General features: G+C 45.5%; 2 protein-coding genes and 12 non-coding genes across 14 annotated transcripts in view; all 14 read left to right on the top strand.

Moving 5' to 3' along the window:
• The window catches only part of LOC142584172 (uncharacterized), a 19,659-nt gene extending 5,096 nt beyond the window's left edge, over nucleotides 1–14,563 (top strand). Inside the window, exons 2-4 of the mRNA XM_075694340.1 lie at nucleotides 36–103; nucleotides 1,880–1,963; nucleotides 14,283–14,563. Coding sequence (XP_075550455.1) covers nucleotides 36–103; nucleotides 1,880–1,963; nucleotides 14,283–14,413 — 283 coding nt within the window. The 3' untranslated portion in view covers nucleotides 14,414–14,563. The remainder of the gene's footprint in view (nucleotides 1–35; nucleotides 104–1,879; nucleotides 1,964–14,282) is intronic.
• Nucleotides 14,564–45,129: 30,566 nt separating this feature from the next.
• Nucleotides 45,130–45,203, top strand: TRNAT-AGU (transfer RNA threonine (anticodon AGU)). The gene has a single exon. It is a non-coding gene; the product is annotated as a tRNA-Thr (tRNA).
• Nucleotides 45,204–56,097: 10,894 nt separating this feature from the next.
• TRNAT-AGU (transfer RNA threonine (anticodon AGU)) lies at nucleotides 56,098–56,171 on the top strand. The gene has a single exon. It is a non-coding gene; the product is annotated as a tRNA-Thr (tRNA).
• Nucleotides 56,172–56,255: 84 nt separating this feature from the next.
• TRNAT-AGU (transfer RNA threonine (anticodon AGU)) lies at nucleotides 56,256–56,329 on the top strand. The gene has a single exon. It is a non-coding gene; the product is annotated as a tRNA-Thr (tRNA).
• Nucleotides 56,330–56,413: 84 nt separating this feature from the next.
• TRNAT-AGU (transfer RNA threonine (anticodon AGU)) lies at nucleotides 56,414–56,487 on the top strand. Its single transcript has one exon. It is a non-coding gene; the product is annotated as a tRNA-Thr (tRNA).
• Nucleotides 56,488–56,571: 84 nt separating this feature from the next.
• TRNAT-AGU (transfer RNA threonine (anticodon AGU)) lies at nucleotides 56,572–56,645 on the top strand. Its single transcript has one exon. It is a non-coding gene; the product is annotated as a tRNA-Thr (tRNA).
• An 8,286-nt stretch (nucleotides 56,646–64,931) lies between these two features.
• Nucleotides 64,932–65,005, top strand: TRNAT-AGU (transfer RNA threonine (anticodon AGU)). Its single transcript has one exon. It is a non-coding gene; the product is annotated as a tRNA-Thr (tRNA).
• An 83-nt stretch (nucleotides 65,006–65,088) lies between these two features.
• On the top strand, nucleotides 65,089–65,162 carry TRNAT-AGU (transfer RNA threonine (anticodon AGU)). Its single transcript has one exon. It is a non-coding gene; the product is annotated as a tRNA-Thr (tRNA).
• Nucleotides 65,163–65,246: 84 nt separating this feature from the next.
• TRNAT-AGU (transfer RNA threonine (anticodon AGU)) lies at nucleotides 65,247–65,320 on the top strand. Its single transcript has one exon. It is a non-coding gene; the product is annotated as a tRNA-Thr (tRNA).
• An 84-nt stretch (nucleotides 65,321–65,404) lies between these two features.
• On the top strand, nucleotides 65,405–65,478 carry TRNAT-AGU (transfer RNA threonine (anticodon AGU)). Its single transcript has one exon. It is a non-coding gene; the product is annotated as a tRNA-Thr (tRNA).
• An 84-nt stretch (nucleotides 65,479–65,562) lies between these two features.
• On the top strand, nucleotides 65,563–65,636 carry TRNAT-AGU (transfer RNA threonine (anticodon AGU)). The gene has a single exon. It is a non-coding gene; the product is annotated as a tRNA-Thr (tRNA).
• Nucleotides 65,637–65,720: 84 nt separating this feature from the next.
• On the top strand, nucleotides 65,721–65,794 carry TRNAT-AGU (transfer RNA threonine (anticodon AGU)). Its single transcript has one exon. It is a non-coding gene; the product is annotated as a tRNA-Thr (tRNA).
• An 11,017-nt stretch (nucleotides 65,795–76,811) lies between these two features.
• Nucleotides 76,812–76,885, top strand: TRNAT-AGU (transfer RNA threonine (anticodon AGU)). Its single transcript has one exon. It is a non-coding gene; the product is annotated as a tRNA-Thr (tRNA).
• Nucleotides 76,886–97,747: 20,862 nt separating this feature from the next.
• Nucleotides 97,748–143,315, top strand: LOC142584171 (uncharacterized). Its single transcript, XM_075694339.1, has 5 exons — nucleotides 97,748–97,967; nucleotides 121,667–121,818; nucleotides 124,839–124,906; nucleotides 138,217–138,300; nucleotides 143,021–143,315. Exons 1-5 carry the CDS (start codon nucleotides 97,851–97,853, stop codon nucleotides 143,149–143,151), a joined length of 552 nt encoding a protein of 183 aa, XP_075550454.1. The 5' UTR covers nucleotides 97,748–97,850; the 3' UTR covers nucleotides 143,152–143,315.
• The last annotated feature ends 864 nt before the right edge of the window (nucleotides 143,316–144,179 follow it).

The raw sequence follows: 144,179 nt of genomic DNA, 5'->3' as shown, positions 1-144,179 counted from the left end.
TGCTGGACAATAACGATATTTCTTTACCTTTACAGAAAGAAAGTGCCTTTTTACCACATGCCAGGTGATTCACCGGATGTCACTCTATACACCGTCGGATCAAGTAAGCGCAGTCGCAATAATTGCATTTGGTTTTAATTACGTAGTGTAAGCACAACTTGAACGAACGAGTAAAACAGTAGAGCAGATGGCGCGTGAAAGGTCTCTCAACAAAGTGTCAACAGCACAACGTGGCGACCTCAGGCAAACGATAGATTGCCATTGCAGCGGTGTCCCTCAAATCTTTAGGTCAAAAATGTGGCGAGGATTACACGTGACGCAAAGAACACTGCCGATCTTCAGCAGTGGAGGCAAGCAATGCGTAATAACCAGTGTGGCGCAGCAGCAGAGCCAGCTTTTGCAGGCAGTATAATTTAGTAAAAAAATATATCTGCTTAAGTATACGCGATGCTCTTCACTTTTGACACAGGCGCGATGTGTCTGCCAATGAAGGACATTCCCTATCTTGCTAATTCCTGAAGTTATAGTCAGTTGCCTAAACAAACAACCGTAATAAACTAGTATCTTTCGCATGGACTATCACCGACTCGAATGAACTTCATCACGAAGTCTTCAGCCAGTACACGCGGTAATACCTTGTGAGCCAGTTCTGTGCAAGTTACAGAAACAAATAGCGGATTACAAATACAATTTTTTCCCTTAGTATGCAATTTATTACCGTGGATTACTGCCCCATAAATGTAAGCGGCGAACTATTAAAAAGTAATGGATTATTTTTCATTACTTTCCTGCCTACATATACTAACGTTGCACAATTATGGCAAATATAGTCGAGCACCTCAATAAGAACATTAGCTTTTTAACGAAAGATTAATTCTTTTCCAATTGTATTGTGAACTGTGCCTTGCTCGACCTTTACAACAAAGTGAACTGTATACCAGAATATTTCGGAGGCCCCAAGAACTTTATTATGAAGGTTCCGTTCGGCTGTACAGCCAGCTGATCTGGCTCTACCAGTCCGTCCTCTCGAATACTTCACGCGTTCAGTTGCTGGAAAATTCACTATGACTCCAAAAGGCTAAGTTGTCATCAAGGTGATTGAAAGATGACTAAATTATACGACTTTATCCCTGTGTTATCAACACTGTCACCATTGTTCATCGGTAGTAGCATAATTCAGATCGTACTAAAAAAGCCCGAGGACACCTAAGCACTGCTTATGATCGTAAGATGCGAATGCGAAACTTTAGTGTTCGTTTGATCGCCGCTGAACAGTCGTTCGAGTTATGAACTCCTCGCGGACAATCGGGCGCGTTGAGACGCTTGGCGAGTAAGACACTCGGCTTCTGAGCGTGGCGTCGTAGGTTCTAAATTCACTTCAGCCAAAGTTGCTCCTTTCGAATTTATTTTCTTGTATATACATTAATTTATCTACAACGATCACCGAGACGCAGTTAGAACGCAGGCGAGGGCTTGCGTGGACAAGGAACGCGCGGATAGTACAGGCTTGCGAGAGGGAAGGTGACGTGGCGTCGCTGCCATGCTCCTTCCCCTCACGCAACACATGGCGCGCTACTTGGGCAGTCCGCTCTGCTGCGTCGAGGCAACCACGTGACGTCGCGTCACAGCCAATGGGAATTGAGGTGCCATTTTTCGCTAGTTCAGAAGACAGATGCCGGCCCTCACACTCAGTGGGCCGTTTGATGCTTTCACGTCATTACATTCGTATAATTGGTGCCCCCCCCCAACACAAGCATCCGCATAATTAACGAGTGTGGCTATTCTGACACGTATCGCTGAAATAATCCATAAGACTCTTCCTATAGCGGTGCAGAAATCAGAGAAGATTTTACGTGGCTACATTCTTTGTGATTTGCAGAAAGCAGTCCCGTTGAATCTGGTCGCATCCTCTACACGGACTACAAGAATTGCGGTATTGCAGAATTTGCTCACTTCGGAGAAGGTAAGTACAATGCATTTTCTACGTGTGCTTATCTAAAAAAATTTTTTTTCATAAAAATAATAGTTCGTACGAACACCTGCCGCCACTAGACATCACATCCCTATTTATTGTAATTCCGTCATTTATTCTTCTTTTTAAGCCAATAATCTGTAATTTTTACTTCTCGAATTCCATTTTACCGGCTCCTGTTAGGAGGTGAAGCCGAAATTCGTACGGTGCCGGCGCTGGACAGAGAAGGGGCGTAGTTCGATGGTGCATTCTCCCCAGCTGTCCGATGGTGTCATACGCACACACAAGCAAACGTGTAGGCGGCCGTGTATAGTGCATGGAAGTCAAAAAGTGTCTCTATGACCAGGATGTCAGTGACGATTCATCACGAAGAACACCCATCAAACATTCATCTTGCGTTGTCGAAGATAATCGACATACTTAAAAGGGAATAATTCTATAAATCGGCCTATGTCTCAAGCCCTTATACAATAACGGTGTAATTCAATCTATAACCCATACGCTTACAGTTTTAAAGGATGTAAGGGCGGGAATCAAAGACAGATAACACCTTTATTTTGTGACGATGTGAGTTATAGACTGAGTTACACCAGTGTTGATTTTTAAGGATGTAGATTATATTACAGGGTGCTTCCCTTGAAGGATGTAAAAAATTGACTTATTACAGCTACGCTGTCATTGATTTGTCAATTGCTCGGACTAGCAGGACTCTGCGAAAGATTCTTGCTTTTATTTTTGTAGACTGCGCCAGACAACGGGCGATTCATACTTTTTACCCCTCGCATGAAAGTTGTTCACTCTCTACGAAAGTTCACTGCTACAAACACCGTACAAAACAGTCTATGGCGTAATGTGCATTATATTTCTTCAGCTATCCCGTCTGAGTACGAGGTAGCGCGTCTGAATCCCGACCACGGCGGCCGCATTTCGACGGAGGCTAAATGCGAAAACACACGTGTCATCATCATCATCATCGTCATCATCATCATCAGCCTAGTTACGCCCACTGCAGGGCAAAGGCCTCTCCCATACTTCTCCAACTACCCCGGTCATGTACTAATTGTGGCCATGTTGTCCCTGCAAACGTCTTACTGTCATCCGCCCACCTAACTTTCTGCCGCCCCCTGCTACGCATCCCTTCCCTTGGAATCCAGTCCGTAACCCTTAGTGACCATCGGTTATCTTCCCTCCTCATTACATGTCCGGCCCATGCCCATTTCTTTTTCTTGATTTCAACTAAGATGTCGTTTACCCGCGTTTGTTGCCTCACCCAATCTGCTCGTTTCTTATCCCTTAACGTCACACCCATCATTCTTCTTTCCATAGCTCGTTGCATGGTGCTCGATTTCAGCAGAACCCTTTTCGTAAGCCTCCAGGTTTCTGCCCCATATGTGAGTACTGGTAACACACAGCTGTTATACACTTTCCTTTTGAGGGATAGTGGCAACCTGCTGTTCATGATTTGAGAATGCCTGCCAAACGCACCCCAGCCCATTCTTATTCTTCTGGTTATTTCAGTCTCATGATCCGGATCCGTGGTCACTACCTGCCCTAAGTAGATGTATTCCCTTACCACTTCCAGTGCTTCGCTACCTATCGTAAACTGCTGTTCTCTTCCGAGACTGTTAAACAATACTTTAGTTTTCTGCAGATTAATTTTCAGACCCACCCTTCTGCTTTGCCTCCCCAGGTCAGTGAGCATGCATTGCAATTGGTCTCCTGAGTTACTAAGCAAGGCAATATCATCAGCGAATCGCAAGTTGCTAAGGTATTCTCCATCAACTTTTATCCCCAATTCTTCCCACTCCAGGCCTCTGAATACCTCCTGTAAACATGCTGTGAATAGCATTGGAGATATCGTATCTCCCTGTCTGACGCCTTTCTTTATAGGGATTTTGTTGCTTTCTTTGTGGAGGACTACGGTGGCTGTGGAGCCGCTATAGATATCTTCCAGTATCTTTACATATGGCTCATCTACACCCTGATTCCGTAATGCCTCCATGACTGCTGAGGTTTCGACTGAATCAAACGCTTTCTCGTAATCAATGAAAGCTATATATAAGGGTTGGTTACATTCTGCACATTTCTCTGTCACTTGATTGATAGTGTGAATATGGTCTATTGTTGAGTAGCCTTTACGGAATCCTGCCTGGTCCTTTGGTTGACATAGGTCTAAGGTGTTCCTGATTCTATTTGCGATTACCTTAGTAAATACTTTGTAGGCAACGGACAGTAAGCTGATCGGTCTATAATTTTTCAAGTCTTTGGCGTCCCCTTTCTTATGGATTAGGATTATGTTAGCGTTCTTCCAAGATTCCGGTACCCTCGAGGTTATGAGGCATTGCGTATACAGGGTGGCCAGTTTCTCTAGAACAATCTGACCACCATCCTTCAACAAATCTGCTCTTACCTGATCCTCCCCAGCTGCCTTCCCCCTTTGCATAGCTCCTAAGGCTTTCTTTACTTCTTCTGGCGTTACCTGTGGGATTTCGAATTCCTCTAGGCTATTCTCTCTTCCACTATCGTCGTGGGTGCCACTGGTACTGTATAAATCTCTATAGAACTCCTCAGCCACTTGAACTATCTCATCCATATTAGTAACGATATTGCCGGCTTTGTCTCTTAACGCACACATCTGATTCTTGCCTATTCCTAGTTTCTTCTTCACTGTTTTTAGGCTTCCTCCGTTCCTGAGAGCCTGTTCAATTCTATCCATATTATAGTTCCTGATGTCCGCTGTCTTACGCTTGTTGATTAACTTAGAAAGTTCTGCCAGTTCTATTCTAGCTGTTGGGTTAGAGGCTTTCATACATTGGCGTTTCTTGATCAGATCTTTCGTCTCCTGCGATAGCTTACTGGTTTCCTGTCTAACGGCGTTACCACCGACTTCTATTCCGCACTCCTTAATGATGCCCATGAGATAGTCGTTCATTGCTTCAACACTAAGGTCCTCTTCCTGAGTTAAAGCCGAATACCTGTTCTGTAGCTTGATCCGGAATTCCTCTAGTTTCCCTCTTACCACTAACTCATTGATTGGCTTCTTGTGTACCAGTTTCTTCCGTTCCCTCCTCAAGTCTAGGCTAATTCGAGTTCTTACCATCCTATGGTCACTGCAGCGTACCTTGCCGAGCACGTCTACATCTTGTATGATGCCAGGGTTCGCGCAGAGTATGAAGTCGATTTCATTTCTAGTCTCACCATTCGGGCTCCTCCACGACCACTTTCGACTAACCCGCTTGCGGAAAAAGGTGTTCATTATCCGCATATTATTCTGTTGTGCAAACTCTACTAATAATTCTCCTCTGCTATTCCTAGAGCCTATGCCATATTCCCCCACTGACTTGTCTCCAGCCTGCTTCTTGCCTACTCTGGCATTGAAGTCGCCCATCAGTATAGTGTATTTTGTTTTGACTTTACCCATCGCCGATTCCACGTCTTCATAAAAGCTTTCGACTTCCTGGTCATCATGACTGCATGTAGGGGCATAGACTTGTACCACCTTCAATTTGTACCTCTTATTAAGTTTCACAACAAGACCTGCCACCCTCTCGTTAATGCCATAGAATTCCTTTATGTTACCAGCTATTTCCTTATTAATCAGGAATCCGACTCCTAGTTCTCGTCTCTCCGCTAAGCCCCGGTAACACAGTACATGCCCGCTTTTTAGCACTGTATATGCTTCTTTTGTCCTCCTAACCTCACTGAGCCCTATTATATCCCATTTACTACCCTCTAATTCCTCCAATAAAACTGCTAGACTCGCCTCACTAGATAGCGTTCTAACGTTAAACGTTGCCAGGTTCCGATTCCAATGGCGGCCTGTCCGGAGCCAGGTATTCTTAGCACCCTCTGCAGCGTCACTGATCTGACCGCCGCCTTGGTCAGTTGCTTCGCGGCTGCTGGGGACTGAGGGCCGGGGTTTGATTGTTGTATTCATATAGGAGGTTGTGGCCAAGTACTGCACCAGGGTGGCCAATCCTGCTCTGGTGAGAGAGTGCGTTACCGGTTCTGGTCACGGGGATCAGGCCGCATTCCAGGCCTGTTTGTGCAATTTTCTCAACACACGGTTGTTGTTTTTTTGTATTTTCCAGTGGAGAATTGCGTGGCACCGGGATTTGAATCACGGTCCTCTTGCACTGGAGACGGATACTCTACCGTCCCCGCAGGAGTTAAATTAAAAATTGAATTATGGGGTTTTGCGTGACAAAACCACTTTCTGATTATGCACGCCGTAGTGGAGGACTCCGAAAATTTCGACCACCTGGGGTTCTTTAACGTGCACCTAATTCTAAGTACACGGGTGTTTTCGCATTTCGCCCCCATCGAAATGCGGCCGCCGTGGCCGGGGTCCGATCCCGCGACCTCGTGCTCAGCAGTCTAACACCATAACCACTGAGCAACCACGGCGCGTCCCGCAGGAGTTGTACGCCTCATTTAACCTACAGTGGTGCCCTATTTGATCAGTCAAGGTGGACCAATCTAAGCTCGGTTATACCGCATGGATGGCACTCGGCTAGAGAACCTGGTATTTATGACCTGCACATGTGTGGCCACACATAATTGAGGATATATAAATTTTTTTAGGAGGGTTTCCGTACAGCGATAAAATGAAGGAAAATACATTAAAAGAAAAAAAAAGGGGGGGAAGGAACATAACATGTGATTTGAACTCGTGATCCTTCAATGTTGCCAGGAAAGGTAGCTCAGTTGGTTGGTTCGTCAAGCCAACGGTTACTTTCAAGCGCCATAGCTCCTGCTCCGAGCCTCATACTTATGTGGAAAGGGACTGATGTTGTCCGCGGCAGTCGATTTTTGCTTTTTGCGATTTTTGGTTGGAAGGCATAATTTCTTGGAAAAAAGGCCGCCAGAGGAGCAGCGTGAACTCGAGCGGCTTTAGAGACTAGGAAAACTGCCTTAAAATATTTAGACTTGAGGGGAAGCTTCGTTAACAAACTATAACACGGCAATCAGCACTCGAATACGACGAGAGAAATTATTGAGACGTGGAAAATTCCCTTGACATAAATCTGGTTTGCGAGACAAATGCTTTTATGTATTGAATCTCTTAAAAGATGAGGGGGGAAATATGCGCTCACCGAGAGGGCATCGTCAGCACGAGACCACCACCAGGCACCTTACTGAGATGTGGAGAGCTTCGCGGCCGGAACGAAGTCTCCCCTCTCCGCCGGCCAAGAATGGAAAACGCGCTTTCCGATCGCTCAAGGTTGCGCGGATATTGTACAGCTCTAGCGTCTAGGAAAAAGCTTAAACAGGTGCGAGGGCGGCACGCATAGCGTGGGAAGCTAGCCGCCGGAATAGCTATCTCAAGTACTGCTGCTGGAGAGGGCGAAATACCTTCGTGTAATTATAATAACCCTAATAGGACTTCTTTCAAAGAAAAAAAAGAAAAGGAAAAAAAAAGGAAACGGCTGAGAAGGCTATACTACGAGAGCTATGACTGATACTTTTCTATATATATGTATTCATCTCATCTATGGGATCGCATGCGCGCGCTGTTGCTTTGTCTGTGCGTGTAGTAATTAAGAGAGCCTGTTTAAGGGCGGAGAAGAAGGAAGGAGAGGAAAGCAATATTGCAGCGCCGTGGTTTTAAAGCGCAACCGTGGTAGGGAAACGGAAGGCGATATAAGCATGCGTGTCCATGATACGCACAGGACAAACTGCCTTACAATATTTAGACTTGAGGGGAAGCTTCGTTAACAAACTATAACACGGCAATCAGCACTCGAATATAATTATAACCCTAATAATAATTGTAAATATTCATCTCATCTATAGGATCTAAAGCGCACGCTGTTGCTTTGTCTGTGCGTGTAGTAGTTAAGAGAGCCAGTTTAAGGGCGGAGAAGAGGGAAGGAAAGGAAGGTCTCTGAAGCAAACTTGCAGCGCCGTGGTTTTAAAGCGCAACCGTGGTAGAGAAACGGAAAGGCGATATAAGCATGCGTGGCCATGATACGCACACGACAAACTGCCTTACAATATTTAGACTTGAGGGGAAGTTTCGTTAACAAACTATAACACGGCAATCAGCACTCGAATACGACGAGAGAAATTATTGAGACGTGGAAAATTCCCGTGAAATTAATCTGGTTTGCGAGACAAATGCTTGTATGTATGGAATCTCTTAAAAGATGAGGGGGGAAATATGCGCTCACCGAGAGGGCATCGTCAGCACGAGACCACCACCAGGCACCTTACTGAGATGTAGAGAGCTTCGCGGCCGGAACGAAGTCTCCCCTCTCCGCCGGCCAAGAATGGAAAACGCGCTTTCCGATCGCTCAAGGTTGCGCGGACATTGTATAGCTCTAGCGTCTAGGAAAAAGCTTAAACAGGTGCGAGGGCGGCACGCATAGCGTGGGAAGCTAGCCGCCGGAATAGCTATCTCAAGTACTGCTGCTGGAGAGGGCGAAATACCTTCGTGTAATTATAATAACCCTAATAGGACTTCTTTCAAAGAAAAAAAAGAAAAGGAAAAAAAAAGGAAACGGCTGAGAAGGCTATACTACGAGAGCTATGACTGATACTTTTCTATATATATGTATTCATCTCATCTATGGGATCGCATGCGCGCGCTGTTGCTTTGTCTGTGCGTGTAGTAATTAAGAGAGCCTGTTTAAGGGCGGAGAAGAAGGAAGGAGAGGAAAGCAATATTGCAGCGCCGTGGTTTTAAAGCGCAACCGTGGTAGGGAAACGGAAGGCGATATAAGCATGCGTGTCCATGATACGCACAGGACAAACTGCCTTACAATATTTAGACTTGAGGGGAAGCTTCGTTAACAAACTATAACACGGCAATCAGCACTCGAATATAATTATAACCCTAATAATAATTGTAAATATTCATCTCATCTATAGGATCTAAAGCGCACGCTGTTGCTTTGTCTGTGCGTGTAGTAGTTAAGAGAGCCAGTTTAAGGGCGGAGAAGAGGGAAGGAAAGGAAGGTCTCTGAAGCAAACTTGCAGCGCCGTGGTTTTAAAGCGCAACCGTGGTAGAGAAACGGAAAGGCGATATAAGCATGCGTGGCCATGATACGCACACGACAAACTGCCTTACAATATTTAGACTTGAGGGGAAGTTTCGTTAACAAACTATAACACGGCAATCAGCACTCGAATACGACGAGAGAAATTATTGAGACGTGGAAAATTCCCGTGAAATTAATCTGGTTTGCGAGACAAATGCTTGTATGTATGGAATCTCTTAAAAGATGAGGGGGGAAATATGCGCTCACCGAGAGGGCATCGTCAGCACGAGACCACCACCAGGCACCTTACTGAGATGTAGAGAGCTTCGCGGCCGGAACGAAGTCTCCCCTCTCCGCCGGCCAAGAATGGAAAACGCGCTTTCCGATCGCTCAAGGTTGCGCGGACATTGTATAGCTCTAGCGTCTAGGAAAAAGCTTAAACAGGTGCGAGGGCGGCACGCATAGCGTGGGAAGCTAGCCGCCGGAATAGCTATCTCAAGTACTGCTGCTGGAGAGGGCGAAATACCTTCGTGTAATTATAATAACCCTAATAGGACTTCTTTCAAAGAAAAAAAAAGAAAAGGAAAAAAAAGGAAACGGCTCAGAAGGCTATACTACGAGAGCTATGACTGATACTTTTCTATATATATGTATTCATCTCATCTATGGGATCGCATGAGCGCGCTGTTGCTTTGTCTGTGCGTGTAGTAGTTAAGAGAGCCTGTTTAAGGGCGGAGAAGAAGGAAGGAGAGGAAAGCAATATTGCAGCGCCGTGGTTTTAAAGCGCAACCGTGGTAGGGAAACGGAAGGCGATATAAGCATGCGTGTCCATGATACGCACACGACAAACTGCCTTACAATATTTAGACTGTGGGGAAGCTTTGTTAACAAACTATAACACGGCAATCAGCACTCGAATATAATTATAACCCTAATAATAATTGTAAATATTCATCTCATCTATAGGATCTAAAGTATAACGCATGCTTGATGCCTCTGAGTTCTCTCAGGAATAATAAAGGGAAAATGTGGAGTAACTGAAGAATAATTATGTTGTCTGAGAAATGAGGAATAATTGTGAGGAATAAATAAAAAAGAAATGAGGAATAATTATGTTCTCTCAAGAACAACGGCAAGTGCATCATCGCAAGAGTGAATAGCACCGACGAGCTCTGAAAGGTTCAGGTTCCTTACTGCGGGACTCTGAACATTTTCGTTCTAAGGTGGGCCAGTCTTACCGGGGCCCTTCGGTCTGTCAGGAAGTCTTGAACGCAGTTCTAAATTTTCTAGCCGCAATCTGCCTTCTCCAGGCTGTAAAGCACAGCACAGTGGAAGAGGTTGTCGAATACTCCCTTGACGTCCAAGGCCAGGATCGCGCTCTTTTGTTTCGTGGTCCCGCTATCGCGCGTTCCTTTAGTTGTAGGATGACATCCTGCGTCGACAGATGCGGTCCAAAGCCGTACATGAGGCTTGCCAGGAATACCTTTTCCTCCTGGTACAGGGCAAGTCGGTTGTGAAACACGTGTTTGACTGACTCGCCTCCGCCCGCCGTGAGAAAAATCAGGCGCACGATTTGTAGATTGATGGCCTTGTTAGTTTTCCATATCGGGGTACCCTCCGCATGTTTCCAAGCCGCAGGGATATTGCCGTTTTCCCTGCATTCGTTTATGTACTTTAGGAGGTATTTTGTGGCCTCGACGACAATGTTGCAGAGCGCCTTATGATATATTCTGTCTCTCACTGGTGTCGTGTTCCTCTTCAATTTCCCCGGCGGAGGAAAATGCGGTCCACCTCCCGCTTTGATTGGTCCGTGTACCCTGCTAGGGTGATGCCGCGGGCTATTGGTGCTGAGTGCCCAGGTGCTTTTCGGTGATTGCTTTCAGGACGTCTTCCTCCATCCCCTGGAAGCTGTGAATCAATCACTAGATGTGTCCCTCCGCGACGGTCTTCCATTCCGTCTTAGCTAGCCCCGTCTTTATGATTGCCAACGTCCGGCAGTTGCTCAAGCTGCCCGGGAGCGGGTCGTACACCTCGTTCCAGCGGGCCAAGGCGTACTCCTCCACATGACTCGTGACAGTGGCGATGCAAAGCTTGAGTTTGCTGTTTCTTTTTGGCCTTTTCCATCGCGCGAGCAGGCCCTGCCTCCCTTCCCACAGGTGGAGCAAGTGGGGGACCACCACAAAGTTGTCGATGCTAAGTAGGAAGGTCTTGGTGAACTTGTCCCCATTTATAGGATTCGATTCGTCCAGTCTTTGATGTATTGCACGTCCGGAACCCCTTGTTTCCTAAACGCGGCCCTGTCCATGTTCTTGGCCTGGCCCGTCCTCAGGGGTCTTCTGGTGTTGTATCATTGTGTGAAGGATGCGGTGATCGCTCCCTAAGGTTTCGTCCAACCTCTTCCACTGGACCTGCTGTTTGCCGATGGAAAGGATGAAGTCTGGGCTGGTGTTCCTAGAGATGCTGTTTTCAACTCTGATGGGGAGTTACGGGTTGTTCCACAATAGCAAGCAGTTTTGTTGAGCCACGTCATGAATCATGTCACCTTCTTGTAGGTGACATGATTACCCCAGGTGACGTGGGGAGCGTTGCAGTCTTCCCATACGATTAATTTCTTTTCTTTGGTGATCTTCTTGACGGCCTTGTGGAGTCTATCCAAGAGATTTAGTGTTGAGACGGCAGAATGTGCGCGTATAGTATGAAGAGAGACTGGAGTGTGTTCATTCTCGGTAATGCTTCTACGAGGGTGTGTTCCTTTCTGTGATTCATATAATGATGTCGCGATGTGTGCTGTATCCTCGTGAGAATGGCCGTCCATATCCCCTCGACTTTGTGGGTCCCATAGCCACGGAGTATGAGTTCGTCGGTTTCTGATTCCTGTGGGGTGGTGACCTTCAGTTGATGAGTGTAGGTGAATTGTAGAGTATTTCACTTTTTATGATGCATCGATTGACAATAATATTGCCACATTTTGAGCATTTAGTCCTTTCTCTTCTTACTCTCGATTTTGAGGCATGGAAGTCGTTCGTACGTTGGTCTGATTCGGTTTGTGCTTCATTCTTAGTTATTCTCGTTCTTGTTGAAGGGTGAGGAGCCGCCCATCATTTCCATCACCTTTGATGGTTAAGCCATTGATCGCATTGGTGAGGGAGTCGATATTCTCGCCCTCCTTGAGGATCATCGCGCTTAACTTTCCGAAATTCTCCGTCATCGATTTCGTCATTTGGGTAACACTTTGCTCCAAAAACTGTAACAGCTGCTGAAGCCTTTATGCAGTCTTCTGATCGACCTTCCGCCTAAGTTTCTGCTCGATTATTCGGATTATGCGTTCCACGAGGTCTGAAGGTACCGAGCTCAGCGTGGATTGCTGCAGCCGCTTCTAGCAGCCTGCCAGATGTTGTCCTCGCGTTGCTGGCTTGCTGCCGGTTTCATTTGCGCGTTTTCCTGGTCACTCTTATTGCTGCTGCCTGGCTTCTCGCTTTCCTTTATCTGGCTCCCATTCTTGCTTTCTTCTGGGGTTTGTTCTTGGTTGCTTGCTTCTACGGGTATTCTGGGGTCAGCGTCTTCTCGCTGCATTCGTCGCAGGACATGCTCGGTTCGTTCTGCGCTCTTTTCACGCTCATCCTGCTCGTTGTCCGACTCAATACCATATCGCCTCGCTGAGTGTTCTCTTCTCTCTCTACTTTCGCGCGGGAATTTTTGTTTTAAGACTAAGTTGGGTCTAACCCCCATCGGACCAGTGAAGTCAAGATGACGCCAGTCCGTGCTCGTCGTTACGCATAGCTCTCCGCACAACGAGTCCAACATTAAATAGCGAAAGAGTTGTTGAAAAATTAACCTACCGTTGAGATGTTTGCATGCTCGTCTTCCACTTCCCAAGTTCAGCGACACCATTCTGGGGAATATTGTAAGTAATAACTATCCGGTACTAACTCTCGAAATACTCTGGAGGCCACATGAGGCACTTCCGTGTCCTTTGGTCACCTGGTGGCGAGCCTGAGCAAAGAGATAAAAAATGTATATAAAGAGAAAATATTTTCAACATTTATAGTATAATAGCGAGTATTAATGTAATTTTTTCTGACATATCGAAACCCCCAAGGGGAACATCGTGAGTGCATACCAGCCTAAGGGCAGTAAGAATGCGCACACAAAAGCGCCCATTTCTAGATGCTCAAGCCGGCGACCAATCACGACCGAGCGAGCTTTTCGAAATTTGCGGTGTGTACCTTTGTTCATGAAACAATGTGGAATCGTTTCTGAAGCGAACGCTTAGCTTCGCGTGCTTTATCCCACGCCTCCGGTAGTAGGACGATATCTCATTTAAGAACAATGACATGCAGGATACGCATAGTGACAGTTGTGCGCCGATTACGGAAGAGAGAGAAAGACTTTATTGGATTAATCAGCAAAAAAAATTAAATTGTGGTGTTTTACATGCAAAATAAAGATATGATTGTGGCGCACGCTGCAGTGCGGGACTCCGGAATAATTTTGACCACCTGGGGCTCTTTAATGTGCATCCACTGCCCGCTTCATGGCCGCTTTTGCATTTCCTCCTCTTCGAAATGCGGCCACCGCGACCGTGATTTAGGTGTGTGGGTGGGCGTGGGCGCGGGGGGGGGGGGGGGGGGGGGGGAATGTTTACTCTGTTTTTATCTAGATAGGGGGGTTTTATGCGGATCGGGACATCGCCACAATTAGTACGTGACCGGGGTAGTTGGAGAAGTATGGACGAGGCCTTTGCCCTGCAGTGGGCGCAACAAGGATGATGATGATGATGATGATGATGATGATGATGATGATGATGATGTAGATCAGACATTCACCGATCGGGTGTCCGTGCAAGCGCAGGCTCTCGCGCATCCGATTTGCGCGACGCTTTCGCCCCCAAACGACAACTTTTGCAGCTCTCGGACACGCACGTTCGGAGTACTAGAGGTTTGGAGCCTTTGCAGGTTTGAACGCTATGACGGAGCGCTCGGGAAGGACAATCGTCCTCTCCTGCCAAGGCTCTCTCCCTCTATAAAGGCTGTGGGAGAGGAGGATGGCTATCGCTTTCCATGGCGGCCCATTCCATCTCTGTAGACTAGGCACCTATGACAAATCGGCTTATACATACACACTTCTCTTAGCGCTACACAAGCGCTCGTTAATGGCTCTCTTTAATTCATTACGCAGTGAAACAACAAGGTGTATATGAATATTCTCACTGGAACAAATATATGCCTTCAAGCGCATAATTACTAAAGCATATAACCTAGTTCAGCTACTCGCCTAGATTGACGATAACAGTCGGCGGTTTCTATACATTTTTCTTTCGCTTGCAGAATGCACACTTTGGGTCCAATATGAGGTGCGAGACTCCATTCCCACAGCCTGTCTGGAACAATATGCTGACATATGTGGGGAAGCTGTCTCAGTTAATGACATCGATGCATGCGAGGATGCCTACGACTAGGCGCTGGTGCACCGTGGCCGAAGCGACGACGGACAAACGCGACATAGCGACTCTTCATCGACCGAATGCTACGGTTACTCGCGTGAGACACGTACAACGTTCTGCACTCCCAAACGCCCAGTCGCACCAACGTTTGGCGATGTCAATAAACAAAATGTTCATGGAGATCGCGTACTTGGTTGACTTATTTCGATTTACATAGTCATTGATTCACACAAATTCCTGGGAAAAAGAAAACTCTGAGGCTGTTCAAAGTTTGTCATGAACGTGACATAATAGAAAGACGTGCTGCATTTGCAGTGGTGGACCATCAATAGTGATGTATCTTTTATAGCGTCCCATAGGATACTTTGTGTGTCAAGTTTCCCTGGACAACATTCACAGACCTTCAGCGCCATCAGGAAAAGATCCGGAAACTGCTAGGCAACTCTCAGAACCATCACTCGCAATCTGAAGCAGTTTTGTTTCGGCACGTGAATTCCCATAATTTTTTATAGGACCGTTCCGTTTGCCTGCGGCAACAGACACGAGATGTCCGCACCGACATCAGACCTTCAGATCAGAGGCGAGAGCAGAGCAAGTGAAGCAGGCCCGGTTGAGATATCGCTGCGTCAATTGGTCCTTACTGAGTGCGGTCTGAATGTTTGACTATTCCCCTCACTGGACCTACATGACTCTGAAGGGGAATGGAAACATGGCATATTTCCGTCTGACTGTGACTCTAGTCCCTCTTATCATATCGACACATTCATGCAGGAATCGCTGCGGTACAGAAATTTTTACACTGAGGATGTCTATGGGCAGGAATCCGGGATATCTTCTTGGCGTAACGTTGACAGAGAACTGCCATCATCAATCGCTTGTGCACCCAAACGTAATGGCTTTACCCCGGTAAGGCAGAGGCTACAAGCACTCAGAGAATTGAAACGAATAGTAGATAAATTCCTTGGAATTACGCATGAAACACAGAGAACAGCACCCGCTTCAATAAAGAACAAGCTCAAAACAAGCATATCAACCACATATTTGATGATAATGTGCTCCTGTGGTTACATGCAATGCGAAGCACGTAGCGCTCCCCGCATACATTGCTCGGTAAAGATTACCGTTGCGGAAGCTGCCGCGTTGACGGCAGCTTGCAATGTGAGGTGTGACGTGCCTAGCTTTTCGTATATGAAATAGCCAGCCTATGAACTAATTTCAGTGTTGTTGTAGTACCGCTATGGGCGGCTTCGTGGTTTCAATGTTGCCATTACGCCGATTACTACAATTACTTTAAAATAACATTAGTGATATTACTCTAAAGCCATAAAGCATTGCGTACCCCCCTGAGAAGTTATCCTGGTGGTTTTCTTCTGCTTCCCTTGACATCCACTTTCACAGGACCAGGATGACGAGTCAACATTTTTTTAACTATACTATTCTCATCGCGTAACACGCTTATTTTTACAGGGTGTGATCTGATCCTTTCTCCTAGGTACGTATTACGCGTTGACGTTGTAGGAAGACTGATAATCTTTCTTTTAATATGTTAGTGTTTCTGGCACTCAAGGAAGAAAGTTCGGAAGCTTGTTACGCTCTCTGTAAAGTATGAAGGCGAAAGCATGCCTGATGATGCATTAAGTTATTCAATCGGGTACCAGACTTTTTGCAAGACATAACGAGCCGCAGTGTGAAGCACACGTGAGGCGCTTTTAGGTCGACCTCAATGACACATGCGAGCACTTAATGCACTACTTAAAGGTACAGCATGCCTGTTGCCAGTAAGTGTTACAAATGTGTAACAAGCAGAACACAATTTCATTGCATCCTTTCAGCAGGGGAAAACGGCACTCGCGGTCGAACGCCTTGCTCCCATGATTTCATTTCGCTCCCGCCGCTCCGCGCCCCGCACCTCGTTTCTCGCTAGGTAAGCCTCCTCGGCCGTTGCGTACTTCCGAAGCATACCGCGCAATCGGTTATGCCACTGACCCGGCGTCTTCCATCGCCGGCTGTCTCGCTTCGCAGTCGAGTGTTGCCACAACCACCGCCGCCGCGTGACGTCAGCGTCGCAACACCTTTCGCGCGCATCACCCTTTCCCGCTCAACATGCGCCTCGCAAGCTGAAGGCACGTCTTACACCGTGGCTGAAGGTCAGGTGGGTATTAGTGCCACTTTTTGCACCTGGCGTGCTTCGGTCATCGTCATCGTCCAACGAACCGCGTAAGGCTTCCGCCTTAAAATGTTTTAGAAGCGTCATTCCACCCGACCTCGGCCAAATTAATCATCCATTACATTCTCTGCGAGCAGGAATGAAAGTTTGATTAAAGTCACAGAAGGATCGACAGAGCGCGTCTCTAGTCTGCTCCTCGATTGATCACTGTTATAGGGACGTTTCCACTGCCGTTGACGAATTTCTATTTGTTTCAAGAGTGTTTCCGTGCTAAGTAATTCCTTCACTAGGTTATTTACAATTCTCCTTAATACTATCCCCGAGCCATCCGATTCGTGGCCAATCCCTATCCCAAAAATGCGGTTACCTTGGTAACCCGATGCCTTAGCTAAACAACCATGACCCATACAGGCAAATTAAATAACAACTCTCAAATATAAATGCGCTTCCCCCAAATCTAAGAGGCCAACGCACCATGCCCCCTCCGACATCCTCCAAGGGGTGCGATGTTGTAGGAATTCTATTACTTTTTTTGTAAATTTTGCCGCCATCAGCCCGGTGCCATTGGTCCAAAAAGACGAGGCTGCGCGCATTCTGTCTGTCAGTCAGGCGACGTCAAGAAGCCGCAAAAACCCGAAACGTCAAAATGGCGTTTACGCACTCATTACGCTAAACATGAGGCATAAATTTTTGGCACGACTACAGGCAGGGTCGTTAGGCATAAAAAATTGTTGCCCCTCTCATGGCTAAGGCGGTGGCTCATCGCATCGCCGACGGGGACGCGCACAGCCAGACGACGCGTTTGCCAGGCAGGATGACCATTTTCCAGGGCATTTTCGACTATCGAAGGAAACGGTGCAGTTGTTGTGCCAGGAACTGCCGTGGGAACTAAAAGCGGAGCGAGCGACGGGACTGTCGGTGCGGCTGTAGGTGGTGTGTGTGCTGCGCTTCTTCGCCACCGGGAGCTTCCAAGCGTACGTACGGAGCGCGGAGACGATCTGTGCGTCGCAGTCGACCGCGAGCGAATGCATGCGACACGTGGCAGAGGTTGTCGTAAACACAGGGGCTGGCAACAAGTGGTTCCGTTTTGCGATGGCCGCCGAGGAAAAGGCAGGCCTTAAAGGAGGGTTTCCTTCGGTGCGCTGCTCTTCCCGGCGTCATCGAATGCGTGGACGACAGCTTCACTGCCATTATCGCAACGAAGGGTGAACGCAAGGCCCCAATAATGTGCCGCAAGGGATACTACGCCCTCAGTTGCACGTTCGTAGGTATAGGTCACGCTTTCTAGGGCCGTTACTCTTTATTTTTGTCGCTTATGTTGCACTTGTCAACGCAGACTTTCTCCGTTCACATTTTCCTCATATTTGCGACGCGGATATGAGGATCCTGGCCGTGGATTCTATGCGACCGGGGTCGGACCACGACTCGTTTGTCTAGAGGCCGACGTGGCTGCGCCGTCGGTTCCAAGCGGAGCACATCGCCAATCCCAAGGAATACCTGCTCGGTGAGGCAAAACATTTTTCGTCGCAGTCATGCTTCAGCAGCGAATAGAAAGCAATGTCCGCCCGAATACAATATTTTCGCTGAGTAGCAAACACATGAGTAATTTCCTGCCTGGAGTAGGCAAAATCAAACTAATTAGTGTTCCCAAATACAATACTATAAGTGTTGGCTAAGTTACAAGCATGCTACCAATTGCTTGCCAGGAGCAGAATAAATCAACACTTATATTATTGCTACTAATGTACCCAGTACCTGCAAGAAGCAGAAGAAATGAGCACACATTCGTGCTGCTACAGAGCCATTGGTAGGGCCATTTTGTGTTTATTTCTTCTGCTTCTGGCTGGCACTGAGTAGTGCGCTTCTAATTTGGTTAGCAGTATGTGTCGGGGCGGATATGCCCAACTCATGATTTTACATGGACTCACGACAGTAATCTCTAGATTCTTCCACCTCAGAACTCTACAATTGTTGAATGATGCTGTAGCTTTGCTCAGTCGTCGACTTGCCTCTCGTTAGAGGAGTACTCAATACACTTTCATCTTCCATCTTCATGCAGGTGACAGTGGCTACCCCTCGGAGCCGTAGCTCCTGACACTGGGACTTTGCCACCTTCCAATGCAAAACACCGAGGGAAGTACAACACAGCACCTGTCGCTAGGCGTTCCGTGGTGGAGTGGCGTATTGGGCTCTTAAAGAGCCATTTCCGCTGTCTGCAGCGGAACCGCGCCCCTCATCTTTGAGCCGGAACATGCGGCCAGCATTGCCGCATCTTGTTCCGTGTTGCACAATCTTTGTCTCACTGAACACGGCGCAGAATTGAGGATGAAAGGGATGACTACAGCAGGATCGGCAGTATTAGCCGACATGACATTAATTGTGACCCCATACCACATGTTCTGCGCCGAAACAAGAGGTCACGAATGAATTAATTGAAAGGGCGGGCTGTTCGATCGAGACACGGTTTTTGGCATGTTCCATATAGCCGGTATCAAAACATGCGTTGCTCAAGCAGTGTGTGGCCGCAGTTGCGACGTAAATAGCAGCGTGAGCATTGCTATAGATGTGTACAAGCTGTTGTAGTGTCAGCAAGATGTGGTGGTCTAAAAGATACCGAAAATTTAGTGCTGGTAAATTGCTGACAAAATAGTTTTCGTACTCAATTGCAGTTGATGTCTGCATAATGCAAATTCTTTATGATTTGTCGAGGAATATGAAAGTTGCGTAGTGAAGGGTTATGTAGAGATTATATTTATAGCAAGTAAAACAGAATATTTAGTAGAAATATGTAAGATGGAAAGCGAAAGAAAATTCTGCAGTTTTTAAAAGCGCCTTTGCCACGATTTGCTTGCTGCTGCTGTATTCGTCGTGACGGCCTGTGTGTCATGAATGTAGCCTGCAGTTTTGTTTTGCAGCTTTTTTTTTTCTTAATGGTGTTGCTGACAGTTCTCTAGTCCCTTTGTGGAATGAAGGACATGAGAGTTTGTCCCCTCCCTTTCTACTGAGGCAGAAAATCTCACAGAAGCCAAAATTCCCCGCGCACGTCACACCTTCTGCTCCATCGAACGTGCTTTTATATGTGCACCTCCTTGGTTGTCCAGCATTTGGCTTCACAACAGCCGCACCGTTTCTTCCTAGTCATAAAAATGCTATCAACCGGCCATCCAACATGTCAAACACTGTGGCTCCCGTAAAGTGTATGGACGCATTAGCAGTTCATAGGTTTCAACGAAGTGACCTCACTTGAATATAGCAGAAATAAGTAACCGAAATATTGGGCAATTAAGTTTTTACAGTGCAAGCCAGCACTGCAAATGTAGTAGTGATGTGTATATGCAAGCATAAACAAAACTGCGGCTTTCTTTATCATTTCAACCTTCAATATACAGGCATTTTTTAATGTAAAACGTGTTTATGTCATATTATCATGTGCAACAGCCTCTTCGTTAGAGAAATGTGAGAATCATCAGAAGTGCTGCATTAGTAGAGACAAGTGCTACGTATCACAGAGACATGTCACAATAAATACTCCATAACCTTCTGCATGCATCTAAAAAAAATCACAGATAAATGCACCATAAGATATCTCAGGTATCGGCACGGGCTGTTTAAAAAAACTTGTAAACCCCGCAGTTACACGGAAATGGCATCCGGTTTAAATCATACCACAAGATGTGCAAATGCATGAATCATCACGCTGCAGCAGAACAATATTTATTATAGCCTAATGTACATATACATCACTACATATGAAATCCAGGTAAAAGACGGGGAATGCGGGAAATGGAAATTCAAGACGATGAACAAAACGTGAACAAGGTGAATGCAGGAGCCAACGTTTCGATAACTAGACTTTCACCTTATTTCACCTGCTTTCTCCTTGTTCACGTTTCACTACATGTGAAAGGAACATGCCGCTGTGGAGTTACATACTTACAGAAAAAAAAAGCCATAATATCATACTTTGACGCTAACAAAGCGAATCCGCTTCATAAATATTGCCAACGAACTGCGCTGCAGGGACTACACATGAACCAGAAACTGCAGCCAAACAAGAGCGAATGAAAACAAATAATATGACAATGCAAGAGTTGCACAAGGAAGCACAGTAGACGTTCAAGCTATGTAATGCCGGGATAAGAAATTGTATAAAAATGCCCAGAACATATATATATATATATATATATATATATATAAATACAATACAAATTAAATATAGGAGGATAAGCAAGAAATGCTCGTAACGTTTTTTCTGAGTTTGTTCATAGGTCGCTTGCGACATTATATTAAGGTCAGAATTCCTCCGCCGCTCAACGTGTGATTGCCGCCATTTGTTTGTTTATTTGCCTTTATTTCCATAAACACACAATTTATGGGGGATTTAAGGAAAAAGTTGGTTGCAGCAACTTGACGGGCCTTAAACCCGGTCTGAGGGCTGCAGGAGCAGGCACAGGCACTAATTCAGGACCGACAAAAATAATAAAATAATACATAAGCAAAAAAATGACAAGTTGACTTAGACATTATGCCAGGAAACAGAAATGCAATGTAAAAAAAACATTACAAGAAAGAACTACGCAGTTCACAGTGTACACTAGAGCAACAAAAGCAGTGATAGAACCATTAACCAAGTAAACACTGTAAGGAAAGAATAAGGCATGATTCAGCCGTTGACAAAGGCTAATATCAAACGGAGATGTGTAACGACAGTCTACCTCAGAAACAGTCACAAACAACGAATTAAGTGATGTTCAAAAATCACTGAAATACTCATATAAACGTGATATAGGACAAGAAGTGACATCTATGATATTATGTTTAAGCGTGTTTAACAGGCGCGGTAAGCGATAGTGTAACATTTGAAGAGCATAGTTTGTGCGAGGATGCGGCACATACCAGTGTTCAGGCGACCATGTACTGTATTCTGTACTGTTCCCAATTAATTGCGCTACCCAAGTAATCCATGACTGGCTTTGTTTTACTTCTTTACGATAGGCTAGTAAAAGGCTGAACTCTTAACAGAGAATGCAGTGTGAGTACTTTCAACTGTTTCAATAGAGGTGCTGGAGCACCTCTATTCGTCTACTGGAGCGTCTACTGGAGCATTACAGAAGCTACGTATTACCTTTTATTGCGAAAGCAATACTGCTTGCAGTTTTGACACAACGGTGGTCGTAGTGCCTCCTTACACAGCTGCGCGTCACGTGACCGTATGACGTCATGCCAGTCCGAGAGACGGGGCCCCAGCTCGCGGCATCGATGGTGGAGGCGAAGCCTTGCGCGCCGCTACCGAGAGAGGGCGCTCGCTGGTGTGACGTCACGCCAGACCGAGAGACGGGGCCCCATCTCGCGGCATCGATGGTGGAGGCGAAGCCTTGCGCGCCGCTACCGAGAGAGGGCGCTCGCTGGTGTGACGTCACGCCAGGAGGATAAATGGGGCTACAGCTCGGCTCCTCGCAGTGGTCGGCGCGCTGCCTTGCGCTATGTCAGATGATGTATAGCCATAAGTTTAACAAAGGGCAACCATGCCCACACCATCAGCCGAACCAATTGAGGCGCAGCCAAGGGTATTGCATTCACAATCTTCCAGGCTTAAGCAAGCTATGCCTTCAGCCAATCTTTTTTTTTTTTTTGAAGCAAGAATAACCGGTTTATGTTTGTAGGAGACGTCATAATCCTCACGAGACAGCAGTAGAGTGTGTGAATCAGGAAGAGAGCGTTGTACAACATAAGTTTGACCTTGCGTGGCAGCGGTCTTAAACTGAAGAGCGCCCCAGCGACTTGCGCAAGTTTTCCTCCAAGGAAGTCGATCTGATCAGTCCACAAGATATGGCTGTCGAAAAACACACCTAGCGTCTTGGCAGACCGAACAAGCTCAATTCTTGAAGAACCTATTGTATTGCCGGTCTCTAAGTTCACACCTTTATTTTTGGTTGAAATAAAATAGCTTTTGTTTTCTCGGTGTTAATGTTTTGTTGAGGCAAGACGTATTTGAAGAACAATTACAGTGCCGCCTCATGTTCATAATGACATGCCAACAAGCAGGTGCCTAGCAATTTCAGCGTCACAGTCGGAATGCCCGAACCACGATGATTTCTGGTACTAGTGCAGGTGAGCCTGATGGTGAGGACAATCCCATTGCTGCAGTATCACTTCAAGCACACACTCATGCTGCATGTTCTGTGCTATGTGCGGTTGCATTAAAGCGTGATATAAACAATAATTTGTAGTAAGTCAGCAATAATCGGGCTTCGTATCATCATTACTACATCAGCTAATTTGTTAAAGTAAACAAGAAGAAAAACATGACGTCAAATTCCTTGCTTACACTTCTTTACTTCTCACGAGAGAACTGAGAAGGGCGAGGGGCCTGGCTGGTGCCACAAACAAGTGCAGCCAGCAGCTGCTGAAGCAGGCATCGGGGGCTCCCGCGTGGCCGGCGCTCCAGTTCGAGGCTCTGCGGCCAGACTTCCCGCAAAGCCCACACATCTTGGACCAGCTTGCTACGACCAGCAATTGCTACGAACGGGTGGATGTCTTATTTTCCATTTATTCATTACTTCTCTCCACCTCGCGGGTTTCTGCAGAACTACTACGTCAAACACTTGCCTTTGCTTCGTGTTGGCGACAAATTCGACTTCGCCCTGCCATCCGCTAGCCGCCTGATTAGCTCATATGGTAGAACGGCTGCCCCGTAAAGGCGGTGGTCCCGGGTTCGAGTCCCAGACCAGGACGAATTTTTCTTCAACTATGAGGCGTTTCTTTCGAGGAACCCGTATGGGTTTCCATTGTAGCAATTGCTACGAACGGATGGATGTCTCATTTTCCCTTTATTCCTTCCTATTGAAAGGTGCTCAGCGCCTTGTCAGTTCTCGAGCCACTACGTTCCAAATTTTGTCTTCGGGCCCTCGGGCGTTATGAATAATTCTTGTTAGCTCTTCCTAACAAAAAAGGACCACACATCATGAAACACAGGCAGCGAAATGCACACAATGCAAGCATTACACGAGCAATACTTACTCACATCACTCTTGCATTTCACGGCTCCCGGAAGGAGCGTCTGAATTTCTTCGCCGAAGAAAGTACACTGCTGTGGATCGCAGTTTCATGCGCTGCATTACAAACTAGCGTACATGCTCGAGGATTAGCTGTACGGTTTCAAAAGAGGTCGCCATTTTTCCCGCGCTCAACGACATGGGTTGGATGCAGATTCGACAAATATGTTGCTATGGCTTGAAACATTTGAGCAATTGCGTTTGCTTTCTTTTTTTTTTTAAGGTGCGGCGGCTTTTGCGTTAGGAGGTTGTAACACAATCTTTTTTACGTAGAATGGAACTCCCCTTATAATAATTGTCCTTTTACAAAATAAATTTCCTTTACAGCCCCAGAAAAAGAGAAAGGAACACGAAAGAAACATCTGGCCAAAGTAGGGAGCTTTTAATTGGACTATCCAAAAAACGTCGTGCGTACGCACCCACCATTTCCAAAAGCATTGATGTCCTGCGAAAAGGCATTGGCGTGAAAAAAGTCACTTCTACAAAATGGAACCCCAGACTACTAAACGGAACGGAACGCAGAACACGTGTACTCGTCACAATAAACTACAAGCTCTATTTCTCCTAGTGTCTCCTTCAACTTGAGTCAAACTTCAGAAATATGCAAATGCGCCGCAGCTGAACAAAACCAAAGTAATGTTCTTTGATGCCGCTTGGAGATACTCAGATAACTTCTTTCATTCGCCTAATTACGCAATTATTCCTAACTATTTTAGCAACATCTCGAATATTATAATTACTTCAAAAGTGTCCAATAGAACATTGAAGAGCAGCATGAAAAACTCCCCGTACCACTCTCCGTTCCTCAATATGTGTTACATAAATATAACTTTTCTAAACTTGAAAGCATCCCGCGGATACACGAAAATTTCGCGAGAGACTGGCTGTTCGAGACACAATGTTACCTCACTCACCCCCCCACCCTTTTGTCGACGAGTACGGTTTAGCGCGAGTGTCGCTAAGCTTTGTCGTGTGCCAGTCTGAAAATGCCACAAACGGCAAAGCGCACTCGCTTAGTGTGACTAAATTTGCCTGTCTGACAATGGTATGTTGTATAGGCTTCCTCAACAATGACAGTTGTTATGCAACAGGGAAACGCAGCAATTGCCAGACAAGATTTCTACTGAAAGCAACGTAGTAAACATAAGTCAAAATAGAACACTGAAGGTTCCGATAGCAAACTTTAGGGTGAGAAGCTGTTAACGAAGATTGTCAGTAGTCTTGTCTTGCGCCTTCCTGCGTGGGACACCGCTTTTCCAACGTGACGGGGTTTTTTGTTTTTTAGCTTTACTTTCATGACCGTTTTTGCCGCACAGAAACGCTGCCAGAAACGTACTGCTGCGCAGTTCTAAAACTACATTGTTGCGAATGCGAGGTACACGAGAGGCGCTCAGGGCAAAAAGCAACGACGCTCGAGCGCTAGTAGTGCTGCTGTCGCAATCGCGACACGTCGTTTTCTTTCAGGCGGACCCTCGGTAGCTGCTTTCATGAGGCCGACGTCAAATAACGAACGTTATTTGACGTCGACATGAGACGCTCGAAGTTGGGGGCCATGACATGGCCGCTGGATCCCACTACAGCACGTCTGAAGGCTGTTTCACAACGCTCGACTGGGGCGAAAAAGATCGTTCTGCCGTGCACGTCGCAGAGCTATTTTCGCTGACAGCTTTCACATGCGTTTGCGGCAGCGCGATTTCCATCGCAGCGATGCGCAAGGTTGTCTCCTGCTCAGGAAGTATCCATGCCAGCATCGTTCAATAAAAACAACATGGAAACTAGTCAAATATTCCAATTTTCCTATTTTTATTCGATAATAGATTAGGTACACCATTTTTTAACGTTTAAAAGCATTGAGACTTTGCGACAGCTTGCAAGTACGGTGAGTGAGGTGCTGCTCAACACCGCAAGTATGAGCGTGCGGCTTCTGCGGCGTCGGTGGGGTGGTTCCGTTTAGTACCCTCTAGTTTGGTTGTTACTATGGAAGCCACAACTTTTTTTCCTGGATGAGTATTTGCTTTTGCAGAACAAGAAGCTACCATTGCATGTGCATGTATGAGCAGCTGGCGCCATTTGTAGCGATGACGAGGTGGAAGATGGTGGCGATCAAGTGGGTACGTGCCTTATGTTGAAGCGGCGTCCTTCTCCCGACCTGGATAGCGTCCAGCTTCTCCTTTTAAACGAATTGTGTAGGCGGAAGGAAAAAAAATCTCTATGAAGCTCCTAAGCCGCAAACGCTGGTGGGTACGCCCTAAACATAGCTAACACTAGCGCGCGACATTGCCCCAGAGAGCTACCAAGGCGCGGTAAAACAGGAAACCGCCTATTTTGACAGCGCTTTGTTTCGTCACACACATTGCCCCTCCCACATCGCACCGTTCGCTGCGACTGAGTGACAGAATTCGTTGCGTCGCCGACGGAAAATCGCGCCATGTGAAACAGCGTTGACGAGGCAGGCCGCACTTTCTTCTTTATATACATATATATGTATATATATATATATATATATATATATATATATATATATATATATATATATATATATATATATATATATATATAGAAATATATATATATATATATATATATATATATATATGTGCGCATGTGTGTGTGTGTGTGTGTGTGTGTGTGTGTGTGTGTGTGTGTGTGTGTGTGTGTGTGTGTGTGTGTGTGTGTGTGTGTGTGTGTGTGTGTGGTGGCCGTGCCAGTGTATGCCATCATCATGGGGACATTGAGAGTGGGAACACGATATTGCTGGGAACATGGTGCTAACTGCCGGTCTCTATACTTTGTCGTACAAGCTCTGCTACTGTCAACGGCCGGATCGTTCCTTTCAAGCTCCACCAGTGCATTTCACGCAACAAGAGTTTCAACTGAAGCTATCAGCATATACAGGGTGTCCCATGTCACTTGAGCCAAACATTAAGAATACGCAAATGCCGCCTAGCTGCACAAAATCATGCTAATGTTGTTTGCCGTCCCTTGGAGATACTCAGATTTTTTCAGTATTTCTAATTAGATAACTTGTCTTAGTTAATTAACCAACTTCTCAAATATCATATTACACGAAAACTGTCAATGAGAAAATTGTAGAGCAACATGAGAAAGCTCCCGTGACAGCTTTCTATTGCTCGATACGTTCTACATAAAATTGCATTTCGAAGCATGAAAGAAGCCCGCGACGCACACAAATTGCCGTTTGACTGGCCACTCGACGCACTTTGCGTGTATTCGCGGGCTTCTTTCACGCTCTGAAAAACACATTTATCTCACGCTCAATGTAATCAATGCTTCTCGCTCTGAATGTAAAATGAAGTGACCTCGGAGAGCGTTTGATTAGACTATTTAAATAACGCGGCCGGTTACCGGCCGATGCTTGCTTCGACGAGTGCGTAAGTTCGACGTCAGGAGACTGGAATGAAAACTGACTGGAATAATTTTATGTTATAGGTCCCCACATTGCACTCATAGTTGAACGCTCCGTGACCCACAGAAAAAGGCTCATGGCCGATTTGTATGTCGTGACCCACAGTTATAGAGACACTGCACCATTCAATCGTTCGTAATTGTCTCGCATTTCGACGGAACACAAAGTGTTAGTGTACATTGTTAATGAACCCTGTTCACATGAATCTGCAGCAAGCATGCCAATGGTGAATAGTTCTCGTAGAACTAGGGTAATTCTTTAGCTTTGCAATACACCGCTCACTCTGTGGCGTCATATTGCTCCTTGTGTCACATTGGGCCTTACTTCTTCGCTGGTCAGAAACCGGACCTTATTACCCTCTTTGCCTCAGAACCTAACCACCAGAGGAGCAGCCGCATTACACTCGCTGTTACTACCACGTTTTCTAATACACCTTGGCGCTGCTGAAAGGTAAGTTCCTCTATTCCGACTACGTCACAGAATTATGCACACCATTTCGACAATAAATCGTCATATCTGAAGATTTTGCTACACTGAAGGCAAGAACATCAACCAGCCTCCTCTGTACGCATCCCTAATGTGAGCGAGAACTCCCACAGTAGAAAAGGTATCGGACATCATATTTCATCGAACTGTCTACTTTTGAGTATTAGAAATCCATCAGAAAAGCCATAACAGAGAAAAGGTTGATAGTAACGAAGAAATGTAATTGATAAGAACTTATCTCCCTTTAAACGGCATGAAAACCTACGCGTAGCATAAATTAAATATTGGCTAGCCATGAATATCGGGCCGCAAAGCGCTAGCTCATTCAAAAATAAGTGACAGAAAGCATTTTTAGCATCGGAACAGAAATAAGGGATTCTAATGAAATTGCCCTAGAGGAACTAGAGCAAGGACATTAGAAGACGCCAAGAACGCAGGATCGCGTAAATAATTTTATTGGCATAAAGAACCGCTGAAAAAAAAGAACATTGCGACGTAAGGTTCAGTTGGCTGCAACTTGTCGCTGTCGTCAGTGTGTGTCGTGTACTTTGCGTGATGTCGCTTTTTTTTGCACCACGAAAGAAATATAGAGCTGTCGCTCACTCCGACTGGATGGTCTCTTCTCTGCTGTCACTCGCGGTAAAATCTCTAAAAGCCGACGCCAAGGCGCCCCGATGAGCGATAACGTAAGAAAAGGCGACCCACTTCCCTTCATATTTTCACCTCCACTTGTGCTCTACCACTTAACACCAGCGTCGTTCTCTCGTGCTTTCTGCGTATTCCTGTTTAAAATATACTGGCCATTTTCACGCTTATAGGGAAATCAGTTATCAGAGGAGCTTTCTTCGATATTGTGCTTCAATTCGCCTCTCTTCGCTTCTATGTAGCTCAACTCTCCTCGCTCAATAAAAATTATCAATGCCCGCTCTGGTTCCATTGTGGCCGTTGTTTCTGTTGCCTTTCACAATAAAACCGATTTTGTTCACTTATTTCTGCACACGCGGTTGCTACATTGCTAAGTAATTCCTTTCTGAGCAGCTAATATTTTTGATTTCCGCTCAGTGAATTCTTAGTTTCCCTGTCATCCTCCGCTCCTCGCAAAATGTGCGCCACGGTGTTTTTCTATTCCTTTCACTTGCTTGTGCAAACTCGGCTGCTTTTGTTCTGAACTTAGTCACTTATCCCCAGCCGACTTCTATGTCTGATGGCGACTTGTTCACCTCTTGCTCGGCTTGTGTATTCCAGCACTTACACAGGGTTCACGTTCCCATTCCGGGAGGTTGACCAAGATTTTTCACCACGTGCACAGTCACACACACTCACTTGAACATAGAAAGCGGTCGAAGTTGCATAATCGGCAAGGCAGCCGCAGCTAGGACCTGCAGAGTTAAAGGAAATGTGGGCAAGAAAACTTTCTGGTACGAACACCTGCTAAGAAGGTTGCTCTCTGAGTGACAATACGAAGTTTCGGAGACAGTACATATGCGGAAATGTGATGCATAAAAAAGCCAGCACCGAACACCACCAACAACAAAAAAAAAGATCTGACAGGCAATACATTTTCTGACTGAAGGAGCCCTTATGCAATCGTCTGTATAGCCTTCATTTAGATTTCAAGACCTGTTTTGATCTGTATAAGCATGCGCTAATTTGTCCAACGATTCTTGCTTTCTAAAGCTGCCATAAAATCACCACACATATCTTGTTACACCAGATTAAATTCATGACGTCTGCATATTTAATTTCTTGCGCCACCATTGCCTTCAGCTTTTAATTTAAATCCCAGATATTGGCGATACCATTATCATCCAGAATCTGTCCAATATTGTTACGTAGGAAGACGCCGACGAAAAGCTATTTACAAGTATATTTACAAGGCAATACGCCGCAGTTGACCAAGAGGCAACAGCCCGCGCTAGCTTCCAATCGTCGTCTTCGTCTTCTTCCTACTCGGCTCTTCGTCATTGGGAATACTACCCCGTAGCACTACCCCCGGCGGCAAAAGCGCCGTCTCGGAGCGACTAAAGGCCGGACTCTGAAGCAGTGTAGTAGCTCTTGAGCCTACTGACGTGCACGACATCACTAGACACCAGATTAGATGACGAGGTTGAGCTCACAGGAGCAATTTCATAAGTCACAGGCGTCACCTGGCGCAGCACGCGGTAGGGCCCTGTGTATCGCGAAAGGAGCTTTTCGGAAAGTCCGACGTGACGACAGGGCGACCACAGGAGCACGAGTGCACCAGGCGAAAACTGTACGTCACGGTGGCGGGCGTTGTACTGACGCTGCTGCGTGGTTTGCGAGTCCGTCAGTCGAGCACGGGCAAGCTGGCGTGCATGATCGGCGAGGGCGATGGCGTCGCGCGCATACTCGGTTGTTGAGGTCGCAGCAGGAGGAAGTACCGTGTCAAGGGGCAAGGTCGGTTCGCGACCGTAGAGTAGATAAAATGGAGAAAATCCGGCGGTGTCGTGCCGGGAAGAATTGTATTTGGTGGAGGTGGACGTTCCCTGTACCTCGTCACGGAGCTTCGCATTGGACGGTACGTCGAGCCTACCTTCATGGCTCCCGGCGACGACAACCCGACTCCGCCGGCTCCGACACCTGCTGCCACTTCGACGACCTACATCACCCTCTCCGCTCCCCGTGATCCTGGCGTATTCTCGGCAAAAGATGGGGAAGACGTCGAGGACTGGATCAGCCTGTACGAACACGTCAGCCGCAATAACCGGTGGAACCCTACTATCATGCTCGCCAACGTCGTCTTTTACCTCGGTGGCACACCTCGAGTTTGGTATCGGACGCACGAAGATGAGCTGACCAGTTGAGATTCGCTTAAGCAAAAGCTTCGAGACTTGTTCGACAACCCCTACGGTCACCAACTTGCCGCGCAGAAGGCGCTTTCCGGTCGTGTGCAGACGTCAACGGAGCCCTACGTCACGTACATTCAGGACGTCTTGGCTCTATGCCGCAAAGTTGACGCACACATGACTGAGTCCGACAAGGTCTCCCACATCCTCAAAGGCATTGCCGATGACGCCTTCAACTTGCTCGTATTTAACAACGTCGCGACGGTGGATGCCGTTATAAAAGAGAGCCGCCGCCTGGAATTCGCTAAAAGCCGACGTATCGACCAACGGTTTGACCGTCTGCCCAACACCCCAGCGACATCTTCCTGTGCCGACGCTCCTCGTCCCAACAACACTGGCGATGTTACCAGGATTGTCCGGCGTGAGATCGAGGCCGCCTATCCGGCTGCGTTCGCCTCCAGCCCCTCCCATGCACCTGCAGTCACTGTTTCCCTGATCCAGGCAGTTGTCCGCCAGGAGTTCGCCAACATGGGTATTCACACCATCTGCTCGGCCCATCGCCCTGATCACCACCCGGCTTCTTCGATTCTACCCCGCACCTCCACCAAATATGTTACGTAGGAAGACGCCGACGAAAAGCTATTTACAAGTATATTTACAAGGCAATACGCCGCAGTTGACCAAGCGGCAACATCCCGCGCTAGCTTCCAATCGTCGTCTTCGTCTTCTTCCTACTCGGCTCTTCGTCATTGGGAATACTACGCCGTAGCAATATTATCAACTCATCAGTTAATTACCTTTGGAAACTAATGCAGAGGCGCATCGTTAGATTTTGCCGCTTTTACATGTCCTTCACCTCGGCTTACAAACACCCCTTATGGAGAATAAATGTATTGAAGTAACTGAAGCAGCAGACATTTCTAATAAATGTCTGCTTTCGGACCGCTTTTCCGAGTTTGGTGCCTTGTTCACGAGCGAAACATAGGCAGGTAATATGAATTTTGCACTAACTAGTCGAAGCACATCGCACATTGTCTATAATGAGGACGACCATCGTTTATCTATGCACAAGCAAATACCTGTGGGGTAGCGCACTTTCGCAAAGGCGGCTAAAAGGGCATGTTGGTGGTGTTGCATCTTTGGCTATCAGCGCGACGATCTACATGAAAAGTGAAGAAAGTAGCTGGAAAGAGCGCTGTGAGGTCTTTCCTACTTTTTACTTCACATTTAATCGTCGCGCTCCTAACGAAAGTACAACACCTTGTTACCGGAGTTAGGGTAATCTACATTTGAACGAATGCGGCAAAATGTCGATTTCGCTGAACTTGTGCGTCCTTCAAGTCCCTGATTTTATCTCGTTGATCGAGCAAATTAAGCAAAATATTAGCGATAATGTAACGGTAAATTTTTATTTAACAAAAAGCCATCAACTGGCGTGCCACAATGCTCTCCCTGTGACGCCGCCTTTTGTATAAGCATTCCTATAGCCTGCCGGCAGCTACGGCTTTTTATCTACAGCCACTTCTTTAAACCTTGAAGCCGCCCGCGAGATCCGGTATTGCAACCTGCAAGGAGTCGCCGTCATCGTGAGCGGAAAGCCAATGATACAAATAAATTGGGTCAATCGGCTATCTACGAGCCTACGTAGACGCGCAGTCACACTGGCACCGCTGGCGCCGTGGCTTAGCTTTTTTTTTTTTGGTCAAAGCGCCTCTCTAGTAAACAGGATATCGTAAGTTCGAATCTCGCCGGTGCCTTGATTCATTTCTTATGCCGTTTTTCTATGGTTCACAGGACAATACCGGCGATTGCGTTGAACGCGCAAAACAGCGCACTTCGATGGCGCCGTGGCTGTATTCTGCATCCGGCAGCCGAGCTTTTCGGATCGTAGGGTAATGGCCTCTTCCGGGGCAGCGACAGCGGCCACTTTTGGTCGCGGAAACGGGATCACTGACGACGATAAGAATTATCCGTTGATTTTGCCTCAACTGCCGAAAGGACGAGTTGCGATTAACACCGTGTTATTGCACGGTGATGTGCGTGCGAGACCATAGAAGGTCGAAGATTTCAGGGACGCCCTACTGCCGACAAGCCTGCTTCCTGACGTGGTATGCATAGGGGCGTACCAGATAAACCACGTCTGGGCGGTGACCCTTAATGATGCGACGGTGACGAAAAGACTGCTTTCGCTTAAGGAGCTGCAAGTGAAGGGACGAAGGTGCGTCATCGTGGACCCGCAGGACCAGCAGGTGAAGCTTAGGCTTCACTTCCTGCTATACGGTGTGGCCGACGAGGACGTCCGGACGGCATTCGCGGCTTTCGGCAAGGTGGAGGAGGTGAGCCGGGAGCGATGGCGAGTCGAAGGCATGGGAAACAAGACGTCAACCACCAGGACGGTGCTCCTCAAGCTAAATACCGGCGTCAAAGTTGAGGACCTTCCTCATCAGGTCCGCGCCGGCGGAGAGTTGGCCTTGGTGATCGTGCCCGGTGGACCCATGCAGTGCCTGCGCTGCCAAGGCATGGGGCACGTCCGCCGAGAGTGTAAAGTCCCGCGCTGTTCCAGGTGCAGACGTTTCGGCTAGGTTTTCGCTGACCGCGGCAAATCCTACGCCGCCGTGACAAGATCAGCAGCGAGTGACGTTGCTGCTGAGCACGTCATGGACGTGCTCGAGACGGAGGACGCCGCCACAGGAATAGTCGACTTGGTTTCGACAGCGACACTCCGAGGGTCATCTACCGCCGGCGCTGAAGGCACGGTGGCTGAGGCTACCGAGAAGACACGCAAACCGGTACAAGTCCTGCCTGCAGTGAACCTTGCTACGGGGGGCGTTAACGAAGACGCACCCGACAACGACACGAGGGCAATGCTGCAGGACAAGGAAGTTAACGACGGTGAGCGGACTGTGACTCTCGGTGCCCCAGTCAAGCGCCCCCACGACGAGACCAAAGACAAGGACGGTGGTGCCACCAACACCAGCGAGGGGCCACCGACGAAGGCGCCTCAAGGAAGGCGGATGGGCTACAAGCCAAAGCCTAATGTACCACCTGAAAAGAAGCCTGTGGATAAAGCGGCCTCTCCTAACGACACAAACTAGCCAAGAGGTCCCGGAGGCGGCTAGCCGAGGGCTAGTCGTGAACGGTAAGCACCATGCTCGGGGCCTGCGTTTCTCGCTAGTTAAAGGTGGCTGAAATACCGTCCCTTATTATTGCCACATTGAACGTGCGAGGGTTGGCGGCTAGTCGTAGGCAAAGTCAGGTCCTACGGTTGGTCACTGACAAGAACCTAGACGTACTAGCCATCTAAGAGACTAAGGTTGATGGAGAGGAGCAGACCCGGAGCATGGTGCGACGATTCACGCACAAATATTTTGCGGTGGTGAGCCATGCGGTAGGCACGTCCTGGAGGTGCGTTCTGTTCATCAAGAAGCTGCCTGGACTGCAGATTCAAAGTGTATTTTCCTGCGTATCTGGAAGGATTGTTTTTTGCGATGCTTTGATATGTAATGTTGAATTCCGCGTTATATGCGTCTACGCTCCGAATTCAGTGGAGAAGCGTGTCTTGTTTTTTACTAACCTTTCTAAGCACGTCCTTTGTGATAAGCACGTTATTTTGTTAGGGGACTTTAATTGTGTGTTGAATGCCAGAGACCGAGTGAATAATGCCGGTGTGCGGGACGAAGGCTGTAGCGTATCATCAAAACTAGTAGGTGAAAATGAACTTGGCGATGTTTTCGAGTGCCAAAAGGGGGGCGTGAAGTGACTTTTACTCGTTTTCAAGGGCAGTAATCACGCACAACACCGCCAGAACACCAGGGGGCACAACAGGGGGCACAACACCGCCAGAACAACGATGTTCACAATGCTCTTAACCTTCCAGGTACTGACGTACCTGATACCTGGACCCGTATGCCCTTCCCTGACCGCCAAAAGCCCGCCTGGAACCGCCTACCTGCACGAAACAAGTTCTCCGCCAACCCCCCTGCTTCCTATCAAGCCTAATGGCATCAGCCGCCTGTTTCCAGCACGAGCCCGGCACACCGCCTGGCAACCTTGGAACTCTCTGACGTCAGCAACCACGAGACCACATTGCGCGCAATATAAACAGCAAGGAATCGCCGACTACACGGGGCACAACACCGCCAGAACAACGATGTTCACAACGCTCCTAACCTTCCAGGTACTGACGTACCTGATACCTGGACCCGTATGCCCTTCCCTGACTGCCGAAAGCCCGCCTGGAACCGCCTACCTGCACGAAAGAAGTTCTCCGCCAACCCCCCTGCTTCCTATGAAGCCTAATGGCATCAGTCGCCTGTTTCCAGCACGAGCCCGGCACACCGCCTGGCAACCTTGGAACTCTCTGACGTCAGCAACCACGAGACCATATTGCGCGCAATATAAACAGCAAGGCATCGCCGACTACACGGGGCACAACACCGCCAGAACAGCGATGTTCACAACGCTCCTAACCTTCCAGATTTGTTATCTAACCCATTCTAAGGAATTTAGTAGTGATGATAGATGTACAGTGGTGGTGTCGTGCCCCTACGACTTGAAGTGCCGCGGTGTGGTGTTGTTTTGTCGCGATGCGTTTGCCTTCGATTTTCTGTGTGAAATTATGTTTTATTATCCGGTGACGTTGAGGTTAACCCCGGTCCATCCCCTACTGCTGAACTGCTGCCTATCCTCGACGCTATCGAACGATTAGAAAGTGTTCAAGCCGCAATTCGTGTAGAACTTGAGCAAATCAAATCAACCCAAACTACCCAAGACAAACTTATAGCTGAAATTATGAGCCGCTCAAACATCTTAGATTCAGACCAACAAGATCCGACCACCTCAACCACTGTTAACATTATCGGCCGACTACAGCACGGCATCACTACCCTGAAAGCCGCGAACATTGACGCCAACAACCGTATGCGGCGAGCCAACCTGCTCTTCTTTGGCATTGACGATTCCGATAAAGAACCTTGGAGTGATTGAGAGAACAAAATTCTAGACCTATGCAAAAATAATCTTGGTTTAACATTGAACGCCAGCGATATTGAGCGTGCACACCGACTTGGAAGATTCTCCGAAACAAAAAAACGCCCTATAGTAGTAAAACTGGCCCACTTCAAGACGAAAGAAAACATATTGGCATGTGGGCGTGAGCTAAAAGGTACATGTTTTGCCGTCAGAGAAGATTTTGCCCCAAGTACGCGCCTTGCACGCTCAAAATTGTTAAAAGTTATCAAGCCCCAAAAATGCGCGTTTAAGCTCAGCCTAGACAAGCTGCATGTAGGCAGCAGATGCTATTTTTATGATACTACATCCGATAGAGTCATTGAACATACCACAACAACTAACAGCAATCAAATGCCAGCTCCAACTGATACCTTATCTGACCAGCCGCAGTGACAAACAAGAAATTCCGTGCCTGCTTCATCCAAAAACCGCCCTGATTCATTTTTTAACATTAGCGGGGTTTTCACTAACATCCGCAGTATAATTCCAAAACGTGACGAACTCGAAAGCTTCATAGACGACGCCACAGCCGATATGATTTTACTAACGGAAACGTGGTTAAATAAGGACGTCGGCGACCACGAAGTTTTTCCATCCTACCCTAACTTTACAGTTTACCGACGCGATCGGCATGATAGGCGAGGGGGAGGTGTACTAATCGCCGTTAAAGGCAGCTTACCATCATCCCTGATAAATCACGACGACAACATCGAACTAACATGGGTAAGCCTGCACAGTACAATCGGCAAAATAGTGTTTGGAATCTGTTACCGTCCACCAGATAGTAACCCCTCATTTTGCAATTTCTTACGCCTCTCTTTAGAACAAATAAAAAAGATATGCCCGCTACACCTATCTTCCTTTTTGGAGACTTTAATCATCCCAGCATCAATTGGCCACTACTTTCAGTACCCAACAGAACACCCTGTAGTGAACCCAAACAGTTTCTTGAATTAACATTAGACTTTAACCTCCACCAAGCAATAACATGCCCAACTAGGGGCGACAACACCCTGGATCTCTTATTAACATCTAGCCCGGAAACCATAAAAAATTTGACTTCCCTCCCTGGCTTTAGCGACCACAACGTACTTCATATCGGCATTTCATTAACATTAAAGAAGAAAGCGCCAACGCAAAAATTAATCACTGATTACAAGAAAGCTAACTTCGACGCATTTAACCGCGAACTTGCACTCTTCTACGAAGATTTTCGACAGTCATACTCTGCTCGCTCGGTCAACGCCAATTGGGAATTATATAAAAACACTATGCTAAACTTAAAAAACATATATATCCCTGCTGTCCTTATAAGTACCAACAAAAATAATCAGTGGTTTACGCAACACCTAAAACGTCTACTTAATCAGAAAAAACGCCATTATCGGAAAGGAAAGTTAACTAATAACCACAAGACTTGGGATAGGTGCGAGCTAAGCGTCAAAAAATACATCAAGGAATTGAAAGCTTCCAAAAACAAATTTTTTTCATCTGAACTCTTATCAATCCTTCAGTCCAATCCTAGTAAATTCTTTCAGATTATCTCCCCGCCTAAGCGCCAAACTCAGCTACAACTATCAGACGACGACAATGTACTAATTGACACTGAAAAATGTGCTACAGCCCTTAACAATTTCTTCACATCAGTATTTTCTCCTGCTATAAACTTCAGTTCTGACGAATTACCATGCCACTCGCTGTCCACAATGCCCGATATCCAGATTAACGCTGATGGGATAGCTGGGCTAATACAGGCTCTAAAATTATCCTCCTCGGCTGGTTGCGATCAAATAAGCAGCAAATTACTTAAGAACACCAGTTCCCTGTCAAGCGCAATGCTTAGCTTACTATTCCAGCAATCAATCAGTACTGGTGAAGTTCCCCACGATTGGAAAAAGGCTCAAATCATTCCCGTCCATAAATCTGGTGATCGAACAAAAGCATGTAACTATCGTCCAATTTCTCTAACCAGTATCCCCTCTAAACTGCTGGAACATATCATAGCAACCACTCTAATGCACTACCTTGAATCAATTAACTTCTTCTATTCACATCAGCATGGTTTTAGAAAACTATTATCCTGCGAAACCCAGCTCTCTGAATTTACCGATGAAATCTTACAACACGTGGACGATCACCTTCAAATTGACGCCATCTTCTTAGACTTTTCGAAGGCCTTCGACCGCGTCCCTCACAATCACCTACTTGCCAAATTATCTACTCTTGGAATCCCCCCATCACTGATTACTTGGATCGAACCTTTCTTAAAAGGACGCGTACAATACACATCCGCTAACTCTCATGACTAGCACCTTTCTGATGTTACATCCGGTGTCCCCCAGGGAGCAGGCTTATCCCCGCTGTTATCCTTAATCTATATCAATGACCTGCCATGTAACACAAAAACTAGACTTCGTCTTTTTGCTGATGACTGCGTCATCTACAACGCCATCCATAACCCTGGCGATTCCATTGACTTACAAGAAGACATAGACACTATCGTTTCATGGTGTGAAAAATGGTTCATGCCTCTTAACCTTAATAAGTGCCAATGTATGTCCTTTTCACGTAAGCGCAGCATAACAAATTACGCGTACCACATAAGCTCAACTACAATACCACGAACAGACTGCTATAAGTATCTAGGTGTTCACTTGACATCATCATTATCATGGGTTACTCACATTGAAACAATATGCGCAAACGCCTAGCGCACACTTGGTTTCTTGCGTCGCAATCTGATATCTGCATCGCCCGCTATAAAAACACTTGCATATCAGACATACGTTCGGCCGAAACTGGAGTACGCATCATCTGGAGTACGCATCATCTGGTACGCATCATCGAAACTGGAGTACGCATCATCATCATTTTTCCTAAATAGGCCTTCCCGCGGAGGAGGAGTAGCTATTTATGTTAGGTCTTCTTTAAGGTGTAGCATCATTCCACAATTTACCGTTATAACCAATGACTATGAAGCACTCGTGCTACAACACAACACTTACATTCTTTCTGTAATTTATAGGCCCCCTGGTGGAAACTGTAACACCTTTTTCAAATTTTTGAATGCTCTTCTTTATTACTGTTCACAATATAACTACACCCTATTGCTCGGCGGCGACTTTAATATTAATCTAAACGAAGTGAACGCTGATTCAGTAGAATTTCTTACGGCCATTGAATCCAATGGGTTCACCAACACCATCACATCTCCAACGAGAATCACGGTCTGTTCGTCAAGCATTATTGACTTGTTTATTGTTAATATAGATATCATCGTAAAATCTTCGGGCACACTGTCTTGTGATCTGAGCGATCATTGTCCAATTTTTATAACAATAGAAAAGCATCAACCTGCACCTGTTCGAAGCAGACCGGTAACCTTTCGGGCAATTACTGATAACAAACTACAATCATTCAGGCGACTGATAAGTGAGACACCATGGACACAATGTCTCAACTATCGTTCAGTGGATGAGGCTTATAATGCGTTTATTGATAAATTTAAAGTGCTTTATGACTCAAGTTTCCCATTAAAAACGAGACAATTACCCCAAAAAATTAAGAAACCATGGGTTTCACCTAGCCTTTTCAAAATGATTAAAAGAAAAGATCGCCTGTACCACAGTTTCTTGGTAACCAGAAATCCTAATGATTACGTTGTGTTTAAGCAGTTTAGGAATAAATTAAATAATGACTTGCGCAAAGCCAAGCGTCACTATTACTCAGTAATTTTCGCGGGAAGAAAGAATAATTCAAAGCTAATTTGGCGTGCAATAAATGAGGTAATTAACCATAGAAATATCTCGAATGACATTGGCGAATTGGTTATCGACGGGTCACCAAAATCAGGCGTACTATTAGCCGATTGCTTTAACAACTTCTTCACCGAGCAAGCAACAGCAAAATATAACGCAGATGCGTGTTCTGTTATTTCAAATGAAACAACCAGCTCAGTATTTCTTAGCCCAACAGATCCATCAGAAGTATTTACCGTTCTCATGTCCTTAAGAAATAATTCCAGCTCTGATGTAGAAGGCCTCACAATTAAACCAGTAAAGTTTGTCGCTGACTTTCTAGCACTTCCTTTGTGTCATATTATTAACCTTTCACTAGAATCGTGTGTTTTCCCTGCAAGAATGAAACTGGCTAAGGTTACAGTCATTTTCAAGTCAGGCTCGAAAAACTCCATGAGTAATTATCGCCCCATCTCTATTCTTCCTCTTTTTTCGAAAGTGCTAGAAAAAATTCTGCTCAAACGTCTGCAGAACTTCTTTGATGCTAATCAGTTAATATCACACTCTCAATTCGGTTTCCGCAAAGGTTTTTCTACAGAATCAGCTTTATTAGTCCAAAAAGAAATTATTTTACAGAATATTGAAAACAAACTCTTAACACTAGGAATCTTTGTGGATTTCAGTAAGGCCTTCGATTGTCTAGACCATGATATTCTCTTAGACAAGTTAAACAAGTACGGCGTTAGGGGAAGGACACTTCAAATTTTCAGTTCATATCTTAAAGACCGTGAACAAATAGTGAACATAGATGGTTTTTGTTCATCCAAACGTTATCTGAAATGTGGCGTCCCTCAGGGCAGCATATTAGGACCTTTTCTTTTCAATGTCTATATAAACGATGTGATAACAATTTCGACAGAAGCTGATTTTGTAATTTATGCCGACGACGCTTCCCTATTTATCTCTGGTCTTTCGGTTACAGAAATAAATTCAAAAGCAAACAATGCCCTAAACAGCCTTTTAAATTGGTCTAAATTAAACAATCTCAAAATAAATACAACTAAGTCAAAAGCTGTTATTTTTCGCGCTATAAATCGTCACATAGGGACTAACTTAACCATTAACCTAGGCAATAATATTATTGAGGTCGTTAGCCACCATAAAACACTGGGTGTTGTATTTGATGAGCACCTTCGATGGACTGAGCACACTAATTACGTATCCCTAAGTTTATCTAAAGCTGTTGGAGCACTTTCCCGGTGTCGTGGCATTCTTCCAGTGCACATTAAAAAACAGATATATGTTTCATTATTTCAATCACACATTGCATATTGTCATCTTGTTTGGGGCACGGCATCACCGACTAACATGAATAGAATTGTGAGCCTGCAAAAGAAAGCCATTCGTATCATTGCAGACGAAGAGTACTGCGCACATTCCAAACCGCTTTTTATTCGGTTCAAAATTCTGCCCATCAGTGTTATGCTACCGCACATTATTGTATCTTTATTCACCGCTAAAACCACGTTTCGTACTAACTTCCTTATCAGAATATCAATGCTCAAGGAACGTGTACCGGCAGCCAACACTCGACAATTAGAAAAGTGGTGTCTTCCCAAAACTCGAACGAATTACGGTCAACAAATGTTAAAGTATATAATACCTTACACCCTGAACAATAATACAACCTTAATTGATGGCCCCGCAATAAATAAACGTGCTTTAATTGAATACTTTTTAAACAGTATAGCTTAATCGGCAACAGATTTATATCATGCAGTTTACATTGGGCATTTGGCGTTCTTTTGTGTGACTAGTGTGGAATGATTTTGCACACATTGTCCAATTTCACTTTCTTTTTCTCGCTCCCCGTTTTTTATAACAGCTCATTCTTCATAAAATATTTAACTTGAAGTTAAGCATGTGTGCACTTGAATGGTGTGTGTGTGTATATATACCATGTACGCGTGTATATGTATATGTAGGTGTACATATATGTATATATATAGGGGCGTATGCGCGCCACTTCTACAGGTTTTTGCGTGTGTACGTGTGAATATAACATGTCAGTGTACAATATTGGTTTGTTATTGGTGTATGTATGTGTAAATATTATTTTTTTTTGTTGTCGTTCTTCACAGCTTGGTGCGAACAGTTTCTTTTTTTCTTTTTTCTTTTTAGTTCTTTTTTTTTGTTTTTCAAGTTGCTTTTTTTTTATTCTTCTAGTCCGACATACACTGCTGTTTTGCCGCTGTTGCCACTGCTTGTAGGGCCTCAGGCCTCGTCAAGCTGCTCAATGAGCAGCTTTTTGTCTGGGGTCCATTTTTCCTTTCCTTGAGGAAAATAAAACTGATTCTGATTCTGATTCTGATTCTGATTCTATCTGGCACCCCTCGCAAGCATATCTCACCTACGAATTAGAAGTCATTCAGAATCGTGTTGCACGCTTTATCATGTCAAACTACTCAAGTAAAACCAGCATAACTGAACTAAAACGCACACTCAATCTTCCCAGTCTCCAATCACGTCGTATCATCTCGCGTCTCTGCATGCTTCACTCTTACTACTATCACCCAATAGCCAGACACCCTCGACTACAACCCCCGCATAGAATCTCTCCCCACCTCAACCACAGCTCTCCAATCGCGCACATTCAGTGCCGTACGTCTTCGATGAAGGATTTTTTTTTTTTCAAATGCAATAACGCTGAGGAACACTCTGCCCGACTGTATTGTCTCTTCCGCCGACCACACGACTTTCCGTGAGAAACTAACAAACCGCTACACCCAGAATGGTTCATCTCAAATGTATTTGCTTATTGACCCCTTTTAAGTAATTAACTGATAGTGATTCGTTCTCACGTATAATATGTTTTTAATAGTATTTATGTAGTATGTATTTTGTTGTATATTATGGTTTCTTTACAGTGATTTTGATGATAGTACTGCTTGCTCGGTTCCCTCCTGTGCGTAGTTTCCTTTTCTATTCTTCGTCTGTCTTTTCTTCCTCTTTTCCCTCTTTAGCGTGATGAGTTCATCATACTTTGTTTGCCCCCGCCTTATGTAATGCCTCCGGGCCTTTAAGGCTTCAATAAATGAAATGAAATGAAACGACTGGATCGAATGTACATGTTGTCATTAGATACGATTCCAAGATGCCACAGTTATTGTGTAGTGCCCGTATCGTTTTCGGACCACAGCCTCGTAAAATGTCACATAGGTGTAGTGAAAAGGAAACGTGCTTTTAAATGGGATCTGTGGAAAATGAATGCTTTGTTACTTAATGATCAGTGGTTTGCAAAAGCAGTAAGGGAGACGGTTAATGAAATAGTTGAGGATGCAGCGGCAACAACAACAGAGAAGTGGGAATGTTTAAACAAAAGGTTAAAATTAAAGCCATAGAACGGTCGAGTTGCATAAAATTTGAGAGGGAAATGAAAGAAAAGGGCATAAGAAGACTACTTGAGCAGCTGATAACGCTTGAGTGTAGAGAGCCTGGTACGTACAAAGACGATGTGCGAAACCTGAAGGAAAAACTTGAACAGTTCGACAAAGAGCGTTATCAAGGTGCCATCGTGCGTGCGCGAACAGATGTACTAGCGGCAGGGGAGACGCCCACTAAAAGGGCGCTTCGTCTAGAGAAGGCGCATGGACGGTGAAACCACATCGATAAAATTCTAACGAATGGGACTGTCGTTGAAGACAGTGAGAGCATTGGGCGCGCTTCTTCGAGTACTGCCAGTCGCTCTTTGCATTTCAGGCAGCGAATGTAGGGGGTTTTAAAGCGAATTTTCTTAATCGCATGCCGCGAATAAGTGATGATCCAAAGAACGATTAGAAGCCAAAATAACTGAGGGGGAAGTAGAAAAGGAAATCGACGATCTGACCCGGGGAAAGCCGCCTGGACCTGATGGCCTATGCGCTGGGTGGTATAAGGCGTTTAAGAGAGAATTGGCTCCAATGTTGGCAGGGGTATTAAACGACGCTTATCAGCAGAAATGTTTGCCCCCTTCCTTTGGAAAAGCGCACACCATACTAATACCTAAGAGCAATCAAATAGATTAAACTAAAATTAGTGCCATTCTATAGGCCAATATCACTAACAAATGTTGATTACAAGATATTTATGAATATTTTAGCTACCAGACTCCAAGGCATCATCAAAGAAATAGTCGGAGACCATCAAACTTGTGGCATCAGAGGCCGAACTATTTTTTCTAACATCTATAAGATGCGATGTGTTCTCGAGAGCCGTGACATCACCGGAGGAGGCGTTGCAGTTCTCCAGCTCGATCTCGAGAAAGCTTTCGATTGTGTCGCTCATGTTATTTTGTTCACCATCTTGGATCACGTTATTGTCGGTTCCGTCATGTCCGATGGCGTAGCCGAGGCGTACAAGAATTGCGCAACCAGATTAATTGTTAATAAGTCACTGGGGGCCTCCATTAACGTTATGCGTTCAGTGCGCCAGGGCTGTCCCCTCAGCCCACTTCTGTTTGCTATCTATAGATGCTATCTATATATAGATGCGTGTGGCAATCAATGAAAATTACAAAATACGTGGTTTTAGATAGGCAGCGACAGAAGTGAAGCTACTGGCGTATGCAGACGACATTGCAGTGTGTTGCATAGAAAAACCAAGCGTAACCGAAGCAATATCTGTAGTAAATCATTTCTGTGAAGTCACGGGTAGCAGAGTAAATTGGAGCAAATTCATCGGGCTGTGGCACGGGGACTGGCTTACCGCACCGGAATATTTCGCGAGTGTGAGGTGGGTCAAAACCCCGACTAGGTATCTCGGTGTTCCCCTAGATAGTTACAATAGCAGTGATGAATAGTGGAGGAACCAAACGAGTGAAATGAAAGAAAAAGCTGACAAATAGAAAGGTTTTGGAAACCTGTCTGTTTTTGCAAGAGCGACAGTTTGTAACATCTCTTTAATCGCGAAGTTATACTATGTTATGCAAGCGTTGTATTGTTCTAGACTAAACGTGCAAAGGCTGCACAGAGTGTTTGCGGTTTTCATATGGGGTTCAACATGGGAAAGGTGCAGCCGAACAAATTTGTTCAGAAGAGGGAAAGACAGGGGTGTGGGATTGGCCCATTTTTTTCTTTGACAACTGCTGAACCGATTTTTCTTTTTCCGCGATGTGCGCGATTCTTTTCTGCGCACGGTATGTCAGCTCAGATTAGGCGACGCATTGCCGGCACATGTTATCACTACGGCAAGCATGAATGGAACGCTTCGTGGCTATTTTAAGGAAGTGGTCGACAGTGTCCGTTTCGTTACTGTTCGTTTCTCAAATGATTACCTGTGTCAAGTGAAAAGGCAAACGCTCTATAAAAATTTGTGTGATATGGTTTTCCCAGTGCAGCTATACAGAGCCGCATACAGTGGAGTGAAAGGACGGGACGTTCTTAAACGGGTGAAACGCATGCAGGTACCACCAGGGGTAAAATCCTTTCTTTTTAAGCTCCGCACTGGAACACTCTCCGTGAAGACATTTACGAAAGAACGAGGCTGTCTCGTACCGTGGGGTTCTCACTGCTTGATCTGCAACAAGCCCGAAACCATAGATCACGTGTTGTTGCACTGCTGGGCGGCTGTGTTCTTCTGGGACGTCTTGAAGCGAACCCTGAAGAAAGAATTACCTGTAAACCCCCAAGGAATCAGGTATCTGCATGCCTATTAAGGATGAAGACGGGGTTCCATTTGACTTTATTATGATAGATGCACTCCACTGTATATGGCGGGCTCGAATGACTGAGTACTACTGCGATCACGAAGCACGGCCGCTTCATATATATTTCAAAGAATGTATGTTGCGGTTTGTTGATACACAGAAAATGCAAGAATGTGCACCGGATTGGCTGCCGAGGCTCGAAGCTCTCAGAGCCATGAAGGAATTTTAATGTGACAACGCCAGTCCTAAACGGTCGGGTGGCATGATTGGAATTTTCTTTCGCAGTTTTGCATTTATTACATTTGTGTAATAATTGTGTGTTCTCTGTTATGACAAATACGGGCGTTAAACAAAAGAATGGTGCCGTGGCTTAGTTGGTTAAAGCGCCTGTCTAGTAAACAGGCGGTCGTGAGTTCGAATCTCACCGGCGCCTCGATTCAATTCTTTTGCCGTTTTTCTATGGTTCACAGGACAATACCGGCGATTGCGTTGAACGAGCAAAAGAGCGCACTTCGATGGCGACGTGGCTGTGTTGGTCATTCGGCTTCCGGCTCCCGAGCTGAACGGATCGCGGGATCATGGGCTCCAATGGAGCGGCAAATGCGGCTGTTAGCTGCGGCAACGGGCTTTCGACGGAAGAAGATATATGGATTACCAGATAATTTTACCTCGGCTACCTACAGGACGTATTGTTTTAAACACAGTTTTTTTTGCATGGTGACGCTCGTGTTCGCCCGTTTCGTGTAGAGGATTTTCGAGACACGCTTCAAGCTGCTGGTGTGCTCTCTGGCGTCGTCGCCCTTGGAGCATACCAAATCAATCATGTACGGGTGGTGACGATGAAGACAGCCGAGGATGCCCAAAAGCTGGCGGCACTCAAGGAGCTGCAGGTGAATGGGCGTCGCTGCCTAGTGATCGACCCCAAGGAACAACAGGTGAAGCTTCGTATCCAATGGCATCTGCATGGGGTGGATGGCGAAGACGTCAAGACCACGCTGGCCTCCTTTGGCAAAATGTCTGAAGTGACCCGGGAGCGCTGGCGAGTGGATGGCGTTTCCGACAAGGGCTCTACCACCCGAGCAGTGCTGCTGCAGCTCAAGACGGGGATGAAAGTTGACGACCTGCCCGACCAGAACCGCATCGCCGGCGAGCTTGCGCTGGTCGTAGCCTCAGGTCGCCCCATGCAGTGCCTGCGCTGCAGGGGCTCTGGCCACGTTCGACGAGAATGCAAGGTTGCCCGTTGTTCCCGGTGCAGACTTTTTGGACACAACGACGCGGACTGTGTACGCTCTTACGCAATAGCCGCGGGCTAGGCGCAGAGCGAGCCGTCGACATCAGAACATATGATGCACGTGACCGTGGACGTGAGGAAGGACGTGAGGAAGGACGTGATGATGGACGTGAGGAAGCTGCCAGGGCTGCTGGAAACAGCAACGTGGCGGCCGAAACGAGCGGGACGACCACGCCGACCGAAGGAGGGTGGAACAATGTACCTCCCCCCAAGGAGCCAGCAGCTACACTCGAGAGCGTGAGGATGGCCCCGCAAAAAAATGAGAGCCGCCAGCCAGCTACGGATACTACTCAGGCAGAGGAAGACAAAGCGACCCCAACTGGCGCCCGCGTCGAAGGCGTCTCGGCACCGCTCAAGAGCTCCCTGCAGCAGGAGGAGAAAATCGACGAAAAGGCCGGCGGTGACTCCGAGGCACCGCCCTCTAAGACGCTACCCGGAAGGCGCTACACCCTCAAGCCTAAGCCGAACCTGAAGACTGACCGTAGGCTTACCCCGAAGCCGACCAAAGACGAACCCGGGCGACGGCCACCGGATGGCCACGGAGGCGTCTAGCGGTCAGCTAGACGTTAAGGTGAGCACCATGCTCCGTGCCTGGAGGAGCACCATGCTCCTCCGGTTTTCATCAACAATGGCTACCAACCCTTCGCCTAGCCTCGGCACGCTAAACTTTCGAGGTCTGGCCGCCAAAAGGAAACAGTCAGGTTTAGAGACTGCTAGTGGACCACGACCTCGACGTTTTAGCAGTGCAAGAAACCAAGGTAAACGGCGAGGAGGAGACCGGGAGCATGGTGCAAAGGTTCACGTACAACTACTATACGGTAGTGAGCCACGCCTTAAGGACTTCGGCGGAGTGTGTCTTGTTCGTGAGGAAGCTTCCAGGCCTGCTTATAGACGGTAACTTCTCGTGCACTTCCGGTCGACTTGTCGTTTGTGATTTCAGGTATTGCGACGTCCAATAGCGCGTGTTGTGCATTTATGCACCTAATACGGTGCAAGAGAAGGCAACTTTTTGAACCTAAAGCATCACTTCTCTGTGGAAAAAACAATAGCCTGTGTTGGGGATTTCAATTGCGTATTGAACGCCGAGGATTGGTCTACGCGACGCGTAGTTTATGACAAAAGCAGCGACATCCTGGCGCAGATAATGCACGAATTCGAATTAGAAGATATCGCTGACTGTTTTAGGGTTGACCGAGACGTGATGTACACTCACTTTCAGGGCACAAGTCACGCACGATTAGACCGTATCTATCTTTCATATGATGTAGTAGAATAATGCCAATGAAATACAGTTACCGCCATATCGTATTCTGACCACTTCCTAGTAAAATGCAGGGTGGGCAGCAAGAAAGAACGAAACAAATTCGTCTGGGAACTCTGGAAAATGACTGCAGAACTGCTGCGGGATGAAACCTTCAACGAAAAGGTAGTGGCTGCTCAGAATTCTTTTGGAAAAGACAGTTCTATGAGGCTTGGTGAGGAATGGGAGTTGCTGAAACAAACCACTAAAATGAAGGCAATTGAAAGATGTAACGTACTCCGATACGAAGCAATGGCCAGAGAAAAGGATTTAAAATCATTATTGAAAAAATTGGCGAAGCTCGAATGCATGCAACCGGGCGCCTATCAAGAAGATATGCGCGCTGTTAAGAAGCAGCTCGAGGTGTTCGACGAAGAGCGCTTCCGAGGTGCGTTCGTGCGAGCGAGAGCAGAAAAGCTATCATACGGGGAAACGCCAACGAAAAGAGCGATGGGACAAGGAAAAAAGCACTCGAGACATAAGCAGATTGAGGCTATCGATTATGAAGTGGTGGTATTAATGGACAACTATAGTATAGGGCGTGCTTTCTTTGAGCATTCCATAAAACTTTTTGCATACAGGCCTGTCAACATGCACGTTTTCAAGAATTTATTTTTGCAACGAATGCCTCAGCTGTCGAGCGAAGTTAAAAAAACCTTAGAACGATCACTAACAGAGCATGAAGTGATGAAGGCCATCGAAGACCTGAATCCTGGCAAGTCGCCAGGACCTGACGGTCTTTGTTCCGCTTGGTACAGATCGTTTAAAGGCCACCTAGCTCCCATCTTAACAGCCGTTTTCAATGAAACATACGAACTGAAAATACTTCTACCATCCTTTGGCCAGTCCCATACAGTATTAATACCGAAAATAGAAGTGACCAAAAAGCTCATGCAACTTTCCTCCTACAGACCCATAGCGCTTACTAACTGCGACTACAAAATATTGATGAAGATGTTGGCACGACGGGTCCAGTCAGTTATTCAGGAAGTAGTCGGCCCACACCAGACGTGTGGTATTCGTGGAAGAACAATTTTCACTAACACCCATAAGATGAAGTGTGTGCTGGAGTGTTGTGACGCCATGTGCGATGCAGTAGCGATCCTCCAGCTAGACTTGGAGAAAGCATTTGATTGTGTTTCTCACGAGATATTGTTTACCATTCTTGTACACGTTAATTTTGGCCACATAATCACTGAGGGGGTGACCATGGCGTACCGGCGCTGCTACGCCAGACTTATAATTAATCAGACGTTGGGGGCCCCCATTAACGTGAAGCGCTCTGTTCGCCAGGGTTGTCCGCTCAGTCCACTCCTGATTTGTGTCTACATAGAAACACTATGTCAGGCCATCATCGAAAATGAATATATTAAGGGCTTTTCTCTTCAATCAGCAGAGGTGAAGCTATTGGCATATGCTGACTATGTGGCTGTGTGCTGTAAAGACAAACAAAGTGTATTGAATGCTGTTAATATCGTCAAAAGTTTGGTAACGTCACTAACAGCTTCGTTAACTGGCAGAAATGCTTGGGGTTTTGACATGGAAGATGGGCGTCTACACCAGACCACTTTTCGAACGCAAATTGGGTCACGACGCCAGTTAAGTACCTTGGCGCACCCCTTGATGCCTACAAGAACAGTAGCGAGTACTGGAAGGAGCGGCCAACGGAGCTAAAAGGAAAAGTCGACCGATGGAACGCCTGTCACTTGTCAATATTCGCGAGAGCTACAGCGTGCAACGTGTTTCTCGTGACAAAGATCTGCTACGTAATGCAGGTCCTACAGTGCTCTCGTATTAATGTGCATAAACTGCACCGCATGTTCGCTGTTGTCGTGTGGGCATCGAGCTGGGAGCGATGCAGCCGAGATAATCTCTTCCCACGAGTGAAGGATGGCGGTCTGGGGTTGGCGCACCTCTTCTTGCGTCAACTGGTGAACAGGTTCTTTCTTTTTCGAGACACAAATGACCCATTTCTGAGCACCGTGATTCAAATGAGGCTGTCAAGAGCACTTCCCGCATTTGTAGTAGGTACCGAAATACTGCCAGGATCGGTCCGTGGTTTCTTTCGGGAAATAGTTGATAGTGTTTCTTTTTTACGTGTTCGTTTTTCAAGTGAATTTTTGTGGAGCTCAGAACGGAAAAAGTTATACCGTGATTTGTGTGATAGTGTTTTGCTTGTACCCATGTACACAGCCGTGTACAGTGGAGGCCCAGGCCTAGACGTATTGAAAAGGGTGAAGATGATGCCAGTTCAACCAGCCACGAAATCTTTCATCTTTAATTTACATACCAGTACCTTACCTGTTAAAATCTTCCTGGAATAACGTGGGTTCTACATGCCATGGGGAACCCACTGCCTTATTTGTAAAAAACCGGAAAGCATAGATCATGTCTTCATCCACTTTCGGGAGGGTTTTTTTTTCTGGGACGTGTTGCAAAGGACTTTAAAAAAATGGCTGTGGCTTAGCTAAGGTTAAGCCCAGGATGCGAAGCATATAGCCTTTATTATAGTTGTTGAACCACTGTTTAGCCTGGTGAACTGCTGTTGCTTGGCTATATTTGGTTCGGCTAGACGAAGAAACAACTCATGCGTTACTCTGCTTCGCCTTCAAGAGTGGAACGCGACAGCGTTCCCGTCGACCCGCCAAAGGGTGTAAGACAATGGGCTACGGCGCAATGACTACGCGCCCCACATTGGACGCGGTGAGCGTCGAGCAACGCAGCGTTCGGCGCGGCAACGAAATGTGCGCCTGAGCAAGCGACGCACGCCTGAGCAAGCGACGCACGCCTGAGCCTTAGAAACAGCTCGTTTCTAATGCAAAACCGCATTCACTAGAGGCGCTTTTGTACCGCTTTGAAGCATCGTACTCGTGGCTCAGTGCTAGCGTCTCCGTCTCACACTCCGGAGACCCTGGTTCGATTCCCACCCAGCCCATCTTGCAAGAGTTGAGCCAAAGCCACGTAGAAACAAGCGCAGCTGCTTATATACCGCCGCGACGCCGCGAGCGACGGTGCGAGTTGGAGCTCCGTTTCTCCTCTGTCGTGACGTCACGGTGTCACGTGATATGGCGTGAAGGTCATTGAAGGCGACATCGCCGCGCCTGAGGAGCTGGGTTGAGCTCTAGTAATATGCTTCGCATAAAAGGAGTTACCGATATATCCACACGGAATCAGGTTTCTGGCAGTAAATGATGGCGAAGGATTCCCGTACGACCTTAGCATGCTTACGGGCCACCACTGTTTATGGCGCGCAAGAATGGCGGGCTACCCATTGTGACCCGGATGGCCGACCGGCGCGTGTATACTTCCGAGAATGTATGCAGTGATATGTAGAAGTGCACAAGTTGCAACAGCCTGTTCCTGAGTGGCTGCCGAGGGCTGAACCCCTGGCAGTGCTCAAGGAATTTTAATACGACAATGTCATGCCACAGTAGCGGACGGCAACGAATGTGTACTTTACTGTTTCTTGTTCGGTTTTTGTATTCATTACTTTTTCTTTCGTTTTTGTGTATATCATTTAAGGAATGTGTGTTGTGGTGACTTGTCGAGGACTGGCAATAAAGAAAAAAAAAAGTGGCTTAGTTGGTTAAAGCGCCTGTCTAGTAAACAGGAGTTCGTGAGTTCGAATCGCACCGGTGCCTTGATTCATAACTTTTGCCGTTTTTCTATGGTTCACAGGACAATACCGGCGATTGCGTTGAACGCGCAAAAGAGCGCACTTCGATGGCGCGCTGGCTTATTCTACTTCCGGCCACCGAGCGTGACGGACGGCGAATCATGAGCTCCAGCGGAGCGGCGATTGCAGCCTTCGGCGGCCGCGGAAACAGTCCTGAAGAAGTTCAAGATAGCGAGTATCAGATTATTTTGCCAACCGTGCCCACCGGACGTGTTGTTTTGAACACGGTTTTTTCGCGCGGAGACCCAAGAGTGCGACCGTTTAGAGTCGAAGATTTCCGAAACGCGCTGACCAAGACCGGTACGCTCTATGACGTGTGGCTTTGGGGGCGTACCAAATCAACCACGTCTGGGCGGTGACTTTAGGCAGCGCGGAAGCAACGAAGCGGCTTCTCGCCTTCAAGGAGCTGAACGTCAAGGGGCGCTGGTGCCTTGTCCTGGACCCAGAGGACCAACAGGTGAAGCTTCGACTCAACTGGATGCTTCATGGCGTGGCCGCTGGCGCTTACGGCGTTTGGTAAGGTCACTGAAGTGACTCGTGAGCGCTGGCGTGTTCAATGCATCCACGAAAAGGGTTCAACCACGAGAACCGTGCTCCTAAAGATGAAGCCTGGTATGAAGATAGAGCACCTGCCGCAACAGATAAGAGTTGCAGGACAGTTGGCCCTCGTAGTCGTGTCTGGACGGCCGATGCAGTGCTTGCGCTACCGCGGCACGGGCCACGTACGCCGAGAATGCAAGATACCAAGGTGTTCGAAATGTAGACGTTTCGGCCACGGTGAGGTGGAGTGCTTACGGACGTATGCAGTGGCTACAGGAACTGCGTCGGCGGTAGATTCGGCGGACCACATCATGGACGTTGACGAAGCGGAAGCAGCTGCAAAAGGAGCCGGGGAATACGAGAAGCCTGCAGCGACGGCAAAGTCTTCGCTGACTGAGGGAGAAGGAAAAGAACCGATTACCAAAGAAAGCAAAGAAACGGCAACGATACGCTGCGAAGGAAAAGAAGACGGAAGGGCGACTGGTGTAGAGGGCACCAGAGCCGGACGCATCTGAAACAGGGAACAGCCAGGAGCCCCTTGACAAGAGCGGCGGTCGAGCGTCAAGCGTCACCGGCACAGCGAAACGCACGCACACCGAACGCGGCAACGAAACGGGCCAGGCGGCGGCCGCTAGCAGCGAGGAGCCACCGACGAAAACGACACAAAGGGACGACCACTCTTCAAAACAAAGCCATATGTAAGGTCGGAAACGAGAGTCGCCGAAAAGCAGGCCTTGCAGCTAGGCCCACCTCGCCAAACAGGTGACCCCGGCACCAACAAAAGCGTCTAGCGACGTGCTGGACGCGAAAGGTAAGCATCATGCTCTCGGCCTCTTATCACCACAGCAAAATGGCTTCTGTACTAACGCTTAAAGTTGCCAGCCTAAATGTGCGAGGCTTAGCCACAAAGAAAAAGCAGAGTCATGAGCGGCGCCTTCTAACTGACCAAGATATCGATATGCTTGGTCTACAAGAAACAAAGGTCGAAGGGGAACAAGAGACTGAGAGCATGGTGCAGCGTTTCACGTCTAGATATTACGCCGTTGTCAATCACGCAGTTGTTACTTCTGCCGGGTGTGTAATGTTTCTCAAAAAACTGCCTGGACTAGTTCTTCAGTCGCATGTTTCACTTCCTTCACGACGAGGACTTGTCTGTGATTTCGTTTTTTGTGCTACTGAATGGCACGCTGTCTGTATATATGCACCCACCGCAGTTGACGAGAGGACTGACTTTTTTGAATTTACTGAGCAACACCTGAACACGGAAAGGCAGCTCATTCTGTTGGGCGACTTCAATTGTGTTCTGAGCGCCGATGACAAAACTAGTGCGCGTACTTTCAGGGATAGTAGTACTGCCATTCTTATTCAATTAATTGATGAATTTGCTTTAGAGGACGTGGGAGAATGCCTGGGGAGCAGGTGTCCAGTTAAGCACACTCATTTCCAAGGTACCAGCCACGCCCGGCTCGACAGGACTTACGTGTCTGCATGTTTGGTCACAAAGTGTCATGGCTATGACGTAGTGCCCGCGCCCTTCTCGGATCATTGCATGGTTCAATGTTTCATTGGTGCAAAAAAACGAAGCAGCTGTTTTCAGTGGGATCTTTGGAGGTTAAACAACAACCTGCTCAATGATCAAGAATTCGCTAAGGGAGCGGAGGAAGAAATTAGTAAAGTCACTGGAGGGGGAATACATGAATTGGGCCAGGAATGGGAACTGTGCAAGCAGCAGATCAAAATAAAAGGAATTGAAAGGGCGAGCTGCATACGGTACCAAGAAAAACTAAAGGAAACGCAGTTAAAGTCTATGCTAGAAAAATTATTAGCTCTGGAATGCAAGGCACCGGGAATATACATGGACATCGTTAGGAAAATAAAACAAAAACTAGAAATTAATGAAGGGCGCTATCGTGAAGCGCTTGCGCGCGAGAGAGCTGAACATCTAGCCGTGGCGGAGACGCCCACAAAACGGGCGCTAAGGATAGAAAAAGCGCACGCAAGAAGGAACCATGTCACTGATGTACAATGGGCGGGTCGCACCGCAACAGATAATAGAGAAATCGGGCAAGCTTTCTTTGAGTATTACCAGGCATTATTCAATTTGTGTTATGTCGAACTGGACCGGTTTAAAGAATCGTATCTGCGGGCGATGCCACGACTATACGAGGAACGAAAAGCAAGACTGGAAACGGCCATAAGCGAGCAAGAAATGGAGCGTGCAATAAATAATTTAAACCCTTGTAAATCGCCTGGGCCTGATGGCTTGAGTGCAGCGTTCTACAAAACTTTCAAGCAACAACTAGCTCCATTGCTGACTGCGGTATTCAATGAGGCATATGAAATAAATGTTTTACCTGTGTCGTTCGGAACGTCACCCATACTGTACTTATTCCGAAAACCGACAAAGCAGATAAACTCAAGCAGGTATCGTCATACAGACCTATCACTCTGACAAACGTAGACTACAAAATCTACATGAAGGTTCTTGCCAGCAGATTACAGAGTGTTATAGACGAAATAGTTGGCCATTATCAAACGTGTGGGATCAAAGGCCGTTCCATCATTTACAACATTCACAAGGCGAGGTGCGTACTTGAATGCTGTGACGCCACATATGCACGTGTCGCACTACTACAATTAGATCTCGAAAATGCCTTTGATTGTGTACCACATTGTATTTTGTTTTGCATCCTGGACTACATCAATATAGGTTCGGTCATCCGGGAGGGAGTGAGCTTGGCGTACCGTAACTGCACTACGAGGCTACTTGTTAATAAGTTGCTGGGGGCCCCAATAAACGTACGACGTTCGGTGCGCCCAGGTTGCCCCCTCATCCCTCTGTTGTTTGATATATATATTGAAGCACTGTGTCTGAACATAATACAAAGCGATGAAATTCATGGATTTAGACTAAAAGCAACCGAAGTGAAATTGCTTGCGTATGCAGACGATGTTGCAGTTCTTTGCAGGGACAAGGAAAGTGTTAGTAAAACAGCTGAAAGAGTGCAGTGCTTGAGTGAGGTAACCGGAAGTCCGGTGAATTGGGATAAGCACCTGGGATTTTGGCATAGAGAATGGCCTTCAACCCCAGACACTTTTGCCAGCGTGGCTTGGGTGACAACGCCTCCGATGTACTTGGGAGTGCCGCTGCAATTTCGTAGATACACTGATCCGTACTGGCGAGCGCAGCTGCAAGAGACGCGAGAAAAAGCGGACAGATGGACAAGCGCTCATCTATCTGTCTTCGCAAGAGCTACGGTGTGCAATATTTTTTTTTGTTAGTAAGTTGTGGTATGCAATGCAAGTGCTACATTGTGCCCGAGTAAACGTGCAGAAGCTGCACCATGTATTTTCTGTCTTTGTTTGGGCGTCCACATGGGAGAGGTGCAGCCGCACGAGCTTGTTTCGGCAGGTGAAGGCCGGTGGTTTAGGACTGGAACATTTGATTGTGCGACAGATTGTAAACAGGTTTTTATTTTTTCGTGACGTTAGAGACCCATTCCTGCGCACCGTGTGTCAACAAAGACTCGAAGTTTTGCCTGAGTATGTTGTTACAACGCAATGTATTTCAAGAAGTGTTTGTGGTTTTTTTAGAGAAATTGTTCAAAGTGTCAAATTTCTAAGCGTACGTTTTTCGATGCAGTATTTCAGTAGCGTTAAAAGGAAAACATTCTACAGGGATGTTTGTGACGCGCTGTTTCCAGAGCCCTTGTACAGGCCCATACATTCTGGAGGCCCAGGTGGCAATGTTTTAAAAAGAGTTTAAAAAATGCAGATATCGCCGGGAGCCAAATCTTTCTTTTTCAAGTTACACACTGGAACTTTAACTGTTAAGGCCTTTCTAGAGGAAAGGGGTTTATTTCTACCGTGCGGTTCCCACCGCATTATATGCAAGCAGCTTGAGACAATAGACCACGTTGTTCTTCATTGCTGGCAAGGAGTATTTTTCTGGCACGGGCTCCAAAGAACCATTAAAAAAGAATTACCGCTAGACTCTCACAGGATGAGGTACCTACCAAACGATAATGAGGATGGCGTCCCTTTTGACCAGACTATGCTGATGGGCCTCTACAGTATATGGCGCTCCCGAATGGCTGGCTATTTTTGTGATCCGGACGCGCGACCAACACGCATGTATTTTCGCGAAGCCGTACACAGATTCCTGGAGACTTTGAAAGCGCAAACAGAGGTTCCTGAGTGGCTGTCTAGGCTTTGTCAACGCCTTTCGTAGAGCTCCGGCAATTTTAAAGATAACAACGCTAGGCCTCAGTGGCAGTTAGGCCACTTGTGCCTTCTGGCGCACTATATATTTTGTGTACTTTTGCAGTATACTGTGTCGAATACCGGCAATAAAAAAAAAGATGGCGCCGTAGCTTAGTTGGTTAAAGCGCCTTTCTAGTAAACAGGAGATCGTGAGTGTAATCTCACCAGTGCCTCGATTCATTAATTTTGCCGTTTTTCTATGGTTCACAGGACAATACCGGCGATTGCGTTGAACGCGCAAACGAGCGCACTTCGATGGCGCCGTGGCTTAGTTGGTTAAAGAGCCTGTCTAGTAAACAGGAGATCGTGAGTTAGAATCTCACCAGTGCCTTGATTCATTTCTTTTGCCGTTTTTCTATGGTTCACAGGACAATACCGGCGATTGCGTTGAACGCGCAAACGAGTGCGCTTCGATGGCGCCGTGGCTTAGTCGGTTAAAGCGCCTGTCTAGTAAACAGGAGATCGTGAGTTCGAATCTCACCGGTGCCTTGATTCATTTCTTTTGCCGTTTTTCTATGGTTCACAGGACAATACCGGCGATTGCGTTGAACGCGCAAAAGAGCGCAGTTCGATGGCGCCGTGGCTTAGTCGGTTAAAGCGCCTGTCTAGTAAACAGGAGATCGTGAGTTCGAATCTCACCGGTGCCTTGATTCATTTCTTTTGCCGTTTTTCTATGGTTCACAGGACAATACCGGCGATTGCGTTGAACGCGCGAACGAGGGCACTTCGATGGCGCCGTGGCTTAGTTGGTTAAAGCGCCTGTCTAGTAAACAGGAGATCGTGAGTTCGAATCTCACCGGTGCCTTGATTCATTTCTTTTGCCGTTTTTCTATGGTTATTCTGCTTCCGGCAGCCGAGCTAAGCGGTCAGCAGAATCATGGGCTCCAGTGGAGCAGCGACAGCGGCCACTTTTGGCCGCGGAAACAATACAAACGACGATAAGGAGTATGCCTTTATTTTGCCGCAACTGCCTAAAGGACAAGTGGTGATTAACACCGTCTTTTTGCACGGTGATGTTCGCGCCAGACCTTATAAGGTGGAAGATTTCCGGGACGCCCTTCTGCCGACGGGCCTGCTGCCTGATGTGGTATGCATAGGGGCGTGCCAGATCAACTACGTCTGGGCAGTGACCCTGAGCGATGCGACTGCCACAAAAAGGCTTCTGGACCTTAAGGAACTCCAAGTGAAGCACCCGCCGTGGTTGCTCAGTGGCTATGGTGTTGGGCTGCTGGGCACGAGGTCGCGGGATCAAATCCCGGCCACGGCGGCCGCATTTCGATGGGGGCGAAATGCGAAAACGCCCGTGTGCTTAGATTTAGGTGCACGTTAAAGAACCCCAGGTGGTCAAAATTTAAGGAGTCCTCCACTACGGCGTGCCTCAGAATCAGAAAGTGGTTTTTGCACGTAAAACCCCAAATATTATTATTATTATCCAAGTGAAGGGACGACGGTGCGTCATCGTTGACCCGCAGGATCAACAGGTGAAGCTAAGGCTTCACTGGCTGCTGCACGGCGTTGCCGACGAAGACATCCGAACCAGCGTTTTTAGATCTCTTTCAGTTTGAAAGCTCCGGCGCGCGGAGTGTCGCCTTTCTCTTTCCTGCCGCGCGGTGGCGCTCGCCCCAGTGTTTGCCCGACCGGCCCGGTCCATCCCTATCGTCGCCGCCGCTGCAGCCGCCTTGTCAAAGTAGCAAGCAGTGGTTTTTTTCACGTGTGCGTGTTTACGCTGTGTGGTACAGTCGTGAATTTCACACAAATATTCCGACTGCTTAGTCTGTACACACCTATAAAGACCGGTCTTCGTGGAAGTGTGGAGGGTGCACCGAGTGCTGTGCTTGTAGGTGTTCAAGACACACTGAAGAAATCGAGAGAAGCACACCGCTGTAAGCAAGCACACCTGCATGACCTGATTGAATCCAGAAGTCTTGAGTTAGCCTCTGAACCTAATGACTTGCCCCAGCACAGTGGCAGTGACCACATTTACTCCAAGGGAGAAGTAGATGAAAGCACCTCCTACTACTTTTCGGGCTATGTGGTGCATAAGCTCAGCAAGAGTACAACATGCCCTTCCTGCATAGAGGATATCAGCTCTCCAGTGTCAGTTGTTGGCAGTCACTCAAACCTCACGGTGTACAGGAGCTTCAAGCAAGGCTGCCTAAAGCACCTTACCAAAAAGATGTTAGAGTTTACAAATATTGTAAACAGAGCAGTTTCAATTTCATTGAAAGAAGGCCCACTTTCCGCGGATATGTTTTGGGAGGTGTTGGACGAGTTGGAATTGAGAAACCTTGCGCGGCTTGGATGTGCAGAGCATATGGCCTCTTTTACATGCAAGGTGTTGAATTTTGTCATAGTTACACGCAAGCACTTCCACACGAGAGATGTGAATCGTCGGCTGGAAAGCAGAGAAAAAGTCACCATTGCAAATAAGAAAGCTCGTCTTCTGTAGGCATTCCTTCCGTGTTTCGCACCAGGTGTGTCTGCATTCAGTGTTTGTTTGTGTGCACTTGAATAAATGCTCAAAGTGAACGTGAAAAACCCTGCTCTCTGTGCTGTGCTCCGTACGTCGGTAACAGAGCGCAGAATTTCGTGACTGTTCTAGAAACAGAACGGAACATGGCTATTTTAAATCGCCTTTTATGGTTCGTGAACTATTCACAAGAACTATTGATAGCGTTACGCCAACAGACACTAAACTATCCAGGATAAACATCGCAAATACGATGCGATTGATAAAGCGCGAAGCAAGTAAACGATCGCAGTTTTTCGCGATCTTGCTTCAGCCTGCTCTTTATCTTACCCTTACTGCTCAAGCCAAACAGTTATTTAACCATGAGACTGAATTCACTTTCTACGTGACAACTAAAAAAAGGCCAACAAATTTGAATTCTGCGCATCCGGCGGAGATGGCTGCCACAGCCGCTGCCGAGCGCGAGCTCTCCGGGCCGACAGTGACCGCAGCGCCGCATGGTGAGTGGAAACGGAAGGGGGCCGCTTTCTCGTGCGCGGCTCGTTGGGAGCTTGCAAACTGAAAGAGATCTAAAAACGTTGGTCCGAACGGCATTCGCGGCTTTCGGCAAGGTGGAGGAGGTGAGCCGGGAGCGGTGGCGCGTCGAAGGCATGGCAACGAAGACCTCAACCACCAGGACCGTCATTCTCAAATTGAAAAGCGGCATGAAAGTGGAGGACCTGCCCCATCAGATCCGCGTCGGCGGCAAGTTGGCCTTGGTCGTCGTGCCCGGTCGACCGATGCAGTGCCTGCGCTGCCACGGCACGGGACACGTCCGCCGTGAGTGCAGAGTCCCCCGCTGTTCTCTATGCAGACGTTTCGGCCACGTCGACGCTGACTGCGTAAGATCTTATGCGACCGTAACAGGCCCAGTAACTTGTGACGTTGCGGCAGAGCACGTCATGGACGTGGCCGAGGCGGAGGACGCTGCCAAAGGAACTCTAGACATGGTCCCGGCAGCGACAGCCAGTGAGACGACGAGTTTGGCCGTAGACAGCAAGGTGGCTGAGACTACCCTGAAGCCGAGTGGGACGGTACAGGTCGCAACCGCTATGGGCCAGTCTACGCGGAGCAGTAGTGAAGACCCGCTCGACAACGGCGAGACGGCGATGCAGCAGGACGAGGCCGTCCACGATGGCGACCGGACTGCGACTCTTGGTGCCCCAGTTAAGCGACCCCACGACCAGACTAAGGACCGGAACGAGGGTGCGATTAGCACCAACGAAGGGCCGCCTACAAACACACCTCTTGGGAGGCGCACGAGCTTGAAACCAAAGCCGAATATCCCACCTGAGAGAAAGCCTGCGGACAAAGTGCCGTCCACAAGCAACGCCGGGAAACCGGGAGGTCCCGGAGGCGGCTAGCCGAGGGCTAGTCGTGAACGGTAAGCACCATGCTCCGGGCCTACTTTTCACTTTAGCTCAACATGGCTCAGATACCGTCCCTTAATATTGCCACCTTAAACGTGAGAGGGTTGGCGGCTAGTCGTAGGCAAAGTCAGGTCCTACGGTTGGTCACTGATCACGATGTCGACTTACTAGCCGTCCAGGAAACTAAGGTTGACGGGGAGGAGGAGACCGGGAGCATGGTGCGCCGTTTCACGACTAGGTATTTTGCGGTGGTAAGCCATGCGTTAGGCACGGCTGGGGGGTGCATTCTTTTTGTGAAGAAACTGCCTGGACTGCAGATTCAAAGTACCTTTTCTTGTCAGTCTGGAAGGATTGTTTTTTGCGATATTGTTTTGTGCGGTTTTCAGTTCCGCGTCATATGCGTATATGCACCCAATTCAGTAGAAGAGCGTGCCCGTTTCTTTTCGAACCTTTCCCAGTATGTTCGATGCGATAAGCGCGTTATGCTGTTAGGAGACTTCAATTGTGTAATGAGCGCTAGAGACAGAGCCAATAATGCCGGTGTGCGTGACAGAAGCAGTGAAGTCTTGTCAAAACTAATTAGTGAAAATGAACTCGATGACGTTTTTGAGTGTCTGGAAGGGGGGCGTGACGTGACTTTTACACGTTTTCAGGGCAGTAGCCATGCGCGATTGGACCGAATCTACATTTCGCTGGATACAATTCCAAGATGCCACGGTTATTCTGTAGTGCCCGTATCGTTCTCAGATCACTGTCTCGTAATATGTAAGGTCGGTATAGGGAAACGCAAACATGAGTTTAATTGGGAGATGTGGAAAATGAATACCTTGTTATTAAATGATGAGTCTTTTGTAAAGGCAGTACGGGATGCCATTAATGAAATACGCGAAGATGCAGCTGAAACAATAGGTGAAAAGTGGGAATGTTTTAAACAAAAAGTTAAAATGAAAGCCTTAGAAAGGTCAAGCTGCCTCAAGTTTGGAGGAAATATAAAGAAAAGGGGTTGCAAACGCTACTTCAGCAGCTGATAACGTTTGAGTGCAGAGAGCCTGGTCTGTACAAAGACGATGTGCGGAGCGTCAAGGAAAAGCTTGAACAGTTCCACATAGAACGTTACCAAGGTGCCATTGTGCGAGCACGAGCAGATGTATTAGCGGCGGGGGAGACGCCCACAAAAAGGGCGCTTGGACTCGAGAAGGCGCACGGACGGCGAAACCATGTCGATAAGATTTTAATAAACGGGGTTGTTGTTGAGGACAACAAAAGCATAGGTCGCGCCTTCTTTCAGTACCACCAGTCGCTCTTTGCATTTCAGGCCGCGAATGTAGAGAGTTTCAAAGCATATTTTCTTCAGCGGATGCCGAGACTGGCAGATGACGCTAAAGAACGATTGGAAGGCAACATTACCGAGCACGAAGTTGAAAAGGCAATCGGCGATTTGAACTCGGGCAAGTCGCCTGGGCCTGATGGACTCTGTGCGGGGTTATATAAGGCTTTCAAAAGAGAACTGGCCCCATTGATAGCAGATGTATTTAATGACGCGTACGAGAAGAAATTATTGCCCCCATCTTTTGGAAAAGCGCACACAATACTAATCCCTAAGAGTGATCAAACAGACAAACTCAGATTCGTGTCATCCTATAGACCTATATCACTAACAAACATTGATTACAAGATCTTTATGAAGATTTTAGCTGCGAGACTTGAAAGCGTCATCAAGGAAATTGTCGGAGACCACCAAACTTGCGGCATCAAGGGGCGGTCCATTTTTTCGAACATCCATCAGATGCGGTGCGTGCTCGAGTGCTGTGACGTCACCGATGGTGGCGTTGCAGTTCTTGAGCTCGATTTGGAAAAAGCGTTCGATTGTGTCGCTCACGTTATTTTGTTTGCCATCTTGGATCATGTTAATGTCGGTTCCATCATCAGTGAGGGCATGGCCTTGGCGTACCAGAATTGCACAACAAGATTAATTGTCAATAAGTCTCTGGGGGCCCCCATTAACATCATGCGTTCAGTACGCCAAGGCTGTCCCCTCAGTCCGCTGTTATTTGCCATCTATATAGAAGCAATGTGTGTAGTAATTAACGAAAATGACAAAATACGTGGTTTCAGATTAGCAGCGACAGAGGTGAAGTTGCTCGCATACGCAGATGACATTGCAGTGTGTTGCACAGACAAACCAAGTGTAACGGAAACAGTATCGGTAGTGAAACATTTCTGTGATGCCACGGGTAGTAGAATAAATTGGGCCAAATCCCTAGGCCTGTGGCACGGGAAATGGGTGTCTGCACCGGACAACTTCGCGAACCTCAACTGGGTCAAAACACCGACGAGGTATCTGGGTGTTCCTCTCAATAGCTACAATAGTAGCGATGAATATTGGAGGAGCCAAGCCGATGAAATGAAAGAAAAAGCGGACAGATGGAAGGGTGCGAAGCTGTCTATTTTTGCAAGGGCGACAGTCTGTAATATGTTTTTTGTCACCAAGTTATATTATGTCATGCAAGCGTTGTATTGCTCGAGAGCAAATGTGCAAAGGCTGCACAGAGTGTTTGCTGTTTTCATGTGGGGGTCAACGTGGGAAAGGTGCAGCCGAACAAATTTGTTTATAAGAGTGAAGGACGGGGGTGTGGGTTTGGCTCATCTTTTTGTTAGACAACTGGTAAACCGATTCTTGTTTTTTCGCGATGTGCGCCATCCTTTCCTGCGCACCGTATGCCAGCTCAGGTTGAGCGGCGCTTTGCCGGCACATGTTGTTAGTACGGCAAGCGTTACCGGACCACTTCGTGGCTACTTTAAGGAAGTGGTCGAGAGCGTAAGATTTCTTTCTGTTCGATTTTCCATGGAATACCTTTGCGAAGTGAAAAGGAAAAGATTGTATAAAGGTGTGTGCGACATTGTTTTCCCAGTGCCGTTATACAGAGCCATTTACAGTGGAGGGCCAGGACTTGATGTACTTAAACGGGTAAAACGCATGGAGGTGCCATCAGGGGTAAAAACCTTTTTTTTTTAAAGCTTCACACCGGAACGCTCTCCGTGAAGACTATCATGGAAGAGCGAGGTTGCATCGTGCCATAGGGAACGCATTGCTTGATCTGCAAAAAGCAGGAAACCATAGATCACGTTTTCTTGTAATGTTGGGAGGGCTTTTTTTTCTGGGACATCTTAAAGCGAACCCTGAAAAAAGAGTTACCGGTGGACCCCCAAGGGATAAGGTATTTGTCAATTAAGGATGATTACGGGGTTCCATATGATTTTATTATGTTCAACGCTCTCCACTGTATATGGCGGGCTCGTATGGCAGGGTACTATTGTGATCCTGACGCTAGGCCCGCTCGCGTTTATTTCAGAGAATGTATGTCGCGATTTATAGAAATACAGAAAATACAGCAATGTGTTCCGGAATGGCTGTGGAGGCTAGAACATCTTACAGCCATGAAGGAATCTTAAGTTGACAACGCCTGTCCAACAGAGCAAACGGCTTTGTTGTACGGTGTGACTCTTTTCTTTCTTTTCTTTTTGTTAGTATTGCAATTGGGATACTGTAATGTGTGTAACCTGCACGTTCTGAGAAAAACCAGTAATAAATTAAAAAAAAAAACAGGACAATACCGGCGATTGCGTTGAACGCGCAAACGAGCGCACTTCGATGGCGCCGTGGCTTAGTTACAAAGCTGGGCATCCTTGTTTTATGCTTCTACTTCTCTTCGCAATTTACTTGGAGCCTTTTTGCTTAAAAGTTATACACAATGAGAAAATACGCGGTTTACGTTTAATGGGCAGTGAAGTGAAAATTCTCTCGTATGCGGATGACGTAGCCGTCTTTTGTGGAGATAAAGAAAGTGTCCGTGAAACTGTTAAACAAGCTCGAACGTATTGCAATATGTCTGGAAGCGCTGTTGATTGGGAGAAGTGCGCGGGTTTTTGGCATGGCAGCTGGGATGAGAAGCCCAATGTCTTTGAAAATTTACAGTGGACAGTCTCTCCTACAAAATACCTAGGAGCACCTTTAAACTGGTATGATGAGCCTACAGAATACTGGAGAGAAGAAGCTGAGAGAATGCGCCAGGAAACTACGAAATGGGGCGGGAAAAATTTATCCATATTTACCAGGTCAACTATTTGCAATACGTTCCTTGTTGCGCGAATTTGGTATGTGTTGCAGGTGCTCGCTATGTCACGAACTAGTGCGCAGAAATTCCATAGAATTCTTGCATCGTTTGTATGGAATTCAACATGGGAACGCACAAGTCGTCTCAACTTATTTCACTCACTGAAAGCAGGAGGGCTTGGCTTAGCTCATCTTTTTCTGAGGCAGATTGTCTCAAGGTTTATTTTCTTGCGGGACCAGCATGACCCATTTTTACGAGCAGTGCTTCAAGTGAGACTGCAGAATGTTCTCCCCGAGTTTATTGTGTCATCGTGTGGCGTTACTGGAAGCGGCTTGTGCGGGTATCTACGCGAAGTTGTAAGTGCCTTCAAGATTCTTCGAGTACGTTTCTCTTTTGATTATCTCATTATAGTATCAAAGAAACAATTGTACAAAGATCTCCGTGACGTGATGCTTCCAGTACCTTTATATCGAGCCATTTTTTCTGTCGGTCCGGGTAAGGATGTTTTAAAGAGAGTTAAAAAAATGCCGGTTCGGTCGTCTGTGAAAACTTTCTTTTTTCAACTCCATAGTGGCACGCTCCCAGTCAAACCCTGGCTGCAGGAAAAGGGCTTTTTTCTTCCCGGGTCAGTTGATTGCATTTTATGCCGCAAGCCAGAAACAGTAACACATATATTCCTAGACTGTTTAGATTCAATTTTTCATTGGGATGTCCTCCAGAGAACGCTGAAAAAAGATTTGCCCCTCACACCATATGGAATTAACTTTCTTGCGGTTAACAATGATGGGGGTGTGCCCTATGACATGTTCATGGTATTAAGCATGCATAGCATGTGGAAAACAAGAACGGCTGTCAGACATGCAGATCCTATTATAAGATCGGTAAGAGAAAACTTCATTGAAAGCATTGCCTATATCCGAGATGTGTACCAGTCCCAGGACGAACAGCCAACATGGTATCCTGTACTTAATGACCTAGTGTCATTAAAACATTTTTAGCAATGTCGCGTCAACAAGCTACTGGTTGGCGCACTTAACATTTTTGTGTTGGTTTCTCTATTTTGTGTTGTCACATTGGAAATAAACAAAAAAAAAAAAAGCGCCGTGGCTTAGTTGGTTAAAGCGCCTGTCTAGTAAACAGGAGATCGTGAGTTCGAATCTCACCGGTGCCTTGATTCATTTCTTTTGCCGTTTTTCTATGGCTCACAGGACAATACCGGCATTGCGTTGAACCCGCAAACGAGCGCACTTCGATGGCGCCGTGGCTTAGTTGGTTAAAGCGCCTGTCTAGTAAACAGGAGATCGCGAGTTCGAATCTCGCCGGTGCCTTGATTCATTTCTTTTGCCGTTTTTCTATGGCTCACAGGACAATACCGGCGATTGCGTTGAACGCGCGAACGAGCGCAATTCGATGGCGCCCTGGCTTAGTTGGTTAAAGCGCCTGTCTAGTAAACAGGAGATCGTGAGTTCGAATCTCACCGGTGCCTTGATTCATTTCTTTTGCCGTTTTTCTATGGTTCACAGGACAATACCGGCGATTGCGTTGAACGCGCAAAAGAGCGCAGTTCGATGGCGCCGTGGCTTAGTTGGTTAAAGCACCTGTCTAGTAAACAGGAGATCGTGAGTTCGAATCTCACCGGTGCCTTGATTCATTTCTTTTACCATTTTTCTATGGTTCACAGGACAATACCGGCGATTGCGTTGAACGCGCGAACGAGCGCAATTCGATGGCGCCGTGGCTAAGTTGGTTAAAGCGCCCGTCTAGTAAACAGGAGATCGTGAGTTCGAATCTCACCGGCGCCTTGATTCATTTCTTTTGCCGTTTTTCTATGGTTCACAGGACAATAACGGCGATTGCGTTGAACGCGCAAACGAGCGCACTTCGATGGCGCCGTGGCTTAGTTGGTTAAAGCGCCTGTCTAGTAAACAGGAGATCGTGAGTTCGAATCTCAACGGTGCCTTGATTCATTTCTTTTACCGTTTTTCTGTGGTTCACAGGACAATACCGGCGATTGCGTTGAACGCGCGAAAGAGCGCACTTCGATGGCGCCGTGGCTTAGGAATTCTACTTCCGGCCGTGATAGCAAACGGACGCGTGTGGAATGTGCTCCGCCGGAGCGGTATCAGCGGCCCAGTCCGGCCGCGGAAACAGGTTTTTTGCTGAGGAAGCCCTGGACTATCAAGTTATTCTGCCGTCGCTGCCAAGAGGTGCGTCTGTAGCGGATACTGTTTTTCTTCACGGGGATTTGAAAGCCAGGCCTTACCGTGTAGAAGACTTTCGGGACACGTTGGTCCATCTCGGAGTGCTTCCTGAAGTGATAGCTTTTGGGGCGTTCCAGATGAACCATGTTTGGGCCGTTACTGCAGAAGCTGCAGGAAGTGCAGAAGCTACGAAGAGGATGGTAGAAATTGGGGAAGTTCTGGTCAAAGAGAAACGGTGCCTTGTGGTTGACCCCGAAAATCAAGAAGTGCGCATCAACCTTTACTGGGTGCTACATAATGTTCCGGACGAAGAAGTGCGCTCTGCTCTGGCACCGTACGGGAAAGCAAGCGACATCTACAAGGAGCGCTGGCGAGTGCATGGAATAGCTGGCAAAGGCTCGTCTACGCGCACGGTTGGTCTAAAGCTCAAGCCTGGTGTCTCTCTAGAAGATTTACCCCATCAGTTGCGGGTTGCAGGAATCATGGCTCTACTCGTTGCGCTTGGACGCCCACCGCTGTGCTTGAGGCGACATGCCACAGGCCATATCAAGCGCGACTGCCGGGTACCGCGTTGTGCCAAATGTCGGCGATATGGCCACGATGAAAGCTTCTGCGTGCGAACTTACGCAAACGTGGCCGGATTCAAAGCAAGCGATGAACTGTCGACGGAACATCTAATGGACGAGGCAGACGAGGCTGAAACTACCCCCGAGGCAGACAGCTCGCGAACTATTGGTGCAGTAAACGTGTCACATGTGAAGCAAAAGGCTGCAGTCATTGTTGCGGAAGACACAGCCATCGCTTCAACAGAGGCTGTAGACACACTGGCGATGGGCGCTCCAACGAGCCAATACCTTGCACCTGGCGCGAGTGTCAAGCAAAGCCCTGAGACTACAGACGTCATTGTGGCAAGTACCAGCAGCCCTGCACCTAAACGACTCCATGAGGACGGCAAAGAAGGGTACAAGACAGACCAGAATGCAACGGATGAGCCGCCTGTGAAAAAGACACCCCATCGAAGGACTACATTTAAACCCGCACCGAAAATACAGCTCCAGCCTTCTGTCGAGCCTTCTTTTTTTCCAACGGGACACTATCAGCGGAAGGGACCGGAAAGACAGTGCGTTGACGTCTTCACGACGAAGTCTAAATTCTAATCAAAATGGCTGGAACGATTGGGATTTTCTATAGAAATGTGAGTGTTTTGCCGTCTTGTGATAAGCAAGGGATATTATGCGGTTTGTGTTTATAAAAAAATGGCTGTTACTCTCCAAACGCCTCTTTATGTAGGCACTCTTAGTGCGGGGCCTGTCGACACGGAGAAAACAATACCAGCTGAGTCGACTTTTTATGGATAATGAACTGGACGTAATTGCCATACAGGAAACGCAGATCGAAAGTCAGGAAGGAACAAACCGCATGGTTGAACCTTTTAGGGAGTACTACAAGGTATGCGTTGCGCATGCAGTAGGTACAGCTGGTGGTTGTGCATTGTTCTTGAAGCACTCCACAGGCATATCTGTTGATAGTATGTACGCGTGTGACACTGGACGACTTATTGTATGTCACATAACGTTGCAAGCCCAGAAGTTCCGAATAGTTTGTTTACATGCCCCAAATGCACCAAGTGAGCGCAGATTGTTTTTTTGAAAGTGTTGAACATTATCTGAATTGTGACAGGGCAATTATAATGATGGGGGACTTTAATTGCGTATCTGGAGTAGAAGACAGGACAAGAGATGCACCGATACGAGATGCGAGTGTGTCAGTACTAAATGCGCTGACTGAAGGTCACCTGTTAGAAGATGTAGGGTGCTTCCTGGCAAATGGCACATTGCCTCGGTTAACCCAGGGGGACAGCCACGCTAGATTAGATCGTATTTATGTTTCGGCAGATTTGGCTCCCGTCTGCAATAAGTATGACATTAAAAACGTTTCCATTAGCGACCATAGTTTGGCTGTGTGTCCGAGGAAACTGGCGAAATTTAACTGGCAGCTGTGGAAACGCAATGTTAAACTCCTCAATGATGAGATATATATGAAGGAAACAAAAGGAAAAATTGGAGACCTACTAGCAAATGAACCGGAGTGTTATGCGGAGGCATGGGAACATCTTAAGGAAAACGCAAGAATCTCAGTCATCGAAAGAGCCGGGGCATTGCGGAGGAAGCAAAACAAAGAGGAAACTGAGCTCCAAAGCCAGCTTGATTTTTATTTGAATGAAGAAGCTACAGCCCCGGGTAACTTTACCAGAGAAATAAAAGAAATTACAAGCAAACTAGAAATTAATAATACAGAAAGGTACAGGGGAGCAGTTGTACGAGCGCGTGCTGAAAAAAGGGTTATGGGTGAAACCCCGACCATACGCGCTCTATCAGATGAAAAAAGCTATGCGTCGCGCAACGAAATAAAAGCGATAATGTACAGAGATGAAGTTGTGCAAGACGAGGAACTGTACGTCGCGCATTTGTTGATTATTATCGGGATTTAGTTGGCCACGAACCACAGATTGTGGAAGGTTTTCAAAGCGATTTCTTGAGACACATGCCAAAACTTCAAGCGGAAGTTAAAACGAATCTCGAAGCACCAATCAGCGTTGCAGAAATTGAGGGGCAATCGATGAATTGAGTGCAGGGAAATTGCCAGGGCCCTGATGGTTTTGGCTCAGAATTCTACAAGGCTTTTAAAACGGAGATAGCAGTTGTCCTGCATAACGTAATAAAGGAGGCATACAGAACAAAGAAGTTGCCTCCTTCTTTCAGCCAGAGCCATGTTGTACTTTTTCCAAAAACAGAGGATCCCAAGATCTAAGCTAAAGTTTTGGGTAGGAGACTGCAAAGTGCTATAACCAGGCTTGTGGAGCTGCGTCAGACTTGCGGCATAAAAGGAAGGTCCATTGTAACAAACGTACACGTGGCTAGAACCGTCCTGGAGTGCTGTGATGCGTACTGCGGGAAGGTCGCCATGCTACAACTGGATTTAGAGAAAGCATTCGACAGAGTTGTGCATAAAGTCCTTTTGAACATTCTAGAGCACATTAATGTCAGGAAGGTCCTATCAGAAGGTATAGAAATGTGTTACACAGACATTTCTAGCAGCAATAAAATTAATAAATCATTAACTGCCAGTTTCCAGATAAAGTCCTCTGTTAGGCAAGGATGCCCCTTGTCTCCTTTACTATTAGCGCTTTACCTGGAGCCTTTCTGTTCGAAAATCATGTCATCGAGTGCAATAAAAGGTTTTAGGTTGAGCACAAGCGAGGTTAAGCTACTTACGTACGCTGACGATATTGCAGTTTTCCGTTCTGACCAAGAAAGTGTCAGGAATGCCATCAGTGTGGCGAAGAGTTTTTGTAAAGTGACGGGAAGCGTTATCAACTGGAGCAAATCTTTGGGCTTTTGGCATGGGGATTGGGACGATACCCCGGACGTCTTTGAAAGCATGCAGTGGACGGTTTCATCAACGAAATACCTCGGGGTGCCTTTAAATCACTACAAAGAAACTAGTGATTATTGGAGAAATGAAGCGGAACAAATAAAAGAAAAATCGACCAAATTTGGAGGGAGACACTTATCTATATTTGCAAGGTCAACATTATGTAACCTTTTTTCTTGTAGCAAAGATTTGGTACGTTCTGCAAGTACTGTGTGCGACGAGAGCAAGCATTCAAACACTCTACAGGGTGCTAGCAGTGTATATATGGGGATCAACATGGGAACGTACAAACCGTACAAATTTATTCCGGTCAGTGAAAAGTGGCAGAGTGGGCTTGGCGCATTTGTTTCTAAAACAGGTAGTGTCCAGATTTCTCTTTATACGAGAGCAAAGTAATGTTTTCCTACGTACTGTGATTCAAATGCGATTATGTGACGTTATGCCAGCGTTTATTGTGTCGTCTGATCGGGTTGATGGGCCGAAAGTACGAGGCATCCTGCGAGAAGTTGTCTTCTCTTACGAGTTCCTCGCGGCACGGTTCTCATTACAGTATCTAAGCAATGTCACACGAAAGAAACTGTACAAAGATGTTGTGGATGTATGTATGCCAGAACGACTGTATCGCACCATATTGTCAACAGGAGCAGGCAAAGACGTACTGAAAAGGGTGAAGCGGATGCCAGTACGGTCCACGGTGGAAACGTTCTTCTTTTACTTGCACACTGGAACTCTGCCCGTTAAACCGTGGTTAGAGCAGAAGGGTATCTTCGTGCCTTGTACGATAAACTGCTTGTTGTGCAAGCAACCAGAAACTATCGACCATACTTTTGTTGATTGCGTAGATGCCACCTTTATATGGCGCATACTGCAACGTACTTTAAACATATAGTTGCCGATTACCCCATATGGCATCCGGTTCCTCCCAATCGATAATGACGAAGGGGTGCCGTATGACATGTTTATGGCTTTATGTCTTCACAGCATCTGGAAAACAAGAATGGCAGTGTATCATGCAGATATGAACGCCCAGCCAGCCAGAGAGTACTTCAAAGAAAGTATCGCGTTTATTCGTGAGATGTATAAAGCACAGATCGATCCACCAGCATTGATGGCTGTATTAGAAGCTCTTGTCAACCTGAAGCGGTTTTAAATACCCACGCTTGCCCAAAGCGGGCAAGCGTTTTTAATTACCTTACGTAGCGTGAATTTGTGATTGTATCGCTTTGTTTCAATCCTGAGAAAGGTAATAAAAAAAAGGCGCCGTGGCTTAGTAAACAGGGGATCGTGAGTTCGAATCTCACCGGTGCCTCGATTCATTTCTTTTGCCGTTTTTCGATGGTTCACAGGACAATACCGGCGATTGTGTTGAACGCGCAAAAGAGCGCCCTTCGATGACGCCAAATGTATATATCCCCTTGCTGCAAAACATTCTTTTATAAACTTCATAGTGAAACCATACCGGTTAAAACATGGCTACAGAAAAAGGGTATCTTTGTCTCTTCTGTTAACTGTCGCCTTTGTTACGTGCCAGAGACGATTGAACATTGTTTTATTGGCTGCACCGACGCCATACTATTTTGGGATGTCCTCCAACGGACATTAAAAAAAAGACTTTGACATCAACGCTCATAGTGTGCGATACCTGCTGCCGACCTCTGATAATAGTGCACCTTTCGATATGTCTTTTCTCATCGGAATGCACAGTTTGTGGAAAACGCGAATGATGGACCGAAACGGCAAAACGGTTGTGCCTACAAGAGTGCATTTCATCCAAATGACACTACACCTAAAGCAGGTTTATGATGGACTTGATACCGAGCCGGACTGGTACCCCATCTTGGTGAGGTGCCTATCCTTACCACCCTTCTAAAGTGAAATCACATTTCTACCCACAGTATGAACGATGCCTTTTCTCTGAGTGACTATCATTGTGCTCTCCATTCTCTGACTATGCACAACTGGTGACTATCGGGTTGTTGCTACTGTAATAAATACCATGAAAGAAAGAAAAAAATGGCGCCGTGGCTTACTTGGTTAAAGCGCATGTCTAGTAAACAGGAGATTGTGCGTTCTAATGTCACCGGAGCCTCAATTCATTTTTGCCATTTTTCCATGGTTCACAGGACAATACCGGCGATTGCGGTGAACGCGCACAAGAGCGCACATCGACGGCGCCATGGCTTGGTTCAAGCGCCTGTCTAGTAAACAGGAGATCGTGAGTTCGAATCTCACCGGTGCCTTGATTCATTTCTTTTGCCATTTCTCCATGGTTCACAGGACAATACCGGCGACTGCGTTGAACGCGCAAAGGCGCGCACTTCGACGGCGCCGTGGCATAGTTGGATTCTACTTCCGGCTACCATTCGGTACGGACGTCGAATGTCGCATTCCGTAGGGGCGGTGTTTGCGTCTATGCCAAGCCGCGGAAACAGGATGCCTGCGTCCGTTGAACAGGAATACCATGTTGTTTTGCCCCCACTGCCTACAGGTTCGTGTGTTTTAAACACAGTTTTTCTTCACGGCGACGTGAAAGCGAGACCATTCCGTGTCGAAGATTTTCGCGACACGCTGGCTCATCTGGAATTGCTCCCCGAGGTGGTGGACTTGGGGGCATTCCAGATGAACCACGTCTGGGCGGTGACGTTGGAGAGTGCAGAGGCGACAAAGAAGATGCTGAAGTATACGGAAGTTCAAGTCAAGGAACGACGATGTTTGGTTGTGTATCCACACAACCGGGATGTCCGGGTTAAACTGCACTGGTTGCTGCACAATGTGCACGACGAAGACGTACACGCGGCGTTTGCTCCATACGGGAAAGTCACCGACGTCCAGAAAGAGCAATGGCGTGTAGCAGGCATCACGGACAAGGGGTCGTCTATGCGTACGGTGGCCCTCAAGCTGAAGCAAGGCGTGACACTTGACGATCTACCACATCAGCTACGAGTAGCAGGCATAATGGCGCTAGTGGTCGTGCCAGGTCAATCTCCACTGTGTCTTCGGTGCGACCGTACGGGGCACATCAGGCACGAGTGCCGCGTGCCGCGTTGCTCTGTGTGTCGACGCTTCGGCCACGAAGAAAGTCAGTGCGTGCGCACGTATGCAAACGTTGCGGGGCCAGTGAGAAGTGAGGAAGTCGTCAACGAGCACCTCATGGACGAAGTCGACGCAGAGGAAAGTGCCAGTGCGTCGAGACCGTCTCTGTCGCCACTTTCAAAGAAAGACCCAGCCACAAATTCTACGAAACGAGATGTAGAGCAGGTTGCAAGTGAAGCCATACCGACATCTGGCAGGCCTACATCAGCTAAGGACGCTGAAACAAGTAATGACGCAAGTACAAGCAAGAAACCCTCCGTAGCAACGAGTGAGGACGATTCAAACGTAATGGACACTACGGAAACCAGAAAAGCAACGGCAGCGGCCGAAAGAACGCACGAAGAAAGTGCCCGCGAAGAGCAGAAGGCGAGCACTCAAAGTGCGAACAAACCACTCGTGAAGACTGCAACTGGCCGGAGTTCAACATTTAGACCGACGCCAACCATACCACCGGACAGAAAGGCGGCGGCGAGACAGCGGACTTAACAGGTCGCACGTTCGCGTGTTTTTGCCCGTTTCGGGGGGGGGGGGGGGTGGAAAATGCTGCTACTTCTGAGCTGCCGATGGAAGACCAGTCAACAGTGCAGGCTGAACGCAGACTCGCCACGTTAATGTGAGGGATCCTCCGTAACCGACGAGAGCTGTAAATTTATTGGGATTATTGGGAATTTATTTAACGTGCGAGGACTTAAGGCAAAGAAGAAGCAGTACCAGCTTAATCGCCTGTTCATCGAAAATAATCTGGACATTATTGCTGTACAAGAGACAAAGAGTGAAACTGAGGAAGGGACCGAACGCCTAGTCAAAACGCTCATGTCTAGATATTATGTGTGCGTTTCTCATGCTCTTGGTAGAGCAGGGGGCTGTGTGCTCTTTCTTCGCAATAATATTGGTATAAATGTTGAAAATGTATTTAACGATGATAACGGGCGTATTATTATGTGCGATTTATGTTTTGCAATCTGTAGTTCCGCGTTATCTGCGTTTACGCGCCGAATAGAACAGCCGAGCGCAGGGCGTTTTTTGAAAGCGTTGATTGTCACTTGAAATGTGAGAGAACCATGGTCATGATGGGAGACTTCAACTGTGTCTGCAAAGTGGAAGACAGAGCCCGTAATCTGTCTGGTCTCGAATGCAGTGCGCTTCTCTAGGCAGAACTCGTTGAAGAACATAATTTAGAGGATATAGGCGACGTATTAACCAATAATGACACACCTCGGTTCACTCATTTTCAAGGGGACAGCCATGACAGACTGGATCGTGTCTATGTTTCTGGGGAAGCGTTGCCATTGTGCAGTGATTATCAAGTCGCACATGTCTATTTTAGCGACCCCAGTTTGGTCCGTTTTTCGCTTGGTCCAAAGAAGCCGTCAAGCTTCAACTGATGTCTTTGGAAATTCAATAAAAAATTGCTGCAGGACGAAATATTTATTTTTAAAATTCAAGATAGCATTCAAGAGCTGTTATCGGGTGATCACAGTGACTGCACGGAAAGATGGGAGTGTTTTAAGCAAGAAACAAAGTTAATAGCCATAGAAAGGTGCAGCGTTTTACACCACCAAAAAAAAAGAAAAGAAATAGAATTAGAAAGTGAGCTCAACTTTTATTTAAGCATGGAAAGCATCCGTCCTGGATGTTTCGCTAAAGAAATAAAGCGAACGAAAGCACAGTTGGAACTTGTCGATAAGGAAAAATATCGGGGCGCAATTATTCGCGCACGCACAGAACATCTAGGTGCGCAGAACAACCTACAAAGCGCTCGTTTTCGGATGAAAAAAGTTATGCCACACGAAAGGAGATAAATGCGGTAACACACCGAAATGAAATAGTACGTGATAAGAAAACCATCCAACGTGCCTTTGTAGAATATTACAGTGAACTTTTAGGACATGAAACGCAACGCGAACAGGGGTTCGAAAATGAATTCTTACACCTTTTGCCAGGTCTAGATGATGAACTGTGAAATAGATTGAAATGCCAATAAGCATCAAAGAAATAGAGCAGGCTATAGATGACCTGAGCCCTGGGAAAACGTCAGGACCTGATGGACTGAGTGGATCATTCTATAAAGCTTTCAAAACAGATATAGCTGCAGCTCTTTATTACGTTATCACAGAAGCCTATGAAAATCAGGTACTGCCACCGTCGTTTCGCGAGAGTCATATTGTCCTGATACCCAAAAATACCGATCCCTCATCACTCCTATCCGTGCCAGCCTACCGACCAATCAGCTTAACAAACTCAGACTATAAAATATACACTAAAGTTTTGGGCAGAAGGCTACACAGTATAATAACACGATTGATAGGGCCACATCAAACATGTGGCATTAAGGGGAGGTCAATAACTACAAACGTACATGTAGCAAGAACAGTACTTGAGCATTGTGACGACTTTTATGGTAGGGTGGCCATGTTACAATTGGATCTAGAAAAAGCGTTCGATAGAGTGACACACACAATTCTTTTCAATGTTTTGGAGCACGTGAATGTTGGAACAATCTTAACAGAAGGGATCAGAATGTGCTATGCAGACGTTTCCACAAAGGTAATCGTAAATAGAACACTCTCTCCCAGCATTGCCGTCAGGTCTTCCGTAAGACAGGGATGTGCTCTATCGCCTCTACTGTTTGCTCTATATCTCGAGCCACTGTGTATGAAGATAATACAAGAGAGCCATGTCCGGGGTTTTAGGGTGGGTTACAGTGAGGTAAAATTGTTAGCATATGCGGATGACGTCGCTTTCTTTTGTGATGACAAGCAAAGTGTAAGCAATGCTGTTAATGCTGTGACAAAGTATTGTAAAGTGACAGGGAGTGTAATTAATTGGGGCAAGTCGATTGGGATATGGTATGGACAATGGGAGGACACACCTCCACTTTTTACAAAAATGCAGTGGGCGAATATGCCTACCAAGTACCTTGGGGTACCTCTGCAACATCACCAGGACACCAAAGATTATTGGCAAGGAGAGGTCGAAGAAATTAAGGTGAAAACGGCAAGGCTGGGTGGGAGAGAACTATCAATATTCACAAGAGCAACAGTGTGTAATGTGTTTTTAGTGGCCAAAATTTGGTATGTTTTACAATCATTGTACGCATCAAGAGTCAGCATACAAAGAATACACCGGCAGTTTGTCATCTTCATTTGGGGTTCCGTATGGGTGCGCTCTAGTCGCACTAATTTGTTCAGAACAGTGAAAAGTGGGGGCCTAGGGTTGGTTCATCTCTTTTTAAGACAAGTTGTTTCGAGATTTTTGTTCCTACGTGATCAGAAAGATACATTTTTGTGCACAGTCCTTCAAAGACGATTGAGCAACGCTTTGCCTCAATTCGTTGTGTCCTCCGATTACATCACAGGACCTAGGCTCAGAGGCTTCCTGCGTTTCATTGTATCACCTTGCATCTGTTAAACGGAAAAGACTGTACAAAGATTTGCTTGATGTATCATTGCCAGTGCCTGTCTATCGTTCAATATAGCACGTTGAATCCAGAGGAAGAAATGTGCTCAAGCGAGTGAAGCGGATGCCGATACGGTCATCTGCAAAAATCTTTTTCTTCCAATTACACAGTGGAACGCTCCCAGTGAAGCCATGGCTAAGAGAAAGGGGAATCTTTGTGCCGTGGTCTGTAAACTGCTCAAGATGCAGGCAACCAGAGACGATTGAGCATATCTTTCTTGATTGTTCAGATGCAATGTTCTTGTGGGACATCCTACACAGAAAGTTGAAAAAGGAATTACCGATAACACCGTACGGCACCCGCTTCTTGCCAACTGAGAACGCAGATAGGCCATGTGACATGTTTATGGCAATATGTTTACATAGCCTGTGGAAAACAAGAATGGATGAGCGTCATGAGAGGCTTGTTATTCATCCTGCGAGAGAGCATTTTATTGAAGCGTGCTATATATGCGTGAAGCTTATAGAACGAGAACAGAACCACCCGAATGGATGCATATATTGGATGAACTAGTGGTGATCAAGTGTTTTTAACTATTCGCAAGGGCCCAAGACGGTCATTGCTTTTACCATCATAAAGTGTGTGTGTTTATGTCGTATGTGTACGTCGAAGACCGGCAATAAAGAAAAAAAAAGCACCTGGCTTAGTTGGTTAAAGCGCCTCTCTAGTAAACAGATATCGTGAGTTCGAATCTAATCGGTGCCTCAATCATTTCTTTTGCCATTTCTCCATGGTTCACAGGACAATACCGCCGATTGCATTGAACGCGCCAAGGCGCGCACTTCGACGGCGACGTGGCTTAGTTGGTTAAAGCGCCTCTCTAGTAAACAGGATATCGTGAGTTCGAATCTCACCGGTGCCTCGTAATCAGGGTGTCGTTTTGTTGTTTTTTCTCTCTATGTCTGGGTCACACCGCTTTCCGTACTTTTCACGTAAAACTGAGTTCTTCAATACCTCTGTGCTCTTTTGTTGTAGCCTCTTTCACCCGCGCTAAACAATGACCTGTTGCGCTAATACACTTCGCCACACTGAGTGAGACATAAGCGGAGCACGGCTGTTTGCAACCGCGTTAATGCCATCAACCGACTTTAGGTAAGGCACCTTCGCGTCTAAGCAAAAGACAAAAGAAAGTGCTGCTACAGTTTTAGATGACAGGGGGAATGCTTGTGACTTCAAAAATCACATAAAAATATGTCTGAAGGTCTACTGTTTCTTGATTGAGTTTTTTAAAGCACATCTTTCTTTGCGAGCCCTCCCGGACTTTTCTAACTGTGGCTGCTGAGTGCTGCTGCTGTCTAGTCTAATGGCTCACAAATTATCATATTACATGCGCGATGGTGGGATAGAAACATTATTCTACTGCACAGCAACCTGAATTAGGTAATCGTTAGGCAACAATCGCACTTTATTTTTGCCTACTTGCATTAAGGTACTATAAGTAGGAGTGGGCGAATATCCAAAGTGCCGAATACGAATGGAATTTTTCACACCATTTATTCGTATTCGTAGTCTAAGAGGAACTATTGGCTATTTTCTAATATCAGAAAATTACCACAATAATTCGCACCAATGTATACAAGTGTTGCCGCTGTTCTCTGTCGGCTAAACAAAGTATTGCGAACTACCAGAAATGACACAGGAGTGTTTGTGGTCAATGCAGAAATGAAATATGAAATACAAGCCTTGGTTTCAGAATTTGCGCCAGAAGCCTGCATTACAACCTTTGATTTTGGCTTGTATTCTGCCATGCGGTATTTTCGGCAGCGTACTTACGTAGCACGTTTATTTTTTATGCAACAACCACTGATATTTTCCTCGAAACGGGCGCTTTTACACGTTTCTACGGAAGATAAGGCTTTCAATCGCTTTTTTCTTTCTTTTACCGCCAACTTCTGATCTTTTTTCAACAACCATTTATTTGTCGCTTTGGAGAGCTAATCATGCAGTAGACTCTCTTTTTTTTGCCAAGCTTCTTTTGCTTGTTTCGAACCAGGCTCTAAAAGCTCTACGAGTGACTTTTCTACAGTCTTCTAATGGCGAATTAGTGATCTTGTTTGGTAACGCATTCAAAAAAGGCTAGCCAGCTGATTCATGATCGGGTTGCGCTGAGTTTTTACAATGCAAAAGACAACGAATACGAGGAGGAAGTACGAAGCGCTAGACAATCATACGACTCGGGAAAACTGTATCACACGTACGGTTCTAAAGTGCCAAGAGAACTAAAAAAAGAGAGACAAAAAAAGAACTTTCTTGAAAATAATGATTGGTTGATTTGCTGGAGTGGTTCCCTCTTCAATGGAATCCATGCGCCGTCTTGGCTACGGCCGGTCTCTCAACGAGCATGATCTGGTCCGAGAGGCGGGATCTGGACAGCAGCGTCTCCCACTCCTCCTGTGAGTGAGGGTTAGGGGCTAGAGGAGGCAAGTCTGGATTTTGCTTGCAATGTAGGACAATGTGCAGGAGTGTTCCTGGCTGTTGTCAGTATTTACATTGTTCGTCATATTAAGTAGGGAACGCGAGATGAAGCCTCCTTGAGTGCGGGAACGTGTCGGTTTGCAACAATCTGAGTGTTGTCTCTTGCGTCGTTCCCGAGCTGTGGTAGGAGTGTTGTTCGGTTGAGTCTGTGCGACCGGCCTTTGCGATGATGGCCGCGTAGGGTGCACTGCGGAGGACACGTGTTCGAAAGCGCACGCGCCTGTGTCTCTTTTGCATGAAATTCGCAGCAGTGAAATGGGAACATTTATCGCACTTCGTTTGCCGCTTTACAAAAGCTGCGATTCACATAGATCTTAAGGGAAGCTGAAAGCTTTTCCAGAAAAAATGAGTGAAGAGCAGTACGTCGTGGTTTTCAACCCTCTGAATTCGAATATCGCATCGAAATTGAGCGAAAGAAAGCGCAAACATATTTTATTTCGATGAAAAGTGCAGCAGCAGACACGCCCAGCTCGCGCGCCTCGTTTCCACGTGTGATTGGTCGGGCGCCTCGTGACGTCAACAATGGTGTTCGTCCGGACCGACTGCTGCCGCTACACACGAAGCACGGTGCAAGGTAGTTTGGTGGTGTTTTGCTGAGACGGTCATGCAAAATTTCGAGAGCTTGCGTTTCTCTGAGGAGTTCGGCGTTAAGTGCAAACTCTACGAGAGCGAATTTGCGCGCGACGGTGACGGGTGACGGCTTCGAGCGGCAAAACGGGCCGTCGCCTGAACAGATCACTCGATGTTGTCGCTCGATCGCTCGTTTCTAGAAATCTAGAACTCGTCGCTCGTCGCCCGGAAATGCCATGAGCGACTAGCCAATAGTGCGAAGCCGAAACTGGATGTACATAACTCAAATACTACTGTTTGTCGCACGGAACGAGCAAACTATTGAATCTTACACGTGCAAGAACAAGAACCTAGTGCAAGGCCTTCAGAAATATTTTATGCTCAATCTTCAGTAAAATACATCAACTTAAATTGACAAAGCATGCGTCACGCTAGTTTCGGCGCGTATATTGCTGCCCTCATACCGGGAAGTTGTCGCTCAAAGCCGTAGCTCCCGTGGTGTTCGGCTTGCAGGCGACGAGTGAACGCGACAGCCATCGCCTCTTTTGTCGCGCTGTCGCTGTCGCGTGCAAGATCACTTGTAAGGGGTTTATACTTTACTCCCTGCATGTACCAGCCGATTGCCAGGAGCCGGCCACTCCAAGAAGCAAAAAATGCTGCTGCAAGCACTGCTTTCCAGGCGAACGAAGGCGAAGTGTTAGCATCTCCTTGTGTTGGAAATGTTCTTTGGCGAGTATGTTTTTTGCTAAGCGGCATTCAGCGTTCCAGTGAGTACGTTTCCGGGCAAACAACTGTAGTGTTATGTTCCTGCATGCCTCCTCGTAGAACGTAAGCGGTGATGCGATCTTCGGCATTTGTGCGCTGCCCCAAAGGTGTCCGCAATCTACACAGACGGTTTAAACGCGGGAAAGTTTACCGGCTGTTGTAGCACGTGTAGTATAGAACTTTCATCAGCGCGCCATCCGCACGCTACTCGTAACCGGCGAATTCCGTCGGCTACGTGAGATGGTCGGTTTCTTATGTGCGCGAGAGAAGGGGGAGCGCAGCGTCCTGGCGTGAGCAGGCTTTACAACACATGCAAACTTTACGCTTGCACTGCGTTATGGTAGCTGCATGCAGGCTGTTTAACAACACACGTGCGAATAGAAAATTCGCGGCCCTTGGCGTTGAAACCTGCGTCACGGGTGGGAGGTAAACATGCACTTTCCGTTCAGCGTGCTAATCGTTTTTTCCAAAGCGCGCATTATTGATAAACTCCGTAAGTACTCGTCACCGAAGTGGTTAGAGCGTAACACTGTTGTTCTTGAGCGCTTGAAGTTGTTTCGCTTCACAGCAGCCTCCCACTTAGCTGAAAGCTTCTTAAAATACTAAATTGTGGGGTTTTACGTGCCAAAACCACTTTCTGATTATGAGGCACGCCGTAGTGGAGGGCTCCGGAAATTTCGACCACCTGGGGTTCTTTAGCGTGCACCTAAATCTAAGTACACAGGTGTTTTCGCATTTCACCCCAATCGAAATGCGGCCGCCGTGGTCGGGATTCGGTCCCGCGACCTCGTGCTCAGCAGCCCAACACCGTAGCCACTGAGCAACCACGGCGGGTTGAAAGGTTCCTGTCTTGCAGGAACTGATGGAACATCGGAACATCGTCGCGGCCGCTGGTGTTCGTGCGAACGTAGGCTGCACAGAATGCCGGCATGATCGGCCTACAACTTCAATTGATGCGGCGCACGTCAACTACCGCTCCTATATAGAAACAAACAAAGGAATGTAGGGTCGAGCGAAGCAGATTAGGACGGCACGCACGCAGAAATAAGCTCGGTCAGGCACGGTCGCGGAGACTGCGAAGGAGCGGAAAACCAGTGCTGCCGTCACTACGCCGCGGTTTCCGGTCTCCGCTCGCATCGTCAGCGTCAGCAGCAGCGCGCGGCGCTCGACGGGGGGCGGAGCTACAGCGCAATTTTAACCGATGATTGCGTCGCTCTTAAGTGAAAAATTTCCCTCAAAATGTTACCTTCATGGTTTATAAGGTTCCAGCATCCGTATATGAGCGTCTTATTGAACTCGACAGACTCTTCAGCTTCCCGTTAATACGTGCGCTGCCTCTGCACATTTCTTTTGGCTTCTTTTAATTAAATGCGGTAGAAGCTGGCATCAATGCTGGTGCCTGCTACTCGTCCTGTCTTAGCAAGCGGTACTTATAAAGAGTCGCTGCCAGCAAAAAAAAAAAGCGAGAAAGAACAGAAACGACAGAGACAGTACGTAACAAAGATAGGTCGACTAAAACGGACAAAAAGGCGACACGATGTCAACATAAAAGTTAAATATAGGTACAAATCTGCCTATGCAGAGTTCGCATAAAGTTAAAATTACCGCATCGTGCGCGACAACAGAAAATCTGCGCAGCGAATAATTTATGTCATTGAACAATATTGAACGGTCGCTCATAATTCACTTGTATTTGGATTGTGAGCAGCCTACCATACAATGCAAGCAAGTTTGCATAACAGGTTGTAACGAAGTCAAGATGAAAGGATGCGCTTCGCAACAACATTAAACTGCCGCGATCAACTACAGAACATAATTACTGCACTATAGTGATGATCTGCACTTCTTGTCCCTTCCAAAATTTCTTTGAAGCAACTAAGTGTCTTATTTTGCAGTTCAATTGCTGTGCGTGACCCCAATATTTTTCCTTTGTCTGCAGCGCGCAATATATCTCATAATTGTTTTCTATGCTAAGCATAAATCATCATCGTCAGCCTATATTTATGTCCACTGCAGGACGAAAACTTGTCCCTGTGATCTCCATATTACCCCTCTCTTGCTCCAGCTTATTCCAACTTGCGCCTACAAATGTTCGAACTTAATCACTCCGCTCAATTTTTAGCCATCGTGGACTGCGCTTCCCTACCCTTGACACTCATTCCGTAAGTCTAATCGCCCTCCAGTTATCTATCCTAGGTATTACAAGGCCGGCCCAGCTCCATTTATTTTAAAGCGTAAGCGCATTCCAATAGTCGTTTCGGTTGGCGATGGCGTCCGCTGCCGCCGGTGGTCGGTTCCCGTCGCAGCTATCGCCGGGAATGAGATAATAAAACACACCCAGTTCCTGCCGGGATCGAACCTGGCACCGGTGTGCGGAAGTCAGCTGCTCTACCATTGAGCGAGGCCTGCACCTGGTGGCCTGCCGGGGGGGGGGGGGGGGGGAGGGGGGAGGGGGGGGAGGCCTATAAACGGTTACTAGCGCGCCAGGACACACGCGAATAAAACACCTTAATGTATACAAAAGTAGCGCCGACCACTTCCCTCTACCTCCGTTCCACTCTCCTCCGCAGCGCCTGTGCCGGACCTGCCGTATCAGATGACAGGTAACGCCGCTACCGGAGGAAATTCGCAGAAAACTTCGTTCGAGGCCTGCCGCGCACTTTTTACAGCGAAACGATATGTGACTATGATCTGTGGCGTCCGTCACGTCTACAAAAAACACAGTGGGCTAATCCCGGTGGCAGTGCAAGGCCAGGAGCAATGACTCTTACCCTTGTAAGGCAGAGGCGGGAAGCGAACATACAGCGCAGCTTTTGTTTCAATGCGGAACACACAACTAAAAGTAGCCGTCAAACCACACGATTGTTGATATATATATATATATATATATATATATATATATATATATATATATATATATATATATATATATATATATATATATATATATATAACATTTGCGATTGATCAAGCTGTTCACTCGTCAAGCCTACGCAAGACGACACTGCGATGAACGCCCGAGCGACGCGCTGAGAGTTTGGAAGTGCCAGATGTGCAGAAACGTCGGTTTTTCCCGCTGGCGGTTTCTGTGGCAGATGGCACAAAGAAGCTTACGTAATTTCAAACGGCTATGAAGTGCTTTTATAAATAGGGCCTACACTGCATTGAATATAGTTCTGCATATTTTTGAATCGCTCATACTAAGGAGTGCTTCGAAATACACACTCCAACAAACAGTTCACATACACACTTCAATACGGCGACGTGATGAGGTCAACGACGCTCCCCCACTCCCTCCCCTTTGTTGACGAGTGCGTTCTCGGGCGGGTGTCGTGTGCCAGTCTGAAAATGCCCACAAGCGGCAGAGCGCACTCGCTTACTGTCAGACGGGCATGTTGCCTAAGCTTCCAGAGAAATCTATTCAACATTTACATACAGCAATGCCGAACAATGTTTATACTGAAAACTGCGTAGTAAACACAAGACAAAACGGAACACTGAAGGCTCTGATTGCAAATTTTAGGGCTGGAAGCTCTTAACGAAGATTGTGAGAAGTCCTGTTTGGCGCTTTCCCGCGTTGAGCTGACGCTGTTCGAACGCGACGCTTACTTTTTTCCGAACCTTTCCTTCGTGGCCGTTTCTGCCGCACAGAAACGCTGCCAGAAACGCCCTGCTGCACAGTTACAAAAATAGATAGTTGCGAAGAAGCATGCGACAGGCGCTCAGACCAAAAAAGCAAGGACGCTCGACCGTGAGGAGAGCTGCTGTCGAAATCGCGACACGTCATATTCTTTCAGTCAGTCCTTCGGTACCTGCTTTCCTGACACCAGGCTTTTCTTACCATCTGTCAATGCAATGTTATTAGGAGTCGACAGGAGGCGCTCGATGTTGGAGGCCAGCGCCACTTCCACTGGACCCATTACAGCCCGTCTCACACGGCAGGCGGCAACATTTCTTTTTTTATTATTATTCCACCGGCTGTGCCGATGCGTATCGGCATCATGGGGAGATTGACAGTGGGAAGAGCGATATTGCTGGTAACATGATGCTAACAGCGGGTCCCTACTTTGTCGTATCAACTCTGTTGCTGTCATCGGCTGGAGTGTTCCTTTCAAGCGCCACCAATGCGCTTCACGTAGGAGGAGTTCGAAATAAAGCTACCAGCATATATAGCGGAAGTGGCTTCAGTAGGACGGGACTAGCGACGCAGTGTCCTCTCTCGGCGATCTGTGACAACACCAGAATCAGCACCTCCAAACGTGCCCCTGTAACGAGTCATCCTCCCTTGGCATGCTATAAGCACTGAAAGCATGGCACTATAAGCACGCGTCCCAAATTTGCCGTATAGGTCAGCTATTGAGCAAAATTAGACAAAGACAAGTTCTTGTCGTTGCCTTTCCGTCCAGGGTGCGTTGCCTTTTTGTTGCGCTATTTTTACTCATCAGCAGTGGCAACACCAACAATCCCAACAAATTATTCTTGAGGTCAGCTACGCTTGTTCAATACGTAGGGATGCCCGATTTCTTGTGGTATTACCGTGTTAACAAGCCTCTACGAAGACATTGCGTATTATTGTTTTTGGAAATTTATGCTTCTCTTTTGCCGGGATATCGAAGAAAGTCCGGGGCCATGAGTTCAATAAATATTCCAGACAATAATGGAAGGTCAGAAGGATAACAATTACTCACATAATGCGGATGAAAGGTCCGCCTTGGGATAACAAAAAAGTCATTTCAGGGTTTTAGCACGGGCTTGCATAACATGGAGGCTAATGAAAAGAATATTAAGATATTACTAAGTGAAACTCAGTGTTTAAAGGACATAACATTAACTTGCAGGAAGGCCTTAGATTTCTGTATTCGAGATTTCTCGACCTTTAAGATAGTGGTCGTAGGTAGAACTTAATTATTTTCGATATTCGGGAAGAAAGTAAGGAATCTGAATCTTAGGATGGCCATAATTAGTAAACTCTCAAGGGACAAACTAGGCGGCAACTGGACATTTGTGGCTAAAATAGAAAGATTGGGATGGCATTCTTCCGATCTCGGAACTATACCGTTTTTCCAAAATTATGCGGAGAACCAAAAAATCCTTAGAAATAAATAAATAAGGGTACAAGCATGGGAATCGAGAACGACTCCAGCGCTGATACTTCGCGTTAGCGTACACTGTTGCAGCAAAGCGCGAAGTCCAACAAAGACGCTGGCGAAAATATTTCACTTGTCCACGATATACTGCAGGTTGATGCGCACTTCTTCGTATGAGACTGTTCGGAGCTCGGTTTCGCGGAGGCAAGTTATACACGTTTTGGGCGGTTGAGAACGGGTAGTCGACTGGCTTTATTCCACAGTAAAAGCAGGTTTAGCGAGTGGCAGTGGTGGTGCCCTTGTCGGACAGCCGCTTCGGTCCGATCAGGGGCAATGACCCCCACGGTGGGGCCGAAGAAGTGGCGGGAGATCACTACAAGAATATAGAACAAGTTATCGAAGGTCTTAACCTTATCGAAGGAACCTTATCGAAGGCCTTAATCTGACCTTCGATAAAGTCGCTTCTCTCTCTCTCACTTTCTTTGTATTTGTTCAATATTTCTTATTATTTATGCGAAAGGAAAATTTGTCATTTACAGGGTTATCACTTTTAAGTTGTACAGAATTTTTAAATATCGCTTGTCGTAGATAGCGTAATTTTTCTCCTTGAGGGGTTATATTTGAAGAGGCGGACATTATCAACACAATAATTGGAAACACACACACAACAAATCAACGCAAATTTACTAATTAATTCTCACGTAATTTCGGCACTTATTGCAGTTTACGAATTGTAGCCGGTGAGTTTGCAAGACGTGTCCCCTTGAAATTTCCCGAATAACAGCACCTCTCAAATATAATTTCCCAAAATGTGGGACGAAATGCATCCCTCCATTTGCTTTTGCCTTTCAATGCATAAAAGAGCGCTTTGCTAAAAACAAAAGTGAAACAACGGTGCATTCTTGCGGCGAGTTTGATGGCTTATATCTCCAAACGAGTCATTCTGTAAATTATCTCCAAGTGATTACGCCTTGCAAGCTCACTGGCTGCGCTTTGGCAACTGGCATATGCTATAAAGTAAATAACTAAAAAAGTTAATTGGTGCATCTGTCTTATTTAGTTGAACACGTGTTAGGGTTTCTCGTGCAAGTAATATCCGCCCCTCTGAATAATCCCGCTCAAGTGCTAGAATTGTCTTATCTGCAACAGGTGATTTCTAAATAATCCTTAGAACCTAAAAATGATCACCCGGTATACAATATCAAGCAATCGTCCCACCAGACAGTGAACTTGGTGAGCAGTCACAAAAATATTCCTTTAAGTATGTTCCCTCCATGCTCAAGGAAAGAAGTTTCTACAAAAAAGTTTACTTTGGGGTAGTTGGTACTTGTTAAAGCTGAATATAGTAACTCTTCAGCAGAAGCCATACCGAAGATAAGATTCTTGGTTTTCTCAAGAATATGCAGCCCCTTTTAGGAGTAAGGCAAAGTTTGCACCGATTCCATGAAAACCAGAAGAGAACGTTCGTTTCTCGGTCCCAGTGTCAAAAAAGTATTAAACAATCTCCCCCTCCATTACCCTAAAATTGCACTTGTATCGTTTTGAATAACGAAAAAAGGCGAGAACACGGTGTTACATATGTGAATTGCCCCTGTTATTGTATGGAACCCTTACGCAAAATTTCGCAGTGTATTGTAGACAGAAACAGAGTTCAGACGGGTACACGATGCAGACGACATAATGTGGCGAGCTACACAAAAAGATTTCTGGTATACTTTCTACCGCCCCACTTCAAAGTGGATGCTAACGTCTCTCTATCCATTTCAGTTCCCTAAATAATGCGTGCGAAGTGTTGCATTCCCTAAACACCACGTTTGCCTTAGATTATCGGGTTCCCTTTTTTGCTGAGTCGCGACAGATTTTGCCGGCTGTCCTATGAACTTCACCAAAGGCAATAGGCAGCAGGTCAGGTCGATGACGAACCAAAATTATTGCCGCGAATCTAGCCTTATACTCATTGCTTGATGATGCGTTAGGTCCTGAACTGCAATTTACTCTATGAAAGTAACCTTTTAGGCCAATATTTAGACCAACTTACTTTCTCTAGCAGACATGTCGAAGTGAGCACTGAGGACTTTTATCTCTCCGGCGCCATCGAAATGTTTTTCAAGAAGCTGACAATTGAACTCGCCGCCTCGAGTGATGCAGCTGAACACAGTCGACTAGGCCCACCGCGATTTACAAATAAATGTAGAATTTTTTATGCAACAGTGTCTTCTGTTTACTCTTTCTTTATCGTTAAGCTTCTTACTTCGGTAGTGAAGATATAGTAAAATATAGCCACAGCTTTCATACGTCCGTCGTTTACACCTTGAAGCAATCAATCGAGCCGCCATCGATAAGCTGAGGGATAACTTGAGGCGCACCTCACATAGCTTGAGTAACAAAGGCAGCGGAAGTGTAGTGCCGATTCGTTGTCAAGAAGCTACGGCTAAATGCGCTTGTGCTGTACTCTGCACTTTACAATAATTGCTACTTGCAAAACTTTCATTTCTTCTTTCTCATTACTGACCGTTGTCAGACTCTTCGGCTAAACACAGAAAAGAAATACCGCCGGTTGCAATGCCTATTATCGTCACTCGCGTTTTCTTTCTTTATCTCTATTTTCTTTTTCGTTTTCTTTATCCATACCTCCTAGCCAAAATTCATGTCGTAGGGGAATGCTGCAGTTCACAAGTACAGTAAAAACAAGTGAGATGAAAATTCCTTTTTTTATAGTGTTAGCGTATACAGCCCAAATGTTTTGTGTGGAGGTGATTGCCCTGGCAAGGCGATTCAAGTCGTCCGAAGTCTTTGGGGCAAATGTTTGCCGGCAAGCTTTTATGCGACGCAGAGGCGGAGCGTTTTCATTTGTCCTGGGGGGCTGGGGCCCGACCAGCTTTCCGAACTCCATGTGTGTAATATATATATATATATATATATATATATATATATATATATATATATATATATATATATTTGTGTGTGTGTTTTGCACTTGAAGAAACTTCGTGCGACCTCGAAGAATTGAGGCCTGCAGAGGGATGGCTTTATATAAGCATATACAAGACCTCATACCTCATAGTAGGAGATAGTTTAATTTCCCAGCCTGAGCCCTCTCGGTGGTGTAATCTTCTTTCGTGTAATTGTCGCATACTTGGCTATCACTAATACGGCTTCGCCTTTCTGAAGAAACTGCTCTCTCTCTCCATTTTCTGTGAGTCCGAGTGTATGCGCTGGTGCGCATGACTGCTGTTCATTCAGATTTCGAGTGAACGCGGCTTGGTAGCATTTCGGTTACTGAGTGAATTACACAGTATTCCCCAACTATCATGAAGCAAGAATTAAAAAAAGAGCAGTTGCGTTACTCAAAGAAAACCTAGTGCATATTCTTTTTACTACAGCGGAGCAGCATCCAGTAATGCTTTCGTTACTGAGATTTAATTGAGTTATTGCAATTAATTATCTAACTCGAGAAGTACTGTCCTAATTTTCACACTGTCAATGGGGTATGTGTAGGCACCCCAAAATGGCATCTAACTGCAGTGTTTTTAGCGACGTACTAATTGCGTTCAATTTCTTCCGACTGGCAAAGAAACCTCACGAAGTATGAAAAATAGTACGTGAGTTGCGCTCGTACCCGCATCAAAAAGCAGTGCCCTCAAATAAGCTGATTGAAAGCCACTGCATTGCCTGTCGCAAACCCGAAGAGACAGCGCATCCCCTTGATAATGGTACGGGAGGAGCGCCAACAGCAGGCTTCGCGGCTTCGTGTCTATTCCTTTCTCTCGTTTCTGCGTCACACTTATTATCCGTCTCTCTAGGCCGACTGATCACATTGATAACAAAAGCCCCTTGATAACGCGGCCGAAGCGCCACTCTGACCACGCACGAACTGCGAAAAACAATGGTATAAGCGTAGAATGGTTCAAAATCCCGTCTTTGCTTGCGCCCCATCGAAAGAGTGCGCGCGAAGCTATATTTCGAGCCAGAAACTTGCTTCGGACCAAAGACAAATTAAACTGACGCTTTTGTTTTTCATGAAAGTGTATACGTGCAGCAAGAACGGGTTCAAGACAAAAAATAAAAGCGAAATAAACAGACTAGGAAGTGACCAACATGTAGTGAAAACGCAGAACCAAATGCGTTCAAGAAAGTAAATATACCACGTCTAAATGAGCCGCTTTGAAAATCAGGATGTCTGCACGAAAATACAAAAAGAATCCCATCATATTTAAGTGCGCCCTTATTATCTATGAATTCTTAAGCTCCGCTGGACATCAACTTAGAGTACGTGTTCGAATAGGCCTCCTTTTGCAGCTATGCAGTACTCTGTGCGCTTTCTCACATCTTTGGTGGCTTTCTTGATGACTGACGCCGGAATTCTACGGCAGACATCCGTTATCCTTGCCTTCAACTAATCTGGCGTCCATCTCGATCATGTGAGCACGATCTTTCACATAATCCAAAAGAAAGAAATCGAGTGGAGAGAGGTCAGGTGACCTAGCCGGCCAATTTACAGGCCCATGCCTTCCCCTCTACTGCGCGTGAAATGTCGCATCCAGCCAGTTTCGTGCTTGACTGCTGCTGTGTGCGGGTGCCCCATATTGCTGATACCATAGAAGTGGAAGACGTGACAGCGGGACTGCTGAAAAACTCATCCACCACTCTGTGAAACATTTTGTTCACGTAACGCTGTCCAGTCAGTGTGTGATCGAAGTATATATGGGACAGATTATAGCACCGGCTTAAATTCTGAACCACAAATTGAGGGACCACTGGTACTGGTGCCGACTGCGCTTTATCCAGTGTAGATTGGAGCCCTTCTAATAGTGTGCATTATGCAATTTTACCAAGGCGCTTCTGCAAAAAATTAGCTTCATCTGTGCACATGACGTTGTCCAAAAAGTCCGGTGACTCATCGGCTTTTACGAGGACGCAATTCGAGAAACCTAGACGATTCTACTGGTCCATATCTTCTAAGCACTGGTGCTCGTTAAATTGTTACGAATAAAAGGCCGTCATTTAGAATCCTCTCTACTGGCGACTTGGAGGTTGGTACTTGGGCGAAGGTGCGTTTTTTCAAAGGTGCGTTTTGTTTGGTCCCATTAGCCATGTATTTGTCTAATGAGCAGAAGCTAAACATGATCCTTGCCTTGGGATCTAAATGGCAACAAGAGGAAGGCTGCAAACGTATGCCGGGTGTCCCACATAACTTGAGCAAAAGTTTTAAAAATGAAAGTCACTCCCGACGCGAGTTGAACCGAATGCATAATGTTGGCATGGGCCTAGAGTTACTCAGAATATTTTCCCCTTAACTAATGCAATAGTTAAGTTTAATTAATCAACTTTTTAAGTATTGGCTGACGACCTCAAATGTTATATGCGAAGTTGTAGAGTACCTTGAGAATCCTTTCAATAAATTGTTTCCAACACGATATATCTCACGTGGTCCTTTTTTTCCGCATTCCAAAGAAAGCACGCGAAATATGAAAAAATACCACGTGACGGGGCGTTGGCTCACTCTTATCGTGCTGCTCTCAAGCGTGCGATGGATGAAGAAGGTCGGCTGCAGCGAGACTGGCCCGTGACAGGGCATTTGCACCGTAATGCGATAAGGGCCGCATGTCCAGATACCTGCGCCAGGCACGACCCCCTGCAACGAGCGAGTCTCGCTGCAGCCGACCGTCATCCATCGCACGCTTGAGGGCAGCACAATAACAGTGCGCAAGCTCCCCGTCACGTGGCATTTTTGCATATTTCGCGTGCTATCTTTGGAAGGCGCTTAAAAGGACCACGTGAGATATATCGTGTTGGAAACTATTGAGAGGTTTCTCAAGGTGCTCTACAACCTTGCGTATCACACTTAGGGTCTGCAGCCAATAATTAAAAAGGTTATTAATTAAACATAACTAATCCTTTAGTTAAGGGGAAAATAAAAAATAGCCTGAGTAACTCTAGACCAGTACCAACATTATTCATTCGGTTCAACTCGCGTCCAGAGTGCCTTTCATTTTTAGAACTTTGGCTCAAGGCATGTGGGACACCCTGTATATCACTCATGGAAGTGTGGTGGTAGACCAATCGCATGGACTATCATCAGAAATTATGAAAACCTGAGACGAACCGGCAGCTTCAAGAAACAGCAGCGGAGGACTCCATTGTACAGTCCTAGCCTACGCACTGATGATCTAGCAATTATGGCCTCAAATCATCATGCTATGATGGTTTGATAAGCATGATGGATAAGCATGCGGCAGATAAGGTTTTGCTTTATTTCCTTTATTTCCTTCTGTATAACTCGGAGGGAGCCTGTTCGACGGCGCTGCTTTATGATCCGGGTAGGAGCGCCGTCACGTGGTATTCTCCGTATTACGCGGGCTTTATCTGTTGGAAAAGAAATGTGTACGCAATTACGACGTCGCTGAACATACCTCAGTTAAATGTCCCTTGGATGTGACTTCAAATGCCTCATTGGCACTTTAATAATTAATTAAAATTACCTAGTTATATTTCAGTAACAAAAAATTACTGGCAGCTACTCCACCGTACTTGAAACCTTTTGCACTAGGTTTTCTTCGAGTAATGTGCATTGATCTTCTTTTTTTTAAATATTGGTGCATGATAGTTAATTGGGGCACCCAGTATATATTTATGACCTTTGTTTGCAAGCGACGATGTTTCCATCCCTATTAAATGTTATAAATTATCAGAAATGTTTTTTCGTGAGTCGTTAGCATTGCTTAGTCTTAGTGGAAAGAGAAGCAATGCTGAGACACACAACATTCACGTGCATTTCACGCCATTGATAATAGGCTCCGCCGAAGGGGTCACTGAAGTCTATAGATAATTTTTTATTTTCAGGGTCGATAAAGCTCGCCAAGCAACTTGAAGCGAGGTGAACATACAGCAACGTATTCATTCTCTAGGCATAGGCTATCCATACCTTTATAAACAATTTTTAATTAGCTACCTCTTTATCTTTCAGAAATACAATATACTTTGTCATGTGTGTATATTTAGATAAACTGCATATGTACCTAGTGTGTACAGAGGAAATTTAAAACAATGTTGAAGTGAGAACACACTGATATGGCAGCCGCCGCTAGTGCTTCTAATGCGCTTGTCCTCCTGTTGTCGGGATTAGCAGCAATAAAGCGAAAGTATGAATTAGAAGCCGTGCACGTCCGCGCCAACAATGACGCAGTAAGCTGTTATCCCTAATAAAATTTCAGGTGAAAGGGTCAAGGCAAATCAAAAGAAACCTCAAATGATGTGGGTGACAAACCTTTGGGAATGGAACTTTAGGTGGGTGTGTTGGGGGGGGGGGGGGGGAGGCTTCGCATCGCCGGGGGAGGGGGACCTCGGGCCTCGGAGCCCCCCCCCCCTCCCGTAGTCGGCACCTATGATGCGACGCGTGTAAATTCCGACGTTATTAGCGTGATCCACGTGTTAACAATAACAAAAGTGAGTTATGCAGATCAAAGCAGACGTGTCAAATATGATAACATGTTTTGCGAAATAAAGAAAGGGTGAAGTGTTTGCTGCGTTGCGCAAACTAGAGCAGATCTATAGGGTGCTTTCCATGGATGTTGCACTAACTGTGATGCTGTACTCGCTGGCAACAGATCTGGGAACCTCATCATGAATAAGTTCAATTCTAGCAACCATCATACACGCCGCTGTGGCGCACTGGCTATGTCGTTCTGGTGCGGACCATGAGTTGCTGAGCTCGATCCCCCGCTGGGGGTCCTCACTTTGATGGAGGCGAAGTGCAAAAAAAAATGCCAGAGTACGGTGATTGGGGAGCACCTTATTAAACCCCAGGAGTGGTCCAACACGGCAACTATCATATCCGCATTGTCGCTTTCCAACCGTTAGACTTCATGAATTAATCAATTAGCAGCGGATGTAAGAAGAAATTGGACCCGATATAAGAACCGCGTATTCAAGCTCAATGCTGGTAACAGTTTTTTATAGCAGTAAAGCTAACTTGAGTAACCTGAGTAGTAAAGTTCGCGGAAAGTAATCGAATGCAAATGATGAGTAACCGATTTAACAAGCGCAATAGCAGGAAGTGCAGCTCATGTTCCGTGCATTGTGGGCACGTTAAAGATCCCCTGCTGGTCAGAATTAATCGGGAGTGTCCCGCTACCACGTGCCACATAATCAAAAGTAAAGTAAAAGTAAAAGTAGAAACAGATAAATTGAGGCTAGTTCTTGCGAATAAATATAAGCCTTCAGAACAAGATGAACATAACATTAGCATAATGAAGGAGGCCTTCACTAATCTAATTTAGAAAGCCATAATTGAGATTCGAGGTAACGAACCAAGGAAAGAAATAGGCAGGTGTTTGCAGGTGGTAAAGGATATAATAATGAAGCAAGTTAATATGACAATGATCACAGGTGCACGTAGGTATGGGCCGCAGTTTTCTGGAAGTGCAAGCCGTTAAAAAAAACGTAAATTTACTTGTGGCTTGACAGCTCAGCTTTGAGCACATTCACCCAGTGCTGAGATTACAACTGGAAACGCGCATATGACATTTCAATTGCCGAGCGGACGCACTGGCAGGGACAAACTATTACTTGTTTTGCGCGGATACCGGACTCCTGAAGCTGATCAAGAGATCATATTGAATTGGCTGAAGTGTAATAGCTGAGAAATCAGAAAAAACGGGGTATTCAGTATTATAAGATAACAAAGATTTCAGAATTATAATAATAATATAATATTTGGGGTTTTACGTGCCAAAACCACTTTCTGATTATGAGGCACGCCGTAGTGGAGGTCTCCGGAAATTTTGACCACCTGGGGTTCTTTAACGTGCACCTAAATCTAAGCACACGGGTGTTTTCGCATTTCGCCCCCAATGCGGCCGCCGTGGCCGGGATTCGATCCCGCGACCTCGTGCTCAGCAGCCCAACACCATAGCCACTGAGCAACCACGGCGGGTAAAGATTTTCAGAAGCAGTAAAAAAATGGACGGCAGCACGAAATGAGTTAGAAATAAATTGCCATTGGAAATAAGGTGTACGCCTGGAAATATTAGCAGGGCAAATCCATATCAGCAATTTCGAAGATGTAGTTAAGGCGGCTAAACAACTGTATACTGAACTGTACAGCATTCAGGGCAACCACGCATCATTGATTAGAAATAGCAACGAATAGCATCTAAAAGTCTCATTAACTAGCGAAGGGGTTAGAGTGGTTTTGCAAGACATCTCGAGGGTAAAAGCGCTAGAGGAAGGAGGAATAAGTTAATGTGACCCGATATGGACCAGCTTTCTTGCTTCAAATGCTTGCGACTCCTCATTCCTAATGCCTCAAGACTTCAGGTGGACTGGAGAGCCTGAAGAGTGCCAACGTCATAATAATTCGTAAGGGAGATGCTACAGAAATGAATAATTACAAGCCCACTGGCTCACAGAATATTTCCTGAGTAATTTACTATAAAATAATGACCACGCTTGACTTCAATCAGCTCGCAGAACAGGCTTACTTCAGGAAGGGATCTTCAACAATGAATCACATCCATGTCATCAATCAGGTAATTGAGAAATCGGCGAATACGACCAACCTCTCTATAAGGCCTTCAGAGAATACGGAAACAAGGCTTCCGTACAGAAGCCGAAGCATTTTAAAATTTTTCAATTCTTTTTTTCAATTCTGGTCGGCGTTTTCGCCTTTTGCCTTTCTATTGTGCCTCCTCCCGACCAGACGAATTATCGTTGAGCCATCGATTTTATCAATCTACGACAGCTGTTCAGCCAATCGTTTGAAGGTGAACAAGGCTACCGTGCGAAAGCCGGAACGTGTTGAAGTTTTTTAAACCTTTTCATGTTTGGTCTCTCTTTCTGTGTCCTACCTCTTCATTATGCCTCCTCCCGAACAGACGAATTGCTGTTGAACCATCGATTTTATTACGAAAAAGGCACTGAATACAGTAGAACTACAAGCATTCGTGGGCGCACTGCGTAATCAAGGAGCGCATGAAGCATACATGGATATCTTGGCAAATACTTACCAACTGCACCGCTACCTTAGTTCACCATAAGAAACGCGGGAAGATATCGATCGAGAAATGAGGTAAGGAGACAAAGTATATGTAATATTATTCATTCCTTCATTAGAGGTATTCAAGTCGTTCGATTAGGAACCGGTAGGAGAAAGATCAAACGGGTGCATCTCATCAACTTGAGATTTGATGATGACATTCTCCTGTTCATATCATAAGAATCCAACAAACACTGACACCAAGGACAACATAGGGGAAATTACTTGTGCTTAATAAATGAAATAAAGAAACGATAAATTAACGGAAATGAAAGTGGATGAAAAAACTACTTTCCGCAGGTTGGGAACGACCCCACAACCTTCGCATTTCGCGTGCGATGCTCTACCAATTGAGCTACCGCGGCGCCGTTTCCCCATCCACTTTCTTCGGTATTTTATGTTTCCTAGTAGAACCCTGGGAGGGTTCGCCAGCGCCACCACTCGCAGACCTTGGCGGCTGATGTGAAACATCCTTTCTACCGCAGGTGTCACGGGAACGTGATCTTTTTAGGTGAAGACAACCGGTCAATAAACCCACACGTGCTACCTGAAGGCATCAATGTTGCCGGATTCGAGACCCTCGTTACCTAATAAACGACAAGAAAAGGGGCTAACCGAGGTGCCCGATTCTTTTATTAGTCATATCATAAAAAGCCAACGAACATGACACCAATGACAACATAGGGGAAATTACTTGGGCTTAATAAATGAAATGAAGAAACGATAAATTAACGTAAATGATAGTGGAAGAAAAAACAACTTGCCGCAAGTGGGGAACGATCCCACAACCTTATCATCCCCACATGCGGCAAGCTGTTTTTTCTACCACTTTCATTTACGTCGATTTATCGTTTCTTCATTTCATTTATTAAGCACAAGTAATTTCCCCTATGTTGCCCTTGGTGTTAGTGTTTGTTGGCTTCTTGTGATATGACTAATAAAAATCGGGCCCCCCGGTTTCTTTCGTTTCTTCTCGTTTATTCTCGTGTTCAGTAATAGTGAAGATGACTTACAAAAAAATTTGATACCTGAGCCTACAATATATAACAGTAGAGCTGATGATTATGATGTAGAAGACAAATCTAATGTTCAGTAACATGGCAAATGAATGAGAATTAGTTGTAGGCAGTCAGCCCTTAGAATCTGTACAACAGTACACTTAAGTAGAGATCAATTAGGCACAAGGGACGCTGATCATCAAATGAAAATTTGCAGAAGAATAAATTGGTTTGGAGCAAATAATTAAGCCTTACCAAGTCATTCCTGCGAGCTTACTGCTTTCCTTGAAGATTGCAATATGATTGCATTCTACCAGTATTAATATATGACGCAGAATCTGGGAGATTAAAACATAGGTTTGTGAAAAAGTTCAGGATCGCAAAAAAATTGGAATGAGAAATGAAGGCATAACAATATGACACAGGGAAAAAAAAACAGTGTGGATTAGAGAGCAAACGGGGGTAGCCGATAATCTAATTAACATTAGGAGAAATAAGTGAGGTATAGCACGTCAAGTAATGCGTGGTGGTCAATTATATTTACGGGAATAAGTGCTAAGAAAAAGGAAGTACATTCCGTGACAGCTCAGAACTGGATACTTTGATGAAATTAGGAATTCTGCAGGCATAATATGGTGTCAGATGGCACAAACAGGGGTAATTCGATATCACTGGGAGAATTGCTTCTCCGTCGGGCAAGTTCCAGGCGCAAAAGCCCATTCGCGATTCCTCCGCAACAAATACGTCAAGTATTTTGGGGAGGTAAAATGCAGCCAAAATTTTTAGGACTGAGTGGGCGTACCGACAGACAGAAGTACCATTCTGGCGAGCTCTGCAGCTTCTGTTATTTACAGAAATGATCGTCGAAGCAATGGTGCATGCCTCAGCAAGCTTTAGCCGTCAGCCCTTGCATCCGTAGACGCCTACAAGGAAACTCTAGAAGTCTTACGCACACGCATGCATGGACCGCAGCTTTCTGAACGTGGAAGCCACTAAAAAAAATGCAAATTCGCTCCGAAGTTCAATCGTCCAGTGTGAAGGTTATGTTTCAAAACATGTCTATGATATTTCAATTTGAGAGCAGACCCACCTGTGTCCTGGAACTTATTGTGGTCAGGGGTGCAGAAGTGCGGAAGAAATCAATATAGACTAATAATTTTCACAGGAAACCAGTTTTAATTAGGCAAAAAGCACTAGTATCTCGTAAAATTACCGAATAAACGTGAGTTTCCTATTGTGTACGGGAGTTTTCCTTTACAAAATAGAGGAGGTTATTCGCACAAGCAACACCTGCGCTTAGCGTATGAACAGGTGCAAAAAACAATTACGTAGGCTATTTGCTATACTTTATCTCTTACATGGAAATTGTTCTTTTCATTCCCGTGCTCGGCTTCATTTGTCCAATTAGAGCAAGTAGGTCCAGGATTATTATTTATTTAAGTTAGCAGCAGCAAGCAGCCGGCTACCGCTTTTATTTTCATCCTCAGCAGAACTTCCATTTGCTGCGTAGAGCAAAGCATGTGCAGTCCACGGGGGCTTACACAAAGGGCACAAGCACGGCAAAAGCACTTGTAAATCGAACATACATTTCCCTATTCGCCTCCCTCTGCGTCCTGTCCTCTAGACGCGACAGCATGTCAACCGAGCCGCGCTCATCCTGCGCTGGCAATGTGATTGCGTCGCGCAGTGGGACAATAACGAGGCACAATAATAAGATACATCCAATGAAATTTTGTCCATGAGTAAAATGAGTGGCCGAGTTGAGACAGCCCAAACCAATTTATTTTTAATTTCCACGAATCACGTCACAGTTGGAGGTGATGGGATATCGCTTGGGGACATAAAATCCCTGGCTGGACGGGATTCGTGGCACACGGTTCTCGTAATCCGGACATAATGCACTGCCATCTGAGTCCCAACGCCATAGGCATCAGGCTGCTGTTCCTAATCATCGCTGCGGAAGCTACCCGGGGACCGAACAAGCTCCAACGGGACGTCCCGCACGCTTTCAAGGTGAAATGAACGTAGCTTTGTATTTGCCCAGTTATTGCACCCACGCCATGTATGTGACAGAAAGGCTTTGCAGCGCGAGGGGTGCTTCACTTTTCTGTAGTCCGCCATTTGTAGACAACTTTGCTGCCCCATTTGTGCGAGCAGCCACAGTTACCTTTTCCTCCATTCTCTCGCTCATTTTTGTTGAAAGCTGCAAGACTAAATCTTGTCGTGCCTGAACGTTAAACTACTCACTACGAGCTTTATTTTACGTAGAGTCGCGGTGGTTGTGAGCTTGCCTTGCATAAAATAAGCGTCATCTGAGCAGTATTTATCCCCCGGGGCTCTCAGTACCTATATATGGTTCTATATTGCGTTCTTTAGCTTCGTGTTTGCAGAAACAGTCAATGAACAACGTCAGCGATTTTTGTTGCAGTTATTACCTCGGCTTGTACAAAGTGTAAATCCAACCCATTTTTCAAATTCAACTTGTCGTCCTCGCTAATTTTATTACTAACAAAATACCAGTCTTTTATTTTAAAAAAAACGTAAGAGAAAGACGCACGCAGTATGAAAATTAAATAAACGAGTACCCTTCCATAACAGCCATAAATCAGATCGTGAACGGAAGTTCATCTAGACATCCTGGGGCTGTTCAGATCAGTGAATGTGTCATTTCCCGCCATAATTACTTGACCAATCATGCCTCCGATTTATCTTATGCCACGTTGCAAAGCGATACGCGTGCATAACCGCGCACGCTTATGAACGGGACAAAGAAGTGAGCTGAGCTCGAGGCCGTATTGCTATTACTAAACATGCGAAGACATCACACCCCTCTCCATGCCGACAGTAGCAGCGTAACCATATTAAACCGAACATTTTTTGGCTGTTCTCCAGGGAGCGGCGTTCGTCATTTCCTTACCAGATGTATTTGCGGAGATATATGAGACCTCGACGTGACGAATTACATGCAATTAAGTATAGCATTTTATAATTTAATGGTTGCCTTGTTTACTCGGTGATGCTCGCTGTAATTCAATAACGTGTTTTTTTTCAGTTTCAAATTGCATTTAGTTGCGTTCTTCATGAAACAAGCTATAACAGGGGACACAGCTTTGAGCACTTGAATTTCTCTGGAATTGCAGTGTCCAAAGGGATCAAACATTCACCGACGATTCCGATACTAGCCCTAACGCAAAATTTGAGCGCAGCTTTGTGCGTGTTTTCGTTTCGCGATATATTGGCTGGCACGGACAACCCGTACTGTGCGGCACGTTGTAAACGGAGCAAAGTGAGGTGCGACTGCCTCGCTAACCGAAAGATCGCGAGAGGCAGCGCGTGGGTGCCTGAGTGCGATCCACATAGCCGCCGCAGACTGACCTTCGCTCATGCAGTGCTTCGTTTGCCATATACCGCATCGGTGGCGTCATCAGCGAACAGACGACGCACGCTACTCTGAGACCATCTCGTAGCCATCGTCGCCGCAGAGCCCGTCTTGCGCGGCCCTAAGCTTTCTTCTCGTGCTTTCGCCATACCCTCCTCCTCCGCTTACCTCCTCACGCTCTCCTCACTATCGCCGTCTGTCATCGCTCCTGCGCCCTGCGTTGGTTCTTTCATACTTCGCTGTGCTCGTTCACTCGGTTACGGGGGACACCGACGCCGAAACTCGCCGCAGCAACGGTTGCCTAAGAGCTGCCCTCTAAGAGCACCCATTAGCTATACCTTTCAATCGACTCAACATGCTAGACTTGCCCATTTGCACACCTCTCTTGAAAATCCCACTGCTCAGCATTTTTTGTTGTAATAAATCTCTCTCCTTGAAGCACTTTTAAGCTGCCTTCATACGCAGTAAGAGCGGATTGTCAATTCTTCTTTGCTTCTTTTATTTATTTATAATTACTGCAGTCTGAAACCACAGCCGAATGGTACATTTTCATAGGAAAGGTACATTTGGGCAAGGAAGAAAAGACAATAGTATTCAGTATTAGCAGGATACAGAACACTTCAAATGAAATGCTCTTCAAAAAATACGAAACATTTTTTTGGTTACAGCTTCGTTAGAGAGGCTATGCCAATCGTTTATTGTACGAGGAAAAAAAGAAAATTAAAATGAATTTACTATTGGCCTTAAAGGCGTAATTGTTTGCGAGTGCCTGTTTCTAGTTGCGCAACCTGCAGATGAAGTCAAGATATGTGATGTGTTATTTTTGTAGTGATCATTTAGAAATTGATAAAAGAACTTGAGTCAATAAACACGGTTTCTATATAATAACTGGTTAGATAATACCCTTTCTTTAGTTTTTCGCTAATAGAGCTGCAACCATATGAGTTGTCAGTGAATCTTAGAACCTTTTTCTGTATCCTTTCTAATGTTTCAATGTTGGATTTAGTAAGAGGGTCCCGTATTATCACATAACATTCTAACGTAGGACGGATAATTGATGTGTAGGCAAGACTACGCGTTTGAGGGGTAGCTAACCTTACTGTACGCCTTAAAAAGAACCCCTTCCTTAAGGCATCGGCTACAGCATTACATCTGTGTGTATTCCAAGAGAGTTCGTTAGTAATCAGTAATCCTAGATATTCATGGTGCTCAACCTCAGAAAGAACTCGATCAGCAGTCGAATAACTAAAGAGCAGGGGCTTCTTATTCCAAGTGATTCTCATAAACTAAATTTCTTTTTTTTTGGGGGGGGGGGGGAGGGCACAACTGATGGGCATTTGCCACTGCTCGCATGATAAAATGATCTTGGCCTAATACTCGTTCAACTCCGTTTGATTCTTTACAGAGCTTACTGATTTGTACAAAGCTTAACATCAGCGTACAACCTGATATTCGTAGAAATGTCTAACACTGTCATTTATGAACACCAGAAAACGCAAAGGCCTGAGCACCGACCCCTTGGGAACGCCAGAATCAATTGCCACACCTCTGGAGGAAACGTGACTGAGCCCCGCATATTGACAGCGATTAGAAAGATTGGCCCTAATCCAGTTTAATATCTCTTCGTTTTTTTTATTATATAGCTTAATTTATGAATTAATATTTTCAGCAATACTACATGGAAAGCTTTTTTGAAAATCCATGAAAATTAGGTCCACCTGCTTCCCTTTACTCAAAGCCCTGTATGACTGCATACTACGACTTCTCCGATATGGAGAGAAGTTCTTGACCGTTAAGCCCATATGTCCTTATCTGTGTGACATATACTTGACTCACATAATATTGTTTTACTTTACTATTGTAACACACGAGCAATATTTTCCGGGTGGAATAATACGCCGCTTTACATCGGTTTGCACTGTACTATCTGCCACTTTTTCTGCCACCCTTCACAACCAGTTGTTTCATTCTAAATGGCTGACGGGTGAAGGGGGCCGGAAGGTGGTCCGCCAGATATGTCGGCCGATAAATATAAACGGTGCTTCTATGGCACGACAGTGATAGCGACGTCGTACGTTGATGTTAGAGAATCAACAATAAGTATTTTTTTTTCAGTTTTTCAATGTCCTCACAAGAAGTACCTTCTTCGTAACTATAGCAATAATGAAGCGCTGCGCTTCATATACAGGACCCAAACTCGAGCATTGTGCCATTTCGTAACGGCAATCGTGTGCGCAAGATGTTGATCCGTTATAGCGCAGCCCTTCTCTCCAGAGCGCACATGGAGCGAGTTCCGCATCGAAGCTGTTCACCTGTAGCGACCGTGTGCCTACCCCGCGTGCGTTCCTAGGGAGAGGAGGAGGGGGAGGGGTTACCTGGAACGGCTTACATCCGTATCGGGGACACGGCGCGTGCACAGGAAAAGAGACGGTGGTTGAGAGGAAGAAAGAGTGCAGCGACGACACCTTTGCAGCAATGGAGGTGGGTGGCGGGAGAAGGGGAAGAGTGTGACGGCGATGCCTATGCAGGTGCCGTGTGCGTCTGTGGTAATGACGTCACGCACGTCGCAGGTGCCGGTGCGGCTGCAGCAGCGGTTCCCGCAGATGCTAGTCAATGGTCGAGTGAACCGAACGGCACTCACTCGCTGAGGCGCCGCGTGGGCAAAAACTGTGCGAGGGCGCTGCGAGCGAACTAGAACGCGCTTCGCGGCATATTCAACGTAATTTTGCTGCAGGCGCTGAGACCGAATGCGCGCGTGCGATCTGCGATATTATAATGGCTTTGTTTCAACTGCAAATTTATATTGACACCTTTTTGCTACGTATACACATTTGAGGCATCAGTTGTACAACAGGACGTCTTCAATTTTGCTGTCGTTGTCAAGTGCGTCTAGCGAGCGCGCGTTGGTTGCGCGGACGCCCAGTTTCTCTCGCAGAAAATCTGTGCGGTAAATTTTTTTATGGCTTTACTTGCTTTGATGCGCCCGCGACTGTTGTCAGCCGTTACCAGTTGTAGGTTTAGCCAGGTGAACTGCTATATTTAACATTGTTTTCTAAAAGTAACACGTAATTTTTCCCACAAAGCCGCATGTATACAACGTCAAGCTACGGAAGAAAATTTTGTTGCTATCGTGTCATTGTGCGCGCGCTTCATGTTGGTGGAATATCGATCAGCGACAGTGATGGAAGAAAACAATATTATAGCGAAATAAACCAGCGAAATAACGCTAGCGAAATAACGCTAGCGAAATAAACCGAAATGAACTGCGTGTCGAGAAGAGACGCAGATGACGTATGCACTTCTAGGTAAATCTACGGATAGTACGTAGACATATACATCTATGACATACATATAGCACAAAAAAATGTTCAGATATTCCAAATACACTGATGGAAAAAGTGCAAACTTCCGACCGGAATGAACGTGTTTATTTCAAAAGCTGCACCAGCGCCAGGTGAACCAATCGACTTTCGGAGAAAAGGAATCAAGGCAATTATTGGATGCTAATATGAACAACAGTGTTAGGCAAAATATGTTGTCGATGTTTTAGGACCGAATCGGGAAGACCGCGAAGTCTTTACAAATGTAATCTCCGTGGCTTCTCTGGAGATTTCCTCCAACTTGTCAGCAGGCAAAATGAAGTAGAAACATGCAGTCTAATCGAATGGTATTGGCTATTCAGATCGTATTGGTCTTCAGAATTCACTATTAAAAATGATTGAATAGCCGTTTCCGTTTGAATGTAACACAGAACAGCACTTTTGAAGTCTCGAAGGTGTGGTGCCGATGCAAGTGAGGACTCTTATTCCGAATGATTGTGCTTCTGGAGAGTCGTGGCTTTTGCGGAGAGGCATGCCAGTTCCTGAGAGAATTAACGCGCAGGTGCTAATCGGTTCTGCTGAACAACTTCGCAGCTGTCATTCAAAATAAACGCCCAGTTTTGGGGAAGCCTGTAAATCGGGTATCTTGATTCAGGCAAGGAAATCATTTTATTTTTTTACAGTCTCCCAATGTCTGCAACCAGTTAAAACTAGGTGCCCAATGTGGTAACACGTTTATCTTCTTATCCCACTAAGCATAAAAACAAAGGCGGGCAAATGAAGCGTGCTCAGGCAATTGAAGAAGAAAACAAGACACAATTCGCACAAACGGGGCTGGGAGGAAGAGGGGAATAAAAATAAGTTGGAAATGGCGACCTCTAGAGTACTCTGTTTGTTTCTTATATGCGGGCTTGATACACTTAATAGAAGGCGCACGAAACAGCTCAGCTAAAGCAAAAAAAAAAGGACTATCAACCAAGGCACACACATCAGTTGAACTTACAAAAAGAAATGAACAAGTTTTTTTTTATTAACATACTAATATGGGAGCAACGATCTAACCCAGCAGTTACATACAGAGTAACAAGTTTTTCTGCCACCAATAAAGATTGCTGGCTCTCCCGTAATCGAGAGTAGATGCAAGCATGAAATGGCGACCCGCCAAGCAGATTGGTCGGAGATTATATTGGCCATATTCTTAAGATGGGCGTAGTGCACGTTCTCGACGGCACGCCTCACTACACCACACCACACCACACCACGCCATACTGTGCACTGGTCCATATGGACGCCGCCATACTAGAAGAAGAAAACCGGCTAAAAGTCGCACAACAGGCAGCGAAAGACGCCAGGCAGACAGAGCGCACGGCCCAGCTAGAAAAACGAATTCAATTCTGGCGTTTTACCTATCAAAACCACGAATTGATTATGACTCTCGCCGTAATCGGGGACTTCGGATTAATTTTCACCACCAGCAGATCTTTAACTTTCCCCCAATGCACGAGACACGGGCGTTTTTGCATTTCGCCTCCCTCGAAAGGCAGCCGCCGCAGTCGGGACTTGCTCCCGCAACCTCGTGCTTAGCAGCGCAACATTATACCCGCTAAGCCACCGCGGCGCCTGAAGGAGGCGCCACGCATCACGGCGCCATATTTTGAGGCCACGCAAAGCCCGCGCCGCCGAACTCACGTACCGTTCGCGTTCAAAAGAGTTCTCCACACCAAGAGATGACAATAAAGTATTTGGTGGCCTGCGTCTACCTGTTGAACGTCCGCTATTCAATATAACGAATAAAACTTCAGGGTACTAGAAGTTACAGCTTGAGTGACATTGTGAACAAACATTAGGAAGAACTCGAAAGCAATATTTTTTGTAACTTGTTTGATCAGGTTATTAGCGTATGTTGTATGGTCCTGTACAAAGTGTTGGGCGCCAGAGACTGTATTTTCTTAAGTTTCGAATGCTTGCCCGGATGATCACCTTTTGTTCTCCCAACTTCCCCGGATGTTCTCTTTGGAGTGCCCGGATAACCGCTCTGGCTTCTGGCTCAAGGTTACTTGAAGGTCGCCGACAATAGGAGCAAAAAGCATTTCATGTTTAAGATTAAAGAAGTCAACTAGAAAACGGAAACCGTGGCTTAATGACGAATTCTTTAGGATGATCCTTGAGAAGGATTCACTGTATCATAAGTTTGTCAGAACAAGAAACCCTGATGATCTTGCAGGCTTTAGAAAATACCGCAACTATGTTACGAAATTTACACGAAATGCAAAAAAAGCTCTATTACGAGAACCTATTTCAAGAGGTGAGTAATCCGAGCAGTCTATTATGGCGCGAAATTAAAAGGCTTTTGCATTCCGATGTCCACAATAGTGTTGACTTTGAACTTGTAGTTGAAGATAGAACGCTAAGAGGCAAATAATTAGCAAATGTGTTTAATGATTATTTCACCAGTCTGGAAAAAAGTGCTCACGACACAGCAGTAACCAAGTATTTGGGCACACGGAACGCACATACAGCTTTTCTTAAACCTGCAGATCCATATGAAGTTTATGCAATTTTCATGTCACTAAAGAATAGTAAATCCCGTGATTCAAATAAGACCTATTAAGTTTGTGCTTGATCTCTTGCTCCCAGTACTTCCTCATATTTTAACCTATCGCTGTCAACTGGAATTTTTCCTAGAAAATGCAACACGCGAAAGTTAGTCATATTTAAATCCGGTGACAAAAATAAGCTGTCGAATTACAGGCCAGTATCAATACTGCCTGTCCTATGCAAGGGACTAGAAAAAGTTATTTGTAAAAGACTAAAGTCATATTCGTGATAAACATTCCATCATATCAAATAAACAATTTGGGTTCCGTGCGGGAATGTCAACTGAATTGGCTCTGCTAACCCAAAAGGAGTTCATTTTAAATGGTTTTGAACATAAGGAACTAACGCTGGGAATTTTCGTAGACTACTCTAATGCATTTGACAGGCTAAATCATCAGACTTAGCTTACTAAACTAGAGCATTATCGGTTTCGGGGCATTTCTCTCAAACTCTTACAATCGTATCTTAATCACAGAAAACAACTCGTTTAGATTTCATCCAAAGACTCACGTCTCCGGGAAATAACACAGGGCGTTCCCCGAGGAAGTATACTAGGGCCAGTATTGTTTAATATATATGTTAACGACATTGTCAACATTTCTAATGACGCGAACTTCATCATTTATGCGGACGACCCCAGCCTCTTCTTTCAGTCTCGCAATATCGGCGATCTCTCGTTGTTGGCAAATATCAGACTGGAACAATTGACCGAATGGAGCAAGGTTAATGCTCTCAAATTAAATTCAACAAAAACAAAAGCTGTTATTTTTGCACCTCCACAAAAACATCTGAGTGTAGACATACTGTTGCAGGTTGGCTCTGAAGTAACTGAAGTTGCTCCTCACGTTAAAACGTTGGGTGTTATATTTAATCAAAAACTAACGTGGAATGAACATATGGAACTTATTGCATCCCGTTTAGCCAAAGCTTGCGGCGTGCTTTGTAGACTCCGTGAGACGATACCACCTGAATTTAAGCTGATCCTTTATAAAGCACTATTCTCATCTCATTTAATGTATTGCCACCTTGTGTGGGGTTCCACATCAAAGCAAAATATCAGTAAATTATTACTGCTCCAAAAAAAGGCTGTTCGTCATATCGCACATACGCACATACATTTGAATTATTTTCAAAGTATAATATCATTTGTCTACCAAGTTTATATGACGTTTACCTTGCCCTAAAATACCAGAGCTACTTTAAGTATAATAATTAAGCGTTCTTGTGGTTGTGCAACCTAACAGAACCAACAGATATATCATATAACATTAGGGAAAGAAAGAGATGGCAGCTACCACTCTCCCGTACAAATTATGGATCAAATCGTCTATCCAGTCGCGTCCCATCCTTACTAAATAAACTTCATGAAAACAGTATCGAGATAACTGACATTACTAAGAAAACAATACGAGACTTCCTAATTCAAACTGAGTAATTATTTTTTTAACGTTACTTTGGCTAGGGGAAGTCACTACTTACCTCCTTTAAATTAAGTAGTTTTTTCGTTTTGATGCCATTTTCGTGTATAAGTTGTAACCCGCAAGAAATTTATGCACATGTTCATTTGCTATCTACGTTTCCGCATGTCAAGAAAGCGTTGTATGATAAATTTTTCAGCAGTTGAAAATAATTATGTATTTCTGTTATATACTGTACATTCATATATGTCATTTGTACTGACTAACACACTGCTTCGTATCACTGATTGTACATTTCGCCTCACACGTTTTCACTTATACATTTGTACACTGCACACGCTAAAGTGTACAAACATTGTTCTGTCCCCGTTGTCATGGATATGGGCAAGAACCTTGTCAAGCTGCAAAAAAGCAGCTTTTAGTTGTTGTCCTAGCGTTCATTTTTTTGTAAATGAACGAATGCTAAATAAATACTGATTGAAAATACAATCAGTAACACATAGTGTAACATGTAGTTCATTGCAAGGGATCTTACTGTACATTAATACGATCTCGACCGGGTGAGGTGGGTCTTCACGCCAAGAATCAGGAAACGACGACAAAGCCGGGCATCGTGATGATGAAAAAAAAGTAGAAAAGATTGTATTCACTTCATTGGTACATGGTGGTGACTCTTATCCGAACCTCGAGCGGTTTTGATTAACACGGGGACCAGGACGGCCTTAAATAACCCCTTGCGGTCTTGTGGTAGTCGCTGCCTTCTTGGGCAGCCTGTGGAAGTATTAGTGCTTTCCTCAGGTTCTGCCGTCGGTGACCTCCTGGCCTTCGGGTTTTCTTCTCTTCGTTTTTACCTTCGTGTCAGCTCTGGGAATAAAAGCGGTGACGCTGTTTCGAAGAAGAGGGCAATTATGTTGACACGGCGACGCCCGCTTGAACACTTCTCACACTTGGCAGGTCGATGTCGAGGCTTCTCGTAACAGCTTTTTCTGGGATTAGGCAAATCGTCTTGTCTTGCGGACGTACGCCTGAAGGTCTCTCGCACTTGACAGGTCGATCATAATAACATGTATGCAACAGATGACTTTTCATCAGTTGAAACTCAAGGAGACAAAAAAGCTTTTGTTTCAATTAGTAGAAGTCCAATTCATCTGAAGTTTCATAAAATATAGCCCGAGACACAACTATGTTGTCAGTGCACGTATGGCACGTATGGGTCTTGTTGCAACAGCTGCACGACTGAAACAGGCAGGTTGACTGATATGTGCCCAAGCAAGTTGTTATTGCAGCGTCCGCGTCAGTCACGTCCTAATGCTGTGACATGTGTCAGAATGCACGGAGTAGTTCATATCAAACAAAAGCACAATATACTACTCATGCCCTATAGCTTTCGTGTCATCTTCCCCAGTGCAAAGTAGCAGGCCAGAGCAAGGTATAGCTCAGGCCTACTTCTCTGCTTTTCTGTAAATAAATTTGTCTCTCTCTCTCTGTCGGTAGTCAATTTTTAGCCATACAACCGAACGGCTCCACAACAATATACTATCTTTCATGTGTTGTGTGAGTGTCTCTGCTGCGAAAGCCACTACAACGAATCCACCTCTACAACGAATGATACTAGCGGTGCCGGCACTGCCCTTCGCAGTCGCCCCTGAGCTGCAGTCAGCTCTATAACAAGCAACAAGATTGACTTTCGTGCCAATAATAGCGAGTATTTTGGTACTGCTGCATAACTGCATGAATCTCTTAAATCATACGCAGCTTGTTGCAAGACAGAATCGGATATGACGACTGACGAATGCTTCGAGGCTCACGAAGTTGTTAGTTACTCGGAACTGACGACTGATGACGTCATCGAAGCCAACAAGGACTGGAAAGAGGTGAAGGTCGACGAAGGCAGCAGTAATCAAAGATCTGAAGACGAAAAAAAAAATTTACGACGCCTGTGGCAATGACAGCATTCGACGCTCGGCAGCCCTGCCTTGCATCGCTCCTAGGTTTCGCGGAGCATGCTTGAAGTTTCGTTACCTGAGATCGACCGCACTTGAACACTCCTTCGGAGGAAGCGTGCTGAAGAAAATTATAGTGACATCTTTTGCAAAGTACCTGTTTAATTTACGGTAGATAAATATTTTATTTTGCTACCCCAGGGCGGCACAGTGTTTGATTGATACTACATTGTGGCCTGTATAACGAAGAACTTTGGAGATCCCGATCGCTTCATCTTAAAGGCGTTTAACGGTATTCATTCGGCACGCAAGAAAGTCTATAATAACCTCAAAATTTTAGATTACTTTTAAGTAGTTGCATTTTCTAATTATGACAGTTAGAATTCTAGTACGTCTATAATGTAGCTGTCGTGCAGTCATGCATTACAAAACACAAAACAGTTATAATATCCCGCGGCACCGATCTTAACTCAAGCAACACTGAAGGCCTCAAAGATCCTCGAAGACTTTTCAAGTCAGCGTTTTTCTATTGCAGGTTGCGCACTAGAGATAAATGCAACAACAGCCGCAGAGATAGATAGATAGATAGATAGATAGATAGATAGATAGATAGATAGATAGATAGATAGATAGATAGATAGATAGATAGATAGATAGATAGATAGATAGATAGATAGATAGATAGATAGATAGATAGATAGATAGATAGATAGATAGAACTTTTATTTATGTCAATTTTCGTACACCAAAATCAGGCCTACCAATGCCTCACCAAGGGCTTGAGTGGCAGCGCCTGGCAGACAGCAAAACAAAGGAAAATAGAGATGTTGCAACGAACTCGACAAACAAACAAAACAAACAAAAAAGAAAAATTTAACAACTCAGAGAGACAGATATAGAAACATAACTATTACAACAGCAAAAGGATGACAGTAATGCGAAATTAAGACAGTAACACTCGATTAAATCATTATGGGGCCGGAAGTAATGCGGAGACATACCGCGAAATTGTTTTCTGGTTGTATTTTGTTCTCATGCGAAATACACTAGGTGGCATACTATTGAAACAGGCAGGTACGTAGTATGGACGTGTGCGCTTTCCGTATCGGGTTGAGGAGCGAGGAATGCAGTAACGGTATTTTGGTCTTAAATCACGTGCAGGAACATATGGAATGGTGAACTGACTGTACCAGAAATGTTTAAGCACAATAGTTTCTGTTAATAAAGCGTTAAAATTTGTAAGCTTTAATCTTCTAAAAATATCAATGTTACTACCAATGGGCAGGTCGTAGGCAATATTCTTTAAAAGTAAACGTAGACGCGAATTCGCCCTGCGTTGCCAGCGAACCGTGCAGTGACCATAAACAGTGATTCCGTATCTAAGCACACTATAGGCTAGAGCGTGTGTAACACATTTACGGACAGAAAAAGGCATAAAATATCTAATATTATACAGGACACAAGATACAGCGCGAAGTCTTTGACAAACAAAAGAAAGGTGCGAGTTCCAAGACAGATCACTGTCGAAGATCAGGCCAAGATATTTGACCGAATGCGCATATTGTACTGGTACACAGTTACAATGAGAACAGGAGGAAGTGTGCAAATAAAAAGGATGACTCAACTCAATTTTTTTAAAGGGTTATGAAAACATATAAGTTGCGTTTTAGAAGTATTAACATTGATAAGGTTAGACTTAAACCAGTCCATGGCTTTAATAGCTGCCATCTGTAATGCTGTAACAGCCTCAGTGTATTTCTTTGCGCACGCAACAATGACTGTGTCGTCAGCATACTGGAACAATGAAGCAGGCACATTGTGAGCAAGATCATTAACATATAGACTGAATAACAAAGGACTCAATATAGAACCTTGCGGGACTCCGGAAGTAATTGCCGAGAAATCGCTATGGAATTTTGAAATCGACACATATTGGCGCCTATCTTGTATAAAGTTAGTAAGTGTAGAAACGAACCTCGAAATCCCAATGTAGAAAGTTTATCAAGCAGAAGAACGTGGCAGATGCTATCGAAGGCCTTGCTTACGTCAAGAAAAATAGAGCATACGACTTCATTCTTATCAAAAGCTGAATTTAGTGTGTCAGAGAATTCTTCAAGAAGATCTGTTGTTCCTTTTCCTGGTATGAAGCCATACTGACAAGGTAATAGAACATTGTGCGTATTCAAAAAATTCGTCATGGTAAGTGATAGATGCTTTTCAAAAATTTGGCCAATGCATGGCAGAATAGAGATAGGTCGATAATTATTCATCATGTTTCTGGAGCCACCCTTATACAAAGGTATAACTTCAGCAGTTTTCATTGAAGTTGGTATTATACCTCTGGAAATGATACTATTAAGCATAACTAGTAGGACACCCTTAATCGCTTCAAAATTTCTGCACAATTCAGAAACAGTTAGGCCGTCATGACCATGAGATTTACAACGTTTAAGACTGAAAAGTATACACCTTAAGTCACTTTCGGTAATTTCCAGAAGGAAAGCAGATTCCATCCCACTGGGAGGCGTAGGACAGTCGTTAGGCGGGGTACGAGATGCACCAGAAACCAGAGAAAATAGTTTGTTAAAGTCATTCGCAATGCTCTGTCCATCTTATGTAAATGAGATATGAAATATGTATCATTATAAATAGCAGCGCTCACTCCTTTCAGGTTATTCACCAATGACCATGTTTTCTTGCTGTTAAAACGTTCGTCGTTAAACTGAGACCTAAAGCGATTGCGCTTGGCCACACGGATCATGGCATTAACTCGGTTTCGTTCATGTTTAAACTGCAGTCGTAGTTCAGAACAGTTTCGAGCACGTCCTGATCGAGCCCAGAGTAGATCTTTCTCTTTGATGGCTTCGAGTATTACGGGTGACATCCACTTATTGTATAAATTTCGTTGCTTAACGATCACCAGGCGTGAAGATTCGGCTTTGTGGGAACGAAAAACCTCGACGAAACTGTCATATAAGTCTGCAGGGGACAAATTGTCAATAAAATAATCCCAATCGTACTTTGCTATTCTTTCATCGAAACGCTTATAATCAAGTACTGATACGTTTTGCTGGCTGCGCAAAGGTGCAGGGTGGCTGGAACCATCCGTTAACGAGCAGCAGACGAAATAGTGGTCTGCAAGCTTGAGTTCAACAACAGCAGACCGCACCAGCAGGTTTTGAGAACGCACGTTTATGTGGTCGATGCAAGACGAGACTAGCTGCCCAGATAAGTATTCCTCACGTGTAGGGCTGTGGATTTCAGTCTCTAGTCCCGACTTTGATAAAATGTCAAGGTAATGTGCGACCGTTGGCACAGTTGGGCGTAGAATATCGATATTCATATCCCCGATAATGCACACGTGTTCTTCACTGGAAAATGATGATATTGCAGAATCAAGCTCAGCTAAAAAGATTCGACCGTTACAACACTGAGGGCGGTAAATTGCGAGTAGAATCAACGACAACCAAGGTGTACTTAGGCGGAGCGCAACTACTTCTGCTTGAGTAAAAGGAATACTAATTTCGGAAACGGACCAAGAATATTTAACAAAAACTGCGATTCCTCCTCTTGTTCGTTGTAGACGAGTATAAGAATGTAATTGGTAACCTGGCAGCGAGAAATTTGGTAACACATCTGACGAAACGTTCACTTCCGTGAGAGCAACAACGTCAAAATTTGAATGAAAAGGGTGAATCAGCGCACAAGAATGGTCCCAATGCTTCCGTATACTTATACTGCGAATATTAACGTGAGTAAACTGAAAGGAATTGCCTGTGTGATTCTGAAAGAACTTCTGGATTCAGAAAAATCGGAACACTTCACAAAACCAATGTCAGACACGGTTATGTTAGTTTTTCAAGATCAGAAAGCTTGTTGACACGAATGAGAGGCGCGCCTTCGGACTGTTTTGCAAGGATCTTCCCATTTTTGGTCCAGATGAACTCAAAACCCTTTTCTTTGCCACGAGACCTTGCTAGACGGAACAACTCGCGATTAGCCCGAGACAGGTTATCGTTGAAAAACATCCGAGGAGACATATCGTCATGCACCAAATCAGGAAGGCGCCTCCGGGCCCCGAGCCATTTCTGCTTAACAGAAATTGAGCGAGTTTGCACTAGAATTGGTGGAATATAGTCGCCTCTGGATGGCAGCCGATGCACTGCCGAGATATCTGCTTGTTGAAAATCGGCTATGTTTAGCTTGCGTGCCAAAGTACTTAAGAAAGAGTGTAAGTTTTCATCAGATTTGACAGGAAGGCCGTGAATCTCGAAGTTGCATCTTCTGCCATATTGTTCGAGGTCATTTATTTCCCCACTCATCCTGTCAATCACCTGTGTCTGGGAAACTACTGTTGAAGAGAGCGATTGAACTTGTGATCGAAGGTCTGCAAGCTCATTCTGATTAGTGGCCACTGTAGCAAGCACCGAGTCATATTTTGACGAAAGGAAATTAATAGCGGACCGTATGTCCTCGACTGCCGAAGCAACCTTTTCACTAGCTTCCCTGACCAACAATAGTTCCTCGATTTTCACCATCAGTGTTGAAACAGTTGTAGTCAAAGAATCTAGTTTCATATTGAGAGCAGACAGTTGCTGTGAGAATGAACTATCATCTGGGTTGGATGCCTCGTCTGGTTGCTTAACCGAATCAGCCTTGCATGAAGGACACTTCCACGTTTCACGTGTCACTGTACTCATCTTCTTGTCGGCGTTATCAGAAACTGACGAGCAGTTTTTCCCCAGCTGGAATTCGCCCTCACAGGTAGAACAACTCATAAATCTTCCATCTCTCGGTATGGTTTTTGAGCAAGAAGTACATAAAGAAGACATGGTGCAGTCAGCGGCAAAACACCGAAAAGTGATGAATTACAACAGGTGTAATCAACACTCACCTGCCAAAAACGATGCAAACGTTTAGTCTAGGACAAAGGTTTGCCGCTGACTGCAACGATCCACGAGGTTGACGGCCTTTAAATAATCGGTGATCGACGCCAGGGGGACATTATTGGCAGGTCCAGAGCCAATGAAGTCAAGGATGGCTTGCTACGTCGAAACTGCAGCTTCCCCGAGATCCGCATGCGTAGATCAGTCACCAGGAACAGTTGCGAAGATGATAGCCATTGAAGATACGAGCGGTTTTCCCTGATACTGTCCCGCAGCTTGCAGAGCCTGCCAAAAATGATGCAAACGTTTAGTCAGCGGCAAACAAAGGTTTGCCGCTGACTGCCAATAGGGTACGCACTCTGAAGTTATTCTGCAGAGAAATTTCAAAACACAACGAAATTATGGCAGAGCTCACCTCCCGATGACTGTCGACGGTAATCCGATTAGCAATCGAGCTATGAAGCGACACACCGTATTTCTAAAATATCGTGTATTTAGCATTTGTCGCTAGTCATTCTGAGGCTTCCGTTGGTACGGCTATATGCGATATACTCCGGTATCGACCCACCTTGCTATGGCACTCATTTGCCAAGATCGCTCATGAGAATGGTGGGTGACGACGTCTGCATGACGCCGACGTAGTTACGATGGTGGAATGATGAAGAAGGAGCGACATTGATGGACGACAATGAAGTAACGGTTCCTACGTGATGACGAGGATATCGTGAAACCAGCGTGACGACGACGAGATGAATACGCTGGTATGGCGGCCAGCACATGAAGACGATGGTCATGACGACGAATAGATGACGAAGATACAACGAAGATGATAAAACGACCACGATGGCATGACGATGACGTATGACAACGGCCGCATAATCAAGATTCAATGACAACAGCATTTTATTTATTTATTCATTTATTCGGTATACCTACATCGCCTGTACGGCATTATCGTAGGGGGGTTAAAATACAGGTGGTCACAATGGAAACATATTCAGCAACATCAAAAGAATACATCAGTAAATACAACATTGTTTAAGCACTGAAATTCGCAAAAGCGGAAGACAAACTAACAAAGTACCAAACAAAGTAAGGAACAAAGTAACTAACTAACAAAAACATGATTGCGACGGAATGAATATTGAGGAAGGACCTCGATGGATAGACGAATACAGTATGACGACGACGGCATGCCGACATGGGATTACATTGATGGTAAAGCAACAGCATGGACACGAGACATAAATACAATGATCTGGCAACTGTGTTAAGATAACGGCATGACGACGATAGCGTGACAAGCATTTGAGGTTCAAGTTAGACTAACAACGACAGAACGATCGATACGACATCACGACGACCGTATGGTATTAACTGTTCGACGACGACTGTGTGACGACGAAGGTGTGACCACAACGTTATAACAAGAGTTGGGTGGTGAAGTTAGAATCACAAGAAAAGAATGACCGCGGTGGAATTAAGACGACGCTATAACAATGAATGCCTGACGACGACTCAATGTCAACGCTGACATGACAACGGTATGAGGGTAATAGGATAATAACAATAAGCGACAGCAAAGCTCATACGTCCTGATCATCGGTGCCACTGAAGAAAACGGAATCGCGCTGGTGCAGCACGCTGGACACTATGATCAACGGAGATTCAAGCTATGATTCAGAGTTCCAAGCTTGAAGGGTATTCCGCACCTGCACCTCTTCTATAAGGATATTTATTGATGGAAAACGGCTGGCAAAAAAAAACGGTACAGCATCAACAAACAGCAGTCTAGGCGCGAACAGTTCGTGATCTTCGCTCGGGCCCTAAGTCGATGAGAGTGCCCCACTGCTACTTGCTTATGTCTTTTCTTCGCTAAATATATAATCAAGCCATACGCAGTGCTCCATAAAGTGTATTAGGTAAGTTACGTACATAACCGTAGAGAATAGGCGCCCTGCACTCAAGGTTCGTTCAGCATTTCGCGCGACCTAGCAGAGGTGGCGAGCAACCGTGACTACTCCCTGACCATTCATCATTTGTCCGTACTCAACACAGTCAACGAGTGTGCTGCCTGAAGGCCTGCTTTTTTTAAATTTTCGATGGATTCGCCGAGGACCTATTGGCAGCTCGTCCGCCAGAAGCGCCAAGAACAAGAATGAGCGCATACACATGGCCGCGTCAAGGATTACCACAACCGCGAAGGGGACGTTGCCCTCAGTATCTACTGATGCACTTTAAGACGGTGCCAAGGAAACTGGTGGCTGATATAGATCGGCGCGAATCAGCGCGTCAAGTGCGGCTTTTGCTAAAATCTGTCAAATGAATTAGGACGCACGCAAAAAAGTAAAGCAGCAGACAGCAGACGCGAGAACTTGACATAAAGTGACAAGTGCATGAAATCGCGTGAACCAATTCCCACGATTTCGCTAGTCTATACATAAAAGGTACGACTTTAGGAAGTTTAATATGGTTTAGATAACGGTTGTTTAGCTCGTCTCACTCGAAAAGTAGTAGTAATTGGTTATTTATTTTAAAATAAATCCAGAAAAGCAAAGTACGGAAAGTACAGATTAATTCTACTGACGCCACTTACTGCTGTACATATGTTGACGCTTGAAGTAGCTTGAATGAACGGGACGATGGCCATTTACCCAAGCAAAGGTCTTGAGAGTCTGGCCTCACAACTCATCAGCCTATAAAGTCATTCGAGCTTTTCTGCAGTACCTGAAGGCGACAGACTTGAGTGCCCGAAGGTAAATATCCTGCAGTTGGCTTAATGCAAATGAAAGTGCAATTAAGACTCGTGTCTTCTCTCTCTATGCTTCTTTCACTCCCTCATCCCCCTCCCCACGTGTACGGCAGAAAACTGGTCGAAGTCTAGTTAACCTATCTGCCTTTCCTTCTTTCTCTCTCTCTCTCTCTCTCTCTGACGCCTGAACCTTAGTCAGCAGTGGGATAGTGTGGAAGAGGGAGAGACGATAGCCTTTGACGAACGTAACAGTTTACATAATGTGCAATGTGGTAAACATATTACTTTATAAAAATTAATAATAAAGTAAGTGCGACTATATGTCAACATAAAAATCCGTGGTTTGCTTGTGCTGCAACTACGGCGAAGTGTTTGTAAAGGCGGTACTGCACACCGGCACTGTTCAGTTCGCGGAAGAAAGAAATACACGACGAATGTTCTACGTTTCGCCGTCCAATAAATACTCCATGTTGAAACGTTGTACAGGCTGTGCTTTTTCTTGTGCGTTGCATACTTGCGGTTGCTTTGTGTGCCAAGACCGAGATGCGACTGCGGGAAACGAGCTGATTTGCGTTGATTTACTTGACATGTGGGATAGAGCAACATTCCTCCTTCATGCCGATCGCTTCTTGCGCTCAATACGTGAGAACTAATGGAATGCACAACGACCTTGAAACGTGTCAAACCGCAACTCGAGCAGTAAGCACTTCTCCTGCGCACATTAGCGCACATTTGCTCACTCTATTCACATTATTCAGTATCAGCTGATTGCTCCCTATTATGTTTGAATGGTGATGACTTTGCGCAGTGGAGCCCAAACGTAAACACGAGAATATGCTCGAACTGGTTATGGTTACATACTGGAACTGGAACTGGTTAGCGAAGACAAGAGCATGGTCGAGTTTCATCTGGGCTACCTGCCTGTAACATTTTCACCCGCGTACAAGAAGCCATTGTCAGCTCCAGGGTGTGCAGTGGCAGTTGGCGCCATGATCCGGCTTTGCCGGCCCATGGCATTCCCCGCGGGCTGCTCGCGCATGATGAGTCCTCGTGTAAACCATGACAACTGCTCAGTGTCTTCAGTAACCGAGGCACCGAATTGACAAGTGCTTCGCTCACGCAGAATTTTTCGAGGTGTGATGGACAGCTGTGCAAAAATTACCAAGAAGGTATAAGAAAAGTAAGATTGAGGCATTACGTGTCCTAGCACACGTCAATCGCGAGCGAACATCCAACATGAAGGAGAGCTGGAAAGTGTCTCTCGTTCATCAGTCCGAACACGAGGTGCAAGTTGGCTTTATACACGCAGGGGCAAGAAAAAAGCCAAAAATACATAAAAAAGGAAACGTGAGAGACAGAGACGGACATCTTCTTTTTCTGGCTTTTTCCTGATTGTGTGCTACGTATACGGAGTCGAGATGTACAAACTCAGCAAAGCCGTTACCTGTGCGAAGTTCAAGTCTCACTCCGAGTAAGAAAACTATTACTGAAAGTTGAAAAAAATCTGCGAGAGTACTCGCGCGCGTAAGTGGAATGAATAAGTTATTTCGTATATCACTTGGAGTTTGACGTATTAAAAAAAATCTCACAGTTTCGCCATTCGAGCGAACCAATGAATGCAAAAGCAACACGGTAGAATTTTACCAGAAGTGTAAGGCTGGCAGGTGTAGTGTCCGGACAGAATGAACTGAAGTAACCGTACGCTGACTAAATAAAATCAAGCTGTTGTGCTAGGGGTCCTCTGTTCGAATCCTGCCAGCGGACAATTTCATTTACGTGTAAAAATTTAATCAAACGTCTTTCTTAGCGACTTTACCAGCACTTTTCCGTGCCGGGTATGTTTCAAACCTGTTTCCTGGCCTGACCCCGCGCGTAGTGCACAGCAGCTCCAATAAAGTGACATCACTTTCAGGTTTGAGCTCTGTTGTTCTTTCGCACTTTTAGCATTGAAGTCTCAGTAGATCTAACATAAAAGGCATGCTCGGTCGGTGATTTGTTTCATGACATTTGTTCGTGGGCTGCCATTGTCAAACTTCTGAGGAATAATTCTGTCAAGAATGTAAGACCTGGTATCAGCAACTTTAGCGATTCAACCATGTGGCAATATAACCCGCATATACCGCATGTGGTGATGACTTCTCGCAGTGGAGCCGAAACATTAACACGAGAATACGCTCGAAGAAAACTGGTTAGCGAAGACAACAGAACGGTCGCGACTCATCTGGGTTGACATGGCACATTGTATACATATACCTGAATATATATACAGAAGCTCATGGCAGCGCCGACGGCGAAGATTCGCTTTGAGTGCCTATATAATTGATATCTCAAATGGTTGTTTCACTGTGGCAAGCACTTGAGTGCGATGTACGTGCTGTCCACTCGTTTAACACCATATGCACAGTCGTTGTCCTAAAGGGTGAAAAATAAGCATCAACGTTTGCGATTGCCAGAAAGCCGCAATGTAAAACCCCAGACATGGATCAAACCAGCTTCGAACTCGCTCCACCCAAGTACGGTGTCGTGGAAGCGGCTGCCTCCATGTTTTGCGGAATTGCAGTGGCGGCGCTTGTGCCCGAGCAATCGCTGCGCCGCTTGACCACAGCAGGTTGCGTACATGTCCTTGGGGACGGGTCTTTATGTTGGTCACAAGTTTAACGATATTCGCTAAAGCTCAAATAGGTTATCTAGCGCGAAATAAACTTTCAACGTTTACGTAAACAGCCATCATAAGGTAAAGAAGCAAGCTAAATACAATTACAAGCCCCATCTGACTGTAATTTGAACGCGGCATTGCGGCTCCTTTCAATGTGGCAAAAGAGAACAACTTCTGTGGAAATGGCCTCAACCCTTGCTTCCCGATTGCCTCGCGACTGCCTCCCAGGGCGGAAACGAATACGCGACAATATTGGCGAAGCCCTGATAAAAATTTGACCACTCCGATAGGCAAGGACAGGTCATAGGATTCCCTTTAGGTAAACAGAAACGACGACGGCTTTAGAAATACTTCTCTAGTGTAGTTTAGAGAGTTGTCAGTTTAACTTCCTACTTTCGGCCAGATGTAAATCACCATTAGCAACATCAGCAGCAGCCTGGCTACGCCCACTGCAGGGAAAAGGCCTCTCCCATACTTCTCCAACTACCCCGGTCATGTACTAATTGTGGCCATGTCGTCCCTGCAAACTTCTTTATCTCATCCGCCCACCTAACTTTCTGCCGCCCCCTGCAACGCTTCCCTTCCCTTGGAATCCAGTCCGTAATCCATAATGACCATCGGTTATCTTCCGTCATCATTACATGTCCTGCCCATGCCCCCATTTCTTTTTCTTGATTTCAACTAAGGTGTCATTAACTCGCGTTTGTTCCCTCACCCAATCTGCTATTTTCTTATCCTTTAACGTTACACCTAGCATTCTAATTTCCATAGCTCGTTGCGTCGTCCTCAATTTAAGTAGAACCCTTTTCGTAAGCCTCCCGGTTTCTGCCCCGTACGTGAGTGCTGGTAAGACACAGCTGTTATACACTTTTCTCTTGAGGGATAATGGCAACCTGCTTTTCATGATCTGAGAATGCCTGCCAAATGCGCCCCTGCCCATTCTTATTTTTTCTGATTATTTCCATCTCATGATCCACATCCGCGGCCACTACCTAACCTAAGTAGATGTATTCCCTTACCTCTTCCAGTGCCTCGCTACCTATCGTAAACGGCTGTTCTCTTCCGAGACTGTTAAACATTACTTTAGTTTTCTGCAGATTATTTTTTTGACCCACCCTTCTGCTTTGCCTCTCCAGGCCAGTGAGCATGCATTGCAATTGGTCCCCTGAGTTACTAAGTAAGGCAATATCATCAGCGAATCGCAAGTTGCTGAGGTATTCTCCATTAACTCTCATCCCCAATTCTTCCCAATCCAGGTCTCTGAATACCTCCTGTAAACACGCTGTGAGTAGCACTGGAGAGATCGTATCTCCCTGCCTGACGCCTTTCTTTAATGTGATTTTGTTGCTTTCTTTATGGGGGACTACGGTGGCTGTGGTGCCGCTATATATATGTTTCAGTATTTTTACATACGGCTCGTCTACACCCTGATTCCGCAATGCCTCCATGACTGCTGGAGTTTCGACTGAATCAAACGCTTTCTCGTAATCAATGAAAGATATATATATATAAGGGTTGGTTATATTCCGCACATTTCTCTATCACCTGATTGATAGTGTGAGCATGGTCTATTGTTGAGTAGCCTTTACGGAATTCTGCCAGGTCCTTTGGTTGACGGAAGTCTAAGTTGTTCCTGATTCTATATGCGATTACCTTAGTAAATATTTTGTAGGCAACTGACAGTAAGCTGATCGGTCTATAATTTTTCAAGTCTTTGGCGTCCCCTTTTTTATGGATTAGAATTATGTTAGCGTTATTCCAAGATTCCGGTACGCTCGAAGTCATGAGGCATCGCGTATGGAGGGTGACCAGTTTTTCCAGAACAATGTGCCCATCATCCTTGAACAAATCTGCTGTTACCTGATCCTGCCCAGCTGCCTTCCCCGTTTGCACAGCTCCCTAGGCTTTCTTTACTTTCTCCGGCGTAACTTGTGGGATGTCGAATTCCTCTAGACTATTCCCACTTACAACCAGACGTAAATAAACCTCTATAAACCTCTTCTTCTTCGCTTATTCTTTCGGACATCTTCATCCATATGCCTGAGAGGTTGCGGGCCTTACCGCGACATTGAGTCACAATACCGTAAGCCCAGTGCAAAACAAACCGCTAGGAGTGGCCACACCTCTTGTATCCGGCAGTCAAGCAGCTTTCGCTTGCAGCGTCTACGAGCAATATCTTGCGCGCTACTGCCGTCGCATAGGAACGAAGAAAGAAGAGCGCAATTTAAATAAATCCTAGGGTTTTGCATGCTGAAATCACGATATGGTCGTGAGGCACGCCCGGAGTGAGGAACTCGGGAGTAATTCAGCCATCTGGGGTTCCCTATCGTGCACCCACTTCACGGTACACGGGCGATATCGAATTGCGCCCCATCGCAATCCGGCCGCCGCGGCGGGGATTCCAAGCCGCGCACTCTGACACAAAGACTTTTACAGTTGGACGGGAGTGCGTACGTTAAGGCCGATCAGTTATTAGCTTTCTTGACGTCTGTTGTAATACAATTTGATTATTACATGGTAATCGTTTCTCATTGAAGACGCGTGCGGGCATTTTTTTTTCAAACCAAGCATGAAAGAAACTGGCGAGACGTTTGAGGGCAGCAAAATAACAAGTTTGCTTGAATTCCAAAATTTCTTTAAAAGGATAGGTACAGAAAACTACTTACGATATGCCAATAGCAATAGCTTGCTGAACAATTCAACCTCTACAAAAATAACTTTTTTGCTCATGCTCTACTGTTGACACCATTTCATTCGCAGATATTTCAAGCCTTCGCCAATCCAATTGCGGCAATAGACATCGACAACGACACTATTCTCGATTGCCTCTCCGCGCGCAGAGCAGAGATTGATCCTCAGACACAAACTGCTACCTACATTTGGTCACTGGCCGGAGACGACGGCAAAGAGAGGTAGGTGGCATCAAGAACAACTGGCACTCGGCGACTTGGTGATAATTCACTGTGGGAAATGGCCCGCCACAGAAAAACATTCCGTGGCGATTTAGCGGTAAGGGCGAGGGAAATAAGTCGCACCTCTTTGAGGTCCCTGATCCATGAATTAAGCCACGTTCACTACATGGCTAAGTGTTCTTCGGGAGCTCACTCGACAGCCGTCCTGCCTCTTCGAGGAGCGAAGTCCAACTGACGGTGGTCCGGAGCAGACCCCAGTGACAGTTAGTTGCCTGACTGACTCGAGTGTACAGCTGTCGTCTTACTTCAAATGTGACAGCCGTAAACTTTTATGAGAAAGGGCAGTCCAGAAGAAATATTCTCAAAGCCTTACTTAATGAATGAAAAGAACGCTCGTGCCTCAACCGCCATTATTGTGTAGCTTGTTTCAGGGAAACTGCAGCTTTTGTAGTCACTTATACCCAATAAGATCAAGTTTCTTTGTCGGTAGGGTTGAAATCCGGGCCAGTCGATACATAGTCTCGCCGATTACACTCCAATATTCCGTGTTGAATTCCTGGCGGTCCGAAAATTAGGTGCACATAAATCTAAAGTAATAGTGGTTGCAGACGCGCTTTCAGTCTGTAAACATTTAACATTTAATAATCGGTCACACTTGTTGAGTATATTTACGACTCTTGTCCCAGACAATTCGTCTGAAGTCTGCTTTGTCTGGATCCCTGGAGATAATGGAATCTTTTTAAGTGAATCCGCTGACTCGCTCTCCTCATCATCGCTAAATGGTCCGGTCTTAAATGTTCTTCCTGATTTATCTTTTATAACAGGAGCTAGATTCAAGCGTTTCTTATTCTTGATTTGTAATGAATCATCCATACTTCCCGCAGATGATTTTTCAGATCTAAAATTTCAGTGGAACCAGAGCAAATGCCTTTCACGCCAATGTGAGGTGACGTTAGCCAGTTTCCGCTGTAGAGCTCCCAGTCTAAATTTTTACCTTCATAGACCTGGTTAATCCGTAAATATAGCCTCTGATCTTTTTGTAATGAACCAAAAGCTATTGACAATTTATTTCTTCCTAGCCGCCGCTTCTCCTCCCGCAAAATGTTCCTCATATTTACAACTAGTAAACTAGGTTTATCACTTCCAACATCAAACATTTTCTCTTTGGCACCTGTCAATTAGGCACAAGCTGTGGTTCGATTATTAGTGCTCTGTACAAGTTAATTGAAGCATCCGAAAGATTACGCTGCTGGGGTCCCGACACGTGGGACATCTTATTTTAATATTATTACTTTCTTTAGTATTTCCGTATATTTATTTATTTATTTATTTATTTGATGTACAGGTACTCTCGAAATCTGTGTTATCAGTTAATTGTCAATTGATTCGTTCTAAATGTTCGCGTTTAACCCTTTCGGCATGGTGTTTGGTGTACGTTTAAATCTATCTAGTGTGGCCAATCCCCCTCGTGGGTAGAAGCCATGTTTTCAGGTTGCAACAACAACAACAACAACAACAACAACAAGCACGATACAGCTGATAGTTACGTTTCGGAGCTAGACGTCTTGCCCTACTGTGTCGTTCCTACAACCTAAAGCCACATCGCGTGGAGTCTGCAATTTATTTCTGTCTGATTGTAATGCTCCCACAATCACTCTCACTGCTCTCGAAATAAAGGGCTGACTGTAGTCCATTTTCTTTGACCCGCACTGTGTCTTCTTTTTTCATAATAGCATTTTGTTTATGAACAGTAACGTTTTTGTTTATTATTTTAGCCACTCTTTATTGCGCTCTTGTTTAGAGGATACTCGCGTTTCTTCGTGAATACAGTCACAAGTTAAGATGCACGCATGTTCACAGTATCGTTATTTTTGTGCCTAAAACGCCTTATTTCGCCTCGTACTACCATCTTAACGGCTATATAGTCTGCCCATCGTGAGCCGCACAAATACGCATAAATACATAGGCAAATGTTATAGCCAAATGCTATACCCAAAGGGCATTTGGCTGTATCATACTATAGCCAGATGTTTGGCTGTGTTATGTACAAATAAATGAAATATAAATATTAAAGCTTAATGATGCGCTCCAGCAGGATAATTAGTACCGAACAAAAACGAAAAAAATGATACGTTTGCAGCATGAAAAGAACGCCGAATAAAGGAGACGTGAAGGACCGCGAAGACAACGGAGAGCAATAACTTAGCTCAAGTTAACTGAATTCTAAAGAGTAAAAAGTAATGAATGAAAGCAGGCCCTGGCCAGGGAGGGGCACACTGGGCCCGTGACCTCCATGTCCGTGAACTTTCTATTTACCAGGGTAACCCAGCAAAAAACAACGTGCATCAACACCCGACCGCTCCCCCCCTCCCCCCCTGAAGAACATGTTTGAAGCCACTGGAATTACCGGTATTTTCGTAGCAAGGTTTTATACGCAGATGACAGGATCCCGAAAGCCAATTAAAGTCAACTCACTAGCGGACATTGAAGATGTCTAAGCTTAACTTTGTGAGCGTTTGAATGACCTCAATGGAGCAAGCTTTTGTAGAGCACCAAGAAAATATGCGACAATGACTTTAGAATACAAGTTCGCAAATGTTCGTGCTGTAGAATTTTAGCCGTTCTTCATAGTCATTTCTTAGATACATGCATGTTACATGAAACAGCGTAACTGTTTTTAATTAAAAAGTGCAGTTACGGAGGAAGTTTCGCAATCGATATACTTCACAACCTCGACTTCTTGACCGATCATAGTGTTGCCTTCCTGACTTTATCTGCCGTGGTGTGTTCAGTGTTGGTATAACCCAGAATTTGGGAACCTTCAGTTGTCGATTGAAACTCCTCGCAATAGTATTAGTGAAGACCTCAAGGAACGCAGGCTTCCCTTGGCGCCACGAATAAAGGTGTCAGAACTGCTGGAATATTTAGTAGTGCAAGTTAAACAAAATATAAGCGTTCGAACCCTTCATACTTTTCTGCAAGCTCAGCCGGGTAATAGTGATACCTCTTCTTATTTACAGAAAGCACGTTCCTTTTTACCACATGCCGGGAGATACACCCGATGTCACGCTGTTCACCGTCGGCTCAAGTAAGCATAGCAAGAATACTTTTTTACATATTTCATAGCGTAATAATGCACACATTTAACAACTGAGTAAAGAAGCAGAGCAACCAAGGAGTGTAACAAGTAAACAGCCGTATTTCATACTAAAAACACCACAGCTGACCTGTTTTCATCAAACGGTACATCACCATTGTAATTACGTTATTGAAATTTCTAAATTATAGATCTGACAAGAAATGATATCGGCGCAAATTGCACTGCCAATTTGCCGCAGTGGGGAGAAGGAATAAAGAACTCAAGTAAGCAACTTAGGATCTGCTCGAGCCCTCTGTACTCGAATACCCATATGCGCCACGATGCTGACACTTTTAAACTGTCAAGACGATGTGACTGGTAGTAAAGCGGAAGCAATGAATTCCACTTACTGCTGCGACAATTTTTCTATTAGGGTACTAAAATTTTCTACAGATATTATGGCCCAAATGATTTTTTTTTCTAAAGCTTGGAGAATCAATTTTCAAAGTGTAGGGCTAATATAAAACAAACACCACTTTTTTGTACAGTGCATGAATGACAAGGCCAAAAACGAATAAAGCCAGTGGATACAGCACAGCCAACAGAGCAGGACATGGACATTCTACGTTCCACACACTTTTATGTTGTAGCGATAATACAAACCATGCAAGATACGCTTGATTATGACGTAAAAGGTAACCTCGGACACTCCATGTTCGTGTAAAATGTGGTGCCGTTATTATTTCCCAAAGGCTACACCATTACGATTGAAGTCTACTACCGCTATTTCTTTTCATTTGTGGTGACTGGGTGGCGTAAAGCTTTCCTTTATTAGGCCTAAAGTAGTTTTGCAAAGATTGACGAAAATGACAGACATTGACAACTTTAAAGGGTCGTTTACAGGTCAAAAACAGCCATAAGAGCTGCGTAAACTACATTGAATAAGACTTGAAAGTGGGTAATCCCTATATGAAACATTTACCCACTACTGCGGCCTAAAACTCATATCACGATTCAGGCCTCAGTGTCCTACAAAACATCAGGAAGGCCGCACTGTGTCCTGTCCAGGAATGCGAGCAATCGGCTATGGCTTTGGGATTACAGAACAATTGAAAGTGACTTACTCGCACGGGTGTGGCTTACGTACGCTACTCTTTTTGCCGCCCTCGGCAAGAAAGCCACAGTAAAAAAGCACAGTTAAGGAGAGCTGAATCGGAATGCCGATGACACCAGTCACATGGTGAACAGCATTTTGGTGAGCTAGAAAACATCTTAAGGACAAAAGAGGCTTCGAGTTTCCACACCAGTGCAGCACAACCTCCAGAGTAATTACCAGCTTATCTATAAGAAATGACTAATGTACACTGAACAGTAGACAAAGGCTCAACCTAAATTTTTTGGAATATTTCCTCACTGAGGCTGAAACATGCGAGAGTGCTATGAAACTTGTGATGCAGTACTGTTGTATCGGCACGGCCGTTCAGAAGTTCGGCTTCTCGAAAGCGGCGATATCGGCCTTAATTTTATCCTTGATTAGTCAACCTCACTCTCATCGTAATAATAATCATCATCATCATCAGCCTCGTTTCGCCCACTGCAGGGCGAAGGCCTCTCCCATACTTCTCCAACAACCCCGGTCATGTACTAATTGCGGCCATGTCATCCCTGCAAACTTCTTAATCTCATCATCATCATCATCATCATTATCATCAGCCTGGTTACGCCCACTGCAGGGCAAAGGCCTCTCCCATACTTCTCCAACAACCCCGGTCATGTACTAATTGTGGCCATGCCGTCCCTGCAAACTTCTTAATCTCCTCCGCCCACCTAACTTTCTGCCGCCCCCTGCTACGCTTCCCTTCCCTTGGGATCCAGTCCGTAACCCTTAATGAACATCGGTTATCTTCCCTCCTCATTACATGTCCTGCCCATGCCCATTTCTTTTTCTTGATTTCAACTAAGATGTCTTTACCTCGCGTTTGTTCCCTCACCCAATCTGCTCTTTTCTTATCGCTTAACGTTACACCCATCATTCTTGTTTCCATAGCTCGTTGCGTCGTCCTCAATTTAAGTAGAACCCTTTCCGTAAGCCAACAGGTTTCTGCCCCGTAGGTGAGTACTGATAAGACACAGCTATTATACACTTTTCTCTTGAGGAATAATGGTAACCTGCTGTTCATGAACTGAAAATGCCTGCCAAACGCTCCCCAGCCCATTCCTATTCTTCTGAGTATTTCCGTCTCATGATCCGGATCCGCCGTCACTACCTGCCCTAAGTAGATCTATTCCCTTACCACTTCCAGTGCCTCGCTACCTATTGTAAATTGCTATTCTCTTCCGAGACTGTTAAACATTACTTTAGTTTTCTGCTGATTAATTTTTAGATCCACTCTTCTGCTTTGCCTCTCCAGGTCAGTGAGCATGCATTGCAATTGGTCCCCTGAGTTACTAAGCAAGGCAATATCATCAGCGAATCGCAAGTTACTGAAGTATTCTTCATTAACTTTTATCCCCAATTCTTCCCAATCCAAGTTTCTGAATACCTCCTGTAAACACGCTGTGAATAGCATTGGAGAGATCGTATCTCCCTGCCTGACGCCTTTCTTTATTGGGATGTTGTTGCTTTCTTTATGGAGGACTACGGTGGCTGTGGAGCCGCTATAGATATCGTTCAGTATTTTTACATGCGGCTCGTCTACACCCTGATTCCGTAATGCCTCCATGACTGCTGAGGTTTCGGCAGAATCAAACCCTTTCTGGTAAACAATGAAAGCTATATATAAGGGTCGGTTATATCGCGCACATTTCTCTGTCACTTGATTGATAGTGTGAATATGGTCTATTGTTGAGTAGCCTTTACGGAATCCTGCCTGGTCCTTTGGTTGACAGAAGTCTAAGGTGTTCCTGATTCTATTTGCGATTACCTTAGTAAATACTTTGTAGGCAACGGACAGTAAGCTGATCGGTATATAATTTTTCAACTCTTTGGCGTCCCCTTTCTTATGGATTAGTAATATGTTAGCGTTCTTCCAAGATTCCGGTACGCTCGAGGTCATGAGGCATTGCGTATACAGGGTGGCCAGTTTCTCCCACCATCCTTCAACAAATCTGCTCTTACCTGATCCTTCCCAGCTGCCTTCCCCCTTTGAATAGCTCCCAAGGCTTTCTTTACTTATTCCGGCGTTACCTGGGGGATCTCGAATTCCTCTAGACTATTCTCTCTTCCATTATCGTCGTGGGTGCCACTGGCACTGTATAGATCTCTATAGAACTCCTCAGCCACTTGAACTATCTCATCCATATTAGTAATGATGTTGCCGGCTTTGTCTCTTAACGCATACATCTGATTCTTGCCAATTCCTAGTTTCTTCTTCACTGCTTTAAGCTTCCTCCGTTCCTGAGAGCATGTTTAATTCTATCCATATTATACTTCCTTACGTTAGCTGTCTTACGCTTGTTGATTAACTTCGAAAATTCTGCCAGTTCTATTCTTGCTATAGGCTTAGAGACTTTCATATATTGGCGTTTCTTGATCAGATCTTTCGTCTCCTGCGATAGCTTACTGGTATCCTGTCTAACAGAGTTACCACCGACTTCTATTGCACACTCCTTAATGATGCCCACAAGATTGTCGTTCATTGCTTCAACACTAAGGTCCTCTTCCTGAGTTCTTAACTGAATGAAAATCGGATGTTAAAAAATACTTCTCCAAACTTCACTTTATTGTACGTCTATCTCATCAATACAAGCTACGGGGGCCGGACATTTGAGAGTTCAGTGCTGAAACATCAGAAGAGTTGAAAAAATTCACCGACAATCACGGTACTCCCTATTGCGAAATTTGAGCCCAGCTCTACGTGTGTTTTTATTACCCATGTTAATATCTTGTATTATGATTATAAACGGTGTCCCAACTATCATGCACCATGATTTAAATATAGGCAGATGCCACCCAGCTGGACAAATTCAAGATAATGTTGTTTTCCATCGCTTGACGATACTAGGATTATATTCGACCTAATTAGCTAATTTATGTTAATAATTATTCAACTGAAATATTATAATTAGATGAAAAGTGTCATTAAGGAAATTGTAGACCAACATAAAAATCCACCGATACAGCTTTCTGTTGCTCAATACGTGCTACATAATAGTGTGTTCATGTTGCTCTACAACTTCCTATTTGACACTTGTCATCTAATTATAATAGTTAGAAGGTTATTAAATAATTAAAGCTAAATATGTAATTAAGCGGAATGAAAAATATAGACTCTGAGTATCCCGGCAAACAGCATTACTTTCGTTCACTCCACTTTAATCTCTTTAAATCTTAGTGCATGATAGCTGGGACACCCTGCTTAAATATACGGTGTATATTAGAACACTGTGAGTAGCGTAGCAGGAGCGGACAATCTGTCTCCTGCGGCGTGTGCGGTACGAGTGTGACACGATTGCCTCGCTAATCGGGAAACCGCGAGAGGCAGTGCGTGGGTGACGCGTGGGTGCGATTCACATTAGCCGCCGCAGACAGACCTGAGCTCATGCAGCGCTTTGCTTCTATATATGGCATCGGTAGACGCACTGGCTGGTACTCCCTATTCCCTACACTATGGTACTCCCTATTATACCTTAACGGGTGCATAAGAGCTGCGCTCTAAAATAATAGGAACCGATCGTAATAAAATAACCAATTCGAGTTTTATATGCATATTGACAAGGGCAACATTGCACTTCATTTCGGGTGTGCGATGGTTTGGCAAAAATCAGACAGCGCGAACCGCAGGTATTACCTTAGCAATGAATTTGTGCATTCTTGAAAAAAAATATTCAGTCAAGTAGGCAAATTATTGTTTCTCATAAAGTTATGGCTAAAACATCTGGCGCTTTACTTTAGGCGCTCTTACATTTGTGCTACATCTGTTATACGCGCATGCATGAAGGACGAGGGCATAGGGACGTTGTGCTGCAATTTTATTAATACGAAGCGTTTTTGCTTCACTCCAGACACATTGCGGCGCGTGGGCAAGTGCCGGCTTCGCCTGTACGGCTAAGAGGAAACGTTATCGCGAGGTCAAGTTTAATTGCCCTATACAAATGCATGCAAAATGCAATGCTCTCATGAGACAACTACGTGCTGGGCCAATCTGAATCAAACTGATTGCACTTTGAAGATATAGGTAACTTGTACCAACTGTAGGAAGAAGAGTATTGATTAACACTCATATTATTAGCAATTTCGAAGACATACTAAAAGCAGCGGAAGAATTCTGTACTCACCTTTGCAGTAGCCAGAGTAGCCACGATGCCTCCATTGGAAGAAATAACGAACAAGTTACAGAGGCTCCTTCTATAACTAGCGATAACGTTACCAAGGCCTAAAAAACATGAAACGGGGAAAAGCAGCATGACAAAATGGAAGTTTAACATCATTTGTTTCGCAAGTTTATACGACGTTAACCTCGCCCTAAAATACCAGAGGTACTTTAAGTATAACAATGAAGCATTCTTGGGGCTGTGCAGCCTACCATAACCATCAGATATATCCCATAACATTAGGGAAAGAAAGAGATGGCAGCTTCCACTCTCCCGTACAAACTATGGATCAAATCGTTTATCCAGTCGCGTCCCATCCTTACTAAATAAACTTCATGAAAACTTAAATGATATTGCGCGACACTAAAAAACGACACGGACGTGAGAGAAGACGACACACCAAGCGCAAACTTTCAACCAAGTTTATTGTGCCACTGCGTCAGTTTTATACATGGCAGGCAGCGTAGATCGCGCATGCGCTTACAAGGAAATGAAGAGCGAATTCATGTAACATGGTTACGAGTCATGTGATGCCGCGTCCAAGAAACTTAATTATTTTTTTGTGAGAGCCAGAGACGGGAAGCTAACACACGTGTCACCCAATTTTGCGATCATCTGCGCTTCAGATATCTCCCGGATGAGCTGCGTGCTGCCACGGGAAACAATCGTGCATTGATTCTCAAGAGGCTTGCATCCATGATCGCGACAGTGGATCGCCAAGAAACCACCAGAGCCGTTTTTTACATTGCTGCTGTGTTCACGAAGCCGATCCTTGAGGCAACGACCAGTTTCTCCAATATATTTCTTCCCACATGAAAGCGGGAGGTTGTGCACCACCCGGTGGACACACTCGACAAACTTTTTGCGGTGATGCTTTCTGCACTTATCAGAGATTATCAGATCCGTTAGCCTGCAAAGCCTGCCGAGCTTGTTGGGAGCAGAAAAAACAATCTTAAATTCGCCCTTTGGGCAATCTTTTTCAAGTTGTGGGATATCCCGTGCATGTAAGGTATGACATTTTAGGGGGTGTGCCGGTAGGGGCATCGGCAACTGACTTCTGCGTACTGGATCGCGCTTCTCTTAAAATTGCGTTCCGCGGCAGACACTAGCGCCACCCTAGGATATCCAGCCAAGGATAAACGTAAAGTTAGCGCTTCAAAGCTTACGTCCACAACATGACAGCAAGACTTGCTAAGGGCGTTCTTGAAGCACAAATTTGAAAAAAAAATATTCAGTCAAGGAGGCAAATTATTGTTTCCCATAAAGTTCTGGCTAAAACATCTGGCTAAGTAATGGAATACGAACTTGCCCGGAATGCTGCTTTTATGAAAACGGTGTCGAGATAACTGGCATTACTAGGAAAACACTACGAGACTTCCTAATTCAAACTGTCTAATTATTTTTAAACGTTTCTTTGGCTAGGGGAAGTCACTACTTCCTCCTTTAATTCAGTGGTTTTAAGTTCTGATGCTAATTTTGCAATAGGATGTAACCTGCCAGACATTTATGCACACCTTCATTTGCTATCTATGCTTCTGTATGTCCGTTATATGATAAATTTTTCAGCAATTGAAAATTATTATGTATTTCTCTTATATACTGTACATTCATATATGTCATTTGCACTGACTAACCACACTGCTTTGTATTGCTGATTGTACATTTTGCCGTACACGTTTTTACTTATACACTTGTACATTTCACAAACTTAAGTGTACAGACATTATTTTCTTATGTCCCCGTTGTCATGGATACGGGCAAGAACCTTGTCAAGCTGCAAAAAGCAGCTTTTAGTTCTTGTCCGAGCGTTCATTTTTTGTAAATGAATGAATGTGGAATCAAGATTGATTGAATACCAGCAGAGTTAATCAAAGATGGTGGGGCTATAATGCTTGAATAGCTGGCGGCCCTTTATACGAACTGCCTCACGACTTCAAGGGTCCCAGAGAACTGGAAGAACGCCAACATTATACTAATCCAGAAAAAGCGAGAAGTTAAAGATTTGAAAAATTATAGGCCCATAAACTTACTTCCAGGATTGTATAAAATAGTCACCAAGATAATTTCCAATTGATTAAGAGCAACACTGGACTTCAGTCAACCAAGAGAACAGGCCGGCCTTAGGAAGGGATGCTCTACAATGGATCACATCCATGTCATGAATCAAGTAATCTAGAAATCCAGAGTACAATCAGCCTCTCTATAAGGTTTTCAATTCATAGACTACGAAAATGCGTTTGATTCAGTAGAAATACCAGCAGTCATAGAGGGGTTACTTAATCAAGGACCACAGGACGCTTACGTAAATATCTTGGAAACTATCTAGAGAGACTCCGCAGTTACCATACTTCTCCATAATAAAAGTAGAAAGATACCTATAAAGAAAGGCGTCACACATGGGGACACCACCTCTCCAATGTTATTCGCTACAAGCTTGGAAGAAGTATTCAAGCTACAAAACTGGAAAGGCTTAGGAGTTAGGATCAATGGCGAATATCTCAGCAACCTTTTGTTTGCACAAGCATTGTCCTATTGAGCAACAGTGGGGACGAGTTACAACAGATGATTGAGGACCTTCACAGGGAGAGGGTAAGAGTGGGGTTGAAGATTGATATGCAAAAGACAAAGATAATGGTCAATAGCCGGGCAAGGGAACAAGAGTTCAGGATTGCCAATCAGCCTCTAGAGTCTGTGAAGGAGTACACTTTTAGACAAAGGTACACCCTTTGGGGTGCATATCTGCCACACAACAATAATCGTCATCGGCCTTGCTTGCGTTTCCTTTCTTTAAAACGCCGCGCCCGCTACTTTCTAGTCGGGAATGCTATGTCATGCTGATAACGCGCATACAGTTCATTACAGGGAAGTACCGGGCTTGCATCGTTAAAGAAAAGAAATGCGGGCAAGACAGATGACGTTTATTGTTGTGTGGCAAGATACGACTCAAAGGGTATAATATTGTTTTAGAGTGTACGCTTACCTATGTCGATTAATCGCAGGCAACCGTGATCGTTAGAAGGAAATACATAGAAGAATAAAAATGGGTTGGATCGAACACGGCCGACATTGTAAGCTCCTGACTGGAAGCTTACCGTTATCATTGAAAAGGACGATGTACAATCAGTGCATTTTACCGGCGCTGACATATGGGCCAGAGACTTGGAGACTGACAAAGAAGTTCGAGAATAAGTGAAGGACAGCGCAAAAGCGATGGAATGAAGAATGCTAGGCATAACATTAAGAGACGTGAAGAGAGCGGTTTAGATCAGAGAGTAAACAAGTGTGGCCGGTATTCAAATTCACATGAAGAGAAAGAAATGGAGCTGGGCAGGTCATGTAATGCTCAGGTTAGATAACCGTTGGGCCATTAGGGTTACCGAATGGGTACCAAAAGAACGGAAGCGCTATCGAAGACGGCAGAAGAGTAGGTGGGACGATGAAATTAGGATATTCGCGGGTGCTAGTTGGAATCGGTTGGTGCGCGACAGGGGTAATTCGAGATCGCAGGGTAGAGGCGTTCTTCCTGGAGTGGACATAAAGATAGGTTGATGATGATGATGCTCTTTTTATTTAGAAAGGAAGTAGAGAAAATGCCGCCGGAAGTGGAGAATAACGTTATAGTTGTTAAACACTAACGTTCAACACAATAACGTTAGTGTTCCAATACAATAGCGTCCAACAATGCCGCTGTCTTCATGATAAATTGCTAACGCTATGAAGCGCACTTTTAATACATACTTTTATTGCCTTTCTTGATCAGCGCTCGTTTTCAAGAAATTAGCTCACCGCTGAAATAGTACCGTTATTTAGATCAGCGAACGAGTTGTTTGCGAGAGGTAACTAGCCAATATCACTGATAAGCACTTGTTGAAAGTTCCTTGCGTTTATTATACCTAACGACATATCGACCTTTCTGGTATACAGTAATTCTTCGTTCCTTGTCATCACTTTTTTGCACGATGGAGTGAACAACCGAGCTAATAACTGTGATTCATAACTTTTTTTCTGCATTAGACAAGTGCACTCAAATATATTATTTTAGAGCGCAGTTCTAAAGCACCAGTTCCTCCATTCCGCGTCAGCGCCGGCTCTAGCCGTAACCGAGCGAACGAGCACTGCGAAAGATGAAAGAACGAACGCGGAGCGCATCGGAAGATGAAACACGGCGATAGCGAAGAGAGTGCGAGGAGGAAAGCGGTGCAGGACGGTATAGCCCAAGTGTGAGAAGAAAAGCGTAGTGCCGCGCAACACGGGCTCCGCGGCGGCAACCGTTACGAGATGGCGCCAGAGTAGCGCGCCGTCGTCTGTTCACCGACGGCATGTGGCGAGTGGGTCCGCCGATACCATATGCGGAAACAAAGCGCTGCATAAGCGGAGGTCTGTCTGCAGCGGCTGGTGTGAATCGCGTCCACGCGTCACACACGTGCGGCCTCTCGCTACCTGCCGATTAGCGAGGCAGACGCGCCACACTTCGCTCCGTTTGCAACGTGCCGCACGAGACGAAATTGTCCGCGTCAGATAATAAAGGGTGTTTTTATAGCTGCACCAAATTCTTTAAAGATTCCCTATGGCAGATAACAAAATTTTAACCCTTGATATAATCTACTCGATGAGGCGGCCATTGCTTCTATGAGAAATCAAAGCGTCCAATTAAATAATTAACGCAATCACGCTAATTAATCTTTCTTAATTGCTTTACGCCACATATTTCAATCTACGAAATAGAGCCGCTGAGTTCGCACGGCGTCTCCACTTGGCACCAATTCTCTGGGCATTACTAGTTCCGAGATAAATAATTTTCAATATCTCCGTCGAAATTCATTGGTGTTCCACTTGCTTTTGTGCTTCAATGCATAAACAGCTGTTTCTGTATAAAACACATTAAAAATAAAGTAGCGAAGAATGGCCAGTCTCCACTAGAACCCTAAACAAATAGCAAATATAATCGCAAGAATCTAAAAAGAATTTGCCGGAGCACTGAGCGAAGAGTGGCAATATAGTGAGCTTCCACGCATCATAACGAGAAAAAATGAGGGAAAAGTAGCAACACATTTGTTGGAAAGGGTACAGAAAACCAAAAAGCTGATGCAACAAGGTGATGCTGGAAGCGGTCGATGAACGACAGAAGTCATCATGAAAGCATAGGCTGGCAACCAAAGCGCAGTTGCCGCAGGATGAAGCGGATTGAAAATGGAATATATACCGGGTGAAAAGATATATGGTTCAAATACTGGTCCAAGGCAAGATTAAAGGTAAAAATGGCCGTTGGTTCTCAGAAATACGTGAGAAAAAGAAGATAGCAGCTGGTACGTTTTAGAACCACATTAGCTTCTAGGCAGTAAGTCTTGGACAATACAACAACATATCCTAGACGAAAAGGGAAATACAGTAAAAGGTGACGCGGCAATAAATTGCTAAAAGTAGCAGCCGAATCACTTAAACGCAATGACGGAGGGGATTCTCAGATAAAGAAAGAGCATGAACTAGAACCAGATGGAGAAGGAGCTGGTGCTGAGAAATTTCAACTGGAAGAAAGCTGAAGAGAAAATTTCTCAACGCTCAACCACAGTGTTAGAAGAGGTTCCAGTTAGGGTGAATAATGAACTGGGACGAAAAAGTAAGGAAGCTTTGTTAAAAGCAGTAGAAGAAAACCTACAAGATAGGCGAATCCCTGATACTAGGCGACAAAGTAGAATTAATTTATGAAGGTAAGGGGGAAATATAGAAGTGACTCTTATAGACCGTTAACCACTACATCGGTAATATACAGGTTAGCGCCGTAGGCGATTAAATTAAAATTGCAAGCATGGGCACAACAAAATCGCATATTGGGAGAGCTTCAGAATGGCTTCACAATCGGGAGCGCCTGGAGAATAACTTATTTTGTCTTACTAATTGTATTGAAATATTCAAAGAAGAAAGAAGACCGCTATGAGTGGCTTTGTTAGACATTACCGGAGTGTATGACAACGTAGGCCGCAACATTTTGTGCCATATTCTTGGAGGGGAAGGCTTAGGCAATGATTGTATACTGGGTTTGAGGGAGATTTACCTAAAAAATGTTGTTTCCGTGGAATGGAAAGCGATTGGGAGCGAAGAGAAAGTTGATATCAACAAGAAACTGAGACAGGGCTGTCCTTTATCCCATCCACTGTTTATGATGTACATGGTAAGGATGAAGAGGTGCTAGAATTAATTGATATCGGTTTTAATCTCTCATACATACAGGCGGGCACAATTGTAGAGCAACAGCATCCACATTTGTTTTATGCGGACGACATTGTGCTGCTTGTTCACAAAAAGTGATATGTAATATCTTGCTTATATCTGCTGACAGGAAGGTGAGAATTTAGTATTCACATCTAGCGTTAGAAAATCAGATCTTAAGTATTCAATGAGAACAGTGGCCAGGTATTGTCAACACAGCGCCAAGAAATGCCTCGTGTAAAAAATACATACGTATCTGTATTAGGATAAAAGATGGCAATTGATAAATAGAAACACAAAAAAAAACTACAATTGCGAGGAGGAAGAGAAATAAGGCAGTATAGAAAGACAGCGCTATGGGGATACAATAGACACGAGGTTTTCCGGGGTAAGTGGCAAGATCTAATATTGCCAGGTCTGACATTGGGAAATGCGGTTGTTTGCTTGAAGTCAAGGGTCTGTCGCTATATTGGTGGATTGCTATTCGCTTTGCCATCGATAGTCATCGTGAGATGAATTCTGCTATAATTTGTTCTAGAGGAAAAGTATTGATACACTATAGAGTAAAACAGCTAGACCGCTAGCCAGCAACTATGCGACTGCTATAGTATGCAACATGGGAATAGATAACGTTAAGCGCAAAGTCAGAGAGGAGGAGACAATCTCCTGCGTGGTGGCAATGGAAAAGAAACCGGCATCGTTAAGAGGTAAAAGCGAAATCAGGAAAGAAACTACGCGTATTTATGACAACTCAAAGGGAAGCGCTTCACTTTTCGAAGCGAGATCACAATGCCTGAGAATGCGTAGTTATAAATCGAGGTACACCAAGGAAGAACAAGCCCGTGCTTGCTGCGGTAAAGCTATGGAAACAAGGGAACATGTTTTTATTATTATGTGAACATATCCACCCTGCTGTTGGTTTACGCTCTGCTGGCTTCGTTGAAGCCCATGGGTTCCGGAATAGCAGGGGAAAAGGAAACATGTGCCTTTCACAGATCAGTAAAAGGTGGTTGGAGGATTGGTGACAGAGAAAGTAGGGGCATCACGAACAACGGATGCGTAGATAGAACGTTTCCAATAATGGCTCAGAAAGTGTTGTGTTCGTTATTTATTTTTATCTGTAAGAAAAATTATGGGGTTTTAGATGCCAAAACCACTTTCTGATTATGAGGCACGCCGTATAGTGAAGGACTCCGGAAATTTCGACCACCTGGGGTTCTTTAACGTGCACCTAAATCTAATTACACGGGTGTTTTCGCATTTCGCCCCCACCGAATGCGGCGGCCGTGGCCGGGATTCGATCCCACGACCTCGTGCTCAGCAGCCCAACACCATAGCCACTGAGCAACCACGGCGGGTCTTATCTGTAAAAAAGTAAAATAAGATAGGTAATAGCATCGGCAAAATAATGAGAACAGCTTGGTGGCGCAACCTATCACCCCATTTCAAAGGAGACGCTCATAGCATACATGCATCTATTAGGTGCCGTTTGTCCACCGTACTTGAGCGAGGACCAAGGTTGGTTCACTGTAGGCCGCTACTCCGCGCATAGTGGTGCTGCAGTGAGTCACTATTACTTAAGATAACAATGCGGTTATCTTTATCCTATATTGTTTAACATTTGCCGAATTGCTCAGAATGGGACACACGCCCGCTTGCATGTGTTCATCGGCAGTAATGAAATTCACACGCCGCTAATGGCGGTTGTAGTGACACATCCATTACATAGGTGCATGAGGTCTTCCGATGTAGTGGTGCGGAGAAAATCCTTCATGCGTGTGCTTTGTTTCAACGTGCAGAAAGCGCTCCCGTTGAAGTTGGTCGCTTCCTCTACACGGACTACAAGGACTGCGCAGTCCTAGAAGTTCCTCACTTCGGAGACCGTAAGTAATGTATATTGGTACGAGCTTCTGTGTGAAGTGTGTGTGCCCCGGCCTGTATGTTCTTATGTGCTTTACGCCCCGCTTGCTCACTGATTGGCACATATTCTGCAGCTTCCAGAGTGTTGAATACCCCAGCACCACTGCGAAAGTCGTCGTCATTTCAGTGGAAGAAAAAAGAGCATCCGTTTTCAGAACAAAGCAATATTAGAACTTGCTCAAATTTTAATGCAATAGCGATTATATACTGTACCTTGGAATACTCGTGTATATATTATTTGACTCTGGCTTGCTTAACATGGTTCACGAAGCATGTAGCCAAAACTTTGGCAAACGCCGCCAGTGACGTTTTACGAAGCGTCAACCACATGGAAACAATCTTGGCCGTATATTGAATTGATTGTGTACATAGCTTCTGTCTCACACCGTTGGTCCGTCTACATTCAGACTTCGCGATGATCTCGCTGCAATTTCGGCCGAAACCTTCATCATCAGGTAACAGACCTTTTCAGATTGTCGCAAGCGGCCCTAGTGACAGCCCACCGAGGAGTTCGAATGAACGCGCGCCGTATTCCCTGTCGTCTACTACCGCCATTCGTTTCCATGGTCCTTGTGACCGGACCAGGGGCGCTATAACGTAAAGCTATTCCAAACTTTCTCTATTCCAATTCTGCAATCAGCCCTCCGCGATTGGTCACAAACTTTTTGGGCCACTCCCACTTGGTGTGTCAGTCACGCGATGTCACGCAAACCGCGATAACTCCCCATCTCATATATGAAGTGTACGCTCTGATTATGCACGATTGGACTGAAGAAAAATGGCTGTTTCTGATTCCACGCCTTTTCATCATTAGCCCTCCGTTATTGGTCAAAAGTTTTCGGGCTGCACCCACTTCACTCGACTCTCACGCGACGTCACAAAAAAGGGGAAAACTCACCGCGTCAAAGTGACGCGTACGCATTAAAGATGCGTTAATATGCCGAAGAAAACTGAATTTTTCTCTGAATAGCCGCAGGCTGCCCCGTTCCGAAAGAAATAAAAGATGGCTGCCGCCGACCACTCAGGCACTGGTTATTCGCAGCTGCCGGAGAGTGTGTGTTTCTTTGCGTAGCATTAATCTTTTTGCGTGGCCGTGTAACCTTTGCGAGTACTTTCGGCACGTTTTCGACCTCGCTCTGCCAACTCTTCTTTGCCGAGGATCCGTTTTAGCCGCATTCTTAACAGTCCGTTCCAAGCCTCCGAAATTTTCGATTAGACACGGCAAGCCAACTAGGCGAAAGGGGACCAATTGCTCCTCGCCTCTTATCAGCAAATTAGACAAGACAAGCAACTCAGTGTAGGCAATGTTGTTCGTTTTTAAAGCAAACAAAATTGACCTCCTAAAAAGGAGGAGACCGTTTGATTGGTCTGTTCAGACAACCCTGCGGGTGACCGCCCGATGCTAGCGTCGGCGGTTACGCAAATTTGACGTCAGGAGATTGGAATAAAAACATATTGGAATAGTTTTACGTTATAGGGCCGCAACTCACCGAGTTCATATACTTGTCAAGGAGACGCCGCTATTTTCCAGCGTGTCGTCGCAGCTTGGTACATATCACGTTCGCGCGTGAACTTTATTCTAAATTAAATTAAATTCTGTCTCTTTTTTGCCAAAATGACAATCTGATTGTGAGGCTCACTGCAGTGGGGGCACTAGAATAATTCTGACTAATGGGGGGGCATTTAACATACCCCGAAATATGAGTACAAGTGTGTTTTTGCATATCACCCGCACGGAAATGCGGCCGGGATTGCAAACACCCGCCTCCTTCTTCCGCGGCGTGCTTATAATGCGGCGAGATGCTTTTCTGAAGATTCTGCAGCATGCGCACTTCCTTCGAGCAACTGACAACAGTGAAAAATAAGTGAAACCTTCGAGAAGTGATGAAAGATTCACAGTTGAGTAGACGGCAGCTGCCCGGCGTAACCTCTCGACAAACGATGCCACGAGGAAGAAACGCGGCACGTTCCTGAAATTCAGGAACCAAAGCGAAAACTTCATGGTAATCCTGAAGACGCTGAGAACAAAAAGGTTGTTGTGCAGTGCGAAATTAAAGCGGAAAATGCTTAGCAATTGCGCGACACATGTGGCTACCGCTGTGCAACGAAAGGAGTTACTCAGCTTCATTATCTATTTGAAAAGGAGGGAGAGTTCGGCAGATACACATGACCGTAAGTTTTGTCATTTTGAAGTCACCTCACCAGCCCTTAACCAAAATTTCTACAACACAATTGATGGAAGTTGTAATGCTCCTATACTCCGTGGTTCGCCGCAAAGATTCTTCAAACTGGTTCAATATTACAGGAGATAGGAGCAACTGAAATTTCGCATTTCCAAGATGCCAGGGGGTAAGCTTCACTGCGAAACAACCACTTTCTTTCTTTGCCTCAAATCATATCCGCAAATGGCGCATCTCACAGCCGAGAGACCGTGTCACGTTCATATCCCAAACCTCACCTCATTATCTTCTTTTTTTGTCGCTGCCTAAGTAACCTGTACTAGTGACGGTTCTGTGTCTTCTGCATTGGATGATTTTCTGACGTCACGTGCCCTACATGGTGAAGTTAGAATGTGTTTGACCTAAAAGCATTTATGTGTGTGACCTTGATCCTACTGCAGAAAATGAGGCTTTTAGAAAGGAAGTACGCTCTTTGGTTTGAAATTTCTGCTGTTCTGGTGTGATACAGCAGTTCGACACTTTGCAAACACGATGAGCCACCGCATGATCCACACATCATGCTGGCTTGTTTGCAATATCCAGACCAGGCGATGAACCGGCCCTTTAAGGCGTTAGTTCAGGAGCATCTCGCTTTTATCAGTAACGTCTGATGTGAGAATTACAAACCAGAAATAACTTCAAGGCTTTCTCGGCACTGTATACGACGCTCTGGTAGCTCTTTAAGCATGACGCAATCTACGTTGGCTCGTATGCCTAATACACGCTTCTGTCATGCCGAACACATAGCTACAGAATAGAAAACTCGCTTCTTTACCCAGTTCTATGTAATGCATATATAAATAACTCAGAAAGGCATTCAAGAACCAGCGCAAGTGATCGTGGCCACGAGCACATGTGTGATGTTTGCGTAAGTTCTGGAACACTTACAGCAAGATTAAGAAGCCATTGATCTTCAGATAACTTTTGTGGAAAGATCTCTTGAAGCAGAAAGTGTCTATCCAGGGCTCTAACTGTCATTTCTCCGCACACGTTTTATATCAAGGACAATAATTTTGACAGAAACCTTTCCTTGATTGCTGCTTCACGTTGCGATAAATGCTACAGCTATTTAGGGCTTTGATATCTATTATATTTGAAAAGTCGGGACATCTGACCATCCCCACCTGCGTCAAGTCCGCGCTCTGGATATTTACTCAAAAGTTGGGAATGTCCTGCTAAATTCGGAACAGTTGGCGAATTTCAGATTCGAGCCTGTCGTGTTTCCTCTCCTCTTCGAATAAAAAGAAAGAGTCATATGCCTACGACGTCGTGGAGTATTCCAACCAGTTACCACAGCGCAACAGCCCCACTTTCTACCCATTAGGCGACAGACGCATGCATGGGACGAGAGAATAATAACCTTACCATACTCCTTCCTGCTTGAAGCTTGTGCTTGTCGCACAGTGACGATTTACTTCGCGTGTGCTAGGGCGCACCCGTTTTCCCCAATTCTTCCCTACAGCAGCAGCTAGCGCTTTGAGATACTCTGCGACGCTACATCGTCAACAAAATGTTACCTACAACCATCCTTCTGGATGCACCGCAGAAATAGAGAATATTTTGTCAATTGAAGGTGCCATAAAGATCCAATGTCCACTTCGCTCATTTCATGGTGCTCACTGCTGGCCATTTCCCAGTTTTTCGCGCGAGTGGATACATTTGCGATTTTTGTGTCCTTTTATTTCTTGTTATATATTAAACATTTAGTAGGCAATCCGAACCTATTGTTGGGCCAACCTCCCTGTCTGTCATCAAGATTTCTCTCAGCAGCTGCATGTGCTTTCACTACTGTTTGATGCTACGATTCTCGTGTGATACATTCTTCGAATACGCAAATTGTATACACGGCGGGTGAGCTATGCAGTGTGAATGAATAACAGTGGCAGTGTGTGTTTCAGAGACTATTGCCCAAGGCTAGTGGTCTGGAATGACACAGCGCCAACCTTCTGAGCAACCCAGCTTACAAGACCCCACAACATGTTGTTGTTGTTGTTGTTCGCTATACAGTGTACCATGACAAGCCAATGAAATTACCAAGAAATTCACGTTTTCTTTTTCTCCTATCGGTACAATGGTTGTGCAAATTCACGGCCGCGTATATCCGTCAAAGCTAGGGCATTTATGATTTAGTTATTTTATGTTAAATAAATAGGCAACCTTTCGACACACGGGTAAGTGTAGTAGAAGGCATGGCATAAGCAACCAAAATTGCCTTTGCGTTTGTTGGACGCTTCAATATTGCGAAACTTAGTTTGTTCCAAAGGCTTTCTTAATAGGAAACCAACTTGAAATAATTTACTGGAGAGCATTCGCCTGTTTTTCGTATATGTCACGTGGCCCACTCAGTCATTTGTGATGCCCTTTATGCTGTTGCCCGAGCTGTGATTTCCTGCACATTACGTTCTCGAGTCCCGCGAAGTCGAACGAAAATACTGCTGGCATGTTTCTATTTATTTATTTTCAGAATGCACACTTTGGGTCTCAGAAGCCGTGTTGAACTCCATTCCCGCCGGCTGTCTGGAGCAGTACGCTGACATATGTGGCGAAGGAGCCTCAGTTTACGACATGGATGTATGCAAGGACGCCTACAGCTAGGTATAGGTGCCCAGTGGCCGTAGCGACCACGGGCGTGCGCAAAAAGGCGGCTCTTCAATGCACCCATTGGAACAAATCCGCGCACCCGCATCAGCCCTAGTACGATAACCCACGCCTCTAGATACAGAAACGTGGGGCTGCGTCAATAAACACAATATAACGGCGATGGCTTACTTTGTTTACTAATTTCGGTTTACCCAGTCATTGATTTACCACAATATTACACAATAAAAAAAACGCTCAGGCTGTTCCTGCTTAGGTGTAAATAGCTTTAAAAAAAGGAAATGTACATTTCCTGTGATAAGGATGAAATAAAAATAATTCGTAGACTCCAGCGTAACAGAGAGTCCTAGGTACTTCTGGCGAACGCTGGGAAAACTGCAGTGACCTCTGAAAAGGCTTTCGACAACTACTGGACAACGTTCAAAGGCAACTCCGCAATCTGAATAAGCGTTCAGTTTTCCTGTTCTTTGCAGCGTCATCCATTTTCAAGCAAGACATGCGAGAAAATATCTATCCACGTTGTGCGGCTTACTGAGTGCTATATATTGATGCTTTACAAATACTGACCTAGTCCACTCATTATTAAACGGATTTGCACCAGTCCAATTGAGGTAACTAAGTCATGACGAATGTCTTTGGATTTCGTTTTAACTATGACTGATCTCGTTATTTGAGACATTGTTGCCAAAATTTTCACTCTAGTCGAGTAAATGGCCACTCTTTTTTCAATAGCGCATCATCGCTTAAAGCACCTCTGTTTATAGGGCTTGGTGTGGTTCCGTCTCCCCTGTTCCCTATATGTAGTGATGTTGAGACTATTGATAATTCCTTTCTAACACGAAAGTGTTTTAAGCCGGGACCACCATCAACTTCCTGTAACGGTTGTGACGTGGGCGCGAACGCGTAAAATATGCTCACTTGATAGGGATGGCGCCGCCATCTAGCAGCGGTGAAGCGAAGTACTGCATCATGACGCTTACGAGCGCCGACAGCCAACATATGGAGCGCGGAGCGCGGCGACGATT

The sequence above is a fragment of the Dermacentor variabilis genome, chromosome 6 (assembly GCF_050947875.1).
Source record: "Dermacentor variabilis isolate Ectoservices chromosome 6, ASM5094787v1, whole genome shotgun sequence".
Lineage (NCBI taxonomy): Eukaryota > Metazoa > Arthropoda > Arachnida > Ixodida > Ixodidae > Dermacentor > Dermacentor variabilis.
Note: the sequence above shows the minus strand (reverse complement) of the source record. Positions and strands in the feature narration are given on the sequence as shown.

Excerpts from the sequence above, each read along its gene's own strand:
- LOC142584171 (XM_075694339.1), top strand. The coding sequence starts at position 97,851 with ATGCACTGCCATCTGAGTCCCAACGCCATAGGCATCAGGCTGCTGTTC. Across the intron at positions 97,968-121,666 it reads ACGTCCCGCACGCTTTCAAG|ATATTTCAAGCCTTCGCCAA; the intron begins GTGAAATGAACG and ends TTTCATTCGCAG. Across the intron at positions 138,301-143,020 it reads AGTTCCTCACTTCGGAGACC|AATGCACACTTTGGGTCTCA; the intron begins GTAAGTAATGTA and ends ATTTATTTTCAG.